Source organism: Somniosus microcephalus, chromosome 5 (assembly GCF_052327205.1).
Source record: "Somniosus microcephalus isolate GS21.2 chromosome 5, FLI_Smic_1.0, whole genome shotgun sequence".
In the NCBI taxonomy this organism is placed as follows: domain Eukaryota; kingdom Metazoa; phylum Chordata; class Chondrichthyes; order Squaliformes; family Somniosidae; genus Somniosus; species Somniosus microcephalus.
This window is the reverse complement of record NC_140991.1, coordinates 143,133,754-143,266,414: the sequence shown is the minus strand read 5'-3', so window position 1 is coordinate 143,266,414 and position 132,661 is coordinate 143,133,754. Positions and strand designations below refer to the sequence as shown.

At 46.0% G+C, this 132,661-nt stretch overlaps 2 protein-coding genes across 3 annotated transcripts in view; both read right to left on the bottom strand.

The window, feature by feature from the left end:
- Window positions 1-14,563: 14,563 nt before the first annotated feature.
- On the bottom strand, window positions 14,564-89,413 carry LOC147117364 (serum paraoxonase/arylesterase 2-like). The gene is given in 10 exon segments (XM_085988320.1): window positions 14,564-15,502; window positions 16,214-16,342; window positions 30,332-30,413; window positions 38,250-38,312; window positions 38,314-38,448; window positions 48,856-48,982; window positions 59,120-59,285; window positions 60,653-60,710; window positions 66,606-66,674; window positions 89,240-89,413. Coding segments are annotated over 10 exon segments (1,050 nt in total). The 5' UTR covers window positions 89,293-89,413; the 3' UTR covers window positions 14,564-15,334.
- A 41,097-nt stretch (window positions 89,414-130,510) lies between these two features.
- ppp1r9a (protein phosphatase 1, regulatory subunit 9A) overlaps window positions 130,511-132,661 on the bottom strand; it is a 472,949-nt gene continuing 470,798 nt past the window's right edge. For both annotated transcript variants that reach the window (XR_015078433.1, XM_085988314.1), the window contains one exon: window positions 130,511-130,787. Coding sequence is in view for 1 of the 2 variants with exons in the window: in XM_085988314.1 (XP_085844440.1) it covers window positions 130,731-130,787 (57 nt within the window). In the remaining variant the exon portion in view is untranslated. The remainder of the gene's footprint in view (window positions 130,788-132,661) is intronic.

Below are 132,661 nucleotides of genomic sequence, written 5' to 3'. Positions count from 1 at the left end.
CTCGCTCGGTCTCCCTCGCTCTCCCGCTCGCTCGGGCTCTGTCTCTCCCACTCGCTCGGGCTCTGTCTCTCCCTCAGCGGTTTTCAATCGCGCCTCCCACTCGCTCGGGCTCTGTCTCTTCCGCTCGCTCGGGCTCTGTCTCTCCCTCAGCGGTTTTCAATCGCGCCTCCCAGCCCCTCTCGCAGTCCGGTCCTTTCCTCCCCCGGCTGCGGCCGAGTTCTCCGCGGTTTCTTTTTTAAAATTTTTTTTTTATTACCTCCTGCGCCTTACGATCCCAGTCGCAGCGCCTCGCAGCCTCGGTAGGTGCCCGGCCTTTTTCCCCTGTCGCGGTCGAGCTGTCTCTCGACGCTGTTGCGTCTCCCAGCCCGCTTGTGCCCGGTCTCGCACACCGGCTGCGTTCCCGCTTGTAGCCCGGTCTCTCACACCGGCTGCGTTCCCGCTTGTAGCCCGGTCTCTCACACCGGCTGCGTTTGCCTGCACCGCGGCTACCTTGCCCTACGCTGCCCCAGTCTCAGCGCCTCTGGCCCCGACTTCTGTCCGGCTCCTTTCCCCGGCCGTGGTCGAGTTCTCCGCCCTTATATCCTCCGTTTTTTTTTTTTTTCTCCCCTACTCACAGTCAACGTGGCCGACTTGCTTTTCGTCGCTGATCGGCTCACCCACCACCATGATAGAAGGACGATCACTGCCTGTTGCTGATGGAAGGCTTCGTGTCAGAATTCTTCCTTTTTCCTTGCTCTGCAGACTCGAGTCTTCTCTCAGCAGAATGACGAGGGCGGATGCCTCTTCTCGACGCCCGTTAACTGCTTCGGATGTATCTCTGCCGCAGGGTAAGATCGAACTCGTCGCCACTGTTAAGTCTGTGTGTTATATTGCGAATTACTACACAGACCACAAGAGTAAACTTTAACAGGACTTTACTGGTTGAAGGTCAGGGCGGAACTGCCCAATAAATCATTACACAGCACTTATATACCGGTGTGGTCACCGCCGGTATTACAGTATACAGCAGCCAAGATAAAGTAGTGCAACCCCTAAAATAGTTCTCTTAAAGGTGGACGGTTACATACAATAGTTCTCTTAAAGGTAGAACGGTTACATACACTACAGTGCTAAACAAGTTGAGCGAGTTAGGGTGTTGTGATGAAATATGCCTTCATCAGACCTGCTTGTATTTTACCTGCTTGTATTGTGTGAACCACACCCTTTTGTTCCTATTGTGTGTATTGGCTACGCCCCTGTCTTTTGCCATATAAAGGTCTCAGGAGCTGTATGAGTCACTCACTACCAGATGAACCCGATGTGGGAAGACCTGCTATGCTGCTATGTTCTTAGTGATTAAAAGCCTTAGTTGAATCCTTTAAATTCCTTGTCTTTGAGTTATTGAAGGCACATCAATTTTAATCACTAAAACACCAGGATGGATCGACTCCTGAAACCAGAGCGCTTGGATCTGGACCCCCATGCCTCAGATGCAGCCACACAGTTCGGACACTGGTTCCAATGCTTCGAATTTTTCATTGCAAACTCATCCACTGCCATAGCCGCAGCCGAAACCGCTACCGGAGACATGAAACTGGGAATCCTGCGAAACTGGGTGAGCCATCGGGTCTCCCATCTCATCCAAGATGCCACCAGCTACGAGGAGGCCTGCACCATCCTGAAGGCCCACTACGCGCGGCCAATAAACGTGGTGTACGCCAGGCATCTTCTGACTACTCGCACGCAGCGGTATGGTGAGTGACTAGAGGACTTTATACTAAACCTAAAAGTACTGGGCAGAGACTGTAACTGTAAGGCCGTGTCTGCCATCGTGTACACGGAGGAGCTGATTCGAGACTCCCTTATTGCGGGCCTCAGTTCAAATTATATTCGGCAGAAACTGTTTGAAAAGGAGGGACTGGACATAAAACAGGCTATAGATATAGCGCGATCGCTGGATATGGCGCAGAGGAACTCTGAATCCTGTTCCCCAGGCCACGCGGCCCACTCCGCCTCGTGCGCGCCGTGGGGGCCGCCATCTTGGAAGCCATCTTCACCTCCCAGGTCTCAGGCCAGCCCAGCACCATCGGAGCCCCAGCCTCCACCCAGGAGCCCCACTACTGCCGCGATGCACCGGGGCCCGAAATGCTACTTCTGCGGTCAGGACAAACACTCCAGGCATCTGTGCCCAGCGAAGGGCACCACCTGTTTTAAATGCGGGAAGAAAGGACATTTCAGCAAAGTCTGCAGAGGGAACCCCGCCTCCAACTCCACCACTGCCGCATGCGCGCCGTGGGAGCGGCCATCTTGGAAGCCATCTTGTCCACCCTCGTGGAGTCCACCATCTTGCCCCGACTACACGGACCTCCAGGACCCACTGGTGGCCTCGATCACAGTGGATCAATCCAGGCCACATCCGTTGTCTAAATCGATGATGGACATAGAGGTAAACAGGAACAAGGTTAAATGCTTGATTGACTGTGGGAGCACCGAAAGCTTTATTCATCCTAGCCTGGTAAAACGACTTTCTCTAACGATAGTCCCCACACAGGGCAAAATCGCCATGGCCGATAAGACTCATACCTCAAAAATTACAGGTTTCTGCGCGGTTATGTTGTCGGTAAAAGGCAATGATTACAGAGATTTTAAACTACTGATAATGCCAGATCTCTGTGTGAGCGTGATCTTGGGCCTGGACTTCCAGTGCCACCACCAAAGTATCACGCTTACCTACGGTGGGTCCCAGCCGCCCCTCACAGTGTGCGGTCTGGCTACCCTGAAGGTCAAGCCGCCCTCTCTGTTCGCCAACCTCGCACCCAACTGTCGACCCATAGCGACCAAGAGTAGGCGGTACAGCTGGGAGGATAGACAGTTCATTGCGTCGGAAGTAGAAAGACTCAAGCGGGAGGGTATCATCGAATGCAGTACCAGCCCGTGGCGCGCCCAGGTAGTAGTAGTTAAGGGTAGCGAAAAGAAGCGGATGGTGATAGATTATAGCCAGACGGTTAATCTATACACCCAGCTAGACGCCTACCCTCTGCCCCGCATAGCGGATATGGTTAACCAAATCGCGCAATACCGGGTGTTTTCCACCATCGACCTAAAATCGGCATACCACCAGCTCCCCATTAGGCCGGAGGACCGTCCATACACCGCCTTCGAGGTGAACGGACGTCTCTACCACTTCCTCAGAGTCCCCTTTGGGGTAACGAACGGGGTCTCGGTCTTCCAGCGGGAGATGGACCGCATGGTCGATGAGAACCAGTTAACAGCCACCTACCCATACCTAGACAACGTCACCATCCGCGGCCACGACCAGCAAGACCACGACTCGAACCTCGTGAGATTTCTGAAAACCGCCCTCAGACTCAATCTCACCTACAACGAGGATAAGTGTGTCTTTAGCACCACGCGCCTCTGTATCCTGGGCTGCATGGTGGAAAACGGGGAAATCGGTCCGGACCCCGACCAATTGCGCCCCCTACGGGAGCTACCCCTACCAAACACTACCAAGGCCCTGAAAAGGTGCCTGGGGTTCTTCTCCTATTACGCCCAATGGGTCCCCAATTATTCCGACAAGGCCCGTCCCCTCCTGAAACCAACGTCCTTCCCGCTCACAGCCGAGGCCCACGCCGCCTTCAACAGCATTAAACACGACATTGAGAAGGCCGCGCTGCGGGCAGTGGACGAAAACATCCCTTTCCAGGTCGAAAGCGATGCGTCCGACTTCGCTTTAGCAGCCACCCTCAGCCAGGATGGGCGACCCGTAGCCTTTTTCTCAAGAACCCTCCAAGGGCCCGAGATCAGGCACTCCTCGGTAGAGAAGGAGGCCCAGGCCATAGTGGAGGCAGTGCGGCACTGGAGGCACTACCTAGCCGGCAAACGCTTCACCCTGCTTACCGACCAGCGGTCGGTAGCCTTCATGTTTAACAACAAACAGAGGGGGAAGATCAAGAACGACAAAATTCTCAGGTGGCGGATCGAACTCTCCACGTTTGAGTACGACATAATATATAGGCCGGGGGCCCTCAACGAATCCCCCGACGCCCTATCACGAGGGATGTGTGCCAGCATCCAGGGGGACAGGCTACAGGGCCTCCACAATGGCCTCTGCCACCCGGGGGTCACCTGGCTATTCCACTTTATAAAATCCCGTAACCTGCCCTATTCCATCGAGGAGGTCCGGTCTATGACCAGGGGAATGCAAGCCCCGTTTTTTCAGACCCGACCGAGCCCACCTGATCAAAGCTACACGGCCATTCGAGCGCCTGAGCTTAGATTTCAAGGGACCACTCCCCTCCACCGACCGCAATGTGTACTTTCTCAACATTGTGGATGAGTACTCCCGCTTCCCATTCGCCTACCCCTGCCCAGATATGACCAGTGCCACGGTCATCAAGTGCCTCGGCAACCTGTTTTGCACGTTCGGCATGCCTAACTACATCCACACTGACGGGGGGCGTCGTTCATGAGCGATGAACTGCGCCAATACCTGCTGTCGAAGGGGATAGCCACGAGTCGGACCACTAGTTATAACCCCCGGGGTAATGGGCAAGTGGAGAGGGAGAACGCGACAGTGTGGAAGGCGGTCACCTTAGCACTAAGGTCTAAAGGCCTCCCCACCTCCCGCTGGCAGGAGGTCCTCCCAGACGTACTCCACTCGATAAGGTCGCTACTGTGTACTGCTACTAACGCCACTCCTAGAGTCATAGAGTCATAGAGTCATAGAGTTTTACAGCACAGAAAGAGGCCCTTCGGCCCATCGTGTCTGCGCCGCCCATCCATCCCTGTCCAGTCTAATCCCATTTTCCAGCATTTGGTCCATAGCCTTGTATGCAATGGCATTTCAAGTGCTCATCCAAATGCTTCTTGAATGTTGTGAGGGTTCCTGCCTCTACCACCCTTTCAGGCATTGAGTTCCACATTCCAACCACCCTCTGGGTGAAAAAGTTCCTCCTCAAATCCCCTCTAAATCTCCTGCCCCTTACCCTGAATCTATGCCCCCTTGTTATTGACCCCCCTACTAAGGGGAAAAGTTCCTCTTTGTCTACCCTATCTATGCCCCTCATCATTTTGTACACCTCAATCAGGTCCCCCCTCAGCCTTCTTTGCTCCAAGGAAAACAACCCCAGCCTGTCCAGCCTCTCTTCATAGCTGAGGCGCTCCATCCCAGGTAACATCCTGGTGAATCTTCTCTGCACCCTCTCCAAAGCAATCACATCCTTCCTATAGTGAGGCGACCAGAACTGCACACAGTACTCCAGCTGTGGCCTCACCAGCATTTTGTACAGCTCCATCATAACCTCCCTGCTCTTATATTCTATGCCTCGGCTAATGAAGGCAAGTATCCCATATGCCTTTTTAACCACCTTATCTACCTGTTCCGCTGCCTTCAGGGATCTATGTACATGTACACCAAGGTCCCTCTGACCCTCTGTACTTCCTAGGGTCCTACCACTCATTGTGTATTCCCTTGCCTTATTTGTCCGTCCAAAATGCATCACCTCGCACTTTTCAGGGTTAAATTCCATTTGCCACTTTTCCGCCCATCTGACCAACCCGTTTATATCGTCCTGTAGCCTGAGGCTTTCCTCCTCACAATTTACCACCCCACCAATTTTCGTGTCATCTGCGAACTTACTGATCATACCTTTTACATTCTCATCCAAATCATTTATGTAGATCACAAACAACAAGGGACCCAGCACCGATCCCTGAGGTACCCCACTGGACACAGGCTTCCAGTCACAAAAGCAACCTTCGACCATCACCCTCTGCCTCCTGCCACTCAGCCAGTTTATGATCCAACGCGCCAAGGCACCCTGGATCCCATGGGCTCTTACCTTCTTGACCAGTCTCCTATGCGGGACTTTGTCAAAAGCTTTACTGAAGTCCATGTAAACCACATCCACAGCATTTCCCTCATCCACCCCCCTAGTCACCCCCTCGAAAAATTCAATCAGATTTGTCAGACATGATTTACCCTTGACAAAGCTATGCTGACTATCCCCGATTAATCCCTGCCTCTCCAAGTGGAGACTAATTTTGTCCCTCAGAATTTTTTCCAATAATTTCCCTACCACAGATGTTAGGCTCACTGGCCTGTAATTCCCTGGTTTATCCCTGCTACCCTTCTTGAATAATGGTACTACGTTAGCTGTTCTCCAGTCCTCTGGTACATCCCCTGTGGCCAGAGAGGTTCTGAAAATTTGTGTCAGAGCCCCTGCAATCTCCTCCTTTGCCTCCCACAGCAGCCTGGGATACATCTCGTCTGGGCCTGGGGATTTATCCACTTTTTGGCCTGCTAAAACCGCTAGCACCTCCTCCCTCTCGATGCTAATATGTTCAAGTATGTCACAGCCCCCTTGCCCGATTTCTATGTCTGCATCGTCTTTCTCCATAGTGAACACAGATGCAAAAAATTCATTTAAAACCCCGCCTACATCATCTGGCTCTACACACAGATTGCCACTTTGGTCCCTAATGGGCCCTACCCTTTCCCTGGTTATCCTCTTGCCCTTAATATACTTATAAAACATCTTAGGATTTTCCTTTATTTTGCTCGCCAGTGTTATTTCATGGCCCCTCCTCGCCCTCCTAATTTCTTTTTTAAGTATGCCCCTGCATTTTTTATACTCCTCTAGGGCTTCTTCCGTCTTTAGTCTTTTGTAACTGCCAAAAGCCCCCCTTTTATTTCTAATGCATTTTTGTATATCCCTTGTCATCCAAGGTTCCCTTTGCTTGTTGGTCCCACCCTTGACCTTTACAGGAACATGTTGGCGTTGTACTCTCTCTATTTCCCTTCTGAAAGTCTCCCACTGTTTTGATGCGGATTTTCCTATAAGTAGCTGCTCCCAGTCCAATTTGGCCAGATCCTGCCTTATCATATTAAAATCGGCCTTCCCCCAATTTAGAACCCTTATTTCCGGGCCGTCTTTGTCTTTTTCCATGACCACCTTAAATCTCACCGAATTGTGGTCACTGTCGCCAAAATGCTCTCCTACTGACACTTCCACCACTTGCCCGGCTACATTCCCCAGAATTAGGTCCAGTACCGCCCCCTCTCTTGTAGGACTTTCTACATGTTGGCTCAAAAAGCTCTCCTGGATGCACTTTAAGAATTTTGCACCCTCTAAGCCTTTCACACTCTGACTATCCCAATTTATATTGGGGAAGTTGAAATCCCCCACTATTATTACCCTATTATTTTCGCACTTTTCTGAGATTTGCCTACATATCTGTTCCTCTATCTCCCCCTGACTGTTTGGGGGCCTATAGTACACTCCCAGCAAAGTGCTTGCCCCCTTTTTGTTTTTAAGTTCTACCCATATGGCCTCATTAGAGGAACCCGCTAATATATCATCCCTCCTTACAGCAGTAATTGACTCCTTAATTAATATTGCAACACCCCCTCCCCTTTTACACCCCCCTCTGTCTCGCCTGAAGATTCTATACCCCGGAATATTGAGCTGCCAGTCCTGACCCTCCCTCAACCATGTCTCCGTGATAGCAACAATATCGTACTCCCATGTGTTCAACAACAACTTCAGTTCATCCACCTTATTTGCAAGACTCCTTGCATTAAAATAAATGCCTTCCAGCCCTGCCATATTCTCTTTTGCCTTCACATATTTGCTTTGCCTTCCCAGCTGACTTGTTTTTCCCTCTGTATTTGGCTGTAAATCACCCCCTACTATAGCTCCACTCTGTACCCCATCCCCCTGCCAAGTTAGTTTAAACCCCCCCCAGCAGTGCTAGCAAACCTCCCCGCAAGGATATTGGTTCCCCTCTGGTTCAGGTGTAAACCGTCCGACTTGTACAAGTCCCACCTTTCCCAGAAGCAGACCCAGTGATCCAGGAAACTAAAGCCCTCCCCCCTGCACCATCCCTTTAGCCACGCATTCATCTGTTCTATCTTCCTATTCCTATACTTACTAGCACGTGGCACCGGGAGTAATCCAGAGATTACAACCCTTGAGGTCCTGCTCTTTAATCCTTCACCTAGCTCCCTAAATTCTTGCTGCAGGACCTCATCCCTCTTTTTACCTATGTCGTTGGTACCAATGTGGACCACGACCACTGGCTGTTCACCCTCCCCCTCCAGAACCTCATGAGAAGATGTTCGTTTTTCCCCGCAAATCAACCTCAGGAGTATCCCTACCCTCGTGGCTCTCCACCCCAGGGACAGTCCTGTTACGGAAGCATGTGAGGGGCCACAAAACGGATCCCCTCGTGGAGGCAGTACACCTACTCCACGCAAACCCACAGTACGCGTACGTCAAGCACGCCGACGGGCGTGAAGACACCGTGTCCATAAAGGACCTTGCCTCGGCAGGAAGCGACGACGACGACCCATCACCACCACCCCCAGAAGAACCTCCACCATCCCCAGAGGTATCCTCACCACCCCCAGAAGTACCTGCAACACCCCCGGCACATGGGTATGCCCAGGAGGGCACCACGGACTCCCGGTTGGGACCCGAGGTACTGTTGCGACGTTCAGGAAGGACTATCACACCCCCGGACAGACTAAATCTGTAGAAGGGGTGAATGTGATGAAATATGCCTTCATCAGACCTGCTTGTATTTTACCTGCTTGTATTGTGTAAACCACACCCTTTTGTTCCTATTGTGTGTATTGGCTACGCCCCTGTCTTTTGCCATATAAAGGTCTCAGGAGCTGTATGAGTCACTCACTACCAGATGAACCTGATGTGGGAAGACCTGCTATGCTGCTATGTTCTTAGTGATTAAAAGCCTTAGTTGAATCCTTTAAATTCCTTGTCTTTGAGTTATTGAAGGCACATCAGGTGTTACTGATGGCTGTTGCATCATCCAATGGAACAGATCCACCCAATGTGGAATAGCGCAATTAGGGACTTAATCAAGACTTTGCTGCGCCCCAGCCACAGTCTGCCCGGCTCCCTCCCGCGCACATAGCCACGTCTGCATAGATTCCTCACACGCATGCATCGACCGACCTTTCTGAAGGTGGATGGTAGGGGGTCTGTGACTGCATGACAGACATTATGTGCAGGTGTCGCTATTGCTAAGAATAGTAGGCATAGCCATGATTCGTTATAAAGAATATCAACGTTTTATTTAAGTAAAATAACCATAAACTCAGAATAACTTCAGGAGCTAAAATCAGCCAGCTATTTTCTAGACAAAAACCAGAGGAGAGAGAGAACACGAAAGAATCACCTGCTGAGTCACCGACGATTCCCAGGACTCGGATGTACTTGCATCTACTGTACATCTCGCAGCACATCTCTCCCCTAAAAAGAAAAGAATTCCAACTAAGTTCAAAAAACACAAACATGCAATCACAAGCAGACACGATAAAAACAAATAGTCCTTCAATCGAGGCGGAGGCTCCTACACTTTCACTTGGCGTGATGCACCAATCCAATAAAGCTAGAAACTCTGACTGACCGGACTCCTTGCACTTTGTGAAGTAATTTCACAGTCTTGACGGCATACTCAGCTTTGCCATTTGATTGCGGGTAGTGAGGTCACATGTCTCAATCCCCATCTCTTGGCAAACGCTGCAAATTCTGCTGATGCAAATTGTGCGCCATTATCCATTACAAGGATGTTCGGTATCCTGAATCTAGCAAACATCACTTGAAGTTCTCTCATTACACTGCGAGTAGTAACTGAAGTGAGACTGGCTACTTCGATAGTTACTGAAATAGTCACACACGACGAGCAGTGTAGCTCACAAAGGTCAGCCCCAACCTTCAACCAGGGCCTAGCCAAAATCTGCTGCAATATTGGTTCCTTGCTTGGTGAACTCGTATGAGCCAAACAGATTACACAATTTGCAATATATTGTTTAAGCTCTGTTGGCATCCTGGGCCAATAAAGGCTGTCACGGACTCTGGATAAAACCTTCTATGCCGATGTGTGCTGAATGAGCTAATGCCATCAACTCTTTCGGCAACACAGCTGGTACCATGAGTTGCTGTCCTTTGAATATCAACTCCCCTTGGACAGTTAATCTTGAAAGTAAAAGTGATGGTGGAGGCATTCAGGCACCTTTGATTTGATCCCACGCCAGCTTTGCTGAATGATCATATGCAGTTACTTCTGAACCAGGTCATCCACTGCAACATGGTTAAGTTGTTGCTACTGTGAGTCACCAACTGGAAGTGATTCACAACTGGAAGTGATTCACGATAATCAACTTCTTCCAGCTCATGTATAAAATCACTGTCATCAGTTTTTGACAGGTATGCTCTGCTAAGTGCATCAGCTAGAACCATCTGCTCCCCTTATATGAAACTCTCAGACTGTATTTTTGGAGTCTTGGCAGCGTCCTTTGAAGTCATTTAGGTGCGTTGTTTAGTGGCTGGAGAACTATTGATTCTAATGGACGGTATCCATTTCAATATTCACCACATCCCAACCATAGATGTAGGCTTCAAATTTATCGCAGGCGAACTCGATCACTAGAAGTTCTTTCTCAATCTGTGTGCCTCTGGTCTCTGCTACTGGCTATGCCCTTGATGCATACGTGACCGGTTGTCCATTCTGCATCACTGCTGCTCCAAGTCCAAATTGAGATGCATCGTCTTGTAAAATAACTTTCAGATTATAATACCCAAGGAAGCTGGTGACCATACTTTCTAATTCTTGTGATTCTCACCAGAACTATGCTACGTCTTTCTGAGTTAAATCTCCGAGTGGTTTTGTGATGTCGGACAGATATGGAGCAAGTCCAAGCAGTCGTTGGGCCCCTGCTACATCTCCAAAACCACTTTAACTGCAGTTGGATCAACACAATGTCCTCTTCCCATAGTCACGTGTCCAATAAAAAGGAACTTCTTGCATATAAAGTTTTATTTTACCTTTAACACCACTCCACGATCGTTGCATCTCTGTAAGAAAACTTCGAGGTGCTTATCATGGTCCCGAATTGCGACTTCAAGTGTTTCTTCAAAAGCAAATTATCACAAAATCATCTGCAATGAACTCTATCTCTTGCAGTCTTTCCACCAGCTCATGCATCTTCTGCTGGAAAACTTCTGGTGCGGATCTGATCCCAAATGGCATACGCTTCCAGCGGCATCATCCAAAAGGTGTGTGGAATGTTGTAAGATATGACGAATGTTCATCAAGACTCCCGTGCCAAAACCCATTTCAGACATTGAGAACCGTAAAGCCTTTAGCACCGTGTAGGCATGCAGCTACATCTTCAATAGTCGGTAGAGGACAATGCTCTCGCTTGATGGCTTTGTTTAAGTCTTTTGGATCAAAACAGATGTAGTGTGTCATTCTTCTTGGGTACGACTACCATCGAACTGATCCACAAGGTCAGCGTTGTTCCAGGAGCCATGATGGCCTGTCTGACTAGACCACCCAGGGTTTCTGTCAGCTTATCCCTTAAAGCCACTGGTACATGATGTGGGATATGCTGGACTGTTGTTGGGAATAGAACATTTAGGTTCGGTTACCCAGAATCTGTTTTGTCCAACCACAGCTAGTATGATGCCGACAAGACATTGGTTTTGGATCTACTGCCTTGTCGAGACCGATTTGATATTCTCTCAACTTGTCCTACCTCAACACTGAACACCCGAGGATCTTTCAGTACTAAACACTTGTAGACACTGATCGTATATACCGTTACTCCAGTAGACGTTCTATTAATTTCATTATCATTGTACCTAATGATGTCCATGCCCAGACAAACTTTCCTACCCAACAGAAGTCGTATAGTCATGCTTCCGACTAGCATACACTTATCGTCACCATGTTGAACCAGAATTCGCACCTGTCCTCTAATGGGGAAACTTGTACCGACATAACTTACAATCGCTGACTTCGACAGATCCACCTTTGCTAGCTTAAAATCTCTTAATTGCTTTTTTGTAAAGATGCATTGGAATTACATTACATTGTGCATCTGTGTCTATTTGAAATCTTGGGTAGCTGCCCGACTCCGGCTTAAGTGTAACACACTCAGTCTTCCAAACCAATAGCACTGATCTCATTGACAAAGATTTATTTTGTCCTTGGTTCTTCATATGTTGCTCGAACAGTCTATCTGTGTGCAGACAATTCTTTTTCACTTCATTTTGCTGCAAAATGGTTGCTCTGTCCGCACTTGTTGCGCACCTTCCCAATAGCTGGACAAAGCTCTCTTGTGGAACTCATGTTTCTTCCTGTAGTTCCAGCACTCACGATTATTTGGGGATTCTTTAGTGCTGTCCTGAAGCTTGCCTCTGTCCCACTTTAGGTGCTTCCTTGACTTTATGCACCACACTCACGTCTGTCCTTTTAACTCCCTGATGACTTTGAGCTGCACCACCATGGTTTCAAGCATGTGAGAAATCTCAGTCTTTGCCAAGGTTAGATTAGCCTCTCAAAGCAATCTCTCTCACACCCACGAGTCTGCAATTCCAAGCACACATCGGTCTCAGAGGACCTCTTCCGCTGGTATATGGTCAAACTCGCAGCCTTTGGTGAGTTTTCGCAGCACTGTACAATACAGGTCATACGTTTCACCAGCATCCTGCCCTCTCCTGTTGAATTTATCTCTCAAAAAGGAACATTCTTGTGCGGCTGGCAGTACTGAGCAAATTTCCCTAGCACCGGCTCTATCTTCTCAGTCTCCATCCTTGGCCCAGTCTGCCCACGTGGAGTAAATATCATGCGCTTCATCCCCTATTACTGTGAGAAGCGTCGACACCTGTACCAATTCAGTCTCCTCGCCGAGCTTCATCGCCAGGACATAATGCTTCCAGGCTCACTCGAATCTTCTCCACAATTTTGTGTTGTGGATTGAGCCCGAGGTGGTAGTAGAGCACCACTCAAAGTCATCGTGCACACACTTCAGTTTTTGTGTAACTTTAAAACCCGTGCCGGCTACCGAGACATCCACTAAAAAGGTGGAAGTTGCTTTAAAACAATCCCTACTGCCGCTGCCACCATGTGTCAATATCTCTAACAATAGTAGGCGTAGCTGTGATTCATTAAACGAATATCAATGTTTCATTTAAGTAAAATAACCAATAAACTCTCTAACTCCAGGAGCTGAATCGGCCAGCTGCTTTCCAGACAAAAACAGAGGGGGGAAGAGAGAAAATAGAATCGCCTGACGATTCCCATGACTCAGACACTATGCACTTGCATCTCATGTACGCCTCGCTTACCTGGCTGGGTGCATGTTGGCTGAGCCCTGCTGTACGATTGGTAATGGCTGGGGTAACTGTATTCGTGGAAAGCCATGGCAGGGTAATTGGCAGCAGAGCCGTTGACCACATGGGACTGGTAGTGGTAGGGGTTCAGAACTTTGCCGCAAGATGAATGCTAATAGTAGCTGTGGTAGGAGCTGCAGTAACCCGTATCCTCGGCGATTCCTGCAATGCATGGTGCATGCTGTGCTGAGTCTGGGCCCAAAAACATGCTCAGACACCATAAGATCACCAACCACCCCAGTGTCCCTTCTAGTGTTGCTTGTGATGAAGTGGACAAACAAAACAGGCTTTGAATAAAATTGAATGAAGCAAATTTAAAGCTAAAATCACACCAAGTGCACAGTAATCCAACCCATCCTCCTTGCACCCCCGATAAACTCGCCCCAACCACCATTCCCCAGTTTGGGAACCTCGGATTTAGAAAAGCAGTCTGTGACCTACATGATTTGCTTAATTTTGCAGCAACACTAGGAGTTTTATAAATCTCTTTGGAAGAGCCCCACAGCAAGGTGTTAGAATGCAGTGCCAAAACTTCACATCCCACCTCGACTTAAACAATGGTCTAAATTTTGCAGATAATTTGGGTGAAGTGATGGTGTTTGCCATTGACCTCGAAAACAGCGGACCACAACCATCTAGTGATCTCTGTGGCGTGGATTTCGCCTTTCCCAACGTTAGTTTGATTCTGGCATCAAGTCTAGGGGATCTCCAGCATCCAGCAAGTGATGTTATCAAGCAGGCTAAGCAGCCAATCACAAAGAATTCTCAGACAGCAAACCAGGAAGTAAAATGCACCGATATCCTTCACTTTTTATAAATAGCGAAATAAAGATTGGGACATACACATGGGATTTAGGTAGAAGCTGAAATATCAAACTTTTAAAAATAAAAATGATTAAAAAGAATTACATTTTATAATGGAAAAATTTGACATTCCAAAAATATAAAATTTGTTTTCAGGGCCAGGGAGGTTGTTCAGCAGTAATTTTGACTTAGTACGTAGTTAAAAACCCAGTTACACTGCATTCAAAAGGCTTAACTTTTTCGGGGGGTTTTAAACAGCAATATTAGAGCATCAAAGGGGAAGTTATCGTCAGTTCAATAATTTCTAAAGATTTCCCTCTGCAGACTTCAACACTGCCCTGTGGCGCAGCATGGGATCACTGACAGCAATTTCTGGATTTCTGCTTTAACTGCACATGTGCAAATGCCAGAAGTTGCTGTCAGTTTCACAGCGTAATGACAGCAAACAACAACAGTTTCGCTGTCATTACAACCACAAAAAACTGTGCCTTTATCTTTTATTACAGGCAGAAGGTAAAGCAGTTAACAAAGCAGTTAATATGGCCATTCAAAACAGCAACATGGTCAATACAGTGCATGGATCATTGCAAAGTTTATTATGGAAATTGTACACCATTCCAATTAGCAAAAGCTTATTAAATGTTACACAGGCAAATTAATTTTACACACAGGCAAATTTATTTTCATTGATCAAAAATCAAGGAAAAAGGTTTTACATTAAATCCAGAGCTGGACTAGAAATTAGTTACATTTATCATTAAAACAATTCTTTCCCATTCACCCTAAAGTTCCATCAAAATATTCTAATGATTGATGTAGTTAATTACTTCGACCAAGCGGGAGCCATTACATGATCTTACACAACCTTATAACCAAAACAATAGGAAAGCATCACTATGACTATATTGATGAGCTAGCTGGAACATATTCAAGTTTGTGGTGAAATATTAAATATGTACTCCCAGACAAGAAATCCTGTTATACATTTTATGTAGCAAATGGAATTGAACATCGTGCAATCAGCAAACATCTAGACAAGATTTTGCTTCCACTACAATAGAATGCATTGGAAGTAGCCTTATTTTGAAACTATTAAAACATTCTTTCAGAATTCTCCCCAATTATAATAGGATATAATTTTACTAAAAACAAAATTTACATCACTATATACCTAAAATAAAACGACCACCTACTGAAAACTTTGCATTAGCACATAAACAATGGTATTAGGAACTAGGAAGAATTACAAAAACTTTTAGTCACTGCTTGAATAAAGGGATCTTTAATGGCTGTGAAAGTGCAGTTAACTGGGCATTAGCACTTGAAATGCATACGTCTATTCTAGGTTATAAACTACTAAGCTCGCAATAAAGAGCTTTGTGGAAGAATGTGCCTATAAGCAGTTTTTCTTCGTAAACAGTGGCAACTGATGTGCCTTGGAGAACAGAGCCATCGTTCACATACACTTGAGTCACTTTTGGGGCCATGGAGAGAATGTTTTCAATTCTGATTACCTGTGTGTAAAGAGAGACATGGTTACTCATCCAATACAACTATCAAAATAAAACATTCTAACCGAATGAAACAAATGCCTATTTTTCCAATGATGACATGAGCCTAGCTTAAGTAAATGGCCCTTCTGGTTTTAATCTGAATTTAAGTTCATATTTGCTTCAGTCTAATGTCAGTTTAAAATCATAGAAGTTTACACAGAAGCTAGAGTTAAAATCAAACAGGATTAACTGTTAACCCTTGAGCACATATTTAAATCTCCCTCCCCCATAGATGAACATAGTCATACGTGCAAGTCTGTGTCTATAAAAGGCTGATTTGAAAAAGTTTTAAAACAAATGCAGATGTACATTTGCAACACAACACAACCGCTTCTATGTCAATGATTGCACGTTTGTGTCAATACTATCTAGATTTTTTATTTTAAATACAAATCAGTAAAGTTAATTTTTTTTGAAACGAAGACAAAATTATCAGGATAGATTTATATTTTACGGCTTCAAAAGGTGTGTTCTCTTGGCATGGCACAAGTTTAACTTTAATAGTTACAGGCTATGTTAGCAACCATTCAATTATAAACAAATAGTGCCCATCATGCTGAACATTTCAATAAGTCCAGCACCTGATTCATTTACAACATACTTTAAAATTAAAACAACTCAACTAATTTCAAAACGAATTGCATTTTTTTCTCAATATTTCAAGTGACAAACCTCAGATCCTGGGGGATTTTCAGGATTGTAGGAGAACAATTTCCAGCCAACGGGGCAACTACCAATCCACACATCTCCAGTCTTAGGATCCACCTCCAGATTGTCTGCCACAGTTCCTACCTGCAAAGTCTTCAAAGGGAGTAACCAGCATTAAGATAAGCAATTCAATTATATCTTCAGGATTGATAGTATGTATTCTTGCACACTACAGAGTAAAAAATGATTTGTGCTGTTCGCATGAATTCTCAATACACACCAAATTCCTCTACGCTATTTTAACAGATGCCAACTTGTTAAAAATAAATGGTTTAAATGTGCTGAAATAGAGAGAGGAATTTGGTGCGACTGGTAAACATTTATACCAGAAGAGTGCTGATTGTAATTTCTACCTTCATGTTACACATCACTAGCTTCCAAGAATTAAACTATAATAACACTGTATGGAACCCAATTGTACTCAACATAATTTTCTCCTAAACTTCGAATGACACCAACATCTCTGAATATGACTTGAACCTTGCATTGAAAACAGTGAAAACATCCAAAAATTGTCAGGTAATTCAGGAACTGTTCAAAAAGGAAACGCTGGAATTTCTAAAAATTGTATTAGTTTGGTGATTTTGGAGCCATGCACATGTACTTTAGTCACAGGGTTAGTTATTGATACGGTAATATTTTACAGTGAAACCTGTACGAATAGACTCTCGTTTCTGTACAAAAAACAGACTTAGAGAGTCCCAAATAAATCACATTATAATGGATACAAACTGCCTTGAAACCATGGACACTCGCAAATTATGAACTACAGACAGCCTTCAATGTACCTAGTCCATTTACAACATCAGACACGGGTAAATGCGAGATAGCAGTGGGTGAAAAAATTGCTTGTGTGTAATGGAGATCCCTACCCAGCATGCATATTGACAGAGGAACCCCTCCATCCCTGTGATAGAGCCGTGCAAGCATTCAATCCCAGGGATCGAGGGGTTTCTTTGCCATTATGGTCACTGGGTAAAGAGATCTCCATTAAAGAAAAACCAGGAGCTGCTGGTCAGGCGTGGGAGTCAGGGATTGGAGGCCCTGAAATCGCAGTGGGTGCCTGAGTTAAGGGTAGATGGAGACTGGGAAATGGGGGCTTGGGGGAAATTGGTGACCAAGATGGACAGATATGGTTTTCCCTCTTTGCCTGCTCTCTAGTGGCCTCCTGGTTCTTGGAACATCTCAACAGCTGCTGGCGCAAAACCACAAATAAAGATTCTCAACTACAGGGGACCCAACCTTTATCAGGTAAATCCAATAACATTTTCCAGCCACCGCCCATCACCTGGCCACCGCCTACTCCACTAGGCTGCCAACGTCGCAGATCCCAGGATCAGGACATCTGTCCCTCAATGGAAAAGAACCCTGTGATGGCAATGAATTGGGAAACCCAACAAATGGAAAATTAACTGAAATCACATCCTGCTGGCAGGGCTCCAAAATTGGGCACGATCCAAGGCAAGGGCGGAAAAAAAGGAACGCTGCAGGATATATTGACAAACCCGGAATATTTGGCTCATCCAGTTTACTGTACATATAATGACCATTTTGAAATAAGGACACCTGATGGAAGTCCTTGGGTGTCCCTAACGTACAGGTTGCACTGTACTCCTTTTTTAGTGCATATGTGAATTTGATTTTGTATATCTGTTACTTTCTCTGTGACCCGAGGTTCCCCATTTCCTTTTCCAGAATTCTTGAATTGGTGGCTATTCCATCAATATTATGTCCGTGTGTAATTGAGACACGGACTGCAGGAGTTGGTTACAACAGGTCTTTACTGAGTGGAGACAAAACTGGAACTACTATGCAAAGTTACTACACAGGCTTATATACAGGGGCGGTCACTACTGGTACTGCAGTATACAGGGGCTGCAGAATATAGTTCCTTCTGCAAAGTACGTACACTACAATTCCTCCCCTTTTAGCTAAACAGTACATAACATTCGATTAATAATTAAGTAACATATTTACAATGACAGTTGCTATATACATTAGCTGAAGTTAAGCAATTATAAGTTCAGTCTTTGAGGAGGCTTCCTGATTCTGTCTGGATAACGCCTCTTTGGGGTATCAGGTTCTTCTGGCAAAGTTGATTCGGAATCAACGTCGTTGTTTGGTTCGTCTGCTTCCAATATCCCCGATTCTGAGGTAGATGCAATTGGTACTTCGGTTTCATCACCAGGTGTATCGGATCGTGGTGTGGAATTGACATTTTCCAGTGACTCTAGAATCTGGTCAGCATGGCGTCTTACAATGCTCTCTCCAACGTCCACGGTATACATTAGAGGTCCTTGCCGTGTGCAGATCGTTCCTGGCTGCCATTTCTCTGTACGGTAGTCCCGGGCCAAAACTGGTTGACCTATCTTGAAACTATGGTCGGCCTTTCATTCATATTCTGAAACTGCCTGTTCTCCACATCTCTTCTGATGTTTGGCTTAACCAAATCCAAGCGGCATCGTAGTCTTCGATTGAAGATCATGGCTGGAGTTTGGTTGGTAACCGCATGTGTCGCATTCCGGTAGGCAAACAAGAAGTTATCCACCTTGTGTTGTAGGGGTATGTCTTCATTACACATTGCCTTGATAGCCTTCTTGAATGTTTGAACGAACCTCTCAGCCAAACCATTGGTGGCTGGATGATATGGGGCGGATATGTAATGCTTAACACCATTGTTCTTTAAGAACCTCCGGAACTCTTCAGACACAAACTGTGGTCCATTGTCAGAGCAAATCTGTTCAGGCAGCCCATTTCTGGCAAATATGGTTCGTAAGACTGTGATAGTTTTTTCTGTGGTGGTTGAGGACATTTTTATTACCTCTGGCCACTTTGAATGTGCATCCACCGCAATTAAAAACATCGAGTCCATAAATGGACCAGCAAAATCAATGTGTACCCTTCGCCATGGAGATGAGGGCCACTCCCATGGATGTAGAGGGGCTGGTGGTGGGGCGTTTTGGACCTTCTGGCATCCTGTACAGCTCTTGGTCATCTCTTCGATTTCTCTATCGATTCCCGGCCACCACACAAACGCTCTGGCTAAGTTCTTTATTTTTACCCCTCCCAGATGACCCTCATGAAGCTCATTGAGCACTCTATCCTTCAATTTGGGTGGAATTACTACTCTGGATCCACACATCGAGGTCCCTCTGCACACTGACAGCTGTTCTCTTCTCGGCGAGAATGCTGGCAACAGTGGTTCGCCACGTGCTGGCCATCCCTTCACCGTTAAATCATAGACCCAGGAGTGTGTCAGGTCATTTCGTGTTTCCTTTTCTATGTTTGCATTCGTCACAGGTAGACATTCGACTATGGTCAAGTGGAATATCTCCACAGGATCCACTGCAGGTGCTTCTTCCACCGTCGGCAACGGTAGGTGCGACAATCCATCAGCATTCCCATGCTGTTTAGTTCCTTTGTACTCGATGTCATATTGGTGTGCCCCTAGGAAAAGGGACCACCTCTGTAGCCGTTGTGCTGTCATTATCGGGACGCCCTTCTGAGGGTTGAAAATGGAGACAAGAGGTTGATGATCAGTTAGTAGAGCAAATTTCTGACCGTGCAGCTAGTGATTGAACTTCTTCATCCCCCACACCAGGCCGAGGGCCTCTGTCAATCTGGGCGTAGTTACGCTCGGCTGAAGTTAACGAGCGTGATGCAAAAGCTATCGGCCTCTCTGAACCATCAAGGAATTTATGTGACAGTACCGCTCCAATGCCGTAGGGAGACGCATCAAACGCCAGTCTTATCGGTAGTGATGGGTTGTAGTGAGCCAATACTTCTCTTGAAGTGATTAGGTCTTTACTCTTCTGAAAGGCCCGCTTACATTCATCGCTCCATTTCCGTGCTACTCCAGTTTGTAGTAGGGCGTTCAGTGGGTGCAGAATTGTAGGCAAATTGGGCAAAAACTTATGGTAGTAATTCACTAATCTGAGGAATGACCTCAGTTGCGACACATTTTCAGGCGCTGGAGCCTTAACTACCGCTTCAATTTTGTCAGGGGACTTATGTAACCCCTCTTCATCAATCACGTGGCCACAATACGTTATCTGTTTCTTAAAAAACTCGTACTTGGGGCGATTGGCTCGTAGCCCATGTTCTCTTAGTCTAGTGAGCACCTGCTCTAGGTTGGCAAGGTGTTCACTGTCATCTTCACCTGTCACTAGGATGTCGTCCAAGTAACACTGAGTCCCCGGAATCCCTTGCAGGACTTGTTCCATCGCTCTTTGCCATATCGCCGGAGCTGACGCTACTCCGAATACCAGTCGATTATACTGGTAAAGACCTTTGTGAGTGTTTATCGTGAGATACTTCCCAGAGGATTCTTCAACCTCCATCTGCAAATATGCTTGTGCTAGGTCAATTTTTGTAAAACGCTTCCCTCCAGATAGTGAGGCGAAAATATCTTCTATCCTTGCGAGAGGATACTGTACTGTGTGAAGGACTGGGTTCACCGTCACCTTGAAGTCCCCACAGATGCGAACCCTCCTTGGCTCCTCAGACTTATTGTTTAACGTTTTCTTCATGACAGGAATGATGGGTGTCGCCCACTCGCTCCAGTCTACCTTAGATAATACACCTGCATTCTCCAGATTCTCCAGCTCTGCCTCGACGGCTGGGCGAATTGCATACGGTACCGGTCTTGCTTTGAAAAACTTGGGAATTGCATTCTCTTCTATTTTTATCGAGGCAGTTACGCCTTTAAGAGTTCCCAGTTCTTGTTGAAATACCTCTTTGGCATTAGCTAAGATTTTTGACAATCGTCCAGGTGTGACGTCATCATCCTTTTTACCAGCCACCGTCAGTGCCTGAATGGAGTGCCAGTCTAAACTTATCTTTCTGATCCATTCACGTCCCAATAACGGTGGTCCACCATCTTGCAGTATGTACAGATACAATTTCTGTATTTCCTTGCCGTTGTATTCGACAGGCACCCTTATTTTCCCTCTGGGGTATACTTTCTGCCCCATATACGTCTTCAAGACAATGGATGTCTCTTTCAAGGGTATGTGTGAGAATAGCCGCTCGTAGTCTCGTCGATTCATGACGGTCAGGGCTGATCCTGTATCCAATTCCATTTTGACTTGGGACCCTGCTATCGTGAGGGTGACCCAAATGGTTCGGTGATCCTCTTTTGCGATTACGTTGTGAAGTTTGAGACAGCTTAGTCTCTTGTTCCCGGATTCACTATCGCTCTTCTGGTCTTCGGAACTACTGTGCGTCATCTTTTGTACTTTCCTGTACTGTTCCTTAGTAGCCTTTTTGTTGTCATTAGTCTTCTTCCCAGACCTGCAAACTCGTGCAATGTGTCCCATCTTTCCGCATCGCCTGCATATTTTGTCCTTGGACCAGCAGCCCTTCTGGTCATGGGTTGTTCTGCCGCAGCGATAACATTTTTCAAATCCCCGTGTCATTTCATGGGTGTCGTATTCCTGTGGCTTTTGCTGTATTTCCGCAGCTCCCCTTGCTGCTTCGTACGATACTGCCAAGCTGAAAGCGTTATCCAGCGTCAGCTCTTTCTCTGAGAGTAACCTCTTCTGGGTTCCTTCACTCAGGAGTCCACAGACAAATTGGTCCCGTAGAGTGTCCGTCAGTCCTGCTTCGAACTGGCAGTGCTTGGATAGCTTGCGTAGTTCCGTAAGGTAATCAGCATTGCTCTCATCTTTATGCTGATTTCTCCTGTGGAATTTAAATCTTTCTGCTATCAGCAGCGGTGTAGGATTTAGGTGTTCCTGTAGGATATCAACAATTTCGTTAAAACTCTTCGCCATCGGTTTGGCTGGAGTGATCAGGTTCCGCAATAGGCCGTACGTTCTTGCGCCCATTAAGTTTAGTAGTACTGATGCCTTTTTCTCATCGGCTACTTCGTTTGCCTTGCAATATACTTCGACTCTTTCCACATACGTGGTCCAGTCTTCTATTGCATTATCGAAGGCAGTGATATTGCCAGTCTTCGGCATCTTGGAAATGTAAGATGGCGCCTCCCGCGCTTTGCCTTCTTCCCCGATTTAACAAAATGGCGCCTCCCGCGCTTTGCCTTCTTCCTCGCTGGATTAAGATGGCGCCTCCTGCGCTTTCTGTCTTCTCCGCTGCTGCTAGCGCTGTTGCTGGCGTTTTTATGCCTTGATGGCGACGCCCTATGGTCTTTGCGCACTTCCCACCCACGCTGCTGCTAACGCCGCTCTCCGCGGTTCCCGTGGCAAACTGCAGCTCCTCGCGGCTTCCTGCGCTTCTAATTTCTTTTATTTTCCCGTCGTCAGAGCAACCCTACAGGACACTTTCCTCCCTCTTCTCGGGTCTGTACGCTGCCCGGCTTCACAGCACCGGCCGCGCCCTGTGTGCTCCACCCTCTCTCTCTCCTCTTCCCGACAATGCTGCTCGGCCCCGTTGAAAAGCCACCCGATCGAGCTCTAGCCCACCGCAGCCCAGGAAGAATCAGTGTACTACCTGCCACCAGCCTGATTAGCTGGAACACCATAGACAGGATAACCAAGTCCCGCTCTCGACAGCCTCTCCTGCAAATCTTCAACTCCGATGAATCAGAGGCGGTTGCCCACGGTCGACGCCCGTTTCTTCTGTTTGTTTTTTTTTCTTTCTTCCTTCTGGCCTCGACCTCTAACAACTTCGCTTCAGGGATGGATCCCCATGAGGTGGTGCAGAACTGTTGGTAAGTTCGGATCTGCTCGTCGCCAGTATTATGTCCGTGTGTAATTGAGACACGGACTGCAGGAGTTGGTTACAACAGGTCTTTACTGAGTGGAGACAAAACTGGAACTACTATGCAAAGTTACTACACAGGCTTATATACAGGGGTGGTTACTACTGGTACAGCAGTATACAGGGGCTGCAGAATATAGTTCCTTCTGCAAAGTACATACACTACAATCAAGAAATGGGAAGGCAAAAGACATTGGGGGAGAAATTCATTGTAGCCCCGTTTGGGGCGCAAACTTTTAAAAGTTGAGAAAATTAGCACCAGGCGCTAATGTTTCTAAACTTCTAAAAAAAAATTGGTTTTGCACTCCAGGAAGGAAGTGGAGCGCTAAAGCAAGTGCTCTACTTCCTTCTTGGAGCACAATCGGCAGCAGGCGGGGCGGAGACTTCAGCAGCACTGCACACTGGGCCATCAGCGCTGCCGCGTTCATAAGAACATAAGAAATAGGAGCAGGAGTAGGCCAATCGGCCCCTCGAGCCTGCTCCACCATTCAATAAGATCATGGCTGATCTGATCCTAACCTCAAATCTTCTATCACTCTGCATCCACCCGAACCCATGTGATCTCCCGGGAGAGGCGAAAAAACAGATAAAGACCCAATGGCCAATTTGGGAGAAAAAAATCTGGGAAATTCCTCTCCGACCCATCTAGGCAATCGAAATTCTTCCAGGAGATCACTGTCCCTATATTTTCTACAGTACTTACCTTCTGTAAAGGCGATCTCCACCCCAGCCAGGAACAGGAATAAAACCATCTCCTGAAATCTAACAGAATTAGAACACAGTAGGAGCAGAACCAGGCTACACGGCCCCTGGGCCCACTCCACTACCCACAGGGCCATGACCATTCCGAACCTAGACTCATGTCCAATTTCCTGCCCGCTCCCCGTAACCCTTAATTCCCTTTACTTCTAGGAAACTATCTATTTCTGTTTTAAATTTATTTAATGATGTAGCTTCCACAGCTTTCTGGGGCAGCAAATTCCACAAACCTACCACCCTCTGAGTGAAGAAGTTTCTCCTCATCTCAGTTTTGAAAGAGCAGCCCCTTATTTTAAGATTATGCCCCCTAGTTCTAGTTTCACCCATCATTGGGAACATCCACCCGATCAAGCCCCTTCACAATCTTATATGTTTCAATAAGATCGCCTCTCATTCTTCTGAACTCCAATGAGTAGAGTCCCAATCTACTCAACCTCTCCTCATATGACCACCCCCTCATCCCCGGGATTAACTGAGTGAACCTTCTTTGTACTGACTCGAGAGCAAGTATGTCTTTTCTTAAGTATGGACACCAAAACTGTATGCAGTATTCCAGGTGCGGTCTCACCAATACCTTGTACAACTGCAGCAATACCTCCCTGTTTTTATATTCCATCCCCCCAGCAATAAAAGCCAACATTCCATTGGCCTTCTTGATCACTTGCTGCACCTGCATACTAACTTTGAGTTTCGTGCACCAGGACCCCCAGATCCCTTTGTACTACAGTACTTTCCAGTTTCTTGCCATTAAGATAATAACTTGCTCTATGATTTTTCCTGCCAAAGTGCATAACCTCACACTTTCCAGTATTGTATTCCATCTGCCAAATCTCTGCCCACTTACTTAGCCTGTCTCGGTCCCTTTGCAGGTTTTTTATGTCCTCCTCACTCACTACTTTCCGTCCCATCTTTGTATCATCTGCAAACTTTGATATGTTACACTCGGTCCCCTCCTCCAAATCGTTAATATAGATTGTAAAGAGTTGGGGACCCAGCACTGACCCCTGCGGAACACCACTAGTTACTGGTTGCCAATCTGAGAACGAACCATTTATCCCAACTCTCTGCTTTCTGTTAGATAGCCAATCCTCCACCCGTGCCAGAATATTACCCCCAATCCCGTGATTTTTTATCTTGAGCAATAATCTTTTGTGTGGCACCTTGTCAAATGCCTTTTGGAAGTCTAAATACACTACGTCCACTGGTTTCCCTTTATCCACCCTGTATGTTACTTCCTTAAAAAACTCCAGCAAATTTGTCAAACATGACTTCCCCTCCATGAAACCATGCTGAGTTTGTCCTATTAAATTATGTTTATCCAAATGTCCCGTTACTGTCTCCTTAATAATGGACTCTAACATTTTACCAACCACAGATGTTAGGCTAACAGGTCTATAGTTTCCAGCCTTCTGCCTACTACCCTTTTTAAATAAGGGTGTTATATTAGCAGTTTTCCAATCTGCCGGGACCTTTGCTGAGTCCAGTGAGTTTTGGAAAATTATTACCAATGCATCCACAATCCCTACCGCTACTTCCCTCAAGACCCTAGGATGCAAGCCATCAGGTCCAGGGGATTTATCCGCCTTGAGTCCCATTATTTTACCAAGTACCACTTCCTTAGTGATTTTAATCATATTTAGTTCCTCCCCCCCCCCTAGAGCCCCCTGTTTGTCCAGTGTTGGGATATTCTTAGTGTCCTCTACTGTAAAGACTGATACAAAATAATTGTTCAGTGTTTTTGCCATCTCCATGTTTCCCACCATTAATTTCCTGGTCTCATCCTCTAAGGGACCAACATTTACTTTAGCCACCCTTTTTCTTTTTATATAACTATAGAAACTTTTGCTGTCTGTTTTTATATTTTTTGCTAATTTACTTTCATAATCTATCTTCCCTTTCTTAATCAATTTTGTGTTATTTTTTGCTGTCTTTTAAAGACTTCCCAATCTTCCATCCTCCCACTAGATTTGGCTACCTTATATGCCCTTGTTTTTAGTCGGATACTATCCTTAATTACTTTACTTAGCCACGGATGGCTATCTTTTCTTTTACACCCTTTTTTCCTCAGTGGAATATATATTTTTTGGAAGTTGTAAAATAGCTCCTTAAATGTACACCACTGATCATGTACCGTCTTACCCTTTAATCTATTTTCCCAGTCCACTCTAATCAATTCCGCTCTCATACCTTCATAGTCTCCTTTATTCAAGCTCAGCACGCTTGTTTGAGATCCAACCTTCTCACCCTCTAATTGAATATGGAACTCAGCCATGTTATGGTCACTCATTCCAAGGGGATCCTTTACTGGGACATTTTTAATTAATCCTGTCTCATTACACAGGACCAAATCTAAGGTTGCTTGCCCCCTGGTCGGTTCAGTTACATACTGCTCAAGAAACCCATCCCTAATACACTCAATGAACTCATCCTCAAGGCTGCTCTGCCCAATTTGATTTGTCCAGTTAATATAATTAAAATCCCCCATAATTATAGCTGTCCCCTTATTACAAGCCTCAACTATTTCCTGATTAATACTCCGTCCAACAGAGTTGCAACTGTTCGGAGGCCTATAGACTACACCCACTAGTTTTTTTTTCCCCTTATTATTCCTTATCTCCACCCAAACTGTTTCACTATCCTACTCCTTTGACCCAATATCATTTCTCTGTATTATAGTGATTCCTTCCTTTATTAACATAGCCACCCCACCTCCTCTCCCTTCCTGCCTGTCCTTCCTGATTGTTAAATAACCTGGTATGTTTAATTCCCAGTCATGGTCACCCTGCAGCCATGTTTCTGTAATGGCCACAAGATCATACCCATATGTCGTTATTGGTGCCGTTAACTCATTCATTTTGTTACGAATGCTACGTGCATTCAGATAAAGAACTTTCAAATATGTTTTGTAACACTTAGTTCCTGTTTTTTCCCCTTTTTAGTACTTTACTTTTTACTCCTTTACTTTTTACTCCATACCTTCTGTCCCTTCCTGACACGTTGTTTTTTAATTCCCCCACTGCTACCTAAGTCTATGACCTTCTCTGTTGTCATTTCTATTATTTGCTCTCTAGAAACCTCCCCCCCACGAATTAGTTTAAAGCCCTCTCTACAGCCCTAGTTATATGATTCGCCAGGACTCTAGTCCCAGCACTGGCCAAGTGGAGTCCGTCCCAACGGAACAGCTCCCTCATGTCCCAGTACTGGTGCCAGTGTCCCAAGAAGCAAAACCCATTTCTCCCACACCAGTCTTTGAGCCACGCATTTAACTCTTTCATTTTATTTATCCTAGCCAAATTCGGTCGTGGCTCAGGTAATAACCCAGAGATTATTACCCTTGAGGTTCTGTTTTTTTAATTTGACCCCTAGCTGCTCATACTCCTTTAACAGAACCGTCTTCCTTGTCCTATCTACGTCGTTTGTACCAACATGGACCACAACAACTGGATCCTCCCCCTCCAAGTTTCTTTCCAGCCCAGAAGAGATGTCCTTAACCCTGGCACCGGGCAGGCAACACAGCCTTCGGGACTCCCGCTCTTGACTGCAGAGAACCCTATCTATCCCCCTAATGATACTATCCCCTACCACTACAACATTTCTTTTTACTCCCTCCACTTGAATGGCCCCCTGTACCACAGTGCTGTGGCCAGGTTGCTCATCCTCCCTGCAGTCCCCACTCCCGCCCTCACAGGGAGTAAGAACCTCGATCCTGCTGGACAAGAGCAAGGGCTGCGTCTTCTTCAACACTACATCCTGGATCCCTGTACCTTCCTCACTCGTAGTCACACCGTCCTGTCCCTGACCACGGACTACATCTGCAGTAATTAACTTCATAGGTGTGACCATCTCCTGAAACAGAGTGTCCAGGAACTTCTCCCCCTCCCTGAGGTGTCGCAGTGTCTGAAGCTCGGTCTCAAGCTCCATAACATGGAACTTGAGTTCCTCTAGCAGCAAACACTTGTCGCAGATGTAATCACCGTGAGCCTCAATGGGGTCCACCGGCTCCCGCATCTCGCAACAGTAACACATCACCTGCTCCATTCTATATAATTAATTAAATTTCTTATTATTAGTTATGAAGACCCTGCCCGGATATAGATGATAATATCACACCACTATTCAATAGGACTTACCAACTTAAAGGTATAAAAGAGAAGAGAAGGAAGAAAACCAACCAACCAGCTGATCACCAACCTCCTCCTTGAATACTGTCTGTGGGGCCTGTTTGGTTGGCTCGTCTCACTGCTCCGCCTCCGCAGTGCTGTCTAAGCCTGGGAGTGGGGGAAAAACAGAGCAAAAAACACACCCTCACCTCCCACTTGCCCGAACTCTCCACTTACCAAAACTCCAGCAGCACTCAATGCACAAAGCACTCCATGCACAGCACTAGCCCCTCCCCTTTTATACCCGGATTCTACTTCTGGTTTAAACTGCCAAATAGTTTAAAAAACCCTTAAAAAAATTAAACTTACTTCAAATAATTGACTTCTTAACAATCTAAAATTCACAAAATACGCTTAAATGATTTTTCTCCCACTTACCAAAACTCCAGCAGCACTCAAAGGCTCCTTCCCTCCCTTAAAGGGAAGGGCCATCGCTGCAGGCTCTGCAATATAAAAAGTACCTACCTGGACCACCAAGGCAGCCACGATCCCATGCGAACAGCCTGGCACTCAAGCAGAGTGCCGGGCTGATCGATCGCGGGCAGGAACCCGCGGAAAAAACTGGAAGAAAGTTACGTTTTTTTTTTACTTAAATCCTTGCCCCTGAAGCGGCCAGCCGCCTGATGCACACCTTCTGCAGCTGTCTGTTTTCGACCGGCACTGCTGCAGGGTGTGAAAGTCAATTTTGGGTCCGGGGCTCTACCAAGGCGATACGCACGGCAATGACATCATGACCTCCGGGCGAGGGAGATCGGAGCGCAACGCTGTAGCACCGCCACAAAGCTCCCGCTGAATATGGTGCGAGTCGATGTCAGCACTGTGCCTGGTCGCAAAGGCACCCAATTTCACCCCCTTTGTCTTTTTTTGTTGTTGGAGTATTTGAATTTATAAGCGTTTAAAATGTTGGCTAATGTACACAGAACAGTAATAAACTCAGGCTACCAACTGTTAAAAGCAATGCTAAAACTATCAAAATGTTGAATTTTATTTGAATAAGTTACAGTATTGAATCAATGCACCCATCAACTTAGAATGTAATGTCCTCCTTGAACTCTCGCCAGCCTTTGACATGGTCGACCACACCATCCTCTTCCAATGCCTCTCTTCCATTGTCCAGTTCAGTGGGATTGCACTCGTTTGGTTCCACTCTTACCCATCCAACCATAACCAGAGCTTCTCCAGCAATGGCTCCTCCTCCCACCCCCATACTGTTACCTCCAGAGAGCTCAATGATCCATCCTTGGTCCCCTTATCTGCGTGCCACCCTTGGCGGTATCATCTGCGAACATAGGATCAGCTTTCACATGTACACTGATGACACACAGCTCTACCTCCGTCAACCCATCCATTGCCTAATCAAATATTCAGTCTTGGATGAGCCGCTATTTCCTCCCTTTAAACACTGGGAAAAATGAATCCATCATCCATCGGTGGCCGTGCCTTCAGCCATCTAGACCCCAGGCCCTGAAATTCCCTTCCTAAAGCCCTCTGCCTCTCCATCGCCCTCTCTTTTAAGGTTCTCCTTAAAATCCACCTCTTTGACCAAGCATTTTGTTACCCGTTCCAAGATTTCCTTCCGTGGCTCGGTGTTAATTTTTGTCTGATTACATCTTTGAAGTGCTTTGGATGTTTTTCTACATTAAAAGCGCTGTATGATTGTAAATCGTTGTTGTTAAACCCCAAACTTCGGGGGTAATACTGGTAGAAGACTCGCCCATTGTGGAACCCACCTAATTTTTATTATTAATTTCAATGGCAATCTTCATTTTTCAATGGCTGCTCTTTATAACAGTTCTTCGTTTTAGAAGCACTTCAGTTTAAGCTGCATCTTAAAATTAATTGCTTATAAGAGCCCTATAAGATTATGGCATTACAGTTGTCTGAAAGTTGCTATGCCCCCCATAGTAGACCATTGAGCCTAATACTGGAGGGTGACTGTCCGTCGTGGAGCTATACCTACCAAGCTATACATACCTTTCAGACAGGAAGAATAAATTAGGTAGAATAAAAGTAAAAATCTAAACATGAGAAGTGAGCTAGATAATGGAGAATGAAGGAAATAATGGGAAGGCAGAATTAGCTCACTTTTAATTAAAATGACCAGTTAAAGCACAACTTTGATATTTGATTAGTATTATTACTGCAATGTTAGCATTCATTTCATTGCCAGGGTGAGTGCTGAAAATGTACAAAACCAAGAAAACTGTCAATCCCCTGGATATACTGGCAATGGCAGTTATAGAATAATTAACATGACTTCAAACATCAAAAGTCAGTTTTGCTCATAAAATAACTTAACTATATAAGCAGGAGTGAAATTTCATCCAGATTAGAGTTTCCATTTTTGACACTAAAATCATGTCTAAATTTATAGGCAAACTTGTTACAGTATTCAAGGATTTTGATTGGCAGTTGGATTCTAAGATGTGTTTCACACTCTTACCTTCACTGGAGTCAGAGTATTGTTCGAATTTATTTCCATAATATGGATATCATGAGTTAAACTGTCTGCAATAAAGATATATCTGAAATGCAAAAAAGGAAACTTCATTTACATTGGAGAAACATTTCACTCTACAAACCTTTTAAATTGTGGAGTTAATCACAGGAGCACAAGACCAGAAGGAGTGGACCTGGTGGGAACACAGAGAGCGGAGCAGTTAAAAAGGAGCAGTCCCGAGTGGCAGCAACTCAACAGAGGCAGTTTTTGAAAAAGTGACGTCAGAGTAAAAAAAGTGACGTCCGCACAAGGGAAGGAGCTGATTGGCGAGTAGCTGGGGAGTGTATTTTGTTAAGTTTTAAGTTTATTTCTGCGTCTATTAAATAGAGGCACGGCAGAGCAGCTCAGTCCTGTGTCATGTGGGAAGTCCTGGATGCTTCGCGTAGCCTGGACGACCACACGTGTGGGAAGCGTCGCCAGCTACAGCAGCTCAAGCTCCGGGTTTCGGAGCTTGAGCGGCGGCTGGAGTCACTGCGGTGCATCCACGAGGCTGAGAGTTACGAGGATAGCACGTTTCTAGAGGTGGTCACCCCGCAGCTTAAGAGTATGCAGGCAGAGAGGGAATGGTTGACCGCCAGACAGAAGGAGGACCAGGCAGGTAGTGCAGGAGCCCCTGGATTACATCGCGCTCTCCAACCAGTATTCTGTTCTGAGTACTGGTGAGGGCGATGGTTCCTCTGGCGAGTGCAGCCAGAGTCAAGTCCACAGCACCATGGGTGACTCAGCTGCACGGGGGAGGGGGGGGGGCGGGGGGGGAGGGAGGAGGAGGAAAAAGAGTGGAAGAGCAATAGTGGTAGGGGATTCGATAGTTAGGGGAGCAGACAGGCGTTTCTGCGGCCGTAGACGTGACTCCAGGATGGTATGTTGCCTCCCTGGTGCCAGGGTCAAGGATGTCACTGAGCGATTGCAGGACACTCTGAGGGGGACGGGTTAACATCCAGAGGTCGTTGTTCATATCGGTACCAACGACGTAGGCAGAAAGAGGGATGAGGTCCTGCACACAGAGTTTTGGGAGCTAGGAGAGAGACTAAAAAGCAGGACCTCAAAAGGTAGTAATCTCCGGATTACTCCCAGTGCCACGTGCTAGTGAGTACAGGAATAGGCCGATAGAACAGATGAATGCATGGCTAGAGATGGTGCAGGAGGGAGGTTTTTAGCTTTCTGAGGCATTAGGACCATTTCTGGGGAAGGTGGGACCTGTACAAGCCGGACGGGTACACCGCAGGGAGGTTTGTTAGTGTTGTTGGGGAGGGTTTAAACTAGCATGGCAGGGGGATGGGCACCAGCATATAGGAGTAGAAAAGAGGAATAAGATGCATAAAAACTGCGAGTGTGCTGGATAGTACTAGAGGCGGTAGTAGTACCATATTAGATAGGAGCAGACTAAGAAAGACTATGAAAAATTGGTTTAGAATGCATGTACGTAAACGAACAAAGTGTGGTGAATAAGGTTGGTGAGGTACAAGCACAATTAGCCGTGTGGCAATAATGGAAACGTGGCTTAAAAATGGTGAGGACTGGGCACTTAATATTCATGGGTACAAGGTGTTCAGAAAAAATAGGGAAGGAAAAAAAGGGAAGTGGGGTGGCAGTGTTGAATAAGGAAGACACTGCAGTGTGGGAAAGGGAGGGTGTTGAGGGGACAAGAACAGAATCTATTTGGTTGGAGTTGAGGAGCAAAAAGGGCATGATCACACTATTGGGGGTATTCTATAGGCCTCCAAATAGTGAGAGGGGGGTAGAGAAGCAAATCTGCAGGGAAATTGCAGAGATATGCAAGAGCTATATGCAAGAGCTATAGAGTGGTGATACTGGGGGACTTTAATTACCCAAATATCAATTGCGATAATGCTAGGGTAAAGGGAAAGGAGGGGGAGGAATTTCTGAAGTGTGTTCAGGAGAATTTGCTTGACCAACATGTTTTTGGCCCAACTAGGAAGGAGGCATTCCTGGAGCTGGTGCAGGGGAATGAGGTGGGCCAGGTCGATCAAGTGTCTGTGGGAGAACACTTGGGTACGAGTGATCATCGCATCATAAGATTTAGATTAGCAATGGAGAGGAGCAAGGAACAATCTAAAGTGGAAGTTCTAAACTGGAATAGGGCTAACTTCAACAGGATGCGAAAGGATCCAGACAGGGTAAAATGGAACCAAAGACTGACAGGAAAAACTATAACGGAACAATGGGTAATCTTTAAGGAGATGTTCCAAGTACAGGCTAGGTACATTCCAACAAGAGGGAAGGGTAAGGGAACCAAAGCCTTGGCTGATGAGAGAGCACGGTGGCATAGTGGTTAGCACTGTTGCCTCACAGCGACAGGGACCCGGGTTCAAATCCGGCCTCGGGTGACTGTCTGTGTGGAGTTTGCACATTCTCCCCGTGTTTGCGTGGGTTTTCTCCGGGTGCTCCGGTTTCCTCCCACAGTCCAAAGATGTGCGGGTTAGGTTGATTGGCTATGATAAATTGACCCTTAGTGTGAGGGGGATTAAATACATGGGGTTACGGGGATAGGGTGGGATATGTGTTGGTGTAGGGGTTACGGGGATCGGGTGGGCTATGTGTCGGTGCAGGCTCGATGGGCCGAAATGGCCTCTATCTGCACTGTGGGGTTTCTGTGATTCTGTGATTCTGTGAAGATGATGAAACAAAAAGAGGGTGTATGATGCATGTCAGGTGAATTCCAGACCAAATACATAAATTGAGAGGGGATGTGAAGATGAAAATAAGATTGGCAGAGTAGAATGGCAGTAAACATAAAAGGGAACCCAAAAATCTTCTACCGGCATGTAAACAGTAAGCGGGTAGTAAGAGGCGGGGTGGGGCCTACTAGAGATAAAGGCGGCGATATATGCTTGGAGGTGCAGAGCAAGGCTAGAATACTCAATGAGTACTTTGTATCGGTGTTTACTAAGGAGGTGGATGCTGACAAAATATCGGTAGAAGTAGAAAAGGTAGAAACAATGGAAGGGGTGAAAATTGATAGACAGGATATACTAGAAAAGCTGGGTATGCTTAGACTGCCTTGCAGCCCAGGTTGCCAAGGGATTTGGGTGAGGAGATAGTGGAAGGACTTGCCATAATTTTCCAATCTTCCCTAGATGCGGGGGAGGTGCCCGAGGATTGGAAAGTGGCAAATGTGACACCATTGTTCAAGGGTGCAAGGACAATCCTAGTAACTACAGGCCGGTCACCTCATCAGTGGTGGGTGAAGTTTTAGAAACAATAATCAAGGAAAAAATTAACCGGCACTTGGAGAGGTTTAAGCTAATTGAGAGCCAACACGGATTTGTAAAAGGCAGATCGTGTTTGACTAATATAATTGAATTTTTTGATGAAGTGAGAGAGGGGATTGATGAAGGGAATGCAATGGATGTTGTCTACATGAATTTTCGGAAGTCATTTGACAAAGTACCAGATAGAAGGCTGGTTAACAAAATTGAGGCTCATGGAATAGGTGGGTCAGTGGCAGCTTGGATAAGGAATTGGCTTCAGGACAGAAAACAGCGAGTTGTGGTAAATGGCTGTTTTTCCAGTCTGGAGGATGGTAGACAGTGGTGTTCCCCAAGGGTCAGTGCTGGGGCCATATAATATAGATATATAGATATATACACACACAAATAAATGATCCGGATATTGGAATACAGAGTAGAACTTCTAAATTTGCCGATAATATCAAACTTGGGGGTGTGGCAAACTGTGACGATGATACCAATCGACTGCAACAGGACATAGAAAGGCTAGCAGAATGGGCAGATGGAATTTAATACAGATAAGTGTGAGTTGATGCATTTTGGCAGAAGGAACAGGGAGAGGCAATATACACTTAATGGCACAGTTTTAAAGAGCGTGCAGGGACAGATGGACCTGGGAGTTAATGTGCATAGGTCCCTGAAGGTGGCAGGACATATTGAGAGAGTGGTTAGCAAAGCATATGGGATCTTGGGTTTCATAAATAGAAGTATTGAGTACAAAATTAGGGAAGTTATGTTGAATCTTTATAAAGCATGGTTAGGCCACAACTGGAGTATTGCGTCCAGTTCTGGTCACCAAACTTTAGGAAGGATGTGAACACCCTTGAGAGGGTGCAGAGGAGATTTACCAGAATAGTTCTGGGGATGGGGGATCTTAGCTACTAGGACAGGTTGGAGAAGCTGAATTTGTTTTCATTAGAGCAAAGGAGGTTGAGGGGTGATTTGATAGAGGTGTACAAGATTATGACGGGTTTGGATAGGCTAGATGGGGAAAGGCTGTTCCCAATAGTTGATGGCACAAGGACTAGGGAACGCAGATTTAAGGTTTTGGCCAAGAGATACAGAGGGGATGTGAGGAAAAACTTTTTTTACGCAGCGAGTGGTGATGACCTGGAATTCGCTGCCGACGGAAGTGGTGGAAGTGGAGGCACTCAATGTTTTCAAGGGGAGACTGGATAGGCACTTGAGGGAAATAAACTTGCAGGGCTATGGGGTTAGAGCAGAGGAATGGGACTGACTGGATTGCTCTACAGAGAGCCGGTATGGAATCGATGGGCCGAATGGCCTCCTTCTGTGCCGTTATGACTCTAAGTAGTGGAAAGGGGAATGTTAATGGATGTTATTTATATAGACTTCCAGAAGGCATTTGATAAAGTCCAACATAAACTGTTAACTAAGGTAGAAGCCCACGGGATTGAAGACAAATTATTAACCTGGTTAGGAAATTAGGCGAGTGGCAGAAGGTAGAGAGTAGGGATAATGGGTAGGTACTCAAATTGGCAAAATGTGACTAGTGGTGTCCCGCAGGGGTGTGTGTTAGGGCTTCAACTATTCATTATTTATTAACGACTTAGATGATGGGATAGAAAGCCACATATCCAACTTTGTTGATGACAAAGATAGGCGGCATTGTAGATGAAAGCATAAAATTACAAAAAGGGATATTGATAGATTCAGTGAATGAGCAAAACTGTGGCAAGTGGATTTTAATGTAAGCAACTGAGGGGTCATCCACTTTGGACCTAAAATGGATGGAACAGAGTACTTTCTAAATGGTGAAAAGCTAAAAACAGCAGAGGTCCAGAGAGACTTGGGGGTCCATGTACATAGATCATTAAAATGTCATGAACAGATACAAAAAAAGTCAAAAAGGCTGATGAAATGCTGGCCTTTATATCTAGAGGACTAGAATACAAGGAGTTAGAAGTTATGCTGCAGTTATACAAAACCCTGGTTAGACCACACCTGGAGTACTGTGAGCAGTTCTGGGCACCACACCTTAGGAAGGATATATTGGCCTTGGAGGGAGTGCAGCGTAGGTTTACCAGAATGATACCCAGACTCCAAGGGTTAAATTACGAGTAGAGATTGCACAAATTAGGGTTGTATTCCCCAGAATTTAAAAGGTTAAGGAGCGATCTGATTGAAGTTTTCAAGGTATTAAGGGGAACAGATAGGGCAGATAGAGATAAACTATTTGTGCTGGTTGGGGATTCTAGGACTAGGGGCATAGTCTAAAATTTGGAGCCAGATCTTTCAGGATTGAAATTAGGAAACACTTCTACACACAAGGGTGGTAGATGTTTGGAACGCTCTTCCGTAAACGGCAATTGATGCTCGATCAAGTGTTAATTTTGAATCTGAGATTAATAGCTTTTTGTTAACCGAAGGTATTAGGGGATATGGGCCAAAGGCAGGAGTTAGGTCGCAGATCAGCCATGATCTCACTGAATGACGGAACAGGCTCGAGGGGCTGAATGACCTACTCCTGTTCTTATGTTAGAATAGGTAGCGACGTCACTTAGCAGCAAACTACTTACTACGATTTAATGTGTATATTCAGTGAACAGTGCATACAATATTAAATTCTGACTGGTTATGATTTGACATTTGAAGCTTACAGGCAAAAATTCAAAGAGATACAGAAAATTCCAAAGAATACGTAGAGGACTGGCAATAGAATTTGAGGATATTTCGGAATCCTGGTTGGATGAGAAGAACCTAGCAGGTTATAAAGAACTAAGCCAAATATGTTTAAGGAATGGTTTCCTGGAAGCAGTTCCAAATGATAAGGATATGGTTCCTTTGCTGGGAGTATAGAACCTTTACCACCTGGCCCAGTGGACCAACCATCCTCGCCTCACAGATGCCCCACACCAACCAATCAGTTGGAGCTCACTGAGCCAGATGATCAGCCGGCACTCTGGCACACCAAATGGTGATGTGAAGGAAGTTAAATGTTACACATGCAATAATTTGCAACACAAAGCAATATTTCCTCATCCTCCCCTCAGAAATGAAAGCAAGAATATTTGTAGAGCACCTTCCACAATCGCAGAACATCTCGACATGCTTCGCAGCAATTCAAGTGCTCCCTTCAAGTGTACTCACTCTTAACGCAGGCAAATGCTGCAGCCAGTTTGTGCACAGCAAGGTCCCACAAGCAGCAAATGAGATAAGTGATCAGAACCTGCTTTAGTGATATTGGTTGAAGGATCAATGTTGGCCAGGATACTGGAATGCCCTGTTGTTCTTTGAATAGTGCCATGGGATCTATTACATCCACCCGAGATGGCAAACAGTACCTCGATTGAACGTCTCCTTTGAAAGACGGCACCTCTAACACTCCCTCAGTACTGCACTAAAGTGTCAGCTTAGATTATGTGGTCAAGTCTCTGGAGTGAGCCTTGAACCCGTAAACTCCTGACTCAGAAGAAGGATTGCTACCCACTAAGCCAAGACTGACAGGGTGAAAGAGGGAACATGATGCAACTGGGGGAACCAAGTTCAACTGCTAAGTATTTAGTGAACCTAGATGCAGGGAATCTGGTGCTAGTCTTACACCCTGTCAAAGTGAATAAGTGGCCAACAGAGGCTTACGTGATACAGGATGTACACTGTATCCTTCCTCGAGCCGTGCTAAAGGAAGGACACTTACATTTACAATAGCTGGGAGAAGAACGAGCTGCTTGTGGGGCATGATTGCTTCAACTAGGCAGTAGTGAAGCTCATGCAGAGCTTTTAGCTACCATTACCATACAGAGCCATTTGTCACAAGGGCAAACACAGGCAACGCAATGCCAGCCAGGTGGCAACCGTGATCCTTGCTGCACAGTGCAGGCGGCTACAGCAAAGCTAAGACAAAGGAAGTATTAGGTTCAGAGGAGGCCTCTCTTTCAGGCAGAATTCCACATATCTAGTGGAGTACTGGAACTAGAAGACTGAGGGCGATTTGCCTAAATAAGAAACTGTGAGCACAGTTCTCACCAGTTTCACAGTAACTGTACTGGCAAATACCATCTACATCCAATAGTGGTTGTGGGGTGGAAAAGACAAGGAAGTGAAAAGTGAATGCAGGGTCATGTGACAGATCAGAGAAATAGTTGCTGCAACTGCATGCTGGAACAATCTCTGGTCTCAGTATTTAGCAATTTTACAAAAAAGGGCAGGGAGAAAGTTTGTTTTTCTCAGAATAGTAAGTGACTGGGTAAACTCACAATGAAACAAACTATATTGCTGAATGACCTCTTGTTCTGTGCTTGCTTTATGTAGGAGTACAAGAGAACAATCAAGGGAACTTCTTGTGACTGAATCAACTAGACATTGTCTATTACTGTTGCAGGATTCTAGAGTTAATTTAAAGCTGGTTGCCAAGAATAACTCCCTTTTCAATATTAGATAAACATAATCTGAATTCTGCCATCTATTAATTCACTTTCAGGCAAGAGAAAGCTTCTACCAAATGGGATAAAACAAACATTTCTCTGATTAAGGGTCACACCTGAAAAGTTAATCCCATCATTCAGACACCAGTTTCTAAACACATTTACTAGCAAGGTTAAATTTGCAGCAGTCATTAACAAATAAAACAGCTGTCAGAACATACTCACCTTCCGTCAGGGGAAACATTAATCCCATTGGCAAATCTAAATCCTGTTGCCACTTCTTTTACCTGAGGGACTGTAGTAAACAACACTGCACCATGACAAGCCAAGAACAAACTCCAAGATCTTCAGGTGTTCATGAGAAAAATAATGGTCATTGGTGGCATAGAAACGGTCGGAGCTCACTGCTACAGTATCATTCACACTAGGAGAGAGAAAAAGAAATCCATGGATACAACACATTTAGAAAACTGGGAACAAATTACATCATACTCTCAGTTGTACCACAATTGGATTTGTAATATTCTTGGATGTTAATCTGCAAAGAACAAAATATCTCAAAACTGCATAAATTGCAGTGACAGGATGCAGCTGTTTGTACCGTTGCATGCAGACTTACTGCAGGGAGGGTTATAATTTATGTGAGTGGGGCAGAGAAAAGAACCTTTTGCTCTACTGACCTTTTAAGTGCTGTCAGAGGTCAGCATTTATAGCCTTACTTCTCTTCAAGTCAAAGTGCTAAAATAATGCCCAATTGCTTTACTAATAAAAACAGAAAATGCTAGAAATACTCAGGTCAGGCAGCATCTGTGGAGAGAGAAACTGGAATAACATCTCACATTGATGACCTTTCATCAGAACTGGAAAAAGTTAGAGATGTGACAGGTTTTCAGCAAGTACAGAGGCAGGTGACAGGGGAATAAAGGACAAAAGTAAAGGTCTGTGATAGGGTGGTAGGCAAGAGTGATTAAATGACAAAAGGGATGATGGTGCAAGGCAAAAGGGGATGGTAATGGGACAAGTAAAGAAACTTAAAGATGGTTCCAGAGGAGCTGTGAATGACCACAGCAGAATCATAACCAGCACTGCTGTCCGCAAAAGTGGGAGCGATGGTTATGATCTGAAATCGTTGAACTCGATGTCGAGTCCAGAAGGCCATAAAGTAACTGATCGAAAGATGAGATGCTGTTCCTCGAGCTTCCGTTGAGCCTCATTACAACAGTGTAGGAGGCTCAGGACTGAGAGGTCAGAGTGGGAGTAGGGCAGAGAATTAAAATGACAAGCGATTGAAAGCTCGGGGTCACACTTCACGACTGAATGGAGGTGTTCCGCAAAGCGATCACCCAATCTGTGTTTGGTCTTCCAACGTAGAGTAGACCACATCGTGAGCAGCAAATACAGTATACTAAATTGAAAGTACAAGAAAATCAATTTCACCTGGAAGGAGTGTTTGGGGCCCTGGACGGTGAGAAAAGAGTAAAAGTTCAGGTGTTACATCTCCTGTGCTTGCACGAGAAGGTGCCATGGGAAGGGGAGGGGTTGATTGAAGAGTGGACCAGGGTGTTGTGGAGGGAACGGTTCCTTCGGAAAGATGAAAGAAGAGAGGAGGAGAAGAGGAGTTTGGTGGTAGCATCACGCTGGAGTTGGCGGAAAATGATCCCTTGAATGTGGAGGCTGGTGGGAAGGAAGACGCGGACAAGGGGAACTCTATCGTGGTTCTGGGAGAGGGGTAGGGGTGAGAACAGATGTGTGGGAAAAGTGACGGACACGGTCGAGGGCCCCGTCAACCACAGTGGCGGGGAAACCTCGGTTAGGATCCTCCCCTCCCCCCCCCCACCCGCCTCTGTACTTACTCAAAACCTGTTACATCTGTAATATTTTCCAGTTCTGAGAAAGGGTCATCAACCTAAATGTTAACTGTTTGTCTCCACAGATGCTGCCTGATCTGCTCAGTATTTCCAGCATTTTTCTGTTTTTATTTCAGATTTCCAGCATCAGCAGTATTTAGCTTTTGCCCAATTGCGTTACACAGTTAGCAACAAACTACTTGTCACTTGATCTTTGAATTGTCAAAATAAGTACAAACAAAATTAACATCTTAAAAGAAACATATCAAGATACAGAGATGACTGTTTTCTTCCACACCAAATGCAATAGTGGCTCATTGTATATCCTATTTAAAAAGAACATATTCCAATCTACTGAGTTTATCCTCAGTTTGTATAGGTGGAGAAGAACACATTGTACAGTGTGTTTGGAAGGAACTGGCTTGAAGCTTTTATTTTCTGAATACTTTATCCATACTGAAAATAATGTTTTCTGAAGCAAGGGATAGAGGTGGCTGGCAGTGTCCAACGGCAGGCAAGGAAATTAAACATAATTGTGGTGTATGTAACCTGTTCCACCTTAAGAGAACTTAAGCCTGTTCCACCTTAAGTGATGTACTACTTTCTCTGGCTGCTGTATACGTAATACCGGTGGTGACCACCGGTATATAAGTACTGTGTAGTGATATTGCTGTTAGTATAGCCCTGACCTCCAACTAGTAAAGACCTGTTGAAACGTTATTCTTGTAGTCTGTGTCAGTAATTAATCTTAAATACAACTAGAACACACAGACTTAACAGTGGCGACGAGTCCGATTCTTACCCTGCGGCAGTTTATATCCACGGCGGCTTCGTCCACAGAACGGGCGTCGAAGAGAGGCATCCACCCTCATCACCCTGCTGGAAGACACGTCGCACGGCAGGCATCGAGAACCCGGAGTGCAGAAGATATCCTGAACTCGAAGCCTCCATCAGCGGCAGTCAGCTATCTTCCTTCTACCTCGGTGGTGGGTAAGCCGGTCAGCGACGCGAGCAGAAAGTCGGCCGCGTTGGCTGTACAGACGGGGAGGGAAGACGGAGGAATAAGGGCGGTGAGATCGATCGCGGCTGGTGATAAGGGCCGGGCCGCATTCGGGCCAAAAAGGCGCAGCGTCTGGGGCGACTGAAGGCGCGAGAGCCGCGGTGAAGGCGAACGCAGCCGGTGCTAATAACCGGGCTGCAAGAAGCGACATCGGGGAAGCGCGAATGCCCGAGGGAGCCGCGGTGAAGCGGAGACAGCGTCGGGGGAGTTACTAACCGCTGGGAAAGGGGAGCAGCAGCGGCACGCCAAACGCCATTGCAGCCAGCGGGTGAAGAAGGCGAGCGCGGGAAACCGCCATTTTGTAGGCGGAGGACGAAGACAAGAGCGGGAAGCCGCCATCTTGGAAAAAGGGAAATCACTAAAAAAAAAAAAAAAAAAAAAATTGCAACGATGCCTAAACATGGGAACATTAATACCTTTGATAGCGACATCGAAGATTGGGCCACGTATGTAGAACGCATACAAAATTATTGTAAAGCAAATAAAATCCCAGATGATGAGAAAGCACTAACTTTATTAAACTTAATGGGTGCGAAGACATACGGGCAATTGAAACACCTTTTATCACCAGATGAACCGGCGGAGAAGACGTTCGAGGAGATTGTTAATGTCCTGAGAAATCATCTAAACCCCACGCCGCTGATGCTAGTGGAACGATTTAAATTTTACAGCAGAAAGCAGCTGAAAGATGAAAGCAATGCTGAATATTTAATGGAATTGCGTAAGCTAGCAAAGTACTGTCAGTTTGGAACGGGACTAACAGATGCGCTAAGAGATAAATTTGTGTGTGGATTATTAAAAGAAGATACACAAAAACGACTGCTCGAGGAGAATGAGCTGACGCTTGAGAAAGCGGTCACTATGGCAGCAGCACACGAAGCCGCAACGAGAGGCACGGCAGTAATGCAGCTACGGTCACCAGAACTCAGTACAAATCAATTGGTTTTGAGTACTGTAAAATGTTATCGTTGTGGAAAGACAATGCACGATCAGAACCAGTGTTGGTTTAAAAACCAAGAATGCAGAACATGTGGCAGGCTTGGCCACATGGCTAAAGTATGCCGGTCAGGAAAGAAGACCAGCAACAAAAAGTCACCGCAAGGAAAATACATAAAGGTACACAAGGTGACAAAGAACAGTTCGAACGAACAGAAGTCAGATTCAGACGCCACCAGTAATGAACTGGGTAGCTTAAGAGTACACAACGTTGGTAAGGATGCAGATCTCCAGACAATTTGGGTCACTCTTCAGATAGCAGGAGTCCAAGTAAAGATGGAATTGGACACTGGAGCGGCATTGACGGTCATGAATAAGAAAGATTACAAAAGGTTATTCCAACATATTCCCCTACGGGATACGGAGATTATATTGAAAACATACACGGGGCAAAGAGTGTACCCCATCGGAAAGATAGAGGTAAAAGTGGTCCACAAGGGCAAAGAAAGCCAAGTAATGGACTTATATGTGCTACCTGAAGGAGGTCCACCACTACTGGGACGGGGGTGGATTAGGAAAATGAATATGGACTGGCACTCCTTAAAGGCACTAACGGTAGATTCCGGGGAAACAGATGTCAAACCTAAACGATTGTCCAAAATATTGGATGATGCTAAAGAGGTGTTCCAGCAGGGACTGGGAACACTGAGAGGAATTACGGCAAACATCAAGATTGATGAACATGCACACCCAAAATTTTTCAAAGCCAGACCGGTACCCTATGCAATACGACCTGCTGTAGAAGCGGAACTGGAAGCGCTAGAACGTTCAGGTGTACTGTCTAAGGTAGATTGGAGTGAGTGGGCTACGCCCATTGTTCCCGTTATGAAACATCCTTCGAGCAACAAGCCAGGAGAACCAGGGAAGGTTCGCATCTGTGGAGACTTCAAGATCACCGTTAATCCGGTGCTTCACACGGTGCAGTATCCGCTTCCGCGGATTGAGGATATTTTTGCTTCGTTGTTTGGCGGGAAACACTTCACCAAGATAGACCTGGCGCAGGCGTACTTGCAGATGGAGGTTGAAGAAGAGTCACGCCAGTACCTCACGATCAACACGCATAGAGGTTTGTACCGGTATAATAGGCTGGTTTTTGGAGTGGCATTGGCTCCAGCAATTTGGCAGAGGGCCATGGAGCAGGTATTACAGGGAATTCCAGGCACACAATGTTACCTGGACGATATTCTGATTACAGGAGATGGTGATGAAGAACACCTCGCAAACTTGGAACTGGTGCTCAACAGACTGAAAGAGTATGGACTTCGAGTTAATCGGCAGAAATGTGAGTTCTTTCAGAAGCGGATCTCGTACTGTGGTCATGTCATTGACCGGGAGGGGCTTCATAAGTCTCCTGACAAGATAGAGGCAGTTGTAAAGGCTCCCGCTCTGGATAATGTCTCTCAGTTGAGGTCGTTTCTAGGATTGATTAACTATTACCGTAAGTTTCTACCGAATCTATCCACGGTACTGCACCTGCTGAACGCTCTTTTACAGAAGCGGGTACCATGGGAATGGAGCGAAAACTGTAAGGCGGCATTTCGCAAAAGCAAAGAATTGATCACCTCAGAGGAAGTGTTGGCTCACTTCAACCCGACACTGCCTATTCGGTTGGCTTGTGATGCTTCTCCATATGGTATTGGGGCAGTACTCTCACACAAGTTGCCAAATGGCACGGAAAGGCCAGTCGCGTTTGCATCCAGATCATTGACCTCCGCTGAGCGCAACTATGCGCAGATCGATAGGGAGGCGCTCAGCCTTGTATGGGGAGTGAAGAAGTTTAATCATTACCTGCAGGGCCAAAAATTCACACTTCTGACAGACCATCAGCCGTTGGTATCCATTTTTAACCCTAAGAAGGGTGTTTCGGTGATGACAGCACAGCGACTCCAGAGATGGTCCCTTTTCCTAGGGGCACATCAATATCAAATAGAATTCAAATGTACAAAGCAGCATGGCAATGCTGATGGGCTGTCGCGCCTGCCACTACCTGAAGAAGAAGAGACGACGAAAGTTGACCCTGTTGAGTTATTTCATTCGACCATCGAGTGTTTACCAGTCACCAATGCAAGTATTGAAAGAGAAACCAGGAACGACCCGACACTGTCCCGAGTCTACGAGGTGACAGTGAAGGGATGGCCAACACATGGTGATCCTCTGTTACCGGCATTCTCGGCAAGGCGAGACCAGCTGTCCGTCTGCCATGGTACTTTGATGTACGGGACAAGAGTGATTATTCCTCCCAAGTTAAGGGAAAGAGTTCTAAAGGAACTGCATGAAGGTCATCTGGGGGGAGTTAAGATGAAAAGTCTTGCTAGGGCTTATGTATGGTGGCCGGGTATTGACCAACAGATAGAGGAGTTGACGAAAAGCTGTGCTGGGTGCCAAAAAGTGCAAAATGCACCTCCGATCGCACCGCTACACCCATGGGAATGGCCTTCAGCCCCATGGCAACGCGTACATATTGACTTTGCTGGTCCATTCATGGACTCCATGTTCCTAATTGCGGTGGACGCACATTCCAAATGGCCAGAAGTGATCAAGATGAATACCACTACTTCAGAAAAGACAATTGCGGTGTTAAGAACAATATTCGCAAGGAACGGATTGCCAGAACAGATATGTTCGGACAACGGACCACAGTTCGTGTCGGAAGAATTCCAAAAATTCTTAAAGAAGAATGGGGTGGAACATTATACCTCTGCCCCATATCATCCGGCGACAAACGGGTTGGCCGAGAGATTTGTCCAAACATTCAAAAAGGCAATAAAGGCCATGAACGATGATCAGATTCCGCTACAACACAAGGTGGACAATTTCCTAATGGCATATCGAAACGCCGCTCATGCAGTAACTAACCAAAGTCCTGCCATGATGTTTTATAACAGGAGGTTGCGGTCCAGGTTGGACTTGTTAAAACCAAATGTGCGGAGGGAAGTGGAAAACAAACAGTTCCGGCATATTAATAACAAGACCACTCGAAGTTTCGACGTAGGACAACCAGTGTTGGCAAGGGACTATGGAAACGAAAAATGGCAGTCCGGAACAATTCGGGCCAGACAAGGACCTCTGATGTACACAGTAGATATTGGTAACAATGTGATAAGGCGTCATGCGGATCAACTGGTAGAATCGAGAGCAAGGGTCGAACCCATGGTTGCGACAGAGACAACTGTGGAAGACGTTAATGAACCTGAAGCATCTACCTCGGCAGGGAATGTACCTGATGATGACATCCAATACATAGGAAACCAACTAGAGGAGTCACCTTAGCAACAAGAATCAGAGACCACTGAAAGGCGTTATCCAACCCGAATCAGAAGGCCTCCTGAGAGACTGAACCTTTGAACTGTTTATACCTGAAGTTATATATGTATATATGTTATTATGTTATGTTAAATGGGGATATGACTGTTAAGCTAAAAAGGGAGGATTGTGGTGTATGTAACCTGTTCCACCTTAAGAGATGTACTACTTTCTCTGGCTGCTGTATACGTAATACCGGTGGTGACCACCGGTATATAAGTACTGTGTAGTGATATTGCTGTTCGTATAGCCCTGACCTCCAACTAGTAAAGACCTGTTGAAACGTTATTCTTGTAGTCTGTGTCAGTAATTAATCTTAAATACAACTAGAACACACAGACTTAACAATAATTTTGAAGGCAAAAGCAGCAGGAAATATGCTGTAGATTTCAACTTTATAGATTTATTTTTCTTTCAGCCTCCTTCAATTACTTCACGTTTCTAGCTTCTCTCCCATCTCCTCCGATGCTCTCTCCGAGCTCATCCTGTCCATCAGACCCATCTCCTGATCTTTCGACCCCATTCGCACTAAACTGCTGACCACCCAACTTCCCTTCCTGACCCCAATGTTAGTTGACATTGTAAATGGCTCCCTCTACTCAGGTGCTGCCTCCCTTTCTTTCAAAACTATTAACCCCCACTTCTAAAAAATAAACCCTCCACCCCTGTAATTTGTTTTTGGGCTGCGCGGCCCAAAGTCCATGCATGCCTGTTTTTTCCCCAATTTAAAAGCCAGCTCGCCGACAGCGCGGGGCCCCTCAATGGCTGCCCCACCGCATAACTTAAAAGGGACATTGCCCACCACAGCACTGAAACTATCCGAATCAAAGTCACAAACGACATCCCGGGTAACTGAAGTACATTATCCCTCCTCGTTCTTTTGCAACCTCTCTGCAGTCACAGATTACTACACCATCCACCTCCAACGCCTCTCCTCCATTGTCCAAATTGGTGGAAATGCCCTCACTGGGTTCCACTCTTCCGATCCAATCGTAGCTAGAGCATCTCCAGCAATTGCTTCTTACCCCCGCACCATTACCTCAAGTCTTCCAAGGATCTATCTGGGGTCTCCTGCTATTCCTCCTGATATCTGGTCCCTCAGTGACACCTGAAGACATAGCATCAAGTTCCTCATGTACACCGATGACACCCAGCTCCACCTCTCCTGAACCATGGACTACCCGTGTGGTTAGCCTGCTTGTCTGACATCCAGTCCTAGATGAGTTTTAATTTCCTCCAGTTAAACATTGGAAAGTCTGAAGCCATCGACTTCAGCTCCCTCCACAAACTCCATACCATCCCTGCCCCAGTCCCCAACACATGAAGACTACTGTTTGTAACCCCGATGTCTTATTTGACCCCTGAGCTCAGCTTCTCACCCAATATCCTCTCCAGCTACTTCTACCTCACAATATCACCTGTCTCTGCCCCCAAAACCCTCAATCCATGCCGGTGTCGCCTCCAGACTTGACTATTCCCACCCTTCACCATCCATAAACACCAGCTGGCCATATCCTAACCCGGATCAGGTCCCGCTCACTAGCCCACATTGGCTCCCAGTCTCCTGACTCCTTCAATTTAAAATTCTCATTCCTTGTATTCAAATCCCTCCATGGCCTCACCCCTCCCCATCTCTGTAATCTCCACCTACAACTTGGAAAACTCTGCATTTCTTCAACTCGGGCCTCATGTGCATCCCTCTCTTCCTTTGCCCCACCACTGGCGACTGTACCTTCAGGCACGAAGCTCTGAAATTCCCTCCTTAAAAATCTACCTGTGGCCAAGCTTTTAGTCACGCCTCCCAATATCTCCTTCGGCTTGGTGTCAATTTTTTTCTGATTACACTTAAAGCTTGTAGGGATGCTTTTCTATGTTAACTATGCTATATAAATGCTAGTTGTTCTTAATAAATTGCGATCTATGTTGAAGGACTAGTATTTAAATAATGATGGAAAACAAAAACTATACAAATTTGTTCTAACACATTCCTCAGTAGTTTCAGTTAGCATCCCCCAAAACACCAGCATATATGAAATGGGAGTTGCTGCAGAAAGTGTTTGTTTTGAGATTAACACCATTACAATTGAAAAACACCATTAAATGTATGAAATTCCCCTGCTGAGCAGTCAAGCAAGTGAACTGCTCCAAGACCTCTACTGTTGTTCTGTAACTAATCTGGAGAGCCTCTGTTCTGTGTCTTCCAACAGTCCAGGAGCATTGGGAACTTGCAATGCGAGTAAAGCACAGACTTGGAAGGCATATCCTACTGCCTAGATTGGTGTATTGATATCTCAACAATCTGACAGTGGAACAATTTAAAGTGGCCTTTCCAATAATCAATTACTACCACAATTATACAGAAATCATTTTTCCACTGCCCAGTAATGTGTTCTTTTCCTGAAAGTGCCACAAAGAAACCAAATGAAAGTTCATTCTCTTGTAGCTCATCATTCTGAAGTGCTTGTAATCAACATCAAAATAGGCCCAGCCTGCCAACCTATCTAGAATAGGTGTGCTGATACACACTAAACAGCTTTAATCTCAGATTTGGTTAGGAATTAAGAGGTGATCAAAGGGGCAAAGAGAGACTTAATAAAAAAGGCACAGCAGCTGAAGCTAAGCATTACAGTAAAAGAAATTCTTAATACCACAACACCAGGAGGGTGAATATCAAAAACCACAAGCAGGCTTGAAACAGAAAACGAGCATAAAATAGTAACTATTCTGAATGACTACTTTCTCCAAGTATTCACAAGGGAAGACATGAGCAACATACCCTATCCAAATAAAGATATTCAAATAAAATCAATGAATATTATAAATGAAATGGAGTTCTAGGCAGGTGCAAGACAAAAATCCTCACTGGTAGATGGTATTTTTCCTAGAGTACGGAGAGAGACTAGGAAGGATATATGTGAGGCGCTGACCATCATTGAGGGAGACAATGGACACTGGGGAGGTACCAGAAGATTGGAAACAGTCTAATGTGATGTCCATATTCAAAAAGCGTGACAAAACAGACAGGGAACTACAGACCCATTGTTCAATGACAAGTAATAGAACTGATTATCAGGAGTAAACTTGACTATCTTACAACAATAACCTAGGTAACAGCAGTCACCATGGATCCAGAAATGGAAGATGCTGCTTTGAGAAGACAACTCATGTGGATTGTGGGACGCCCTAGGGTGAGGTCAGTGTGGGGAGCAATTGCTGAGTGGTGTGTGCGCTGGGACCATTACAGTTTCTGATTTATACAAAATGACTTGGATTCAGAAATTAATGCAAAGTGGTCACATTTTCGGCTGATATATAACTAGGAGGGGCAGTGGAATCAGGAGGCAGCTCAGAAACTACAGAATGAGTTGCACAAGATATGCAAGTGGGCAGAAAAACATACCCGTTACCTTGAAGATAAAAAATCTGCATCTGCTGTACACCCTCCTTCAAAAACTTAGATGATTCAGTCAACATTTTTGCCACTATTAGCCTATATGGTTGGGTGTGTTAGAAAGTCCTTCTGTAGAAGAACATTCTTGATTCATCCATCTTTAAAATAAAATTTCTCTTCCCATCAAATTGCCTGTCAATCAACAGCAGACATCTTCAGGTTCTCATGATGTACCTGTGCAAAAGTTTGTGTCGGATGGTCTTTAAATGGATCAGACTATTATGTTCCTCTTCAAACTTAAAAAGCTCCACTGTGCTGGTAAACTGTGGATGATTCACAACAAAAACGTACACAGTACCATCTGGAAATAAAGCAAACCGCATTAGTGAGTCCATGAAAAGCTAAACACAGGTGCATAGAGTTGGTCAGAAATGGATTGCATCATAACCAGAGTGTAAAGGTTGGGAATTTGGAGAGAGTGAAACTCTCTGGTATGTAGTGGGCGAGTATGGGGTCAAACTGAAATTTAGTTTAACATTTTGAATTTAACTTAGAATTTTAAAAACTGTAGAAGAAACTGCAAGTTAGTCAACAGTTAACAGTCAATCAGTTATAAGTGATTACCTGAATAGGAGCCAATTAACATGAGCAGGAAACTGAATCAGCACTTGCAGCTTGGATGTGGCTCAAAGGTGTATAAAAAGTAAACAGTTATCTACTGATGCACAATGTGGGCATAAATGGAGTGCATCATATCCAGAGTTTAAAAGTGGGGAATTTGGTGGAGGTGGAAGGAGGTGCTGTTTTTTGCCCCCAATACTTGTAATGGTTTGTGTTACAGGTAAATATTTAATTTAATCTACCTATAACTTCAACTAGATGAAGTAATTTGATAAAAGAAATAAGCCAAGTTGATTAAATACATAAACTTTAATTAAATAAATAAAACAAGGTTAAATAGAGATGGCAGAGCAGGTGGTATGCCACAACTGCAGCATGTGGGTGTTGGAGGAAAGCATCGCAATCCCGGACAACCACATTTGCAGTAAGTGTCTGCATCTCGCGGACCTTCAGAGTTGTTGAGCTGGCGTCCGAGGTACAGACATTGTGGGGCATTATGGAGGGGGCAAGAGTTACTTGGACACTTTGATCCAGGAGGCAGTCACACCCCTTAGGTTAGGTGGTGGTACAGGTCTGGTTAGTGGTCAGGGACAGGAGGGCATGACTGCCAGTCAGGCAAACGGACCACAGCACCATGGTACTGGAGGCCATTTGGGGTGGGGATGTGAAAAAGAATGTTGTAGTGGTAGGAGATAGTATAGTCAAGAGGGATAGATACTGTTCTCTGCAGCCGTGTGACCAGGAGTTCCGAAGGCCATGTTGCCTGCCCGATGCCAGGGTTAAGGATATCTCTTCACGGCTGGAGAAGAACTTGGAGGTAGGAGTGGGAGGATCCAGTTGTCGTGGTCCACATAGGAACCCACGACATAGGTAGAATTAGGAATGAGGTTCTGCTGAGAGTTTGAGGAGGTTGGGTAGAAATTAAAACACAGAACCTCACAGGTAATAATCTCTGGATTGTTACCTAAGCCAAGCGCAAATTGGCATAGGGAAAAACAGATTAGAGGTTTAAAAGAGTGGCTCAAAAAGTGGTGTGGGAGAAATGGATTTCAGTTTATGGGGCACTGGCACCAGTACTGGGGAAAGAGGGAGCTGTTCCGTTGGGACGGGCTCCATTTAAACTGGGCTGGGACCAGTGTACTGGTGAATTGAATAACTAGGGCGGTAGATAGGGCTTAAAACTAAGGGTGGTAGGGGGCAAGGGAGGATTCAGGAAAGGGTAAATTCAAAAGCAGCAAGAGAAATGTCAAGGCTGTAGAGCGGAGTAGCAATTTGGGTAAAAAAATAAGCAGAGTGGGTCAGCAAGGCACAAAGCTTAACAAAGGTAACAGGGCATTAGTGACCAAGGTAACATCAAGGAAAAATAGAAAAAAAGTTAAAGGTAAAGGCACTATATCTGAATGAGTGAAGCATTCGCAACAAAAATAGATGAATTAAAGCACAGATAAAAATAACCAGGTGTGATCCAATAGCCATTAGACACATGGCTTTAGAGTGACCAAGTTTGGGAACTAAATATTCCAGGATACTTGACTTTTAGAAAAGATTGGCAAAATGGAAAAGGAGGGGAGAGGGTAGCCCTGATAATAAACTATGGGATAAAGACAGTAAAGAGAAAGGATCTTAGCTCGGAAAATCAAGATGTAAAATCGCTTTGGGTGGAGCTAAGAAACAACAAGGGGCAAAAAACCCTGATGGGAGTAGTTTTTAGGCTCCCTAACAGTAGTTGTAGTGTCAGGCACAGTAGTAGTGTCAGGCACAGTAGAAATCAGGACATTGAAGGGGCACCGAACGAGGGGAATAGTAATTATGGGGGACTTGAATTTTCATAGATTGGACAAACCAAATTTGCAGTAATAGCACGGAGGACGAGTTCATGGAACACATTCAAGATAGTCTTCTAGATTAGTATGTCGAGGAGCCAACTAGGGAATAGGCTATTTTAGATCTAGTGTTGTGCAATGAGACACGGTTAATTAATAACGCTGTAGTAAAGGAGCCTCTGGGGAAGAGAGTGATCATATTGGCCTGGAATTTGCGGTAAATGGCAAAGTGACGGCACTCGCCACTGACCTCGAAGAAAGCTGCCCACAAAGATCTAGCGATCTCTATGGTGTGAATGTCAGCTCTCCCAAACTTAGTTTGAATTTGGTGCCAAATAAAGCAAATCTCCAGCATCCAGGAAAAGTGATGTTATAAGAACATAAGAAATAAGAGCAGGAGTAGGCCAGTCTGCCCGTCGAGCCTGCTCTGCCATTCAATAAGATTATGGCTGATCTGATCTTGGCCTCAAAGCCACTTTCCCGCCCGCTCCCCATAACCCTTGACTCCCCTGTAGCTTAAATATATGTCTATCTCCGCCTTGAATATATTCAATGACTCTACCCCAGAGAGCTGTGGAGGTGGAGAATTCCAAAGATTCACGACCCTCAGAAGAAATTCCTCCTCATCTGTTTTAAATGGGTGACCCCTTTTCCTGAAACTGTGTCCCCTAGTTCTAAATTTCCCCACATTGGGAAACATCCTCCCTACATCTACCCTGTCAAGCCCCCTCAATGTGTTTCAATTAGATCACCCCTCATTCTTCTAAACTCCAATACATATAGGCCCAACCTTTCTTCAAAAGACAACCCCTTCATCTCAGGAATTAACCTAGTGAACCTTCTCTAAACTGCCTCCAATGCAAGTATATCCCTCCTTAAATAAGGAAACCAAAACTGTACACAGTACTCCAGCAGCACCCTGTACAGTTGTAGCAAGACTTACTTACTTTTATACTCCATCCCCCTTTCAATAAAGGCCAACATTCCATTTGCCTTCCTAATTACTTGCTGTACCTGCATGCTGACTTTTTGTGTTTCATGTACAAGGACCCCCATATCCCTCTGTACTGCAGCATTATGTAATCTCTCCATTTAAATAATAATTTGCTTTTTTATTTTTCCTACCAAAGTGGATAACCTCACACTTTCCCACATTATACCCCATCTGCCAAATTTTTGCCCACTCACTTAACCTATCTATATCCCTTTGCAGACTCTGTGTCCTCCTCACAACTTGCTTTCCCACCTATCTTTGTATCAACAACAAATTTGGTTACAGTACACACAGTCCCTTCATCTAAGCCATTAATATAGATTGTAAATAGTTGAGGCCTCAGCACTGATCGCTGTGGCATCCCACTAGTTACAGTTTGCCATTCAGAAAATGACCCATTTATCCCGACTTTGTTTTCTGTTAGTTAGCCAATCCTCTATCCATGCTAATATATTACCCCCAACCCCGTGAGCTCTTATCTTGTGCAGTAACCTTTCATGTGGCACCTTATCGAATGCCTTCTGGAAATCCAAATTTACTACATCTACTGGTTCCCCTTTATCCACCCTGCTCATTACATCCTCAAAGAACTCTAGTAAATTTGTCAAACACTATTTCCCTTTCATAAAACCATGTTGACTCTGCCTGATTGTATTATGTTTTTCTAAATGTCCTGCTATTACCTCCTTAATAATGGATTCCAGCATTTTCCCAATGACAGATGTTAGGCCAACTGGCCTATTAGTTTCCTGCTTTTTGCCTCCCTCCTTTCTTGAATAGGGGCATTACATTTGCAGTTTTCCAATCCGCTGGAACCTCTCCAGAATCCAGGGAATTTTGGTAGATTACAACCACAATTCTGCAGCCACTTCTTTTAAGACGTTAGGATGTAGGCCATCAGGTCCAGGGGACTTGTCAGCCTTTAATACCATTAGTTTGCCTAGTTCTTTTTCCCTAGTGATAGTCATTGTTTTAAGTTCCTCCCTTCCTATAGCCCCTTGATTATCAATTTTTATTGGGATGCTTTTAGTGTCTTCTACCGTGAAGACCGATACAAAATATTTGTTCAAAGTCTCTGCCATTTCCCTGTTTCCCATTATTAATTCCCCAGTCCCATCCTCTAAGGGACCAACATTTACTTTAGCTACTCTCTTCCCTTTTATATACCTGTAGAAGCTTACTGTCTGTTTTTATATTTTTTGCTAGTTTACTTCCATAATCTATCTTCTCCCTCTATTGTTATGTATTGTGTGTTCTCCTTCCACCTGTGGTGGCGCTGTCACAGCAGATAAATGGTTGGGTGTTCTCTTGGTTAAGTTTAGCTCTCTGTTCGGAACTCTCCAGAACTTCCCTTTCCCTTCAAATAAAGCACTTCATGTTTGAATCTCTGAGTTCTGAGTTCTAATTGTGTCTAGGTAAAAAGGTACCGACACAACATCTATTATTTTTTTTAGTCATCTTTTGCTGGCTTCTAAAAATTTCCCAATCCTCTGGTCTACCATTAATCTTCGCAACATTGCATGCCTTTTCTTTCAATTTGATACCATCCTTAACTTCCTTAGTTAGCCATGGATGGTACATCCTTCTCGTAGCGTCTTTCTTTCTTACAGGATGTTATCAATCAGGCTAAGCAGTCAATCATATTGAAGAATTCTCAGACAGCAAACCAGGAAGTAAAATGCACAGATTATAATTTACTTTACAAATTTTAGGGACCGAAATAAAGATTGGGACATACACATAATATTGCACAAATTTTAATTTTATAAAAAACATGCAATTCTTAAATGGAAAAATTTGATATTCCCCAAATAACAATAGCTTTTCAGAGCCAGAATGGCTATGCAGTCAATACGGCATTAAAAACCCAGTTACAACTCTTTCAACAAGGCTCAAGTTTTTCAAGGGGTGGGGGATGGTTTAAACAGCGATATTCCAGCAAAATTGGGGAAGTTTTCATCCTTCAGTGTGATCTGAATTGATTGCTGGCTATGGGGAGTTCCACAGCGCAACCTCTGGGGGAGCAAGGAATGACTGACAGCAACTTCTGGATTTCTACGTTTATCTGCGCATGTGCCGGCTCCAGAAGTTGCTTTCATTTTCGGAGGAGTAATGACGATGAACACTGACAGTTTTGCTGTCATTACCATTGCAATCTCCGGGCCACTGAGTTTGAGAGATTTAGTTAAGTCCAAAACTTTGCTACAGAAAAAAGTGAATAAAAATAAGTATTCTTGATTGACTGACTGCTTTCTTTTCTAACCAGCAAAGAAACCACAGTTACTGCTGATCTGTGAGCAGTTCATAACAAACCATAATTATTAATGTATATTCTTTGCAAATTATAAATTGTTTCTTTAAATGTTTTCCATTGCTTATGTACTGTCTTATCTTTTAATCTAATTTCCGAATCCACCTGAGCCAACTTGCCCCTCATGCCTACATAGTTTGCTTTGTTCAGATTTAAGACCAAATTCAGCTAAAAAAGTCTGTTCTGAACCATTTTTGAGAGATCCTGTCTACCCTCTGAGGTGGATGTAAAAAGCAGGGAAGCTCTCCCCAGTGTCCTGGCATTATGTATCCCTCAACCAACATTACTAAAACAGATTATCTGGTCATTATCTCATTGCTGTTTGTGGGAGCTTGCTGTGTGCAAATTGGTTGCCACATTTCACTACTTTACAATAGTGACTACACTTAAAGTACTTAATTGGCTGAAAAGCACTTTGAACATCCCAAGGTCATGAAAGGTGTTCTATAAAATGCAAATTTCTTTCGTTAAGGAAACTGCAAAAGTTGAACTGTGAACATTTTATGAAGTAATTGTTGTTGAAGGAAACTTAAGAGGTACACTTTCCCCTCTGTACTACTGGAGCATGTTGGAAGTGCACACTGGGGAATTGCATACCCCAAGCCTGTGATTTCCCATTCATTACTTTTACTGGATTGAACTTCAGGCAGGAGGTTCATAATTTTTTGCCATGTGCTCTCAACGTAGGCCAGCATCACAAAAACAGAGAATTTATCCTTAAATGCAGGAATAAAAAAAGACAGGAATCACTGACAGCAGGAGAAGTGGCAGTGGGTACCTGAATGCACAATGGAGCGGTGAATGGGTCAGGAGAAGAGATTGAAAGATGGAAATGTGGTAGCAGGATGGCACCGGATAATCCAAAAAAGGACAACTGCAGTTTGGGTCGCATTCTCCTGGGTCTCTGTCCCCTCAAGCTGCTAGGCCCACAAACCCCCAATACTACCAGATTCAACCTTCCCTCAGGAGAAAGGTGGGGGGGGGGGGGGGCAAAGAATTATCAAGAGTGCACGAGAGAGAAATTTCAACTAAATAGTTGGAATCAAAACTTTTGAAATTCATATTGATGAGCTAGGTTACAAATTTTGTTGCATGGTATGCTTGTAGTAAGAGTCTCAATGAACATACTATTATAGTATATTTAACACATCTTGCTCTTGAACTTTGAAAGATCGACTCTCCATTATTATGGCAATGAACACATTCAACTTCATTTACAGCCAAGTACAGAACCGAGTGACTATTATCTCAGTCAGCAATGTTCTTCCATGCAGCTGGCACTAATGCTTTTACTAGAGGATGGCTTTTAGCTCCTCCTTTGATGTATCTCAGTTAGTAGAACCTCCAAACTCTACAGCAAAGGGAGCAGTGTTGCCCACGTCTCACCGTATCATCGGGAACAATTAGTCCACATTTCTTCTGCTACCACAACCACCTCCTCTTATGGCAATCTGCAGCTTTTAAGAATTGCTGCCTCACCAGATTTTGTGCTAAAGATGAATGTGTCCAAGAAGGTTTTTCCTATTCCTGTAACCTATTCCAATTAAAGGGAGGGATTCCTATTGGAAAAGCTGGGGTAGTCTGCCCCCAAGCTACTGGAGCAGGTGAGCCTGCACCATGGGCCAGCATAAGTCCCATTTTTGACTATGTAACCTAGGTTCAGCTCCGGCACAGTCTGGTGGAAAGTCTCTTCCCGCCCAGTTTCACACTGAACGGGCAATCGCCGATCAAAATGGCTGATCTAGGAAACAAAACTTGTAGCAATTCAGTTAAAAGTTGCCCTTCTGAAATGGAGGTGAAATTGAGGCAAAGCATCAACCACCCTCTTAAGACAGGCCCTCAGGATACTAGACTGGTTGCTAACTCGGGGTGATTTTCACTCAGAAGTCAGGAAGGAAGCGGGACTACAACTTTCGGGGTTGTAGTCCCGCCTCCATCGAGATGCGGCCAATCCACGCGATTTTAACTTGATGGACCTTGTTGAGCCCGCCCAGCGGGCTCAGCAGGCCAATTAAGGTCCACCCGGCAACAGGTGATGTCACAGACTGAAATTTCATCTGTCAAGACGTTTTGACAGATGAAATATCAGTGTTTCACAGCTGTTTGAAGCTGTCAAACACTGACAGTCTTACTTCTAACCTGAGTCCTTCTACACAGACTCAGTTAGAAATCTCACCGGCACAGAAAGCTGCAGGCTGTCACTTTTGACAGTTCGCAGCCGTTCTGCTTTCTGTGCCGGTTAGATGATGGACTCCCGAAACCTAGAGGAAGGGAGGCTAAAAAGGTAAGTACAGGTAATTTAAACACTTTAGACACACCAAACACACTTACCTTTGCACTCATGCACCCATCACTCACCTGAACACCGACATCTCGACCCCTCCAAGTCCTTCAACCCGACTCCTCTAACTTGGCGTGGTTTGGAGCCGTCGGGAATCCCACACTTCAAGCTTTAAAATAGGGATTAGGCTAAAAACTGCCCGTTAACAGGCAGTTATTTGTCACTAATCCCTTCCCGCCTCGGGTAGGCGGGTCCCAGTGTGGGGTGGGTACCCGCCTCCTTTGAAACTTACATGGAGGCGGGTTTGGGGTGGGATGGTGTTGGGACCCCCGAATTCGGGACTTTAAACCCCGCACGCCTCCAATCCCGACTCCACGGGTTGGTTAAAATCGAGGCCAAAGATTCTCCCTTAAGAATTTCCCTCATAGTGGCTAGCTTTCCAACTTTCCCTCATAGTGGTTAACTCTCTGCAACTGGTCCATTTAATCGAAGGTCTCCCTCTACATCTACTCGCAAGTGGTCTGGCTCTGCTGTCCTTCTCTCACCCAGCTATGTAGCTTTCCAACTCCATCTTTTTCAGAACTACACTCCTTTTGATCCCTATCCCCACTCAACACTATTTCCCAGCCTACTTCTCAGAGTTGCCATCCCATGCTAAGGTCTCTCTTGAAATAACCCCACTCCCTCTGCTTCCCTCTCTGTATTCTCTACCATGCCCATCATGACACTCATTTCTGGCTCACCCAGAGCAACAACTCCAACAATCTTATCCTGGCGACCACCACACCCAGCTCATTTCCAAGAAATTAGCCTCTAACTACTTCTTCATTACCTCTTTTCTTCTTCTTCACTGATCCTATAATATCCCTGACACTGCCAGAGAATGTCAATCACTATCCCACTCCCCAAGGCCCTCTAGAAAGTTTGCGCATTCACAATAAAGGTCCTCACCATCCATAACATCATGGATTAATCTACTGTTATTTTGTCCCTGACAAACACGAGTTATGGCCAGTAACACCTCCCGATTAGCAAAACCGCCTGGCTACTCATTCCATCACTTGACTTGCCCAAACTGCCATGGTGGTGATACATCTCTGTACCTACTCCTCTGACACATTCCTCACTCCAGCATCTCACCCACTTCTAGCTCATTTAAAATCATTGTTGTCTACTGCCCTCCCATGCCCCACAGCAACTTGAGATCCCTTCTCTTAGCCTTTTTCAAAAACAACTCCTAATGCTCAGTGATTTCTACCATGGCTGAAATCCCTTAGCTCCCCCTTGTCCAACTCACTGGAGTTTAGAAGGTTGAGAGGGGATCTCATCGAAACCTATAAAATTCTGTCAGGCCTGGACAGACTAGATGCAGGAAGGATGTTTCTGATGGCCGGGGAGTCCAGAACCAGGGGTCACAGTCTAAAGATAAGGGGTAAGCCATTTAGGACTGAGATGAGGAGGAATTTCTTCACCCAGAGAGTGGTGAACCTGTGGAATTCTCTGCCACAGAGGGCGGTGGAGGCCAGTTCATTAAATATATTCAAGAAGGAGTTGGATTTATTTCTTAAGGCTAAAGGGATCAAGGGATATGGGGAGAAGGCAGGGACAGGGTACTGAATTTGGATGATCAGCCATGATCGAATTGAATGGCGGAGCAGGCTCGAGGGGCTGAACGGCCTACTCCTGCTCCTATCTTCTATGTTTCTATTATCTCTCCCTCCACTTCTCATGCAATCTCATGGTCATACAAACTCTTCCACCCACACTCACAGCCAGCCTCTTGCATTGCCATCTCATGCAGCCTCACTATCTACTCCAGGGAAAAAAATGGAACCTTCCACAGCTCCTTCACAAATCCACACAAGCTTCCTCTCCTCTGGCCTCTATTCATCACATCATCACTTCTGCTATTAATCTGCTCCATTGCCTCTGCTTTGGACACCCTTGTTCCTACCAAAACACTCACCATTTCTACAGTTCTCAGCTTCACTTCCTTAAAAGGCACTACATAAATACAAGTTGTTAAGTCCAAGCACCACAAACTCAAGCTACTGCACAACTTGCCCAGTTAATAATCATCAGTCCTGGATTGGCCACATTAAGCTCAACACTGCCTCACTTTTTTCATCAGTCAAATCCCAACAATGTGCAGTAACGTCAGACAGTTAGAAAGAAAATGTACTTAATGCTAAACACGTAAACTAGAGCCCAGCCATCGGAGATCAACGTCATACCCCTTTTTCACCCTCTTTCCCACCACAAAGTTTGATTAACCAGTTCTTATGAAGAGTTAAAATAGCCATCATTTGTAATTCTGTTCCTACTGCTAAACAACAGGAAAACATCAAAATAAATTCTACATTTAATTGGCAAACCATCCAAGGACTTTCCATTCTCACTGTATTGATTAATAGTACTTTTCTGATCCAGAGTTCCCCCAAATAAACAGTAACTTTCAGGACACTTACCTTTATCTATATATGTACTCATCCCATGTGGGTTAAAGGATTCCACATCAAACCCACGACTGATTCTCAGTTCAACAGCTGTCAAGACTGGTTTATTTAGATCCACTAGGAGAATCTGCCCTGGTTGATCAGGGGCAAAGCTAGGCAGCAATGGAAACTTCAGGCCCTTAAAAGCAAGTGTAAAAACAAGAAACAGGGAAAACACACAAAAGGTTGTGATTTGTGGTAATAGAAATAAAGCATGTTCAATGTGAAGCTCTGGAACTTAAACCTCCAGGCATATAATAATCTGTACTTTTCAGAATTTTAATGTACAGGTTACTCTTTATATGTTGCGTCACTCAAAGCAGTTTCGTCATTTTGTATGAGCAATCAGCCTGTCACAGACAAATACAAGACAGTATAACTTGGTGCTGTAAACTGGGTACTGGTATCAAGCAGTATCTGCAGTATAACTGCGCCATAGCTCGCCCATTAATCAACCAATGGAAGCTTATGCTAAAGCTTTGTTAAAACACAATTTGGTGTACATACAGATTCAAGCTATACTACTAACTGATGTGTACCACTTTAAATTGAATTACAAAAAATCATAAAATCCTCAATTTAGCTGCAAACCAGAGATATTTAGAATTTAGCTTGAAATGTTTGGCACATTTTAAACTGAGAAAAATAGCTCCCAGCCACTATATTTTAAGAAGAAGAAACATGAAATGTTGAAATCCTGCTCCAGGTTAAGAGGGGATCTCATATGTGTGTTCAAAATAAGGCATTTTAATACAGGATGCTGGGAAAACTATTTCCACTGGCCAGTGAGCCAATAATTTGAGGGCACAAATTCAAGATCATAACCAAAACTATGAAGGGACCAGTTAAGGGATTTTTTATTTATATATGTTTTAACATAAGAGGATTGGTGGATCACTGAATGCCCTACTAGAAATAGCAGTGGAAGCAGAATAAATGCCAATAGTTTTTCCAAAGGGAAGAATATTTTCTTTTAAATAAAAAGGTATAGGCAAATGGGACTAAATGGATAACTTTATCAGAGAGCCAGCACAGGACTAAATGACCTCCTCCTGTGCTATAAAATTCTATGGTTCCAACCTCCTCACAAACACCAAATCAGATTATATTTCTCATTAGGTTTTTTACATTAGTAAAGTATTTTTAAACAGTGCACTTGTACTGTTTTACTATTTACGGTTGTTGAAGTGTGAAACAGTACCCCTTCAGAGGCTTAGGTACATCACTTTATAAAGTAAAAATGAATGGCATTGTATGGACACAAACTAAAATCCATACATTAGAGGATATTTGCACTTTTATTGCTCATGTTTCCCTTCAACAAAAATCAATTCTCTCATGGACGAGGCTAGGTAAGGAACCTACGAAAAGTAAACATGCTACCATTAAAGTAAAAAGTCCTGATCAAAGATTGTTTAATTTATGTAAATATTTGCTTTCTAATGCCTTTCAATTACAGTTTTTTAAACTAATCACTTATTAGATAGATATCAAATGCAAACTCACAGAGCTGATAAGGGCCAACCCTCCAGGGAGAATGTTAATATCTTCGGAGCCATATCCAGGAACAGAAAAATATTCCATTCAGTTTCTCAGTCAATGAAGGAGAACAAAAAAAAAGACATTAGTCTGCAGGATACAGAAAACATTACAGGAATAACAAAGGAACAAATGCCGTATAAAATTTAGGTAACAAGTATAATTTTTTTTATATCCAATAAACTAAAAGGTGAAATATTTAATCAAAGCCATAGCTTCATTTTTTCCTTCAGATTTTGATTGACTTTCCCCCTGGATTTTGATTACATTCTGTCTATGGGAGGAACAATCAGACAATGCCCAGTGGCCATCAGAGTATAGATCCAGCAGAAGCTACCAAGATAGTCACAGGAGCAGGGAGGACAGAGGAAAAGGCAAATGCTTAAGAGAAAATATTACTGGAATAGAGGCTGAATGTATAGCAGGAACCAAACACAATAATAAACAGAAAAAATTCTTGCTATTTAGTAAAGCAGTTCGAACACCTTCATTATGGTAGTGTTATGTTGTATTGAAGTCCAAAGCAGCCAAACGCATGAGACAGTTATTTGTGGCAAACTATACAAGGTGGTGTGGAACTATATGCCCAGCATCTGCTAATCCTCATTGGACTGTGAACTCCCCACATCAATACCATCAGGAAGTAGTCCAGCCACGTCCCACAACCATAACTTCAAAAACATGTTGCCTACCAGCTATAATCATCAAAAGGGCTCTTCCATAGAACCAAGCTGCGTGACAAACTGAAGCAGAAAGGAAACAGATATCTGGCAGAGGAATTGCTCCCAGACAGTGCGCAGGAGCTAGTACTGAATCACAGAATCATACAAAAACTTAAAGTAGTAAACAGTGAGAAGGATAGTAGCAGACTTCAGGAGGACAGAGACTGTGAAATGGGCAGACACATGGCAGATGCAATTTAATGCAGATGAATGAGGCACTTTGGGAGGAACATGGAGAGGCAGTGTAAATGGTACTGTTGAGGGTGCAAGAGCAGAGGGACTTGGGGTGTATATATTGATAAGGCGGTTAAAGAAAGTGTATGGGATACCTGGCATTGCAAATAGGGGCACTGAATACAAAAACAAGTCAGTCATGCTAAACCTTTCCAAATCTCTGGTTAGGCCTCAAGCTGGAGTATTGGATACAATTCAGGGCACCACACTTTAGGAAGGATATCAAGGCCTTGGGAGAGGGTACTGAGGAGATTTACCAGAACGATATCAGGGATGAGAGAAGTTCAGTTATGTGGAGAGATTGGAGAAGCTGGGATTGTTTTCATCAGAGCAGAGAAGGTTAAGGAGAGACCTATTAGAGATGTCCAAAATTATGAGGGGTTTTGATAGAGCAAGTGGCGAGAAACAGTTCCCTCTCCCCTTAGCCTTCTCTGCTCCAAGGAAAACAACCCTGGTTTCTCTAGTCTCTCCACATAACTGAAGTCCCTCATCTCTGGTATCATTCTAGTAAATCTCTGTAGCATCTCGAAGGCCTTGACCTCCTTCCTAAAGTATGTTGCTCAGCATTGGACACATTGGGCCAAAAATTCGGGTCGGGGGCTTGCCGCGGGTGCAAGCCCCCGATCTGCACTTACGTGGCGCGCTGACATCTCAGAGTCATAGAGAGTCATAGAGTTTTACAGCACAGAAAGAGGCCCTTCGGCCCATCGTGTCTGCGCCGCCCATCCCTCCCTGTCCAGTCTAATCCCATTTTCCAGCATTTGGTCCATAGCCTTGTATGCAATGGCATTTCAAGTGCTCATCCAAATGCTTCTTGAATGTTGTGAGGGTTCCTGCCTCTACCACCCTTTCAGGCAGTGAGTTCCAGCTTCCAACCACCCTCTGGGTGAAAAAGTTCCTCCTCAAATCCCCCCTAAATCTCCTGCCCCTTACCCTGAATCTGTGCCCCCTTGTTATTGACCCCCCTACTAAGGGGAAAAGTTCCTCTTTATCTACCCTATCTATGCCCCTCATCATTTTGTACACCTCAATCAGGTCCCCCCTCAGCCTTCTTTGCTCCAAGGAAAACAACCCCAGCCTGTCCAGTCTCTCTTCATAGCGGAGGCGCTCCATCCCAGGTAACATCCTGGTGAATCTTCTCTGCACCCTCTCCAAAGCAATCACATCCTTCCTATAGTGAGGCGACCAGAACTGCACACAGTACTCCAGCTGTGGCCTCACCAGCGTTTTGTACAGCTCCATCATAACCTCCCTGCTCTTATATTCTATGCCTCTGCTAATGAAGGCAAGTATCCCATAAGCCTTTTTAACCACCTTATCTACCTGTTCCGCTGCCTTCAGGGAATTATGTACATGTACACCAAGGTCCCTCTGACCCTCTGTACTTCCTAGGGTCCTACCACTCATTGTGTATTCCCTTGCCTTATTTGTCTGTCCAAAATGCATCACCTCGCACTTTTCCGGGTTAAATTCCATTTGCCACTTTTCCGCCCATCTGACCAACCCGTTAATATTGTCCTGTAGCCTGAGGCTTTCCTCCTCGCAATTTACCACCCCACCAATTTTCGTGTCATCCGCGAACTTACTGATCATACCCTTTACATTCTCATCCAAATCATTAATGTAGATCACAAACAGCAAGGGACCCAGCACCGATCCCTGAGGTACCCCACTGGACACAGGCTTCCAGTCACAAAAGCAACCTTCGACCATCACCCTCTGCCTCCTGCCACTCAGCCAGTTTAGGATCCAACGCGCCAAGGCCCCCTGGATCCCATGGGCTCTTACCTTCTTGACCAGTCTCCTATGCGGGACCTTGTCAAAAGCTTTACTGAAGTCCATGTAAACCACATCCACAGCATTTCCCTCATCCACACACCTAGTCACCCCCTCGAAAAATTCAATCAGATTGGTCAGACATGATTTACCCTTGACAAAGCCATGCTGACTATCCCCGATTAATCCTTGCCTCTCCAAGTGGAGACTAATTTTGTCCCTCAGAATTTTTTCCAATAATTTCCCTACCACAGATGTTAGGCTCACTGGCCTGTAATTCCCTGGTTTATCCCTGCTACCCTTCTTGAATAATGGTACTACATTAGCTGTTCTCCAGTCCTCTGGTACATCCCCTGTGGCCAGAGAGGTTCTGAAAATTTGTGTCAGAGCCCCTGCAATCTCCTCCTTTGCCTCACTGAAGCCCAGGCCTGCTTGCATTTCCTGTCACAGGCCCGGTTCAGATGTCAGCGCGCAGTGCTTACCTGATCCAGCGGCGTAGTTAGTGCGATGTGCCGGCTGGGATCAGGTGAGCACTGTACAACCAATCAGGGGAGGGGAAACTTCATTCATGAGTTTGAGAGTAAGAACTGTCAAACTCATGAAAACTACAGGGGCCCAAAACACTATTTAAACTTTAAATAAAAATTTAAAAAACATCCCAATCATTAAATTAAGTATAAATAAGTTTAAAAAAATTTAAACAATAATTTTTTTTTTTGAAAAAATAAATTTTTAATAAAAAGGGTCTAAAACTAAACTTACCTTATTGTAGATTCTTTAAAATAATAAACCTGTGGGGAAAAAAATTCTAAATTACACTAAAACACCACTTACCTGTAAAAATAAATACTTACGTGTGCTTTTTACAAGCGTAAAGACCGGAGGCCTTTACACATGCGCAAATCCCCCAAAACAGAGGAAATCCAAGATGCACGCGCTGCCCCCTACAGCGCACGCGCTAGCCTCTTCACCTCTTGGGTTAGAGGAGAGGAAATGCCGGTTTTCAGCACATGCGCTGTGCATGCTGAAAACCGGCATTTCCTCCGGCCAGACGCGTGAGTACCCCTTCCGTACTCACGCGTTTGGGGAGGAATTTCTGCCCCAATGCACCAGATAGGGCATAACCAGTGATTTAGAAAGGTTTAGCATAACTTCCTTGCTTTTGTACTCTTTGGCTCTATTAATAAAGCCTAGGATCCAGGTTGCTAAAAAAAAAAAACAGCCTTCTCAACTAGTCCTGTCACCTTCAAAGATTTTTGTACATACTCTGTTCCTGCACACCATTTAAAGCTGTACCATTTAGTTTATATTGCCCCTCCTCATTCTTCCTACCAAAATGCATCACTTCACACCTCTGTTAAATTGCATCTGCCATTTCACCAGCCTGCCTATGTCCTCCAGAAGTCTGTTGCTATCCTCCTCACTGGTTACTACATTTCCAAGTTTTGTGTCATCTTGTAACTTTAAAATTATGCCCTATATACCCAAGTCCAGGTCATAAATAAATAAATATCAAAAAGAACAGTGGTCCTAATACCGACCATGGGGGACACCACTGTATTCTTTCCTCCAGTCTGAAAAACAACTGTTCACCACTACTCTCTGCTTTCTGTCTCTTGGCCAATTTCACATCTATGCTGCCAGTCCCCCTTTAATCCCATGGGCCTCAATTTTGCTAACAATATTGAACCAGCTTTATAAAACACTGGTTCGGCCTCAACTGGAGTATTGCGTCCAATTCTGGGCACCGCACTTTAGGAAGGATGTGAAGGCCTTAGAGTGGGTGCAGAAAAGATTGACAAGAATGGTCCCACATGGTTCCAGGGATGAGGGATTTCAGTTATGTGGATAGACTGGAGAAGCTGGCGTTGTTCTCCTTAGAGCAGAGAAGTTTGAGAGGAGATTTGATAGAGGTGTTCAAAATCATGATGGGTCTAGACAGAGTAGATAGAGAGAAACTGTTCCCATTGGCGGAAGGGTCGAGGACCAAAGGACACAGATTTAAGGTGATTGGCAGAAGAACCAAAGGCGACACGAGTTTAAAACTTTTTTATGCAGCGAGTGGTTATGATCTGGAATGCACTGCCTGAGAGGGTGGTGGAGGCAGATTCAATCGTGGCTTTCAAAAGGGAATTGGTTAAGTACCTGAAGGAAAAAAATTTGCAGGGCTACAGGCAAAGGGCAGGGGAGTGGGACTAGCTGAAGTGCTCTTGCAGAGAGCCAGCACGAGCTCGACAGGCTGAATGGCCTCCTTCTGTGCTGTAACCATTCTATGGCTCCAAGTCTATTATGTGGTACTTTTCAAACACTTTTTCAAAGTCCCTATACACATCAATCACACTACTTTCATCAACCCTCTCCATTACTTCCAAGAACGTTTTGCTGGCCGTCATTTATTAACCCATACTTTTCCAAGTGACAATTTTGTCTCGGATTATGGTCTCTAAACTTTTCCGCACCACAGATGTTAGGCTGAGTGGCCCGTAGTTACGGGTTTATCCCTCGCCCCTTTTTTGAAAAAGGGTGTAACATTTGCAATCCTCCAGCCCTTTGGCACCCCTCCCATATCCAAGGAGGATTGGAAGATTGTGGCCAGAGCCTCTGCTATCTCCAAGCTTATTTCTGGCAGCAACCTTGGATGCATCCCACCTGGACCAGGTGACTTTTCTACTTTGAGCGGTGCCAACTTTAAGTACTTCCTCTATTTTTATCCTGTCTAATTTTATTTAGTACCTCCTCTTTACTGTGACATTGGCAGCATGCAGCATCTCATACAGATGCATAGTATAGTATTGATTTAGCATCTCAGCTATGCCTTCTGTCTCCAGAAGTTCTCCTTTTTGCTCCCTAATCAGCCCCACCCTTCCTTTGATTACCCTTGTACTATTTATATATGTTTAAAATGACTTTTGGTTTCCCTTTTATGTTGCCCGCTAATCTATTCTCATACACTCTCTTCACCCCTCTTCTTTCCTACAGTGTACCACTGTATGCAGATGCTGCTTGGGAGCAGTCTTTTCAAACCATTTTGCCAACTGCTGCTACATTTGCAGATCTATATTAAATCCATCAAATCAAACCAATTCTATTGGTACAATCCATGTTTGTTGCATGAAATTTTACCTTTCGATTTTCATAGTCTCTCTTTTTTACAGCTGAATTCTAGTAAACAATTGAACTACGTACCAATTCCTTTGATCAGATGGCAATTACCAGGCTCAATTGGATCCAGTTCTCTGAATACACCCAACTTATTGCTGCAAACCAATGAAAACAACATGATCAGGTTAACAGTCTGTTCAAACATACTGGAGTAGATTTTCAACTTGCTGCACTGGCATAAAACTGGTGTCCGGATCAGCTGCCCAGCATAGAAACAGCCAGGTTATTTCGATTGAAGTTAGTTTTATGCACAAACAGGAAGTTGAAATTCTACCCCATTAGATGGAAAAACAAAATTTATATGCTTGTCTACATTAGATAAATGTATTAATGCTACATGTGAATTGTGCTCACGCAGACCAGTAATCTCTCTCTCACACGTAAAAGTTGTAGCACATACAGGAAGTGTTTACCAACATACTTTAATCTTTATAAACAAATGCCTTTTCTTACCAAGGTATTTCCCCCACGCCCCCCCCCCTCCCAAAAGACACCTTTACTTTTATGAGGTTATGATCTAGACGAGGAAACTAGATGTAAAGGCCTAGAAATTGGGTATAGCCCCGCTTGAGGCGTTAGAACTGGCGCTGCGCAAAGTTTATAGCCAGACGAAACTTATCGCCGCCTGGCGCGATATTGGGTTGCATCGCCCCCAAAGGTGATTGAGGCGCGAATTCAGACATTGCACGGGCCTCCTAAGGCGCAAAACTTCCGGCGCTACCCAATATCGGCGCGGACGGGCGCAGCGCAGGTGATCTCAATTACCGATAACCACAAGACTTCCAGGTGCCGGCCGGCTCTTAAAGGGGTGGGTCAGTCAGCCTCAGCTTCCATACTCACCGCCCTGTAGGCCTCACAATCGGCGCACGCCCTTCTCTGGTGCAAAAAACTTGGTCAAGATGGAGAAGGTGAGAGAGAGAGCAGAGCGCTTCAGCACTGAGGCTCTGGTGCACTTGGTGGCCGCAGTGGAGCGCCGTCGAGATGTTCTCTATCCTGACAATGGCAAGAGGCCGAATCAAAAGGACTACCGCCGAGCTTGGAGGGATGTTTGTCAGAGGGTCAACTCCAGCAGCATGGCGACCAGGAGCCCTGTTCAGTGCAGGAAGAAATTCAACGACCTCACTCGGGTCGTGAGGGTGAGTGGTGTTTATGCAACCTTCTGATTCCCTCCATCTGCACCCGACTTCATGGCTACAGGGTGCGCGATGCCCCAATGGCCATGTGTCAGCAAGCACCCATGGCCCTTTCTGGGCACACACATGCACATTTCACTCAAGGCGTCATGTAAGAGCTCTTGCACCATGGGGGGGGCATGAGATGATCACTCAGGGCATCATGTAAGGGCTCTTGCACCATGGGGGGCGTGAGATGATCACTCAGGACATCATGTAAGGGCTCTTGCACCATGGGGGGCATGAGGTGATCACTCAGGGCATCATGTAACAGAACTTCCCCTTCTTTCCCCTACAGGCCAAGCTGGCGACGATTCGCAAGGAGCAGCTTCGAACCGGTGGAGGACCTCCACAAGTGGTCACTCTGACGGATCTCGAGGAGAGAGTGCACCAGATTCTTGGAGGACGTCCGAGTGGTCCTGTTACCAATTCAGCTGCCAACCCCATTGTCGACAGCGATGGTAAGGATCTCAACTTTTTCAGCTGTCTCCTTCCACTTGGTCCCCCCGCCAGCATGCTTTCTCACTGTGGAGCCATGTCATAGCCTTGCCGCAATCTGGCATGCCTTGCTGCCAACCTGTCCTTTTGCTAAAGCCACTCTTCCACCTCCCTGCTTTCAGATGCTGCATCACCAGCTCGGGATCCGGCCCCTGAAGCTGCCAGTGCCAGTGCCTCTGGAGGCGAGGATCAGGAGGAAGCCGCACCATCCGTTCCAGCTGCAGGGGAGCCAACACATCTGCAGACTGGGGATAGTAGCTCCCTGGAAGGGGGAGGGTGGGGGGGGGGGGGGGGGGGGGAGGGGCTCTGATGAGGAGCCAGTTGCCGGAACAAGCGGCCTGCATCAACGCAAGGGGGGTAGGCAAGTTCGGGCACCGGCTCCCCGGAGGGCGAGGCGGGGAGCGATGACTGCTGCACAGAGTGCAGAGGAGGTGCGTAGCCTGGCTGAAATGAGCACCCAGGCCCGGCTCAGGCACACTGAGCTTATGGCTGCAGTGGGGAGGATGCCTCAGTCGACAGAAACATTGGCAAAGAGTGTGCTGGACTTTGGCACTGCAATGGAGAGGACTGTCCAGGGCTTCGGGGCAGCAATGGAGAGGACTGTCCAGGGCTTCGGGGCCGCTATGGAAAGGACTGTTCAGAGCTTCGGACAATCCCTGGAAAGGTCTGTCCAGGGCTTGTCCGAGGCAGTGGAACGGACGGCTCCGGCCTTGTCCGAAGCAATGGAGAGAACTGTCCAGGGCTTCTCCGAAGCACTGGCACCTGCCACACAGGTCCTCACTGCTGCCACGCAGTCACTTGCTGGCCTCGTCCAGACCCAGATTGAGGCAACGCGAACTCTCACTGCTGCCACCCTATCTGCATCAGCTAGGATCACCCCGGGCCCTTCCAGTACCACACGAGGCCAGGAACCAGTGGAGCAGTCGCTTGTGGCGGTAGAGCCGAGCCGGTCCCCTCCGAGAGCCAGTGTGTCATCCGACCATGGTGCAGGTGTCCTCTCTCGGCAGGTGACCATTGCTCATACCACCACTGGAACGTCTGCAGTGCAGCTGCCACCACCTGCAGTGCACACTGCTTCCAGCCATGGCCAGATCAAGCAGCCAGCCTCCGCACCCTCCAAGCCCAGAGGTCGTCCAGGCCGTCCCTCAGGGGCTTCTGCGCTTGCAGTCACCAGGCGTCCCCCATCCTTGACGTCGCCACTGGGGTTCAACTACGGAGGAGCAGCAGGGAGGGAAGGGACCGACCGCGAAAGAGAAGTCGGTCTCCATCAAGGGGCCAGCAGTAAAGGGAGGTGCTGAGACGTTTCTTTCCCCAAATTCAAGGACGCCCTCACCTGTTCTGATTGTTGGTGATGGTTTGTTTAGTTTTGCGGCTTTGCCAGAGAGTTAACTGTTATTTTGTTAGTTATGGTTTCTGTTGGCATGACGTTGTTATGCTGGAAGGAAGCAATTTTTTGAAAATAAAGATTTTTTTTTTATTTACAATGGTACTCGTAACTATTTACACTCATGGCGGCCTTCATAGGCTTTGAACGATCAGAAGTGCGCAGGACGAATGAGACCCATCATTCCGTCAGAGGGTCCTCGAACCGAGTCCTTATGAGCCTCTGACGGATGGCCCTTCCAGTTTCAGGAGCCCTCCCATCTTCCTCCTCCTCCTCCTCGTCCGCATGCTCCTCCTCCACCTCCTCCTCGTCCGCCTGCTCTTCCTCTTCCTCCTCCTCCTCCTCCTCGTCCGCCTGCTCTGCTGGACCTTGAGGGGCAGCTGGCATTGGCTGGGTTCGTCGAATGGCCAAGTTGTGGAGCATGCAGCAGACGACGACAATGCGACCCACTTGCTCCGGCGAGTACTGCAGGGCTCCCCCCGAATGGTCTAGACAGCGGAAACGCTGTTTGAGCACACCAATAGTGTGCTCCACAATGTTCCTGGTCACCTGATGGCTGCTATTGTAAAGCTCTTCTGCCGGGGTGGCGGGCAAACAGAGTGGGGTCATGAGCCATGGGCAGAGAGGATAGCCCTGGTTGCCAAGAAGCCAGCCTCGTGGGTGAGCCGACCCCTCAAAAAGGTCAGAAACTGAGGTCTGCCGCAGGATGAACGCATCGTGGCTGCTCCCAGGGAATTGCGAGTTGACCGCCATGATCATCTGGCGGTGGTCACAGACCAGCTGGACATTGAGGGAGTGGAACCCCTTGCGGTTGCAGAACCCCTCAGGATTCAGTAATGGCGCCCGCAAAGCCACGTGTGTGCAATCAATGGCCCCCTGCACCATGGGGAAGTCCGCAATAGCAGCGAAGCCCTGTGCGTGCTCCGCCTGCTTCTCCAGGGTCAGAGGGAAGGTGATTAATTGACACCTTCTTCTAGAGGGCAGCTGTCACTTGCCGGATGCAACAATGCACTGCAAATTGAGATATATTCGCTATGTCCCCAGTGGCTGACTGAAAGGATCCGGTGGCGTAAAAGTTGAGGGCAAGTCACTTTGACGGTCACTGACAGAGGTCCTGCACCGTAGACGCGGCTGCAGATCCTCAGCAAGCAGGTGGCAAAGCTCAGTCACAACCTCCTTACCAAATCGGAGCCTTCGCAGACACTGTTCCTCCGACACGGTAAGGTATGACACCTGCTGCCTGAAAACCCTCGCAGCGTATCTTCGGAGTGGCCGACCTCCATTGCCCCTCCTCCTTCTGGACAATCCCGGCCCTCTCTCCCGCCGTCTCTGTGCCCCTTCAAAGTGTCCGGCCATGAGGACGTTCCCCTCCAAAGCAGCTCCCATTGCTATGCCAGACAGGCAACACGCTGTAATGTCTAGCACTCCAACTGCTCCGGACAGGACTGAAGGTCCCAAGTATTCGAAGGCTAAATCCGATAAATCCTGTGCAACAGTAGCTCACCAACTCTCTCCAGCAACGAGCAGAATGAACAGGCCAAGTGGCTGCAGCTTTTATACTAGAGCTGTCCCCTTTAAATAGCGCCCCCCCGACTCCGACAAGGGCCTGGGAACGTTCCATCGAACTGTCACTAATAGCGCCAGGCGGAAAGATTCCGGGCGCCACCGAATATCCGGTCAGGGGCGCCAAAAGGGCGTTGCACACTGAAATGACGTCATGATCTGCCTGCGCACGCAGGCACGCGCTAATAGTTGGACACTCAATATGGGAGTTGTCGCTATCCTCATTGCGCCCGCCCCAAATCTCGGGCTCATTAGGCGCTAATCGCTGGCGCAACCAACCGAATTTCTAGGCCAATATCTCCAAATTTGCAGATGACAGAAAGTTGGGTGGGCGTGTGTGCTGTTAGGAGGATGCCGAGAAACTCGAGTATGATTTGGACAGGTTGGGTGATTGGGCAGATGCAGTATAATGTGGATAAATGCGAGGGTATCCACTTTGGTGGCAAACAGGAAGGCAGATTATCTGAACGGCAATAGATTAGGAGAAGGGGAAGTGCAATGAGACCTGGGTGTCCTTGTGCACCAGTCGCTGAAGGTAAGCATGCAGGTGCAGCAGGCGGTTAAGAAGGCAAATTGTATGTTGGTCTTCATAGCGAGAGGATTTGAGTACAGGAGCAAGGATGTCTTGCTGCAGTTGTACAGGGCCTTGGTGAGACCACACCTTGAGTATTGTGTGCAGTTTTGGTCGCCTTATCTGAGGAAGGGTGTTCTTGCCTTGGAGGGAGTGCAGCGAAGATTCACCAGACTGATACCTGGGATGGCAGGAATGACATATGAGGAGAGATTAGGTCGATTGGGCTTATATTTGCTGGAGTTTAGAAGAATGAGAGGGGATCTCATTGAAACTTATAAAATTCTAACAGGACTAGACAGACTAGATGCAGGAAGGATGTTCCCGATGGCGGGGGAGTCCAGAACCAGGGGTCACAGTCTAAGGATAAGGGGTAAGCAATTTAGGACAGAGATGAGGAGGAATTTCTTCACCCAGAGTGTGGTGAACCTGTGGAATTCTCTACCACAAAAGGCAGTTGAGGCCAATTCATGAAATATATTCAAGTAGTTAGATATGTTTCTCAAGGCTAAAGGGATCAAGGGATATGGAGAGAAAGCAGGGACAGGGTACTGAATTTGGATGATCAGCCAGGATCTCATTAAATGGCGGAGCAGGCTCAAGGGGCCGAATGGCCTACTCCTATCTTCTATGTTTCCATGTTTCTATGTTTTGAAATTTCAGAGATGCATTTTACTTTAAATGTCACCAATCAGCTAGTTACCAAATACAACCAGCCCTACCTCCCCTCTAGCTCATGTGGACTGACAAGACTTCATCACGCTACCAGCCTCTCCAGAGTTCTATAGCACATATCCTTCCGCATGAACCTCACGCTCATCACCTCTGTTGTCGCCAAACTCTAGCACATCAACTTTAAAATGCTTGCCTTAATTTTCAAAATCCTTCTACAGCTTTGCTCTACCTGATCTCTGGAACCTTTTCTAACTTCAAGTTCCAGCACACACCCTCTGCTCTTTCAACTCTACATTTCTCCCCTTCCTAGTTATCTTTCCCCATCTTCAAAAGCCTCTAAATACCCTACATCTTTACTATACCTGAATTTATTTTGTCCTTTATGGTATTGCCTTCTCCTTGATAGCACTCCAACTCTGCTTACCTACCATAATTTAAAGAAAGACCTGCATTTGTATAGCACCTTTCACAACCACTAGATGTGAAGTACTTTTTTTTTTTTTTAAAGTTGTAATGTGGGAAATGCGGCAGCCAATTTGTGCACAGCAACTCCCACAAACAGCAATGTGACAATTACCAGATAACCTGTTTTTTAGTGATGTTAATGAAGGACCAGGACGCCGGGGATAATGCCACCGCTCTTCTTTGAATAGTGCCATGGGATCTTTTATGTCCACCCGAGAGAGCAGATGAGGCTTCGGTTTAAAGTCTCATTCAAAAGACGACACCTCCGACAGTGCAGCACTCCCTCAGCACTGCACTGGAGTGGAGTGTCTGCCTAGATTTTTATGCTCAAGTCTCGAGTGGGACTTGAACCCACAACCTTCTGACTCAGAGGCGAAAGAGCTACCAACTGAGCCACTGTTGACAGTGTTAACTATTAACCTGTAAAATGTATTGATTCCTTCGAGTACCTTAACCAACTACCCAACAATGTTCAAAATATTAACCCTGTCTTACTCAGCTATGATTGTATACATATTGTACTAATTTCATTTGCGTCTTTGACAGCTGGCCGGACATGTTAATTACCAGCCATCACAGCTAATTCAAAGTACTTGGTACAGATCAAATAAATCAATTTTCATTTGATGTTGTGCCTTTTCTCGATAGAGTGCGTTTCAATCCACTGTCCATAAAAAGTGAATGCACATGACAGTACATGAAGTTTCAGTACGGTATATGGAACACTAGTTCTCAGTTAGGATTCCTAGGGCATTCTATTTTTTAACCAAACATCAGGCAGGAAAAGGTCCACTTACAGGAGACATTAAACTGGAGAATATAGTGCAAAAAAACAAAAATTGTGACATAATTTCTCACACATGAATAATGGATAGAAAGAAATACCATACAATATTATTTAATAGACACTGGCCGGATAGAAGCAGCTGGGATTAAGATGTTTAATGCTAGTGATTTTCCCCTCTTAATATTTCCACTTCCAATATAGTGGCTGAACCACAGTGGACCTTGCACCCAAGAGCAAATAAGCACACAACATAGTTACCCAACACCAGTCATGCTTCAGAGTTTAGCCATGAACAGTTATTTGTTTCCTAAAGTTTAAACAAGATGGCAGTGCAAATACAGGAAACTCTTTATCCGGCACCGACGGGACGCCGGTTTATCAAAAAGTCTGGATTACAGAGAGGTATAGTGAAAGGTATGAGAGCTCCGTACACAGCAACAAATCCAGGCTTCCCTGTTGCTTAGCAACAAGTGCAGGAACCCTCGTTACACAGCCACAGATCCAGGAACGGCCACTAATATGAAGTAAAACTTACCTGAACCTACTCCTGAATTTTGCTGGTTAACAGAAATTTCCGGTTATTTAGGTGCCGGAAAATCAAGAGTTTCCTGTATTGAGCAAGCACATCACTAAAGAAGACAACATGCAAGAGAATAATCAGATCATAATGGTCACTGTTATATATTTTTTTCCCATTATATATATATTTTTTTTAAACCACAAATACTAGAAATCTGAAACAAAAATGCTGGAAACAAACAGCAGGTTCACCAGCATTTGTAAAGATAAATAGTGTAGACATTTTTATATCGCTTTGGCTATTTTGATAATCATTTGTTCTGAGATGACGTTTCATATCCTCCGCGCTTCTCATTTTGCGAATACGCAGCTTGCTTATAAACCCACTAGCTTTCTCTGTGATTCCAAATCTCATTTCTCTCATCTTCCTCTTTTTTATCCCCCACTTCTTTATGCCCAATACTATTTAGGGGCTTTTTAAATTTTTCAGTTCTGAATGAAAAAAGATCTGTACCTTGAATGTTAACCAGTCTTTTATCGTCACAGATGTTGATAGACCTCCCATATTTCCAGCACTTTTGGTTTTTATTACTGGGAGGGGGCGGTGGGGAAGTAAATATAAGGAATTGGAAACAAGATGTGCAGCACTTGTGCGTCTATTCACTTACCTTAACAAAAAACGTTTCGAATCATTGAAAGGTTACATTCAGAATTCCACTAATATCTCAGATTGACAATGCCTTGCAATTAGTTGGAGTGGAAATTTAAATTTTACATTTTTAATATACCGTAAGTCATTTAGTCAAATTATTAGTTATTTTGAAGAATCCTACACACTAAGGCAGAGAGAAACATAATTTAGAAAAGTTCGTTCACCTCAGGTTCCGGCACTCCAAAGCAATTATCCACCACACTGGAATGCATCTTTTCTAGATGAAGCTTTAATTATGCCAAATGCCCAAGGCACCAACAAAAACAAATAAGCTGATCTTTAATATCCCTTTTCACTTTTACAGAAGTATTATTAGCACCATTCAAACAAAAAAATTGAAGTAATATAATCATGAGAAATCTCCCAATAGCCACATTTGTTATCCTTGCATAATAACTTCAGTTTTCAGTAAAATCTGAAAACCTACCCGTGTTCAAGTTATTGTTTAGATCTTCAGGATCACGAGTCAACAAATTCATTGTACATTTATTTCCAGAGTCCTATGCCTTGCTTTTGTAAACGTATATATAACCCCGAGTATACATACATTAGTGTCACACTTTTTGTAACACTTTGTGGTCAAATCTATTTGTCATGATGATTAAACTTACATATTCATTTCATCTACTAGTGACTGTCCTCAAAATGAGGTAGCAGCTTTCCTGTCTCCAATGCCACACAGTTCTTTCTCCAAGCTAGGTAGCACTGTTCTGCACAGCACCACTGACCTTGGGAGATTCAAGAGTTAGGTCTGCTCCCCTCACTGCATCAACAAGACCCACATTGATTTTAAAACACTAAATGCATTGGAAGAGCTTTAAGCTGGTTCCCAGCAACAGCCAGGGATGTTGATTATTGTGCAGGTTGTGAATCCAAGATGGCTCCTGGGCTGGCAGCTCCTTACCGAGCTGCTCTGCTCTTTGCAACTGTATCCTTGGTCATCCATTGCCATCCTTTGCCCTTTTCTTCCCCCATTCGCCTTTCTTCCATTGCTTAAGATACTGTGGCTCTGATATTGAATGCACTATAGAACTGCGTTTTTATTAGTGGCACCTTGCAACCAGCAATGCCCCTCTCAGTGCTTCTGCACTCTGCCACTACAATCCTAATGTTTTCACATCCCAAGTCAACCCTCCCAACACTACCATACCTAATACTTTCGCACATTGCACCACACTCTGGGATCCCTCGGAGGTCTCTTCCTTCCCCCCCCCCCAGTCCCTGGTGTCCCCTTCCCAGTGCTCCCAAACACCAGAGCCCCCCCCTCCCATTGCTTCCATATCCCTCCTCCTGGTTCTCCCAGACCCTCGCCCACCCGCCCCCTCCCCTCCACATGTCCCCATTCTCCAGAAGCTCCAAACCCAGCCACAGCTACTGCTACATACAGTCCAAACAATGCCTTCCTCGTATCCTTGGGCTTTAGAAAAATGCAAGAGAAATTAGCTACATAGTTAAACTAACTTGTAATAATAATCACTAATTTAATCTCCATGCAAATGTTCACATGAGCAAAGGGTCCATTAATGTACGCTTGTTACTGGAGTAGTAATGCAGAGCCCTGGACTAATAATCCAGAGAATACAAGTTTGAATCCTACCATGGCAGTTTGAGAATTTGAAATCAGTTTTAACAAAATCTGGAAATTAAAATGAAATCTGGTGTCAGTCAAAGTGACCATGAACCAGTTGGATTGTTGCAAAAACCCAATAGTCCTTTAGGGAAGAAAACCTGCCGTCTTTACTCGGTCTGGCCTATATGTCACATCAGTGCCAACGTGGTTGACTCTGAACCGCTCACTGAAGTGGCCTAGTAAGCCACTCAACTGTATCAAACCACAAGTACCTTCACCACACGGACTGCAGCAGTTCAAGAAGCCAGTCCACCATCAGCATCTTCTCAGGGAAACTGGGCATAGGCAATAAATGCCAGTCTTACACGCAATGCTCACATCCCCAAAATGAATTAAAAAAATTTACAGCCAACTATATTACCAACATTCCTACAGTACTACTTTTTTTTTTTTTTTAAGTTCTAGGCCTCTTTTTCTCTGTTTACATTTTATTTTTAAAAACTGAAATGAACTGCTAATTTTTCAGCCTTTAGGCTGTCCCACTCCACCAGTTCACTGTTGTTCTCTTGCTTACGATGCAATTCCAGTCCAGGCATACCAAACACCGTCCTGCTCTCCCTGCCCGATTGCCAGGTGTTTATTCCCTGGTGAGGTGCTTCTTTGCTCACGAGTGTGCTGCTGCCTTGTGAGGAGAGAGGGAGAAATTGGGTAGTCAATAAGGTTGCCAATGCATCTGTGGGGATTGGCTGCATGAAGTTTACCATGTGCATGGTCTGTGGAGTGTGTAGCGGAGAAGATAGCAGTGCCTTCCCTGGTTTTGTACAGCTCCATTCTGCAGAACCCAAATTCCAGCAAGCTACTGAAGCTCCGTGGTTTACGATTTTACCAGTTATCAAAATCAAAACAAAAGTTTGCTAGAAATACCAGTCTGAAATCCAGTAACTGTTACAACTTGCATTTATATTGCATGTTTAACTTAGTAAAACATCCAAAGACACTTCACAAGAACAATTATCAAACAAAATTCAACACCAAACCACACAAGGAGAACTTAGGACAGGTGGTCAAAGAAGTAGGTTTTAAGGAGCATCTTAAAAGGAGGAAAAAGGGGTGGAGAGGCAGAGAGGTTTAGGGCCTAGACAACAGAAGGTACGGCCGCCAATGGTGGAGTGAAGAAAATCTGGGATGTGGGAACAAGCCAGAATTGAGGAACGCAGAGATCTGAGAGTTATAGGGCTGGAGGAGGTTACAGAGATAGGGAGGGTTGAGGCCATGGAGGGATTTGAAAGCAAGGATGAGAATTTTTTTTAAAAAAGGCATTACCAGACCAGGAGCCAATGTAATTCAGCAAGCACAGGGGTAATGGGGGAACAGTAGCGTAGTGGCAATGTCACTGGGCTAATAATCCAGAGGCCTGGACTAACGATCCAGAGACGCGAGTTCAAATCCCACCACGGCAGCTGGGGAATTTAAATAAATCTGGAATAATTACTAGCATCAGTAATGGTAACCATGAAACCATCGGATTGTCGTAAAAACCCATGTTCTAAACCATTGGGTTTTTACAGCAATCCATGGTTCACTAATGCCCTTTAGGGAAGGAAATCTGCCGTCCTGACCTGGTCTGGCCTATATGTGACTCGACCCACAGCAATGTGGTTGACTCTAAACTACCGTCTGAAATGGTCTAGCAAGCCACTCAATTGTAACAAACCGCTACGAAACACACTAGTAAGATTGAAACCGGACACGGCAACGGCACACGCAGCCCAGTTGACCCTACAAAGCCCTCCTCACCAACATCTGGGGACTTGTGCCAAAATTGGGAGAGCTGTCCCACAGACTAGTCAAGCAACAGCCTGACATCGTCATACTCTCAGAATCATAGCTTTCTGCCAATGTCCCAAACTCCTCCCTCACCATCCCTGGGTATGTCCTGTCCCACCAGCAGGACAGACCTACCAGGGGTGGAGGCATAGTGGTATACAGTCGGGAAGGAGTGGCCCTGGGAGTCCTCAACATTGACTCCGGACCCCATGATGTCTCATGGCTTCAGGTCAAGCATGGGCAAGGGAACCACTTACTGCCCTCCCTCAGCTAATGAATCAGTACTCCTCCATGTTGAACACCACTTGCAAGAAGCACAGAGTAGCAGACACAGAATGTACTTCAATGTCCATCAGAGTGGCTCGGTAGCACCAGTACTGACCGAGTCCTGAAGGACATAGCTACCAGTCTGGGCCTGCGACAGGTGGTGAGAGAACCAGCACGAGGGAAAAACCTACTTGACCTCATCCTCACCAATCAGATGCATCTGTCCAAGACAGTATTGGTAGCAGTAACCACCGCACAGTCCTTGTAGAGACGAAGTCCCGTCTTCACACTGAGGAACACCCTCCATCATGTTGTGTGGCACTACCACCGTGCTAAATGGGATAGATACAGAACAGATCTAGCAGCTCAAAACTGGGCATCCATGAGGTGCTGGGGGCCATCAGCAGCAGCAGAATTGTATTCCACCATAATCAGTAACCTCATGGCCCGGCATAGCCCTCACTCTACCATTACCATCAAGCCAGGGGACCAACCCTGGTTCAATAAAGGAGGGTAGAAGAGCATGCCAGGAGCACCACCAGGCATACCTAAAAATGAGGTGCCAACCTGTGGAAGCTGCAACACAGGACAACATGCATGCTAAAAAGTGGAAGCAGCATGCTACAGACAGGGCTAAGCAATCCCACAATCAATGGATCAGATCAAAGTTCTGTAGTCCTGCCACATCCAGTCGTGAATGGTGGTGGACCATTAAACAACTAACAGGAGGAGGAGGCTCCATAAATATCCCCATCCTCAATGATGGCAGAGCCCAGCACGTGAGTGCAAAAGACAAGGCTGAAGCGTTTGCAACCATCTTCAGCCAGAAGTGCCGAGTGGATGATCCATATCGGCCTCCTTCCAAGGTCCCAACCATCACAAAAGCCAATCTTCAGCCAATTCAATTCACTCCACGTGATATCAAGAAACGGCTGAGCACACTGGATACAGCAAAGGCTATGGGCCCCAACAACATCCCGGCTGTCGTGCTGAACACTTGTGCTCCAGAACTAGCCGCGCCTCTAGCCAGGCTGTTCTTGTACAGCTACAACACTGGCATCTATCCGACAATGTGGTGTACTGCCCAGGTGTGTCCCGTCCATAAAAAGCAGGACAAATCCAATCCAGCCAATTACCGACCCATTAGTCTACTCTCAATCATCAGCAAAGCGATGGAAGGTGTCATTGACAGTGCCATCAAGCGGCACTTACTCACCAATAACCTGCTCACTGATGCCCAGTTTGGGTTCCGCCAAGACCACTCTGCTCCCGACCTCATTACAGCCCTGGTCCAAACATGGACAAAGGAGCTGAATTCGAGGTCGGGTGAGAGTGACTGCCCTCAACATCAAGGCAACATTTGACCGAGTGTGGCATCCAGGAGCCCTAGTAAACCTGAAGTCAATGGGAATCGGGGGAAAACTCTCCACTGGCTGGAGTCATACCCAGCACAAAGGAAGATGGTTGTGGTGATTGAAATCAATCATCACAGCCCCAGGACATCGCTGCAGGAGTTCCTCAGGGCAGTGTCCTAGGCCCAACCATCTTCAGCTGCTTCATCAATGACCTTCCCACCAACATAAGGTCAGAAATGAGGATGTTCGCTGATGACTGCGCAGTGTTCAATGCCATTCACAACTCCTCAGATAATGAAGTGGTCCATGCCCACATGCAACAAGACCTGGATGACGTTCAGGCATGGGCTGATAAGTGGCAGGTAACATTCGTACCACAGAAGTGCCAGGCAATGACCATCTCTAACAAGCGAGAGTCTAACCACCACCCCTTGACATTCAGTGGCATTACCATCGCCAAATCCCCCACCAACAACATCCTGGGGGTCACCATTGACCAGAAACATAACTGGACCAGCCACATAAATACTGTGCCAACAAGAGCAGGTCAGAGGTTAGATATTCTACAGCGAGTGTCTCACCTCCTGACGCCCCAAAACCTTTCCACTATCTACAAGGCACAAATAAGGAGTGTGATGGAATACTCTCCACTTGCCTGGATGAGTGCAGCTCCAACAACACTCCAGAAGCTCAACACCATCCAGGACAAAGCAGCCCACTTGATTGGCACCCCATCCACCACCTTAAACATTTACTCCCTCCACCACCGGCGTACCGTGGCTGCAGTGTGTACCATCTACAAGATGCACTGCAGCAACTCGCCAAGGCTTCTTCAGCAGCACCTCCCAAACCCGCGACCTCTTCCACCTAGAAGGACAGGGGCAGCAGGCGCATGGGAACACCACCACCTCCAAGTCACACATCATGCTGACTTAGAAGTATATCGCCTATCCTTCATCGTCGCTGGGTCAAAATCCTGGAACTCCCTACCTAACAGCACTGTGGGAGTACCTTCACCACACGGACTGCAGCGGTTCAAGGCGGCGGCTCACCACCACCGCCTCGAGGGCAATTAGGAATGGGAAATAAATGCTGCTCTTGCCAGTGACGCCCACATCCCATAAACATATTTTTTTAAAACAGGACTTGGTGCGAGTTAGGGTACAGGTAGCAGAGTTTAGGATGAGTTCAATTTTACAGAGGGTGCAAGGTGTGAGGCTGGCCTGGAGAGCATTGGAATAGTCGTGTCTAGAGGTAACAAAGGCATAAGGGTTTCAGCAGCAGATGATCCAAGGCAGGGGTGGAGATGGGTGATGTTACATAGGTGGAAGTAGGCGGTCTTGCTGATGGAGAAGATATAGGGTCGGAATCTCAGCTCAGGGTCAAATAGTTCACCAAAGGTTATGAACAGTCTGGTTCAGCCTCAGACAGTGGCCAGGGAACAATGTTTGTGGCAGGGACCGAAGACAGTAACTTTGGTCTTCCCAATATTTAACTGGAGGAAATTTCTCCTCATCCAATATTGGATGTCTGACAAGCAGCATGACAAATCAGAGGTAGTGGAGAGGTCAAGAGAAGTGGTGGTGAGGTGCAGCTTTGTGTCACCAGCATGCATGTGGAACCTGACATTGTGTTTTCGGATGAGGTCACTGAGGGATAACGTGTAAATGAGAAATAAGGGGGGGGGGTGGGGGGGGGGAAAAAGAGGGGCGTCAAGGATAGATCCTTGTGGTTTCCCCAGAGGTAATGGTGCAGGAACAGGAAGAGAAGCCATTGCAGGCAATTCTCTGGCTACGAAGATAGGAATGGAACCAGGTGAGGGCAGTCCCACCCAGTAGCCATGGGGAACAGACAGCTGCATCCCAGGGGTCAGAGTTGCAGACGGTGTTATAAATGAGTCGTAGTACCAGACAGTGGAGATTATAGCTATGTACATTCAGAATCAGAGCTGTAGGCTTCAAAATATATAAAACAGAAATGGGTGAGTGTCCAGAGTTGTATACGCCAGGATGAGAGCTACAGTGTTAGAAATGGTATCAGGGCCCCATCCAGTGCTGGAATGGCGACAGGGCCATTTAGTGTTAGAAATGGGTTTATATACAGCAAAGAAAAATGAGTCAGAGTTGTTGTGTATGTACCTTTAAGGGAATAACTGGTCTCAGACTGCAGTACCGGCAGTGACCACCCCTGGATAAAAGGCCCTAGCAGGCTTCTGTAGTTTCAGTTTCCAGGTTGTCTCCATTCAGTAAAGACTTGTTATAATCAACTCCTGCACTCCATGTCTCAATTATACACGGACATAATAAGAGTTATATACATTGGGGGTCAAAACTGAGATACATAATTTTAGAAATATCAGTTTTATATACACAATAGTGTTAGAAATGGCTCAGTGATAATACAATAGTGTTGGAATCCACCTACAGCAAATCTAGTGCACGCTGAAGGAAATTTGTTTTGCCCCAACTTTCTCTGGTCACAACCATGAGATCCACTAGTAACATATTAAAAAGGTCTTTTGTCCACGTGCACATCCCGTGAACTGCACGATTTTCTTCACCACTTCTCACAGCCACGGTCTACCTACCCACCCACCAGGGCAAATGCCCTCTCTTAGTTGTTTCTTCCAGTTTCCCACTGCTCCCCTTTTCCTCATTGACTCTTATACCAAACATTAGCACCCCACACCTACCCCCTTTCCAGCACCTCCTGGCCCATCCTGCCTATTGCCCCGTTCCAACCGTCCCCTTTTTTACTTTTTTCCCTCCATCCACATTGCTCCTTTGCCCACCACCTCCCAGCCTCCCCAAAGAACCACTAGCCAATGCTCCTGCTCTTCCTTCATCTACCACCTTCATCTCCGAGAGCCCAAGCTCATCAAACCACCACTCCCTCCCTGTCTGCTAAAGTTCCAATAAAATCACCACCTGCTAAACTTGTCACCACAGCACCCAAAGGACTGAGCCCTCGGACAGGACTCTGCAGTCCTCCAGAAAATTAATCCCACTTATTTTCCAGTCTTCATGGCCACTCTACCATGGAATCACAGAATAGAATCATAGAATGGTTACAGCACAGAAGGAGACCATTTGGCCCGTGGAGTCCATGCCAGCTCTCGGCAACAGCTCTTCAGCTAGTCCCAGTCTCCCCACCCAGCCTTTTCCCTGTAACCCTGCAATTTTTTTCCCCTCAGATACTTATCCAATTCCCTTTTGAAAGCCACCACCACCCTTTCAGGCAGTGCATTCCAGATCATAACTGTGGTGTATGTGCCTTTAAGAGCCCCAGGTGTGCGTAATGCCGGTAATTGCCACTTGGGCTATATAAGCCTGTGTATTGTGTATATCCTTTAGAACCCCCCCCCCCCCCCAGGCTTGCTTAGTAAATACCTATGAACCAACTCCTGTCTTCAGTGTCTTTATCTACACACGGACACTACAGTGGCGACGAAGTGGAAACGGACTTACCTGCAATTCGGCAGCACCTCAAGGACATCGATTCCTCCAGCGTCCAGAAGACTCAAGGAAGTTATAGAAACTGTGGTTTCACCAGCTGGCCAAGCTGGTGGCAGGTACTGCGCTAATCCTTCCTGTACGTCAGGCTGGGGCTCCAGCGTCGGGCTCTACAGCTGAGACAGGCAGCGAAATCGGAGGCAAGCAATAACGGACTGGGAGAGTGCACTCGGGAGACGGCCGGCGCGGCAAGCAGGTCAGAGTTTAGACCATCGTCGGGAACGAGTCTCCAACAGTGAATAAACGGAAACCACAGTAAAACAGCGTTGTTATCGGTAGCGGCGGAAAGCGCAGGAAGCGCCATATCGTTGCTACAGAGAGAAAAAAAAAAGCGCGGGAAGCGCCATATTTTTTTTTTTTTTTGAAATGCCCAAGTCTGGCAATATTGATGCTTTTGATAACGAAACAGAGCCTAACTTTGGCAATATTGATGTTTTTGATAACAAGATAGAGGATTGGACCACATATGTAGAAAGAGTGGAGGTGTTATGCACCGCAAATGGAATAGAAGATGAAAAAAAAGCTTCAATGCTTCTGGATCTAATGGGTGCAGAAACATACAAGCTGTTACGCAACTAAATCACTCCAGCCGAACCGATGGACAAGAATTTTGAGGAGATTGTTGATACCCTACACTGCCAATTCGAGGCAGGACTGGCAGATTCTCTGCAAGACAAATTCATCTGCGATCCCCTAAGTGTAGAAACACAAAAAAAGGTATCTTCTGGAAAAGATTTAACACTGGACAAGGCTTTCAGTGCAATAGGAGCGGCAAAGATACAGCAAAGGCCACAGGACTTCGGCACCCATGAAATGACGCGGGGTTTCAAGAGATGTTATCGCTGCGGCAGATCCAACCATGACCAGAGGGATTGCTGGTTCAAAGAAAAAGCATGCAGGCGATGCGGAAAGATGGGACACATTCCACGTGTATGCCGATCTGAAAATAAAAAAATCCACTAACGGGAAAAGAATCAATAAGGAAAAGCACAGAAAGGTACAAATGATGACGGACAGTAGCTCCAAAGACCAGAAGAGCGATAGCGACTCTGGGAACAAGAGACTAAGCTCTCTCAAATTACATAATGTAATTGCCAATGAAGATTACCAGACCATTTGGGTTACCCTCATAATAGCAGGGTCCCCAGTTAAAATGGAGCTAGATACAGGATCAGCTCTAACCGTAATAAATCGACGAGATTACGAGAGGCTATTTTCGCATATACCTCTAAAAGACACATCCATTATCTTAAAAACATATACGGGGCAGAAAGTATACCCCAAAGGAAAAATAAAGGTGCCTGTGGTATACAACGGCAAAGAAATACAAAAGTTGTATTTATACATTCTACAAGATGGTGGTCCACCGTTGTTGGGACGTGAATGGATAAGGAAGATACGTTTAGACTGGCACTCCATTCAGGCACTGACGGTGACCAGTAAGGAAAAAAACAAGGATGACATCATACCTGAATGATTAAAAGACATCTTGGCCAACGCCAAAGAAGTGTTTCAAGAGAAACTAGGAACCTTGAAAGGCATCACCGCCTCAATAAAAGTGGAAGATGCAGCAATTCCAACATTTTTTAAGGCAAGACCGGTGCCATACGCAATACGTCCGGCAGTCGAGGCAGAGCTGGAGAATTTGGAAAAGGCAGGCGTATTATCCAAAATAGATTGGAGCGAATGGGCAACACCCATCGTTCCAGTCATGAAAAAAGCATTGAAAAATAACTCTGAGGAACAGAGAAAAATTCGCATCTGTGGGGACTTTAAGGTGACTGTAAACCCGGTCCTTCACACGGTACAGTATCCTCTTCCGAGGATAGAAGATATTTTCGCCTCACTATCCGGAGGAAAACGTTTCACAAAAATTGACTTGGCATAGGCATATCTACAGATGGAGGTTGAGGAGACCTCTAAAAAGTATCTCACAATAAACACACACAAAGGCCTGTACCACTACAATCGACTGGTTTTTGGAATAGCATCAGCTCCAGCTATCTGGCAAAGAGCTATGGAGCAAGTCCTGCAAGGGATTCCGGGGACTCAGTGCTACTTAGACGACATCCTTATAACAGGAGAAAACGACAACGAGCACCTTGCCAATTTGGAACAGGTGCTCACTAGGCTGAAAGAACGGGGCCTACGAGCAAATCGCCCCAAGTGCGAATTTTTCCAAAATCAGATATCATATTGTGGCCACATAATTAATAAGGAAGGGTTGCATAAGTCACCTGAAAAAATTGAAGCAGTTATAAAAGCCCCAGCACCTGAAAATGTTTCACAATTGAGATCATTCCTGGGATTAATAAATTACTATCATAAATTTTTACCGAACTTATCAACTATTCTACACCCTCTTAATGATCTTCTACACACAGGAGTGATTTGGAAATGGAACGAAGACTGTAAACGTGCCTTCCATAAATGTAAAGACTTAATCACATCCGAGAAAGTTTTGGCTCATTACAACCCATCACTACCAATCAGACTGGCGTGCGATGCATCCCCTTACGGCATAGGAGCAGTATTGTCCCATAGATTCCCTGATGGCTCGGAACGGCCGATAGCTTTTGCGTCACGCTCATTGAACTCAGCTGAGCGTAACTATTCCCAGATAGACAGGGAAGCACTCAGTCTGGTATGGGGAGTGAAGAAATTCAACCATTACCTACACGGACAAAAATTTACCTTGCTGACTGACCATCAACCCCTCATCTCCATATTCAACCCTAAGAAAGGTGTCCCCATTATGACAGCACAAAGACTACAGAGGTGGTCCCTTTTTCTAGGGGCACACCAATACAACATTGAATACAAAGGGTCAAAACATCATGGGAATGCTGACGGTTTATCGCGCCTGCCGTTGCCAACAATAGAAGAGGCACCTACAGTAGACCCAGTAGAGATATTCCACTCTACCATAGTGGAATGTCTACCGGTGACAAATTCTGCCATTGAAAGGGAGACCAGAAATGACCCTACTCTCTCACGGGTCTACGATTTAACAATGAAGGGATGGCCAGCACATGGCGAACCACTGTTGCCAGCATTCTCGCAAAGAAGAGAACAGCTGTCAGTGTGCCGAGGAACCTTGATGTGTGGATCCAGAGTGGTGATTCCACCCAAACTCCAGGATAAAGTGCTAAAGGAGCTTCACGAGGGGCATCTGGGTGGAGTGAAAATGAAGAACCTAGCTAGGGCGTTTGTATGGTGGCCAGGTATCGATGGAGACATCGAAGACATGACCAAGAGCTGCCTAGGATGCCAGAAGGTTCAAAATGCTCCGCCACAGGCCCCTCTACATCCATGGGAGTGGCCCTCATCTCCCTGGCAAAGGGTGCACATCGACTTTGCTGGTCCATTTATGGACTCAATGTTCTTAATCGCAGTTGATGCACACTCCAAGTGGCCGGAGGTAATAAAGATGTCCTCCACCACCACGGAAAAAAACCACAGTATTAAGGACCATATTTGCCAGGAATGGGCTGCCGGAACAGATATGTTCTGATAATGGACCGCAATTTGTGTCCGAAGAATTCAGAAAGTTCTTAAAGAACAATGGGGTAAAGCACTACACGTCCGCCCCATACCATCCCGCCACCAATGGATTGGCTGAAAGGTTTGTCCAGACCTTTAAGAAGGCCATAAAGGCCATGGGTAATGAAAACATAAAACTTCAGCACAAGGTGGATAACTTCTTATTTGCGTATAGGAATGCAACACATATGGTTACAAACCAAACTCCCGCCATGATGTTCTACAATAGAAACCTAAGATGCCGGCTGGATTTGGTCAAGCCCAACATCCGAAGGGACGTGGAGAACCGGCAGTTTCAGGGCATGAATGAAAGGCCAACTAGGGCCTTCCAGATAGGCCAACCGGTTTTGGCCCGGGACTACCGTACCGAGAAATGGCAGCCTGGAACTATCTGCACACGACTAGGACCACTGATGTATACCGTGGACATCGGAGAAAGCATAATAAGGCGCCATGCTGACCAAATCATCAAGTCATCCGAAAAGGGACAACCTACACCACCACGCTATACATCTAACGATGAAGTAGAGATACCCATATCTACCTCCGATCCGGTGATACTGGAACCCGATGAACCCGACACTGGCCTTCAAGCCGAATCAGCCTTGCCAGAAGAACCTACTACACCACCAGAAACGACTACACCCCCGAGGCGTTATCCGGACCGAGTCAGGAAGCCTCCTGAGAGACTAACTTATAATTAATTAATACAGCAATGTATATTATTTTGCATATAACATGTAATTAATAATTACTTAAAATATGATGTACTAGTTAGCTAGAAGGGGAGGAATTGTGGTGTATGTGCCTTTAAGAGCCCCAGGTGTGCGTAATGCCGGTAATTGCCACTTGGGCTATATAAGCCTGTGTATTGTGTATATCCTTTAGAAACCACCCCCCCCCCAGACTTGCTTAGTAAATACCTATGAACCAACTCCTGTCTTCAGTGTCTTTATCTACACACGGACACTACAATAACCACTCCCTGCGTAAAAAAGTTTTCCCTCACGTCGCGAAACCCCACCCGGCTCAAACTCCACTTAATGCCTGTCATAATATCTGTCATATTGGGCAGAAACAACAAAAACCCAAAGCAAACTCAATTGCTACTTGGCCCTAAACAGACAATACAACATAGCTGATTACCTGACCATGGTAAAGGATAACAAACTGAGAAGAACCTTGACAAGGTACAGACTTAGCGAACATAGCCTAGCGATCGAAAAAGGCAGACACAGGCAGACCAGGCTGCCAAGAGAAGACAGGATATGCTCTCACTGCAGTCAGGGAGTAGTTGAGACAGAGATGCACTTCCTCACAGCCTGTGGAAAATATCAGGGCATCAGAGAGAATTTCTATCAAAAATTCTCACAAATATGCCCTGAATTCAGAAATCTGACTGACAACCAAAAACTCCCATTCCTACTGGGGGAGGAGAGAAGCTGTGTAACACTGGCGGCACACTATGTTACAGCTTGCCATGAACAGAGGGACAACCAGTAAACTAAGACAAGAGTATATATAAACAAGGCGAAAATATATTTATAAACTCAGGGATATACCTGTTTATACACTGTCTGAATGGAACCGCGTTTATGTGTTCAACCATAAATGTATTTTGATGCTTTGGCAACATAAGATGTACCTTATCATGCCAATAAAGCGATTTGTATTGTATTGTAATGCCGCTCTTCCCCGTCACCTCCTCCTAAACTTACCGTGAGTATTGCCACCGCCATATACTGGCACTAAAGAACGATTTGCTTTGGCCAAGAACTGCTGTGATGAGTGGAGAGCGGTGCCATTTCACAGAGGGTGCGGGGAGAGGCGGATTGTGTGTGTCAGGGTGGGAGAGGCAGGGGCTCACCTCTCACTCAGCAGCTCCACAAGGCTCGGAGGAGCGGCTGGAGACACCAGCCTTGAGAGCGGAGCAAAACCTTCCGGGAAGCTCACCAAGAGGAAGACAGCCTGCAAACCCAGGCTGGAAAAAAGCAGGGTTTCTTGTGTCAGCAGCTAAAAGTCTTTATTTATTAAATAAAACTTAGAAACTCTCGCCGCCACGGAGTGAGCCTCGCCGCCTGGCCAACCTTGGAGCCTGTCCCGGGCTCTCTCCGGGGACCCAGTCCTCAGCCCGGACCTCTCAATCCCCCAGGAGCAAAAACCGATCCCGATTATTCCCAGTCCACACGGCCGCTCGCTTTCACTTCCGCCCAACTCCTGGAAAAGTTTGCAGAACTCACCACAAATCTAAGAGCCGGTAGGCCAGCACGGCGAGTAGAGCCGCCTTGGCCATCCCCAGGCACAGTCTGTCTCCCGGGCACCGTGTGGCTGAGCTTAGAAGCGAGCGGTCGCCTCACTCTGCTGATAAACCCTATGGGAGTCAGCCCGTTAAAAGGGCGCTGGCCACTGCTGGCTGGGTTTAACTATTTACTTATCATTAAAATGTAGGTGGGTCTTAATGCCTGAATGTAAACATTAGCTGATTACAATTTTTAAAATGACTGTGTATCCTCTGGAAATGTAACCGGTTGGCAAGGATACTTGTAATCCTCATACATTCCCACTGAAAATATGACCATCAGCTATTGTGCCCATCTGAAACTAGCAAGTGTTTAACAATCATATGTCAATTAGGATTCTGCACCTGTTGCAGAACAAGAATGCGATTTGCACCCTCTTATTGGTTGATTTTAGTGATTGATAACTGGTGCCATGGCCTGTAAAAAAGGAAGCACGTGCCCCTTTTAAAGGGGCACAACCAATAAAACTGTAACTGAAACAAAAACTTTAAATTTAACAAATCAATTAAACATTTTGTTTGGGAGTTGATGAAGCACTCCAGTCCCTCGGTGCCCACCGGTCACACAATGCCTCAAGCGAACCAGCGGACACCACGTGCTCCCTTTCCAGAGACACCCAGGCATCAACATAGCTGTGGAAGAGAGGCAGCCGGAGCGATCGCACTCTGCCTGGACCTGTTAATGGCCACCTAGGCCAGGCCCAGGAGCAGACCACGAGGATGTCCTCTGACCGACCCGCTCCCCTCCACACCTGATCTGTCAGTTCTACAACCCGCCCACAACTCGAGTGGAAACTGTGGGGAGGGTGATTCTTGTAGCATTATTTAAAGGGATCATTAGCTGCTCTCAGGGAAGTCACTGGTTAGCTGATTTTTTTTTTTTAATTATTGCTAATGGGCTTATTTTGCTATTTTTAGCTGTTACAGCAGATATGAAACTTTGTGAAACGTTACTTTTTGGAGCCTTGAGTGGATTTTTGACTCAGGGCTTCGGGCCAAACTTCCTAGTGCCAAAATGGGATGTACTTTGATTGCCATTGGGGCTGGAAGATCAACAGGCTAGAATTCAGCTATCTGGGGCAGCAGGGGAAAGAACAGAAAAAGGGAAGCACACAGGAGGCCTTACCCCAACTAGAGTATACAGGCCAAGAACATCATTCCTGTAGTTCAGTGAGGAGCAGTGTTTGAGGAGGCTCTGCTTTAGTAGGGAGGCTGTCATAGAACTCTGTCACCTGCTGCAGTAGCTGCAGCCCAGGCCATATGTGCTGTATATCCTTGCCTGTGGCTTTCAAAGTCACTATGGTCATGAACTTTTATGCCTTTGGGTCATTAGAGGCTGCAGTAGGTGACCTCTGCAACATTAGTCAATCTGCTGCACATGACTGCATCAAGCAGGTGACAGATGTGCTGTTCACCAGATCCAATGAATTCATATCCTTCCTTATGGAACCCACAAAGCAGGAAGACAGGGTTCTGGCCTATGCCAGAATTGCAGGTATCCACCAGATACAGAGCATCATTGACTGAATACACATAGCCTTGCGTGCTCCACCACAAGACCTTGGATCATGCATGAACAGGAGGGGCTTCCTATCGCTGAACATACAGCTGGTGTATGCCAACATGTAGCGCAGCATGCAGGTTTGTGCCTGGTATCCTGGTGTTTGTAACAATGCTTTCATTCTGCGCCAGTCATCAACCTCTCCTCTCTTTCACCCAGACCATCGAAGGAGAGGTTGGCTAATTGGGGGCAATGGCTATCCTTTGCACAAGTGGCTCATAACACCTGAGAGTAACCCGTGGACATGTGCTCAGAAGAGATAAAATCAAACCATGCCTCCACCAGAGTCCTGATAAAATACTGACTTGATAAGTCTAGAAAAATGCTGAAGTACATAAGAACATAAGAAATAGGAGCAGGAGTAGGCCAATTGGCCCCTCGAGCCTGCTCCACCATTCAATAAGATCATGGCTGATCTGATCCTAACCTCAAATCTTCTATCACTGTGCATCCACCCAAACCCATGTGATCTCCCGGGAGAGGCGAAAAACCAGATAAAGATCCAATGGCCAATTTGGGAGAAAAAAATCTGGGAAATTCCTCTCCGACCCATCTAGGCGATCGAAATTCTTCCAGGAGATCACTCTGTCCCTATATTTTCTACAGTACTTACCTTCTGTAAAGGCGATCTCCACCCCAGCCAGGAACAGGAATAAAACCATCTCCTGAAATCTAACACAGAATTAGAACACAGTAGGAGCAGAACCAGGCTACACGGCCCCTGGGCCCACTCCACTACCCACAGGGCCATGACCATTCCAAACCTAGACTCATGTCCAATTTCCTGCCCGCTCCCCGTAACCCTTAATTCCCTTTACTTCTAGGAAACTATCTATTTCTGTTTTAAATTTATTTAATGATGTAGCTTCCACAGCTTTCTGGGGCAGCAAATTCCACAAACCTACCACCCTCTGAGTGAAGAAGTTTCTCCTCATCTCAGTTTTGAAAGAGCAGCCCCTTATTTTAAGATTATGCCCCCTAGTTCTAGTTTCACCCATCATTGGGAACATCCTCACCGCATCCACCCGATCAAGCCCCTTCACAATCTTATATGTTTCAATAAGATCGCCTCTCATTCTTCTGAACTCCAATGAGTAGAGTCCCAATCTACTCAACCTCTCCTCATATGACCACCCCCTCATCCCCGGGATTAACCGAGTGAACCTTTTGTACTGACTCGAGAGCAAGTATGTCTTTTCTTAAGTATGGACACCAAAACTGTATGCAGTATTCCAGGTGCGGTCTCACCAATACCTTGTACAACTGCAGCAATACCTCCCTGTTTTTATATTCCATCCCCCTAGCAATAAAAGCCAACATTCCATTGGCCTTCTTGATCACTTGCTGCACCTGCATACTAACTTTTTGAGTTTTGTGCACCAGGACCCCCAGATCCCTTTGTACTACAGTACTTTCCAGTTTCTTGCCATTAAGATAATAACTTGCTCTATGATTTTTCCTGCCAAAGTGCATAACTTCACACTTTCCAGTATTGTATTCCATCTGCCAAATCTCTGCCCACTTGCTTAGCCTGTCTATGTCCCTTTACAGGTTTTTTATGTCCTCCTCACTCACTACTTTCCGTCCCATCTTTGTATCATCTGCAAACTTTGATATGTTACACTCGGTCCCCTCCTCCAAATCGTTAATATAGATTGTAAAGAGTTGGGGACCCAGCACTGACCCCTGCGGAACACCACTAGTTACTGGTTGCCAATCTGAGAATGAACCATTTATCCCAACTCTCTGCTTTCTGTTAGAGAGCCAATCCTCCACCCACGCCAGAATATTACCCCCAATCCCGTGATTTTTTATCTTGAGCAATAATCTTTTGTGTGGCACCTTGTCAAATGCCTTTTGGAAGTCTAAATACACTACGTCCACTGGTTCCCCTTTATCCACCCTGTATGTTACTTCCTCAAAAAACTCCAGCAAATTTGTCAAACATGACTTCCCCTTCATGAAACCATGCTGAGTTTGTCCTATTAAATTATGTTTATCCAAATGTCCCGTTACTGTCTCCTTAATAATGGACTCTAACATTTTACCAACCACAGATGTTAGGCTAACAGGTCTATAGTTTCCAGCCTTCTGCCTACTACCCTTTTTAAATAAGGGTGTTATATTAGCAGTTTTCCAATCTGCCGGGACCTTTGCTGAGTCCAGTGAGTTTTGGAAAATTATTACCAATGCATCCACAATCCCTACCGCTACTTCCCTCAAGACCCTAGGATGCAAGCCATCAGGTCCAGGGGATTTATCCGCCTTGAGTCCCATTATTTTACCAAGTACCACTTCCTTAGTGATTTTAATCGTATTTAGTTCCTCCCCCCCTAGAGCCCCCTGTTTGTCCAGTGTTGGGATATTCTTAGTGTCCACAGAAACCCCACAGTGCAGATAGAGGCCATTTCGGCCCATCGAGCCTGCACCGACACACATCCCACCCTATCCCCGTAACCCCACATATTTAATCCCCCTAACACTAAGGGTCAATTTATCATAGCCAATCATCCTAACCTGCACATCTTTGGACTGTGGGAGGAACCCGGAGCACCCGGAGGAAACCCACGCAAACACGGGGAGAATGTGCAAACTCCACACAGACAGTCACCCGAGGCTGGATTTGAACCCGGGTCCCTGGCGCTGTGAGGCAACAGTGCTAATCACTATGCCACCGTGCTGCCCCGCGCTGTCCTCTACTGTAAAGACTGATACAAAATAATTGTTCAGTGTTTTTGCCATCTCCATGTTTCCCACCATTAATTTCCCGGTCTCATCCTCTAAGGGACCAACATTTACTTTAGCCACCTTTTTTCTTTTTATATAACTATAGAAACTTTTACTGTCTGTTTTTATATTTTTTGCTCATTTACTTTCATAATCTATCTTCCCTTTCTTAATCAATGTTTTAGTTATTTTTTGCTGTCTTTTAAAGACTTCCCAATCTTCCATCCTCCCACTAGATTTGGCTACCTTATATGCCCTTGTTTTTAGTTGGATACTATCCTTAATTACTTTACTTAGCCACGGATGGCTATCATTTCTTTTACACCCTTTTTTCCTCAGTGGAATATATTTTTTTTGGAAGTTGTAAAATAACTCCTTAAATGTACACCATTGATCATGTACAGCCCCAGAGGATCTCCACATCGATCGTGTTGTGCTACATGCTCCACAATTTTGCCCCGAAAAGTGTCCAAGCCATTGAGCCACCTTTGGAGCAAGACTTACATAGGATTACATAGGATATACAGCACAGAAACAGGCCATTCTGCCCAACCAGTCCATACCGGCGTTTATGCTCCAATTGAGCCTCGTCCCGTCTTTCCTCATCTAACTATCAGCATAACCATCTATTCCCTTCTTCCTCATATGCTTATCTAGCCTCACCTTAAATGCATCTATACTTTTCGCTTCAACCACTCCCTGTGGTAGTGAGTTCCACATTCTCACCACTCTTTGGGTAAAGAAGTTTCTTCTGAATTCCCTATTGGATTTCTTGGTGACTATCTTATATTGATTACCTCTAGTTATGCTCTTCCCCACAAGTGGAAACATTCTCTCTGTATCCGCTCTATCAAAACCTTATTTTTAGTCTATGCCCCCTAGTCCTAGAATCCCCAACCAGTGGAAATAGTTTCTCTCTATCTACCCTATCTGTTCCCCTTAATATCCTGAAAACTTCGATCAGATCACCCCTTAACCTTCTAAATTCTAGGAAATACAACCCTAAATTGTGTCATCTCTCCTCGTAATTTAACCCTTGGAGTCTGGGTATCATTCTGGTAAACCTACGCTGCACTCCCTCCAAGACCAATATATCCTTCCTAAGGTGTGGTGCCCAGAACTGCTCACCGTGCTCCAGGTGCGATCTAACCAGGGTTTTGTATAGGTGCAGCATAACTTCTACCCACTTGTATTCCAGTTCTCTAGATATAAAGGCCAGCATTCCATTAGCCTTTTTGATTATTTTCTGTACCTGTTCATGACATTTTAATGATCTATGAACCTGGACCCCCAAGTCTCTTTGGACCTCCACGATTTTTAGCATTTTACCATTTAGAAAGTATTGTGTTCTATCCTTTTTAGGCCCAAAGTGGATGACCTCACATTTGCTTACATTGAAATTCATTTGCCACAGTTTTGCCCATTCACTTAATCTATCAATATCCCTTTTTGTAATTTTATGCCTACATTCTATGTGTCATTGGCAAATTTGGATATATGACTTTCTATGCCATCGTCTAAGTCGTTAATAAATATTGTGAAAATAGTTGAGGCCCAAACACAGATCCCTGTGGGACACCACTAGTTACATCCTGCCAATTTGAGTACCTACCCATTATCCCTACTCTCTGTCTCCTGCCGCTCAGCCAATTTCCTAACCTGTCAATAATTTGCCCTCAACTCCGTGGGCTACTATCTTAGTTAGCAGTCTCTTATGTGAGACTTTATCAAATGCCTTCTGGAAGTCCATATAAATAACATCCATAGACTTTCCCCTGTCCACTACTTTAGTCACCTCCTCAAAAAATTCAACCAGGTTTGTCAGGCATGACCTACCTTTCACAAATCCATGCTGGCTCCCTCTGATCAACTGAAAAATTTCAAGGTGTTCAGTCACCCTATCCTTACTTACAGACTGTAGCAATTTCCTGACAACAGATGTTAGGCTAACTGCTCTATAATTCCCTGGTTTCCCTCTCTCGCCATTCTTAAATAGCGGACTGACATGCGCAATTTTCCAAACTAAAGGGATGGTTCCTGAATCTAGAGAACTTTGGAAGATTATAGTTAGGGCATCTGCAATGTGCTCACCTACTTCCTTTAAAACCTTGGGATGGAAACCATCTGGCCCTGGGGATTTGTCACTTTTTAGTGCCATTATTTTCTTCATTACTGTTATTTTACTTATGCTAACTTTATTGAGTCCCTGTCCCCAATTCAATATTAGTTTCTTTGGGATTTCCGGCATGCTATCCTCTTCTTCTACTGTAAATATTGATGCAAAGTAATTATTCAACATGTCCACCATTTCCACATTGTCATTGACAATATCACCACTTTCAGTTTTTAAGGGGCCAATGTTGCTCCTAAGCACCCTCTTTTCCCTAAAGTAACTATAAAAATGATTCATATTGATTTTTAAAACCCTTGCAAGTTTCTTTTCATACTCCCTTTTTGTAGCTCTTACTATCTGTTTTGTGACCATTTGCTGTTCTTTGTATCTTTCCCATTCGCCAGGGTCTGCGCTATTTATTACCTTTTTCTTTAGTTTTATGCTTGTCCCTTACCTCTTTAGTTGTCCATGGCTGTTTTTTTTGGCAAGTGGAGTTCTGTAATTTATCTAGATTTTCTAAAGGCCTTCGATAAGGTACTTCATAATAGACTAATGAACAAGGTCAGAGAATGTGGAGTCAGGGGACAAGTAGCAGAATGGATAGCTAACTGGCTTCAGGACAGAAAGCAGAGAGTGGGAGTAAAGGGTAGCTATTTATAGTGGCAGAAGGTGGGTAGTGGTGTTCCACAAGGATCAGTGCTGTTCACAATTTACATTAACGATTTAGACTTTGGAATCAAAAACACAATTTCTAAATTTGCAGATGACAGCAAATTGGGGGGGTGGGGGGAGATAGTCAATACTGAGGAGGACTGCAACAAATTACAGGAGGACATTAATAAACTTGCAGAATGGGCATATAATTGGCAAATGAAGTTCAACACAGATAAATGTGAGGTATTACATTTTGGTAGGAAGAATAGGGAGGTCACTTATCACTTGGAGGGTGCACGTCTAGGTGGGGTAGAGGAACAAAGGGATCTCGGAGTACAAATACACAAATCATTAAAAGTTGCGACGCAGATTAGCAAGGCCATAAAAAAAGCAAACCAGGCATTAGGGTTTATTTCCAGGGGTGTAGAATTGAAAAGTAGGAAAGTTATGCTAAACCTGTATCGAACCTTGGTTAGACCACACTTAGAGTACTGCGTACAGTTCTGATTGCCATATTATAAAAAAGATATAGAGGCACTGGAGAGGGTGCAGAGAAGATTTACAAAGATGATACCAGAAATGTGAGGGTATACCTATCAGGAAATGATGAACAGGCTGGGTCTCTTTTTCTCTTGAAAAAAGATGGCTGAGGAGTGACCTAATAGAGGTCTTTAAAATTATGAAAGGTTTTGATAGAGTGGATACAGAGAGAATGTTTCCACTTGTGGGGAAGAGCATAACTAGAGGCCATCAATATAAGATAGTCACCAAGAAATCCAATAGGGAATTCAGAAGAAACTTCTTTACCCAAAGAGTGGTGAGAATGTGGAACTCGCTACCACAGGGAGTGGTTGAAGCGAAAAGTACAGATGCATTTAAGGGGAGGCTAGATAAGCATATGAGGGAGAAGGGAATAGCGGGTTCTGTTGATAGTTAGATGAGGAAAGACTGGAGGAGGCTCATGTGGAGCATAAATGCCAGCATGGACTGGTTGGGCTGATTGGCCTGTTTCTGTGCTGTATATCCTATGCAATCCTATGTCCCTCAGGGGTATAAACTGGTTCTGTATCACGTTAAATTCCTTTTTAAACATCTCCCACTGATCTTCTGTCGTTTTTTCCATTAACAGATTTGCCCAATTTACTTTGGACAGTCTCTGCCTCATCCCGTTGAAGTCGGCCTTACCTAAATCTAGAATCTTAGAAGCTGTTTTGCCTTTCTCCCTTTCAAACACTACGTTGAACTCAATCATGTTATGATCGCTATTGGGTAAATGTAAAGAGCAGCATGAAGAACACAAGGACACAGAGCATGCCGAGGAAGAGTAATGCTCATCAATCCTGTCAGCTGCATAAGCTCTTCGGAGCAGATGATTGAGGAAGACTTCGGCTAAATCATCTCTATGTCCCTGCACCAGCGGTCCTTCCAAACATCAGTCCCAGTCCTTCCACACTCCAGAGGACTGCATGCAACCCAAGCACCAGGTCTTTCTATGAAATCACCTTGCCTTGTCTACAACCACTCAATGAACAAATTCTGCACAGCAAGAATTTAGCTTTCTTTAAAAGCTATTATTTACAATTGTCACAAACACATCCATATACTAATGGATAAACCAGGGATAGGGGCAATGCTTCAGCATTCTTGTTGTGCCCCCTGTGAGTAATCGATTTACTACAGCAGACCGAATCAATGAATCTTTATATCTTGGTAAATTGGCTAATAATGACATAAACGACTCTTCCAGCCAGACAGGTAGCTTTCAGGAGGACTTTGGCTAAATCATCCTTATTCCAGAGCTGCAAATCCTATAACTTAACATTGAGCGTCTCTCAGTGATGAAGCATGCAATCATCAGCACCATTGCCATCCACCACAAGGCTAACGTAATTTGCCTTGTAGAAACTTACATTGCAAGAAATGAAGCTGGTTGCTTCACTATTGATGGATTCAACTTGGTATATCATGCACTTCTTGCATGGCAAGAGTCGGGCTACCTATGTCTGTAACAACATCTTAGATGCAACTCACATCTTATCCACTAATCACTGTGATATTATACAAGTTGGTGGTTCCAAGTGAAACCTGGGGAAAACAACCTACAACATCCCAGCAATCTACATTTACACTTTAATATGTGCTCAAGTTTCTGGAGTGGTGTTTAAACACATGACTTTCTGACTCCAAGGCAAGAGTGCTACCACTGAACCAAGGCAGGTACCTGGCGTCCCTGACCTAGTGAGGCAATAGAAATGGGACTTCAGAATCCCGACGGTCAATTCAATAATGATGCACTCAAGCCTTCTTTGAACCTGTTGTTGTCCTCGAATAATGGTTGAAGCAGATAACCTTGGTCACCAAGTAACCATTTGATACATTGCTCTGGATGAACAAGTGGTCTGCACAGAGTGGTCTTAAGCAGAGTGCACTTAAACAGAGTGTTAAAGTTGAGAAATTGGAGAGTGGAAGTCTCTGGTAAGTACTGGGTGAGTACTAGCTGTAAAAAGTGACATTTAGTTTAATACTTTGGCCTAGCAATTCGTCTCGGGTGGTGGCGCAAAACGGGCAGTATCGGATCGGCCGCCCGTTATACGCAGCACCTGATATTTAATTCCATTGACTGCAATGGACTGAACACCAGGCGCTGCGTATAACGGGCGCCCGATCAGATACCGCCCGCTTTGCGCCATCGCCACAGACGTATTTCTAGCCCGTTAAATTTAACTTAGAACTTTAAAAACTGTAAAGTAAACGGTAGTTAACAGAAACTGCCTGCCAGTGGCAGTTAACTGTCAATCAGCTGTAAGTGTTTGTCTGAATAGTTGATAATTATTTTGAGCAGGAAGCCGAGTAAGCCCTTGTTACTTGGGTGTGGCTCAAAGGTGTATAAAAGTAAACAGTATCTGTTGACCCACAGTGTGGTCTTACATAAGAACACAAGAAGAACATAAGAAATAGGAGCAGGAGTAGGCCAATCGGCCCCTCGAGCCTGCTCCGCCATTCAATAAGATCATGGCTGATCTGATCCTAACCGCCAATCTACCATCCCAGAACCATCTCCTGAATCTAACAGAATTAGACACACGAAATAGGAGCAGGATCAGGCTACACGGCCCCTGGGCCCGCTCCGCTACCCACAGGGCCATGTCCGATCCGAATCTAGACTCATGTCCAAATTCCTGCCCGCTCCCCGTAACCCTTAATTCCCTTTACTTCTAGGAAACTGTCTATTTCTGTTTAAAATTTATGTAATGATGTAGCTTCTACAGCTTTTTGGGGCAGCATATTCCATGGACCTACCACCCTCTGAGTGAAGTAGTTCCTCCTCATCTCAGTTTTGAAAGAGCAGCCCCTTATTCTAAGACTATGCCCCCTAGTTCTAGTTTCACCCATCATTGGGAACATCCTCCCCGCATCCACCCGATCCAACCCCTTCACAATCTTATATGTTTCAATAAGATCGCCTCTCATTCTTCTGAACTCCAATGAGTAGAGTCCCAATCTACTCAACCTCTCCTCATATGTCCATCCCCTCATCCCCGGGATTAACCGAGTAGACCTTCTTTGTACTGACTCGAGAGCAAGTATGTCTTTTCTTAAGTATGGACACCAAAACTGTATGCAGTATTCCAGGTGCGGTCTCACCAATACCTTGTACAACTGAAGCAATACCTCCCTATTTTTATATTCTATCCCCCTAGCAATGAAAGCCAACATTCCATTGGCCTTCTTAATCACTTGCTGCACCTGTATACTAACCTTTTGAGTTTCGTGCACCAGGACCCCCAGATCCCTTTGTATTTCAGTACTTTCCAGTTCCTTGCCATTAAGATAATAACTTGCTCTACGATTTTTCCTGCCAAAGTGCATAACCACACACTTTCCAGTATTGTATTCCATCTGCCAAATCTCTGCCCACTTACTTAGCCTGTCTATGTCCCCTTGCAGGTTTTTTATGTCCTCCTCACTCACTACTTTCCCTCCCATCTTAGTATCATCTGCAAACTTTGATATGTTACACTCGGTCCCCTCCTCCAAATCGTTAATATAGATTGTAAAGAGTTGGGGACCCAGCACTGACCCCTGCGGAACACCACTAGCTACTGATTGCCAGTCTGAGAATGAACCATTTATCCCAACTCTCTGCCTTCTGTTAGATAGCCAATCCTTTATCCATGCCAGAATATTACCCCCAATCCCGTGATTTTTTATCTTAAGCAATAATCTTGTGTGGCACCTTGTCAAATGCCTTTTGGAAGTCTAAATACACTACGTCCACTGGTTCCCCTTTATCCACCCTATATGTTACTTCCTCAAAGAACTCCAGCAAATTTGTCAAACATGACTTCCCCTTCATAAAACCATGCTGACTTTGTCCTATTAAATTATGATTATCCAAATGTCCTGTTACTGTCTCCTTAATAATGGACTCCAAAATTTTACCTACCACAGATGTTAGGCTAACAGGTCTATAGTTTCCAGCCTTCTGTCTACTGCCCTTTTTAAATAAGGGTGTTACATTAGCAGTTTTCCAGTCTGCCGGGACCTTTGCTGAGTCCAGGGAGTTTTGGAAAATTATTACTAATGCATCCACAATCCCTACCGCCACTTCCCTCAAGACCCTAGGATGTAAGCCATCAGGTCCAGGTGATTTATCCGCCTTGAGTCCCATTATTTTACCAAGTACCACTTCCTTAGTGATTTTGATCGTGTTTAGCTCCTCCCCCCCTATAGCCCCCTGTTTGTCCAGTGTTGGGATATTCTTAGTGTCCTCTACTGTAAAGACTGATACAAAATATTCATTCAGTGTTTTTGCCATCTCCATATTCCCCACCATTAATTTCCCGGTCTCATCCTCTAAGGGACCAACATTTACTTTAGCCACCCTTTTTCTTTTTATATAACTATAAAAACTCTTACTATCTGTTTTTATATTTTTTGCTAATTTACTTTCATAATCTATTTTCCCTTTCTTAATCAATCTTTTTGTTATTTTTTGCTGTCTTTTAAAGTTTTCCCAATCCTCTATCCTCCCACTAGATTTGGCTACCTTATATGCCCTTGTTTTTAGTCGAATACTATCCTTAATTTCTTTACTTAGCCACGGATGGCTGTCTTTTCTTTTACACCCTTTTCTTCAGTGGAATATATATTTTTTGGAAGTTGTAAAATAACTCCTTAAATGTACACCATGTATCGTCTTACCCTTTAATCTATTTTCCCAATCCATTCTACTCAATTTCGCTCTCATACCTTCATAGTCTCCTTTATTCAAGCTTAGCACGCTTCTTTGAGATCCAACCTTCTCACCCTCTAATTGAATATGGAATTCAACCATGTTATGGTCACTCATTCCAAGGGGATCCTTTACTAGGACATTTTTAATTAATCCTGTCTTGTTACACAGGACCAGATCTAAGGTTGCTTGCCCCCTGGTCGGTTCAGTTGCATACTGCTCAAGAAACCCATCCCTAATACACTCAATGAACTCATCCTGAAGGCAGCCCTGCCCAATTTGATTTGTCCAATTAATATGATAGTTAAAATCCCCCATAATTATAGATGTTCCCTTATTACAAGCCTCAACTATTTCCTGATTGATACTCCGTCCAACAGAGTTGCCACTGTTCGGAGGCCTATAGACTACACCCACTAGTGTTTTTTCCCCCTTATTATTCCTTATCTCCACCCAAACTGTTTCATTATCCTGATCTTTTGACCCAATATCATTTCTCTGTATTACAGTGATTCCTTCCTTTATTAACATAGCCACCCCACCTCCCCTTCCTTCCTGCCTGTCCTTCCTGATTGTTAAATAACCTGGTATGTTTAATTCCCAGGCATTGTCACCCTGCAGCCATGTTTCTGTAATGGCCACAAGATCATACCCATATACAGTTACTTGTGCCATTAACTCGTCTTATTTTGTTACGAATGCTACGTGCATTCAGATAGAGAACTTTCAAAGATGTTTTGTGACACTTAGTTCCTGCTTTTGCCCTTTTTATTACTTTACCTTTTACTCCATACCTTCTGCCCCTTCCTGATACACTCTGGTTTTTAATTTCCCCACTGCTACCTAAGTCTATGACCTTCTCTGTTGTCATTTTTATTATTTGCTCTCTAAGAACCTCCCCCCCACTAGTTAGTTTAAAGCCCTCTCTACAGCCCTAGTTATATGATCCGCCAGGACTCTCGTCCCAGCACTGGCCAAGTGAAGCCCGTCCCAACGGAACAGCTCCCTCCTGCCCCAGTACTGGTGCCAGTGTCCCAGGAAGCAAAACCCATTTCTCCCACACCAGTCTTTGAGCCACGCATTTAACTCTCTAATTTTATTTGTCCTAGCCAAATTCGCTCGTGGCTCAGGTAATAATCCAGAGATTATTACCCTTGAGGTTCTGTTTTTTAATTTGACCCCTAGCTGCTCATACTCCTTTAACAGAACCGGCTTCCTAGTCCTATCTACGTCGTTTGTACCAACATGGACCACGACAACTGGATCCACCCCCTCCCACTGCAAGTTTCTTTCCAGCCCAGAGGAGATGTCCTTAACCCTGGCACCGGGTAGGCAACACAGCCTTCGGGACTCTCGCTCTCGGCTGCAGAGAATTCTATCTATCCCCCCAATAATACTATCACCTACCACTACAACATTTCTATTTACTCCCCCCTCTTGAATGGCCCCCCGTTCCACGGTGCTGTGGCCAGGTTGCTCATCCTCCCTGCAGTCCCTGCTCCTGTCCCCACAGGGAGTAAGAACCTCGAACCTGTTGGACAAGAGCAAGGGCTGCGGCTCCTCCAACACTACCTCTTGGATCCCCGTACCTGCCTCACTCGTAGTCACACCGTCCTGTCCCTGATCATGGGCTACATCTGAATTAATTAACTTCATAGGTATGACCACCTCCTGAAACACAGAGTCCAGGTACTTCTCCCCCTCCCTGATGTGTCGCAGCGTCTGAAGCTCAGACTCCAGCTCATCAACACGGAGCTGGAGTTCCTGTAGCAGCAGACACTTGTCACAGACGTAATCACCGTGAGCCTCAATGGGGTCCACCGGCTCCCACATCTCACAACAGTAACACATCACCTGCTCCATTCTATGTAATTAATTACATTTTTTATTGTTAGTTATGGACACCCTCTGCCCGATTTTAGATGCTAGTAGCCCCTTTAATTAATTGGATTTAAATTAAATCAATCCCTCTAATTACACCAGTTAAATGGTTTACCAACAGTCACTCTGCACCAGAAAGGCCTTATTAACTGCAACCCACAGAGTTAAAGTTTGAAAAGAGCACCTAACAGCCCACTTACCCTAACTCACACTTACCCAAACTCTCAGGACTCTCTGCTGACTCGCACTCAGTGCTTGCTCGCACTAGCACTGGTCTTTTAATACGGTTTGTTTACAGCCAAATGAGTCACCCCTGCTGATTGGTTAGAAAACTGGTTTCCACTGCCTGCTGTGCCAATTTACTCCTACTGCAGTGTAACCTTGTTTTACTCTTCTTAAACCAACAGAATCCCAAATATTTAACTTTTCCCCTTTACTTAAACTGCTTAAGTAATCTTATCAAGAATGATTTAAAGAGAAATAACAATTAAAGAACTCTCACACTTACCCAAACTCACAGCACTCTCTGCTGACTCGCACTCAGTGCTTGCTCGCACTAGCACTGGTCTTAAACGGAGTGCACTTTAAATAGAGTTTTAAAGTTGGGAATTTGGAGAAAGTGATACAGGAAACTTTCGTTTAAATGAAGGTTAAATATCCGGAATGCTCTATCCACCGACAAAATTCAGGAATCGGTTCAGATAACTTTTTTTACTTTACGTTGCTTTTTTTCCTCCATTTGTGGCTGTGCAAGCATGTAGCTGAAGCTGTTGCTTAGCTACAGAGATGCTTGCAAGCTGCGCCGACTGTTTTGAAGCTGTTGCTAAGCAACAGGGTTTGTTGCTTCAGACGGAGCTCTGAGCTCCGTATGTTTTAACATTAGCACTTGTTTCTCCGGCAGTGTTGATCGACCGGCACCAGCTCGGTCCCATCAATGCCGGATTCCAGAAAGTTTTCTGTAATTCAGTGTAGAGGGGGCAGGAGGGGCTACTTTTTGCATCCAATACTTGTAGTGGTTTGTGTTACAGGCAAATATTTAATTTTATCTACCTATAACTTAAACCAGGTCTAGTAATTAGTTAAAAACTTAACTATAAACTAAGTTAATTAAATACATAAACTTTAATTAATTAAATAAATAAAACAAGGTTATAAAGGGGTGGCACTGCAAGTGATGTGCTGCAACTGCTGCATGTGGGAGATTGCGGAGAGCATTGCGCTCCCAGATTGACCACGTCTGAATCTCAAGGAACTCCAGCTTAGAGTTGTTGAACTGGAGCTCAAGGTGCAGACATTGCGATGCATCAGGGAGGGGGAATGTTACCTGGACACTTTGATCCAGGAGGTAGTCACACCCCTCCTTAGGTTAGGTAGTGGTACAGGCCTGGTTATTGATTAGGGACAAGAGGGTGTGACAGCAACTCAGGCAGGTACTATGCTGGAGGAGCCTAAGCCTTTGCCCTTATCCAACAGGTACAAGGTTCTTGCTGCCTGTGTGGATGAGGGCAAAATCTGCAGAGTGGATGAGCAAACTGACCATTACACTGAGGTACAGGAGGCCATTCAAGTGGGGGGAGTGAAAGGAATGTTTTCGTGGTCAGGGACAGTATAGACAGGGGGATAGATACTGTTCTCTGCAGCCACGACCGGGAGCTCTGAAGGCTGTGTTGCCTCCCCAGTGCCAGGGTTAAAGACATCTCCTTGTGGCTGGAGAAGAATTTGGAGTGGGAGGGGGAGGATCCAGTTGTTGTGGTCAACGTAGGAACCAACAAAAAGGTAGAACTAGGAATGAGGTTCTGCTGAGAGAGTTTGAGGAGCTAGGATCCAAATTAAAATGCAGTACCTCAAAAGGTAACAACCTTTGAAACATAGAAACATAGAAACTAGGAGCAGGAGTAGGCCATTCGGCCCTTCGAGCCTGCTCCGCCATTCAACGAGATCATGGCTGATCATCCAAACCCTTAGCACCCGGTCCCTACACCGACAGCCATCCCACCCAAGCCCTATCCCCGTAACCCCGCGTATTTAATCCCCCCTAACACTAAGGGCCAATTTTTTTTTTTTTATCATGGCCAATCAACCTAACCCGCACATCTTTGGACTGTGGGAGGAAACCGGAGCACCCGGAGGAAACCCACGCAAACACGGGGAGAATGTGCAAACTCCACACAGACAGTCACCCGAGGCCGGATTTGAACCCGGGTCCCTGGCGCTGTGAGGCAACAGTGCTAACCACTATGCCACCGTGCTGCCCTTTGGATTGTTACCTGAGCGACATGCAAATTGGCATAGGGACAAGCAGATCAGAGAGTTAAATGCGTGGCTCAAAGAGTGGTGTGGGATTCATGGAGCACTGGTACCAGTACTGGGGAAAGAGGGAGCCGTTCTGTTGGGATGGGCTCCACTTAAACCGGGCTGGGACCAGTGTCCTGGTGAATCAAATAACTAGGGCTGTAAATTAAAAAGGGTGGGGGGAGGGGGTCAGGTGAGGGGAAATTTATAAATCTAAAGAGAAAATTAAAGGCAATGGAGCAGTGTAACGATTTGGGTAAAGATATGCAGAGTGTGACAGGAAGGGACAGAGTTTAATGGTAATAGTGCATCAGCAAATAAGGTGAAAGCAAGGAATAATGGTAAAAAGTTAAAATTAAAGGCTCTTTATCTGAATGCACGAAGCATTCATAACAAGATAGCTGAATTAATGGCATAAATAGAGATAAATTGGTTTGATCTAATAGCCATTACAGAGACGTGGTTGCAAGGTGACCAAGGTTGGGAACTACATATTCCAGGGTACTTGACATTTTGAAAAGACAGGTAGAATGAAAAAGGAGGTGTGTAGCCATGATAATAAAGGATGACATAAGGACAGTAGTGAGAAAAGATCTTGGCATGGAAAATGAGGAAGTAGAATCAGTGTGGGTGGAGATAAGGGCCGGAATCTTTTCCTGAGAGTTGGGGTGGGTGCGTGTGGGCTACGTAGCGAGTCACCATCCTAAAGTTTTTAACAGTGCATTCTGCACTGTGCATTTAACTCAATTGCATCAATTGAAACAGTCATGCGGGTTTCCCGGGCCAATTAAATGTAGCGGGTCTGCTGACATCACCGATGACTCATTTTCAGCTCAGATATTTAAAGGAGCCTTGCACATATCACAGTTGAAGGTTGCTGGAGGAGGCATATAGATGGTTGGAAGAGGTGGCAATTGCTCAATATCGCAGAGACTTTGTGGGTCTAAGCAGACATGGAGTAACAGCGACAGAAGGCTGCACCAAGATTCTCTGATGCCTCCCCGGAGGTCCTGGTCCAGGGAGGACATGTGGCTTTCATTATAGTGCTCCTCGGCCTCATTGCTTGGCCTCCTCAACGGGTGTCATCAATCACGTCTTCAGTGGACAGCCCTTGTCTCCAAGCAGCCAGCCAGTAAGTCTGTTTGGAGGAGCGAAGAGCTGAGGGAGGGTGGACTGGCACAGCATGAAAGAGTCATGACAGCTGCCAGGGAATCTGGCACACGCCTGCATGATGATCTTTTTATGGTTACAGACAAGCTGCACATTGAGGGAGTGGAAGCCGTTGCAGTTCACAAAACTCCTGGGTGATGTGCGGGTACCTTGGTGGTCACATGTGTACAGTCGATGATGCCCTGCACCTGTGGGAAGCCAGCCAGAGCCGCAAAGCCGAGCACCCACTCAATAACACTGGCTTCATCAGTGGCAAAGTTTACATAATTGGCTGACTTGTGAAACATGGCATCAGTCACCTGGGTGAAGCAGCTATGGGTGGCTAATTGTGAGATCCTGCAAATGTCTGCTGCAGATCCCCGGAAGGAGCCTAAGGCGAAGAAGTTGAGGGTGATGGTGACTTTGACAGCCACTGGCAAGGAGTGTCCAGCAGGTCCTCTGGGCAACAGGTCTGGTTCCAGCAAGCTACAAATGTCTGCAACAACCTCGCGCAATAGCCTGAGCCTCCTGAAGCACTGCTGCTCAGTCATATTCAGGAAGCTCATCCTCTGCCTGTATGCCCTGTGCTGGGGGTATCATCTCCGGCGTGGTGCACCCCTGTGCTGATCCACTCTCTCCTGTGGAGCATCAAGTTGATAAAGAAAAAGCTGCTGGTGTTGTTGCTGCTGGTGCTGATGTTGTTGCTGCTGGTGGTGGTGTTACTGCTGCTGCTGGTGAGGCTGGTGTTGGGGCTCATCTTGGTCCAATTCTCAGGTCCAAAGTGAGACAGCATAAGCGGCACCCATGCTGATCAAATAGATGCCAGGTAAAGTGGAGATCAGAGGCACAATCCCTCAATGTTCTGATAGTGACTAGCAATGTGGTGAGAGTGGCTTCCGAGGTTGCAGAAATCACCTGCAAACTCCTGAAAGCTAAATCTCTGCACAACATGGTGTCAGCCAGAGCCTCTCCCTTAGGCAAGGAAGTAGGTGTAAGGTGTGAGTATTTATGTGCTTTTTCCAGCTGTCACTTAATTAACTCGCACAATGGCCACTGAGTTTCCACATCCCCTTCATGGGCAAGGTTCCCGAAGTGCATGAATCCCATGCACAACCAGTTAAAGTTCAAACCTGACATTAAAAAGGCAGTTAAGGGTCCGTAAATGAGCAGTTAAAAACCTCAATCAGGATGCCCGCCTCTCCAGAGCAGGTCCGTGGCGTACCTCAAAACATGCCCCAGTGAAAGGCAGAAGTCAGCAGGATGATGGCGGGTTCATGATGCGGTCAATTTCTGCACTTTTAATCACCGACCCATCCCCAAACCCACAGGGGGGAAAATTCAGTTGGTTGTGCCACCCCCGTTAGCGGCTAAAGAGGGCGCTAAGTGGGGCGCAAACCAACTAGCGCCCGGGCGTGGCACTGCCCATGCCTCCCGCCAAATTCAGCAGGAGGTTAGTGGTGGCGCTAACCGGTAGCGCTGCGCCGCTGGCGGTGACGTCATCGGTGTGCGCAGCGCTCCGCTCACGCCCCGGCTGCGATCTTTGGGAGCGCCCCCTGATTTACCGCCGGACGCTATGTCCAACAGGATCAGGGTGGCGTCCCTGTGGCCGGGGAGGCGCAGATTAAAGGCGAGGTGCGGGGCGACCATTTTTGTTGTTGGCCACCTGCCAGCACCTGCCTGCGCTCCCGTCCCCGGCCTCCGGAACCACCCCCCCCCCCCCGCCGAGTGCCGGCTGCGCTCCAAGAGCCTGGCACTTCTCTTGGGTGCCGGGCTCTTCTGCCTGCACTCCTGATCCCCAGGGGCCCAGCTGGGCCCCAGATTGCGCTGCACAAGGCCCCGCCCCTTTAAGAAGGGGAGGAAGGCCTGCAATACCGCAGCGTGACGTGCCGCAGCGTGTGGCGCTGCGGCACGTAGCACCACGATATTCACTCGCAGCGCCCCAAGAGGGAGGCGGGCGCCTCCAGTAGCGCCCCGCTTCCCTTTGGGGCGCAACCGACCAATTTCCGGCGCGGGCGCGCTAATTTTTCCGGGGCGCTGCGAAGTTAGCGCCCCAAACGGGGCTATACTGAATTTCTCCCCCACGCACTCTCCAATGTGAAAATTCAGGCCAAGAAATAACAAGGGGCAGAAAACACTGGTGGCACTAGTTTATAGGCTTTCTAACAGAAACTATACTGTGGGACAGAGTATTAACCAAGAAATAATAGGAGCTTGTTACAAAGGTAATGCAAAAATTGTGGGGGGACTTTAATCTTCATATAGACAGGGCAAATCAAATTGGCAAAGGTAGTCTGGAGGACACGTTCATGGAATGCATTCGAGACAGTTTCCTAGAACAATACATTGTGGAACCAGCCAGGGAACAGGCTATTTTAGATCTTGTATTGTGTAATGAGACAGAGTTAATTAGTAATCTCATAGTAAAGGATTCTCTGCAGATGAGTGATCATAATATAATAGAATTTCACATTGCGTTTGAGAGTGACATAATTAAGTCCAAAATTAGAGTCTTAAACTTAAATAAAGCCAAGTGAATGGGTATGAGGGGCACGTTGGCTAAGGTAGATTGGGAAATTAGATTAAAAGGTATGACAGTAGATAAGCAGTGGCAAACATTTAAAGAAATACTCCAAAATTCTCAACGAATACACATTCCATTGAGAAATAAAGGGGGAAAAATTTGGTTGGTTGCGCCACCCATTAGCGCCTAAAGAGGTCGAAAAGTGGGGTGCTAACCAACTAGCGCCCGGGCGTGTCGAACCCTGCGCCTCTTCCCAAATTGAGCGGACATTTAGCGCCGGCGCTAAACCGTAGCGCCCGCTCACCGGCACACGCAGATCATGACGTCATTCCAGAGTGCAATGCCCTTGGGGCGCCCCGGTCCAGAAATTCAGTGGTGCCACCTGCCTTACCGCCTGGCGCTAGCAACGACTGGTTGAGGGGAGCGTTATGCTGTCTGAAAGGGACTAGGAGAGCGCTATTTAAAGGGGAACACCTCCTGCCTTTTTTTGAAGGTGATATTTTTGCACCACATATTGTGAGAGGGAGACAGACTTCTGGAGAGATTCCACGCTGTGTGAAGGAGTTTTGCAGGTTGGTTTTGATTTGCCCTTCCTTGTATCGAATTAGAAGAGACTGTGGGGTCTGCACTCTGAGATCTTTCCCTGGTTCGCTCCATTGTTCTTTCCAGCAGATTAGATCTACAGGTCTCTCCAGGCTGAGATTCAGGCCGCGATTCAAGGCTGCAATGAGCAGGATGTGGATGGAGAGCAAGGCAAGATCAACCCTCCCCTTTAAGAAAAAAACAGAAAATGCAGGAGAAACTCAGCAGGTCAAGCAGCATCTGTGAAGAGAGAAACAGATTTAACATTTCAGGTCGATGACCATTCGTCAGAACTCCCCTTTAAGAATTGGATGGTGCGAGTGTGTCTGTGTTCCATTGCTGACTGAAATCACATGAGCTTCGCCAGCACTGTGAGGTAGCGCCTCGCTCCGCTGCGTTAGCACCTTAAGACTGTCGTGCAGTGCCTGATTTAGCGCTGCAATCACCCTCCGGGGCGCAGGTACCCAATTTTGCAATAGGTGGCGATAATTTGCGGCTGGCGCTAAAGTTTGCTCACCGCCAATACTAGCGCCCCAAACGGGGCAATACCGAATTTCGCCCCCAAAAACTCCATGGGAAAAGTGATCCATCTGTGGCTAACTAAAGAAGTTAAGGATAGTATTAGATTAAAAGAAGAGGCTTATAATGTTGTAAAGAAAAAAGTAAACCTGAGGATTGGGAGAGTTTTAGAAACCAGCAAAAGATAAACAAAACATTGATTAAAAGGGAGAAAATAGAATATGAGAATAAACTAGCAAGAAATATAAAAACAGATTGTAAGAGCTTCTACAAGTATGTAAAAAGGAAGAGAGTAGCAAAAGTAAGCATTGGTCCCTTAGAGGCTGAAATTGGAGAAATTACAATGGGGAATAAGGAAATGGCAGAGACTTTAAACAAATATTTTGGCTGCGATTTTGTCAATGGATGTGGGTTGGGAGCGGGTCAGGTGGTTTCCGGCTTCCAGTCAGCCCCCAACTGCATCCGGCCCACGGACGTGATTTTACACTGATTGACCTTGTTAAGCCCGCCCTGCAGGCTTGCCGGCCACTTAAGAGGAAGCTGGTCAGATGACATCATTTGATGATGTGTCATCTGCCGGTTTTCTTAAAGGGACCACACACAATTTAATTTTGACAGCTCATTTCTCAGTGTTTGACAGCATTGAGGTGCTGCAAACACTGACAACCACTGTACAAAGGTGAGCTCTTTCACCCAGGCTCTCCAGTGACTCCCTCAATAGGCTGGAACAGATGGCAGCTGCAGGTGAGGTGACAGGAGCGATCTGTCACTGGTGAGAGAGGTTCTCCCAATGAGGTGGCACTAGATATCGTTTTCAAAACTTGTTACCTAAAGAAATGTGTAAATGCATTAAAAATGATTTTCCCAACATTTTCTTACCTCTGAGACTCACCAGTGCACCATTGGATCCTTCACACCACTTTTGCAGCTGTCATCAATGTAGTAACATTATAGAAGACTCACAACACGCCACACTTACCTGGCGTGGTGTCCAGACGTCAGGAAGCCCGAGGCAGAAGCAGCAAAATTTTAAAATAGCCTATCAACTACTCTCAACTACCTGTTAACAGGCAGGTAAGTGGCTTTAATTCTCTTCCCACTGCTTGGTGTCGGGTCCATGTGCGAATCAGGGACCTGACACTTGGGAAAATTGTTTGGAGGCAGGTTGATGGCGTGATTGCAACCCGCCATCAATGAAAATGATTTTAACCTTTGACCCACCTCCAGACCCGCCCTCTCAGTGCCTTTGTATCTGTCTTCGCAGTAGAAGACACAAAAAGCATACCAAAAATAGTGGGGAACCAAGGGGCTAATGAGAGTGAAGATCTTAAAGTAATTAAGATCAGTAGAGAAAAAGAATTTGAGAAAGTAATGGGACTAAAAACAGACAAATCCCCTGGACCTGATGGCTTACATCCTAGGGTTCTAAAAGAGGTGGCTGCAGAGATAGTGGATGCCAAAGAAGTAACTAACCCACTAATTAGAGTATAAAGGGAGAAATTCGGTATCGCCCCATTTGGGACACAATTATCAGCCGGGTGCAAAGATTAGCGCCTGGCGCCAATTATCGCCTCCGACTGCAAACTTGGCTTTTATCGCCCCTGGAGGTGATTGGGGCGCTAAATCAGGCGCTACACAACTCTCTTAAGGTGCTAAGGCCGAGGAGCGAGGCACTACCTCAGAGGGCAGGCGCAACGCAGGTGCTGTCAGTTAGCGATTGAACACAGACACACTGGCGCCGGCCAGTTGTTAAAGGGGAGGGTCGATCTTGTTCTGCAGCCACACCCTGCTTACTGGAGCCTTGAATCTCGGCCTGGGCAGACCTGTGGCTAAATCGAGCAGGCAGACACTATGTAAAGGGCCAGGGAGCGAGCACAGCGCTTCTGCGAGCGGGCTTTGGAGGCTCTGGTTCGTGGGGTGGAGCGCAGAAGATCCATTCTGTACCCAGAGAGTGGCAGGAGGCCTTTGCCATGCGAGTACAGAAGAGTGTGGAGGGAGGTGGCTCAAAGCGTTTCCTCAAGCAGCATGGTGCCTAGGACCCATGTGCAATGTAGGAAAAAGTTCAACGACCTCACTCGGGTTGTCAGGGTGAGTGCCTTTTTTTTCAAAACCTCTTCGTCCCTCCATCTCAACCTCACTTTATGGCCAGAGGGTCTTGAAAGCCCCAATGCCCAACACTCATCCAACATCTATGGCCCTTTCATCAAACACACACGCACATTCCACACTTTGCATACAGTAAGGGCTATTCAACTATGGGAGGCACATCAGGCAAGACCATGGCTGCATACAGTAAGGGCTATTCAACTATGGGAGGCATATCAGGCAAGACCATGGCTGTATATTTACTCAGACGCCGTCCTTTTTCTTGCAGGCCAAGCTGTCTCATAATAGGAGACAGCAGCAACGGACCAGTGGAGGGCGGCCTCAGCTTCAACCCCTCAGCGATCTTGAGCAGATTGTCCACAGGATTGTGGCAAGCTGGGTGATTGGTCCTGTCGCCACTGGAGACACCGACCCCGTTCTGGACAGCAATGGTAAGGTCATCACCTTTTTGTCCTCTCACCTTCCACTTGTTCCTCACAACAGCAGCCTTTGACACTTTCAATCCAAATCACTAAATCGCTGCACTCATGCCTCCCTTGCTGCCACCCTGTCCTCACGCTAAAGCCACTCTTGTACCTCCATGCTTTCAGATGGTGATTCACCAGGTGAGGAGTCGGGCCCTCATGCTGCCAGTGAGAGTGAAGCTGAAGGCGAGGAGGAAGAGGAAGCCGGACCATCAGCGCCACCCTCAACCGAGGCAGCCCATGCCCATACTGGGACACACCTTCCCTGGAGGGGAGCAGGGGGGAATGGTCTGATGAGGGTGAAGCTCCAGGACCCAGCGGGCTGCAGCAACACGATGGGGGTAGGGAAGCTCGGGGGCCTTCTCTCCAGAGGGAGAGTATGGCCTCGAGTCCTGCTGCACTGGACGCAGACGAGGAGCGGGTCCTCGCTGAAATGAGTGCCCAGGTGGAGCACAGGCACACTGAGCTCATGGCTGCAGTGGTAAGGTTGCCTGAATCCATTGAATCACTGGCAAGGAGTATGGAGCACTTCGCTGTAGCACAGGCAGCTGCCATGCAAATGCTAAGTGCTGCAATGCAGTCAGTGGCTGGTCTCATGCAGACACAGATTGAGGCCACGCGAGCACTGACTGCTGCCACCCTCACTGGATTGGGCAGATTTCCCCGAGGCTCTCACCGCGCCGCAGCAGGCCAGCAATCTGTGCTCCATCAGATTGCTCCGGATGCTGAAGTGCTGCCCCGTGGTAGTGCCATTGTGTCGGTCAAGCAGGGAGTTGCTGTCCTCTCTCAAGATGACAGCATTCCTGCTGCCACCACTGGCACTTCTCCACTGCAGTTGCCACCACCTGTGGGAAAGACTGATGCCGCCTATGCAGAGTTGGTGCAGTCAGCAGCCGGACCCTCCAGGCCCAGAGCTGGTCCAGGCCGTCCCTCAAGGGCATCTGCAGTCTCAGTTTCTGACACTCAGCAGCCTTCCCCCAGCCTTGCTCCAGCCACTGGGGTCCCATTACGGAGGAGCTGCAGGGTGGGAAGGGGGCAATTTTGCAAGGGAAGCAGATCACCCTCGAAGGGCAAAAAGTAGGAGGTGTGGCAAAATGTTTTTCATTGGTTTATTGAAGGCCAAGCTCGTGGTCAAATTTTTGTTGCTGTTTTGGACATTGTCTCCAGGTTGTGAGAGCCAGTTATGTGAATGACGGCTTTTTTTTGTGTTTCTTTCTATTACTTTGTCATGCGGAAATGAGACACACAGAGTTTGTGAAATAAAGACGTGTCTGTATTCAAAATGTACATGTTTGGTCTTTGCACTCATTGTTGCCTTGACCGGCTTAGGGGTTGCGGGATGCTTTCATTCAGGTTGTTTGAATGGCAGAAGCCATTCCCTCAGAGGGTGCCTAGAAGCGACTTGCTATGAGCCTTTGACGGACAGCCTGTCCACTTTGTGCCTCCCTCCCGCCTTGGTGCTGCTGATGATCATCCTTCTCATCTTCCTCCTCCTCCTCTGGTGGTGCTCCAATGTCTGGTGGCATTGGCTGGGTCCTGAGGATTGCAAAGTTATGCAGCATGCAGCACACAACGACGAAGTGGGAGACTCGCTCAGGCGAGTACTGCAAGGATGTCTTGCTGCAGTTGTACAGGGCCTTGGTGAGACCACATCTTGAGTATTGTGTGCAGTTTTGGTCGCCTTAGCTGAGGAAGGATGTTCTTGCCATGGAAGGAGTTCAGCAAAGATTCACCAGGCTGATTGGGTCGATTGGGCTTATACTCGCTGGAGTTTAGAAGAATGAGAGGGGATCTCATTGAAACTTATAAAATTCTGACAGGACTGGACAGACTAGATGCAGGATGTTCCCGATGGTCGGGGAGTCCAGAACCAGGGGTCACAGTCTAAGGATAAGGGGTAAGCCATTTAGGACAGAAATGAGGAGGAATTTCTTCACCCAGAGAGTGGTGAACCTGTGGAATTCTCTACCACAGAAGGCAGTAGAGGCCAATTCATTAAATATATTCAAGAAGGAGTTGAATATATTTCTCAAGGCCAGAGGGATCAAGGGGTATGGGGAGAAAGCAGGGACCGGGTACTGAATTTGGATGATCAGCCATGATTGCATTGAATGGCGAAGCAGGCTCGAGGGGCCGAATGGCCTACTCCTGCTCCTATATTCTATGTTTCTATGTTTGAGCACACCGATTGTGTGCTCAACGATATTCCTGGTAGCTTGATGGCTCTCGTTGTATCATAGCTCAGCAGGGGTGCTGGGCGAATGGAGCGGTGTCATCAGCCAGGTGCACAGAGGATATCCCTTGTCCCCGAGAAGCCAACCTCCTGGGTGATGCGGTGCCTGGAAAAGGTCTGCCACAGAAGTCTGGCGCAGGATGAAGGCATCGTGGCTGCTGCCTGGAAAGTGGGCATTGACAGCAAGTATCAGCTGTCTGTGGTCACAGGCCAACTGGATGTTTAAGGAATAGGCCTTTTTTGGTTACGGAAATCCTTGGCATTCTCTTGTGGTGCCCACAAAGCCACATGCGTGCAATCAATGGCGCCCTGCACCACGAGGAAGCCCGCTATCATCGCAAAGCCCGTTGCGCGTTCTTGCTGCTTGGCCAGAGTCATGAGGAAAGAGATGTAACTCTCATCTCCTTTTAAAGAGGGCATTTTTTACCTGACGGATGCAGCAATGCATCGCGAACTGGGAGATATTGGCGATGTCCCCAGTAGCTGATTGAAACGAGCCGGTGGCATAAAAGTTGAGAGCCACTGTTATCTTCACTGCCACTGACAGAGACGTCCTGCTCCTCAGTTGAGGCTGCAGATCTGGCTGAAGCAGGCGGCAGAGCTCAGTGACCACCTCCTTGCTGAATTGCAGCCTTCGCAAACAGTGCTCCTCAGACATATTAATGTAGGAGAACTGTTGGCGAAAATCCCTGGGAGGGTAAGGTCTCCTGTACCGAGGCCTGTTGGCCCTCCTCCATCTGGCCATGATTGCCACTCTCTCTCTGCTTCTGTGTGCCCTCCGAATGTGATGGAGAAGGACGATGCCCCCATCCATTACAGCCCCCATAGTATCTGGCCAATCAAAGTTATGAAGGTCAAAAAGCAAAGTACCTGCAAAGTTATGGTCAGAAGCCAAAACTACCTCAGAGAGCGTTGACTCAATGCAGAAGTCTCTCTTTCTCTCTATGTCTCTCTCCAAATCTCTCTCTCTCTCTCTCAGAATGAGTGGTGCAAAAATGGCTACCACACAAAAGCCAGGAAGAGGCCCCCTTTAAATAGCACCCCCCCCAGCCCCACAGCGACTGGGATGCGTTCCAGTCAACCTGTCATTGTTTGCGCCAGGTGGAAAGGAGGGGGGCGCCACTGAATTTCTGGTCCGGGGCGCCCAAGTGCGTTGTACTCTCGAATGACGTCAAGATCTGCGTGCGCAGGAGATCGGGCGGTATTGTTTTGCGCCGCCGCAAAATGTCCGGTCAGTTTCGCGAGAGGCGCAGATATCACCGCGCTTGGGCACTAGTTGGTTTGCGCCCCACTTAGCGCCCTCTTACCAACTGAATTTTTCCCCCAAAGTCTTTTATTTTACCAGCCAAGGACAACTATAATTACAATTGCAGAACACCAGATAACAGAGGATCTTCACAAAGCTAACTACACATCCACTTTCTGCAGGCTGTGTGACAAGACTGGATCAAATTATACATTGCCAACTGCTTTACAGCAGTCAGGATCAAATTACACATTCTGGACAAACTGTTGGCTGTGTCTTGTCCTCTGAAGGGACCAATCAGAAATCTGGTTCAACCCACTGGTGTTGCAAATAATTGCTGCCTAAAATTTGAATGTTCGCTGTCTCTGCTCTGGTGAGTCCATATGGAAGGACATCCATCACCTTTTTAATGTAGTGGTGCACTGCTGATTGACTGACTTATTACAGTCCACAAAAGGCTTCCTGGAAAAATCCAGAATCATAGAAGGATACAGCATAGAAGGAGGCCATCACACCTGTGCCAGCACTTTGGTAGAGCTATCCAGTCAGTCTCACTCCCCGGCTGTGTCCCCATAGCACTGTAACTAATTTCCCTCAAGTATTTATTCAATTCCCTTTTGAAAGTTACTATTGAATTTGCTTCCACACCCATTCAGGCACTGCATTCAAGATCACAACAGCTCACTGAGTAAAAAAAGAAAATCCTCATGTCATCTCCAGTTCTTTTGCCTATCACCTTAAATCTGTGTCATCTGGTTACTGATCCTTCAGCCACTGGAAACAGTTTCTCCTTATTTACTTTATGAAAACCATTCATGATTTTGAACACCTCTGTCAAATCTATCCTTAACCTTCTCTGCTCTGAGGAGAACAACCCCAGCTTCTCCTGTCCCTCCACATAACTGAAGTCCCTCATCCCTGGTACCATTCTAGTAAATCTCTTCTGCACCCTCTCCAGGGCCTTGACATCCTTCCTAAAGTGCGTTGCCCAGAATTGAACACAATACTTCAACTGATGTCTAACCAGTATTTTATAAAGGTTTAGCATAACTTCCTTGCTTTTGTACTCTATGGCAGGATTTTCATTGGGCCGTGGAGGCGGGTTTGGAGGCATGTGGGGGGTTAAAATCCCGAAATCGGGGGCCATGAACCCATCCCGCCTCAACCCACCTCCATGCCAGTTTCAAAGGAGGCGGGTACCCGACCCGCACTGGGACCCGTCTCCCCGAGGCGGGAAGGGGATTAGTGCCAATTAACTGCCTGTTAACAGGTAGTTAACAGGCAGTTTTTAGCCTAATCCCTATTTTCATTCTTGAAGTGTGGGATTCCCGACGGCTCCAAACCACGCCAAGTTAGAGGAGGCGGACCGTCGGGATGAAGGGCTTGGAGGGGTCGAGATGTCCGGTGTTCAGGTGAGTGATGGGTGCATGAGTGCAGAGGTAAGTGTGTTTGGTGTGTTTAAAGAAATTTTACTTACCTTTATAGCCTTCCTTCCTTCAGGTCTCGGGAGTCCCTCATCTCACCGGCACAGAAAGCAGAATGGTCGCGATCTGTCAAATTGCAGCATTCATCTTTCTGTTCCGGAGAGATCTCTAAATCATCCTGAGAGGAAGGAATTAACTTAGAGTACAGATTGTCAGTGTTTGACAGCTTCAAACAGCTGTCAAACGCTGATATTTCATCTGTCAAAAGGTCTTGACAGATGAAATATCAATTTGTGACATCACCTGTTGCCGTTGGCCCTTAATTGGCCTGCTGGGCGGGCTCAACAAGGTCAATCAAGTCAAAGTCGCATGGGTTGGCTACAACTCAATGGAGGCGGGACTACAACCCTGAAAGTTGTAGTCCCGCCTCCTCAATGAAAATGCAGCCCTATGCCTCTATTAATAAAGCTAAAGCTTTTTCAATGACCTTCTTCACTTGTCAACCACCTTCAAGGATTTGTTTACATACAATACCTCCAGGTCTCTGTTCCTGCACCCACTTTAAAACTGTACCATTTAGTTCATATTGCCTCTCCATATTCTTCCTACCAAAATGTAGCCCTTTACACTTCTCTGCGTTAAATTTCATCTGCCATATGTCTGCCCATTTCATCAGTCCTTATGAAGTCGTTTACTATCCTCCTCATTGTTTACTACATTTCCGAGCTTCGTCTCATCTGCCAACTTTGAAATTATGCCCTATATACCCAAGCCAAGGTCATTAATATATAGCAAAATGAACAGTGGTCCTAGTACCGATCTCTGGGGAAAACCACTGTATACTTCCCTCCAGTCTGATAAACAACCGTTCACCACTACTCTCTGCTTTCTATCTCTTAAGCCAATTTTGTATTCATGCTGCCACTGTCCCTTTAGTCCCATGGGCTTCAATTTTGCTTACAAGTTTATTATGTGGCATTTTGTCAAACCCTCTCCATTACTCCATCAAAAACTCAATCAAGTTAGTCAAGCAGGATTTCCCTTTAACAAATCCATGCTGACTTTCATTAATTAGCCCATACTTTTCCAAGTGCCAATTCATTTTGTCTCGGATTATTGTCTCCAAATGTTTCCAGACGTTAGGCTGATTGTTCTGTAGTTTCCGGGTTTATCGCTCTCTTTTTTAAACTGGGGTGTAACATTTGCAATTCTCCAGTTATCTGGCACCACCCCCATAGCTAAGGAGGGTTGGAAGATTGTGGCCAGAGTCTCTGCAATGTCCACCCTTACTTCCCTTAGTAACCTAGGATGCATCCAATCTGGACCAGGTGACTTTTCTACTTTGAGTACTGGCAACCTTATAAGTACCTCCTCTTTATCTATTTTTATCCTATCCAATATCACTACTGCCTCCTCCTTTACTGTTACATTGGCAACATCCTCTTCTCTAGTGAAGACAGATGCAAAGTACTCATTTAGTACCTCAGTTATGCCCTCTGCCTCCAAAAGAAGATCTCCTTTTTGGTCTCGAATTGGCCCCACCCTTCTTTTGACTCCCCCTTTACTATTTATAAAAGACTTTTGGGATCCCTTTTATTTTAGCTGCTAATCAATTCTCATACACTCTCTTTGCCTCTCATATTCCCTTTTTTAGATCTCTGTACTTTGTGTGTTCATTTTGGTCCTCTACTGTATTATCAACTGTACATTTGTCATAAGCCTTCTTTTTTCTCTTTCATTTTAATCTCTGTAGCCGGAATTTTCCAGGGTGGTAGCAGGCGCAATTGGTGGCGGGTCGGGTGGGAAAGTTGTTATTTTTGACAGCAGGCACATATCATTGCGGAGCCGACCCAACCAGCAGCGGCGCGGGACCCAATTGAGATGATTATCAGGTATTGTACAGGCACTTAAGGGCCATTTTTCATTTACTTTTAAATTTCTCTGCATGGCTATGGGATTCATACAGCTTGGGAACCACGTCTGTCAACCTGAGGCAGGAATTCAGTGGCCATTGCTCCAGCTGATTACTTGACAGCATGAAATGTACAGCAAAAACTCCCACCTGACAGATGATCATTTTCCTCAGGCAGAAGCTGTTGCTCAGTCCATTTCCAGCACAGCTTCTGCAGGCTGCAGGGGGGCGAAATTCATTATTGCCCAGGAATGGGCGCTAACTTCAGAAAAGTTTGAGATTTAGCACCAGGTGCTAATGAATCTCTCTGCATGCAAAATTCTGTGTCACCGCTCAAAGAAAGGATGGGAGCGCTAAATCAAGCGCTAATGATCTAACTCAGTGGCATTAGACTCAAAGCGCTAAGCAATTTCAGGTGCATTCTAATCGCAAGTCATCATTGCCACAGGCTCTTTCCAGTTGTTAAAGGGGAGGTTCAATCATGCTGCAGAACCTCATTCTTAGCATTGCTGGTTCTGGAGCTGTTTCAGCAAGTAGCAGAAGGCCAAGGAGAAGGAATCGGACCACTGAAGGAGGTCTCATTATGGCAAATCAACGGTCCAGGGAGAGAGCTCGCAGATTCTGCAAACAAGCATTGGAGGCATTGTTCTTCACTGTGGAGAGACGGAGGGCGGAGGCCCTCGCTGCAAGTCTTCTGCGCCATGTGGAGGGAGGTAGCCCAGCAGGTCTCTGGCAGCACTGTAGTCCCCAGGACCCACACACAGTGCAGGAAGAAATTTAACGACCTCACTCGGGTGGTCAGGGTGAATCAATGCTTCAACAAATGCTACATACCACCATCTGAACATCAGTCTGCACACACTGCCCAAAGCACCACACCCCCAGCCCTCACCCAACAACAACTTCTACCTACCAACACTCTCACACCCACATCTCACGCCTTGCACACAATAACAGCTATTCAACTATGGCAGGCACATCTCTCAAACACATTGCTCCACACTCACTCACACACTTTCCTCTCTCTTGCAGGCCAAGGTTGCTCACAACAGGAGGGAACAGGAGCACACAGGCGGGGGACAACCTGACACTCACCACTTTCTGAGATGGAGGAAAGAATGCTGCAAATTATTGGGCGGCAGGTGGTGGGCGCCGTGGCCACCAGCGACGTTGACTCCCTTGGGGACAACAATAGTATGTTCATCCCTACTCCTTTTTCTCACATCCCACAAGCCTTTTCCAATTTCCAGCTAATCATGCTGTATGCATGCCTTTCTCCCTTCTTGCCCCTCTCCACTCACCTTAACCCGACTCTTGTGTCTTTATGTTTTCCGATAATGAGCAAGCAGCTGAGCAGCCTATCCCCGAGGATACCATAGAGAGCGAGGTGGAAGAAGAGGATGACGAAGAACACACCGCGTCACTGCATGTCTCACCCGCAGGCACCAGCTCAGATACTGGCACTACGTGTTCTTTAGGGGCTAGTATAGTAGCGGGATCTGCACAGGGTGATGCACCAGGGATGAGTGGGCTGCAGCAAGACCAGGGGGAAAGGGTAGCTCGGGAGCTAGCTCCCCGGGTGAGTTCGTGTGCGAGTTCTGCTGCACAGGACTCAGATGAGGACCTCAATGGGGAGGCCTTTAGAAGAAGGATAATGGGCATGCACACAGAGATGATAGGTACAATGGCAAGGGTGCCCGAGAGCCTCTCGGCAATGGTAAGGAGCATAGAGGAGTCCGCCTCCAACATTGCACAGAGCTCTGCGCACACCTTGGAGCCCATCCTTCGCAGTCTGCAAAGGATGGTGGACTCCCAGAGTGACCGCGGCGACCCAGACCTCATGTCGCGTGTGATGGGCGATGTCGCAGCTTCCACTGCAGCACAGGCGGAAGCCACGCAACGTCTTAGTGCTGTAATGCAGTCTATGCTTGATGCCATTGATTCTCAGATGGTGCTCATGCAGTCTCAGCTTGATGCCACACAAGCTCTGACTGCTGCCATCATGGCTGGGTCGACCACCGTCCAACGGGGCTTTCACGGTGTTGCAGCAGGCCAGCATTCTGTGCTCTAGCAGATTGGCAGTGATGCTGTGGTGCTGCCCCGGGGGAGTGTCAGTGGGTCAGTGGAGCAGGAAGCTACTGTTCTTTCTCAGGACAGCATTCCTGATCCCACCGCTGCCACTCCGCCATTGCCCTTGTCGCTGCCTGTCATCCAGCCAACCCAGACTGCTGCCACCCATGCTGAGGTGGTGCAGTCTACAACCAGGCCTTCCAGGCCCAGAGCTGGTCATGGGTGTCCTGCAAGGTCATCTGAAGTCTCCTGCATGGACACTCAGCAGCTTCCACCCGTCATGTTGCAGCCACTGGGCCAACACTTCATAGGAGCACTAGAGTAGGCAAAGGCACAGTAACGTGGGGCATGAAGAGATTGCACAAGGATGAATAGTAAATATTGTTGTTGTAAGTATGTGTTCACTGATTATTGATAAATTTATTAATTGGCTTTGGATGATTTTGTGGTGTCTCTCATTTCAGCTTTGCGCTGTGATATGGCCTGCGACAAGGATGGAGTGATGGGGAGGTGGTGAGCATTGGGGATCTGGGGTTTAATTTATTGGAACTACAGTCTGATGAGGCGGTCACGGACCGCCCTTCCTGAAGGCCAATTGAGTGGCTGCCTCCTCCCTCGCTCCTGTTTCTCCTCCTCCTTCTTCTCCTCGCCTTCCTCTTTTTCCTCGACCTCATCCTCCTCCTGATGTGGTCCCGCAATCCCTGGTGGCAAGGGCTGAGCCCTCATGATGGCAAAGTTGTGGAGTATGCAGCAGACCACCACAAAATGGGACACCCGCTCCGGTGAGTACCGGATTGCTCCTCCAAAGCGGAACCGTTGCTTGAGCACCCCAATGATCTGCTCAATGATGTTCCTGGTGGCAACATGGCTCTCATTATATGAGTGCTGAGCAGGTGTGCTAGGGTTGCGAAGGGGAGTCATGAGCCAGGTGGAGAGTGGATAGCCCTCGTTTCCAACCAGCTAGCCGCGAGCTTGATGTGGCAGCAGGAAGAGTGCTGGCACACCGGTCTGGCACAAGATGAAGGCATCATGACTGCTGCCAGGATAGTGGACATTCACATTGAGGATTCGCTGTCTGTGGTCGCACACCAATTGCACATTAAGTGAGTGGTAGCCTTTGTAGTTACAGAAGACCTTAGGATTGTTATGCGGTGCCCACAAAGCCACGTGGGTACAGTCAATGGTGCCCTGCACCATGGGGAAGCCTGCTATCCTGGCAAAGCCACATGCACATTCGTCCTGCTTCTCTCTGGTGATGGAGAAGGAAATGTAATCCCTTCTCCTACTGGAGAGAGCCTCTGTGACCTCCCGGATGCAGCAATGGATGGCGAACTGCGAGATGTTTACTGTATCTCCTGTTGCAGACTGGAAGGAACCACTGGCGAAGAAATTGAGGGCGACGGTGATCTTGACTGCCACCGAGAGAGCCGTGGTTCACCTGATCTGAGGCTCAAGGTCTGGTTGCAGGAGGTGGCAGAGTTTGGTGACCACATCCTTGGTGAAGCGGAGCCTTCTAATGCACTGCTCCTTGCTTAATTGGAGATAGAAGTGCTCTCGGAATACTCTCGGAGGGTAAGGCCTCCTGTTGAGAGCCCTTCTCGTCCCTCTGGCCACATCTTGCAATATTTTTCGCTGCCTCCGCTCCCTCCGTAGATGATCCTAGAGGGTAAGGTTAACTGCCAGTACAGCCCCCATTAATGTAATGATGTGTAACACTTTGAAATTTTGTCAGAATAAATGTAACAAATTTTTAGTAGCCACAACACTCCTGATACTAAAGAACCCTTAAATGACTGAATTAAACTCTTGCACAATTGCAAACTGACAAGGAAGCAGTGAAACAGCACTAACCTGACAGCTGTGACTGATCCCTTTAAATAGCACACCTGGAGCCGCCGTCCGCCTGCTTCATGCCTCCTCTTCCTGTCATTGTTGGGGCGAGGCCCTAAGGCAGGGGGCGTTAATCATTTGACAGGTCGGGCACTCTGTTACACACTCACTGACTGTCACCATCTGCCTGGCGCTAAAGCCCCAGGCGCTAACTGTTAGTGGTGGCGCTAAGGGATAAATGGATTTGGCGTGTGGCGCTGGATTCACCTCGCCCCGGCACAATTTCATTAGCACCACGTCCAGCTGTTAATATGAGGCGCTAACCAACTGAATTTCTCCCCCAAGTATTTCCAGCAAAGTCTCCATCCAGTGTCACTTCATTGAAAGAACACTCTCACCATTGACAGATTGCTTCTTTCATCTGTACTTCACCTGCCATCTATTCCATCAACATGGGTGCCTTTTATACTGCCTCACCTTGGGCCTCAGAATCGACCACGATGAGCTCCAATACCAGCAGCACCAAGCACACCAGCTGTACCAACAACACCAACCTTCTCCACAATCACCTGATGCTACACAGGACAGAAGGCATCAGCACCCGAGCACATTGCTGCCCGGGAGGCCAGGGATGGCCTCATCATGGCCAGAATTAGTTAACTTTATGCTGTACACCCATATATGGCTGCCACATGATGCACTAGGTTGACACCACCCCACCACCATAAATCATCCCCACAATGACCAAGCCATTCCTTTCACACTCATCATCATTGCGGGAGGAGGAGGGTACCGTTATGTCTCACCATTCAATGTAATTCACTAAGACACTTCCAAAGGTGCACACAAATCTGTCCAAGACCGTAAAGTGTTGAAAATAAAGATTTTTATGTTTGACAACTCATTAACAGAAACTTTACATAAACATTGGATAAAACACCCAAGTGGCTACCCTTGTGTGTTGTTAGTTGGTATGATTGCATTAGGATGAGGGTGAGTGTGAGTGGTGGCTAGTGAGATGGGGATGTGATAAAGTAGATAGAGAGGAATGATCGAAGTGCAAAGTATATTGGTGTAAAGATGTGCAGGAGTAGGGTATGGAAGGCAGAGTGATGGGGATGTGATGAGAAGCACAGCAGGATGCAGTTGAGTGTGGCTTTGTACTAATGCTTCCTGATCTAATGAGACAATTGAAATGTTTGTGGCACTGCACCCAGGTCCTCCTGACCACATCCCTGCTGTTAACCTCTTCTGCAACCAGGCTGCGGAGGTCTCTTCCACCCATCAAAAGGGAAGAGGACCTCCCTGCGTGCTCTGACTCCTTCCATAAGCATAAGGAGGGAGTCATGGGAGAACCTGGGTGCAGCCCTCTGTCTCTGTGCAGTCATCGTCAGTGTTTGCAGCACTCCAATGCTGTAGTGCACTGACAGCACTTTGTTAGATTAAACTTCAAATGTTACGTGGCCATGGTCCCTTTAAAGATCCCAGCTGAAAACGTGTCATGAATGATGTCACCAAACCCGTTCCATCTCATTGGGCCAGGTAACACGCTGGGCAGGCTTAATAGGCCCCATTAAGGTATATTCATTTTCAACAGCGGGATGGAGCCAGTAACAGGGTTGGAACCCGACATGGCCACCGCCCGCACCTGGCCCTTGAAGGTAAAGAAAATTTCGGCCTATATCTTTAGTCATCCAGGGAGCTCTAACTTTGATTGCACTTCCTTTCCTCCTCATGGAAATATGTCTCCTCTGTACCTGTTCTACCTCCTCTTTGGAAGCCTCCCATTGTTCAATTGCTGTTTTGCCTACTGATTTTTGATTTCAATCCACCTTGGCCAGAGACCTTTTTAACTCACTGAAATTAGCCCTCCTCCAGTTAAGTATTTTTATACTTGATTGTTCCTTGTAATTTTCCATATCTATTTTAAGCTTGGTGATATTATGATCACTGTTCCCCAAATTCTCCTCAACTGAAACATGCTCCACCTGCCCCACTTCCTGCCCCAGAGTTAGATTCAGCGCTGTTTCCTTCCTCATTGCACTGGAAACACAATGATTAAGAAAGCTCTCTTGTACACATTTCAAGAATTCTTGCCACTCTTTGTCCTTTACACTATAACTATCCCAGTCTATATTAGGATAACTGAAGTCCCCCATTATCACTACTCTGTATTTCTTGCATCTTTCTGTAATTTTCCTGCAAATTTGCCCCGCTATCTCCTTCCCATTATTTGCTGGCCTATAGTATACACCCAGTAGTGTAATGGCTCCTCTATTGTTCTTTAATTCTAACCAAATAGACTCTAGCCTAGAAATTGGATGAGGGCTGAAAATGGACACAGGCATCAATTGCAATGCTGATATCAGCGCTAAATGCGCTGCTGGTTGGCTTAGCACTGAACAGGGTGGCCAATATCGGGTGCCGTCTACTGGCCAATGACATTTGGCCTAGGCTCTCTGCACTACCTAAAGGGAAGGTGCTTTGTTGCAGAAGCACTTCATTGTCATTGTGGAGAGAGCCACAGCCCAATAGCCAAGAGAGAAGGCAAGGAGATTTTCTGATGCAGCACTGGTGGCCTTGGTCCTGGGGGTCCAAAGAAGCTGTCAAGTCCTCTACCCACGTGGGGGGTGGAAGCAGGAGGCCTTCAAGGCAGAACAGCAGAAGGCTGTGGGAGGAGATCGCTGAAGCCGTCAGTATGATGAATGTTATCCCCAGGACCTGGATACAGTACCGCAAAAAGTTTAATGACCTCACACGAGTGGTCAAGGTCAGTGAATGCATTATCAAATGCCATATCCCACCATCTGCACCACTAGCCTCACAAACTGCTCAATGCACCACACCCATTATTCGCCTACCAACAATCTCCAGCAATCATCACTCATACCTCACAATCATACCTTCACTTCACCCTCACACACTTACCCCTGCTGCAAGACTCAGACCCACATCTCACAACTTGCACACACTGCCAGCTATTCAACCATGGCAGACACATCACCCAAACACATTGCACCACACTCACTGACACAATTCCCTTTCTCTTGCAGGCAAAAGTTGCTCATAACTGCCGGGAGTAGCAGCAGACGGGTGGAGGGAAAGCTCATCTGCACACCCTGTCAGAGCTGGAGGAAACAGTGCTGGAGATCACTGGAGGGGCTGGCACAGAGTCCGTGGTGGGTGGCGAAGTTGAAAGCCTTGCTGAGGATTACGGTATGCTCAAACCTAATCCTTCATCTCACATTCCACTTCACCCTCATCCAACAATCTCTTCACACTTACAAGCTGCTGATGGTGTATGCATGGATATCTTGCTTTTCCCCCCTACCCTCATCACAACCCAAATTTTGTGCCTTTTCTCCTTTCAGATACCCAAGATGTCCCACCAGCACAGCTGTGATGGAAGAGGAGAGTGATGAAGGTGAGACACCATCACTGCATCTGGCACTCGCAGGCACCAGCTCAGAAAATAGTACTGCGCAGACTTTAGAGGGCAGTATAGAGGCGGGATATACACGTGGTGAGTCACCGGACACGAGTGGGCTGCAGCCAGGCCAGGGGAATAGGGTAGTTCAAGTGCCAGCTTCCTGGAGGGTGAGTTCTGCTGCACAGGACTCAGATGATGACCTGGATGGGGTGTCCTTCAGAAGAAGGGTGATGGGCATGCACACAGAAATGCTTGGTGCAATGGCAAGCCTGTAGAGAGCCTCTTGTCAGTGTCAAGGAGCATGGAAGAGCCCGGCTCCAACATTGCACGGGGTTCTGCATGGAGCTTGGAGCCCGTGATGGGTGACTCCATAAGAGACCTTGTGGACCCAATCATGATGCTGGGTGTGATGGGCGATGTCGCAGCTTCGATTGCAGCATAGGCAGAAGCGACCCAACATCTCAGTGCTGCAGTGGAAGCTCAGACTGCTGCCATCGTGGCTGGGTTTACGAGTGTGGAAAGGGGCTTGCAGGGTCTCTCAGAACTCCAGCAATCTGTCCCCCAACAGATGGCTAGGATTGCTGAGGTGCCGCCCCGGGGGAGTGGCAGTAGCTCCATGGAGCAAGAACCTGCTGTCCTCTCAGGATGACAGCATTCGTACTCCCACCACTGACATTCCACCAGTGCCCTTCCTGCTGTCTGTTATCCAGCCAACCCAGACTGCTGCCGCCCATGCCAAGGTGGTGCAGTCTACAGCCGGGCCTTCTAGGCACAGAGTTGCTAGAGGGCGTCCTGCAAGGCCATCTGCAGTCTCCCCCACCAGCCATGCTGCAGCCGCTGGGGGAGCACTTTGTAGGAGCACTAGAGTAGGAAAAGGAATACGAAAGACAGACACTAAGGGAATTCACAAGGGTGATTAGTTGACGTTGCTGTTTTGATTTGGATTTGTTAAATTTATAAATTATGTTTGGAATGTTTATTTTGTGGTGGCTCTCATTTCAGCTTTGTGCCCAGGAGGACGCTGCGATGTTCTGTGACAGAGAGATGGTAAAGTAGGGAAGTGGTGAGCAACGGGGATCTGGGGTTTCATTCAGGGGAGCCAGAGTTTGGTGAGGCGCTCACGGACAGCCCATCCGGAATGGGGGTCTGCTTCCTGCCGCCTCCCTTCCTCCTCCTCCTAAGATGGTCGTGGAACCCGTGGTGGAAAGGGCTGCGCCCTCATGATAGCCAAGTTGTGGAGTCTGCAGCAGACCAGCATGAAATGGAACACCTGCTCCGGTGAGTACTGAAGGGCTCCTCCCAAGCGGTCAAGGCAGTGGAACTGTTGCTTTAGCACCCCGATGGTCTGCTCAATGATGTTCCTCGTGGCAGCATGGCTCTCATTATACAATTGCTGGCCATGAGTGGCGGGGTTGCGGAGGAGTGTCATCAGCCAGGTGTAGAGCAGATAGCCCTCGTCTCCGAGCAGCCACCCTCGGGTTTGACGTAGTGGCTGGAAGATTGCTGGCACACCGGACTGGTGCAAGTTGAAGGCTGCTGCCAGGATAACGAGCATTCACCATCATGTTGCGCTGGGCATGGTCGCACACCAACTGCAGATTAAGTGAATGGTAGCCTTTGTTTTTTTTAAATTTGTTTGTGGGATGTGGGCGTTGCTGGCAACGCCAGCATTTATTGCCCATCCATAGTTACCCTCGAGAAGGTGGTGGTGAGCCACCTTCTTGAACTGCTGCAGTCCATCTGATGAAGGTACTCCCACAGTGCTGTTAGGTAGGGAGTTCCAGGATTTTGACCCAGCAACGATGAAAGATAGGCGATATACTTCTAAATCATATGGTGTGTGACTTGGAGGGGAACTTGGAGGTGGTGGTGTTCCCATGCGCCTGCTGCCCTTGTCCTTCTAGGTGGTAGAGGTTGCGGGTTTGGGAGGTGCTGCCGAAGAAGCCTTGGCGAGTTGCTGCAGTGCATCTTGTAGATGGTACACATTGCAGCCACAGTACGCCGGTGGTGGAGGGAGTGAATGTTTAAGGTGGTGGATGGGGTGCCAATCAAGTGGGCTGCTTTGTCCTGTATGGTGTTGAGCTTCTTGAGTGTTGTTGGAGCTGCACTCATCCAGGCAAGTGGAGAGTATTCCATCACACTCCTTACTTGTGCCTTGTCGATGGTGGAAAGGCTTTGGGGAGTCAGGAGGCGAGACACTTGCTGCAGAATACATAGCCTCTGACCTGTTCTTGTTGTCACAGTATTTATGTGGCTGGTCCAGTTAAGTTTCTGGTCAATGGTGACCCCAGGATGTTGATGGTGGGGATTCGGCGATGGTGATGCCATTGAATGTCAATATGGAACATCTCAGGATTGGTATGTGGCACCTGCAAAGCCATGTATGTACACTCGATGGTACCCTGCACTATGGGGAGCCCGATATCCTGGCAAAGCCACATGTGCACTCCTTCTGCTTCTCTCTGTTTAAAGAGAAGACAATGAAGTCCCTTCTCCTGGAGTACAGAGCCTCGGTGACCTCCCGGATGCAGCGATGGACGGCGAATTGGGAGATGTTAGCTATGTCTCCTGCTCCAGACTGGAAGGATCCGATGGCGAAAACATTGAGGGCCACCATGTGGGCAGCTTTCTTGAGGCCTCTTTGTCACTGACAAAATCTGGGCCAGTGGTTCCTATGGAGCTGGCAGAGGGTCTTGTCTGTGGAGAATAGTCATCTACGATTGAATAGTTAAGATGTAGCGGTTGATGTAGTGCAATTTCACTAGATTAGGTTTGAAGATCAGAGTATTTATGATGATCTTTACCTCAGAGGATTGAATAGATGAGTGGAATAGATTACACATAGTCCATGGAAAAAGAAAGGTTGTTGGGTTGAGCATTTTTTTCTCTTTCCAGGCTTTCTTATTTGCTTACAGTTTATTAAATTTTCGATAAATACAACTCATAGGGAGTGACAATCACTAATTTTGGTTTAAAAGTACCTTTTTTGACAAACGTTATTCTTAAAAATAAATACAGCTCATTGGCAAGCTGTGAAATTATTGTTGAATATTGTGGCTAATATTTGAGTTTTGCTTTTCTAAACAATCATTTATTACTTTCTCTCCATCCTCAGTAAGTGTATTTTAATTAAATCTGTCTGTTCTAGGCAGGGGATTTGTACATCTAAGTTATGACTTGCTATAATTAGACTTTGCCAAAGTTCTACGAGCTGAACAGTATCTGATTCTGACATTTTGGAATGATTCCACAAACAATGTCATGTAGTATAATGCGGAGTGTTTAATAATTGAACAAAAAATGTCATATAGCTAATATTTTGACCAAAAGTTCTCCAACAGATTATACTTCTGTAAGTATTAGTTTAACACCTGAAAACATCATTCAGCTTCATATCACTTTGTTTAAGAAATGTTGCAAATTCTTCAGATATAAATAATCTAAGACAATTGCTTCAGGTAACCATCTGGAAGAAACATTTGTCAAGTCTTTTTCAGCAGAATCAACCTGAATTCTCGGTCACAGTTCACATTCATTTCCTAGGAGCAGAGAAACAGCAATAATTTAGTTTCATATATTTTGCATCAGTTTACACAGACATTAATGTCTAGACAATTTGTTCAAGGTCAATTCAAGATAGCAAAGGACTCTGGATTATTGCCAATCCTGATCAGTAGAAGGGGACAAATATAACTATTGCTGATGGTGAATATAGAAGTTGCCAAGAATGGTATTTGCATCTGAGGAAATAGATTTGATTTTGCTTGTGAATTTTTTAAAAAAGTCCAGGAATGTATTGAGCTTAGGACAGCAATAGAGATATGAAGGGTAGGGTAGATACTTTTAACCACAGAAGGTGGAAGTCAAATAACTTAAAAGAGGCAAGCAGCAGGTGCGACAGAAAGAACATGGGCACATGTACTCCGATTGGAAGTTAGTGTATGAAGTGTAAAAGGGAATTTCGAAGGGAAAAGAAACAGAAAAAGTTAGGAATAAGAGATGCAGGTAGAATGACGAGATGGAAATGAATGTTGAGACATATAAATTAAAGCCAGAAAGCAGCAGATACAGCAGTTTTGGTAATATACTCCAGAGGCTTAATTAGCATATTATTTCAAAAATGAACTGTTTCTTTTCAATTACTTTGCCTTCTGATGAAAGAGGTCAGGTGTCTTTATTTTAAACCAAGTTATAGCATTAATGCTGAAAGTGTATGATTGTTACTTTCTTTATAAACTAGAAAATTTAATTTTACTGAGTGCACACTGTAGTACTCATCAAGCTGGAAATGAAGCTTGTGACCCTGTATTTCACTTTATGCTAATACTGCCGGAAGAGATCAGAAAATACTGCCTTGTGCTAAGAAACCTAAGTTTTCTTAACAGGAGGTCGACCATATTCTGGAGTAGGCAATGGTCAGAAGGTCAGCAATATGTGCACTGACTCATGTTTGGCAGTCTTTACTTGCATATGGGGGAAATAGAAAATATTATTGCGGGGGTGGGGATGAAGCACTCCTGCTCCTCTTGGCCCAGAAGCAGTGCTGGAAAAGCACTTACCTGCTGCAGCTGGCAGCTTCCGCCTTCCTTTAGCTGCCGGGCTTCCTAAGCCCTGGGAAATCCAGCCCGCCAGCGTTAAATTTAAATTGATGACAAGATCTGAGGCACGCTGCCTCATTTAAATATTATGATTACCGATCCGCCTCTGCAGACCGGGTTACTTGGCTGACCGCTGGCGTTAAAATGGAAGTACATGCATTTGTGGCGAGTTTAGGTCGGGTGTCCCATTTTTTTCAAATTTAACCCCCATCTGCCACCAGTCATGCCGAGGGTGGAGGGGGGAAATGGGGCGGGGTGGTTAAAATTACCCCCCACATTTCTGGAACTGTTTAAAATAAATCCTTTGTACTAGTAGTGATTTAGGAATAGCAGGCTCTGCTGCTGATCGCTCTGCATCTTCAGATGACAGCAAACCTCAACTTTCTTTCAGACACACAAGAATCTGATGCTTACTCAGGCTGCAGATATACTGCCACTTTTGCATTGATGTAGTTATAATACTGCACTGATACTAAAGTCCCAATATAACTTAGCTGTGAGGTCCTAGTCTAGCTTCTAAGCACAAGTGAGAGGGAGGTTGCCCCACACCACTCGAGCTTTACATCAGGTGGAACAGAATTGCAATCTGGAGTGAAAGAGGTTTAAAAATTAATCAGTCAGATGGATCTCCTTGATTTTATAAACCTAGGCCGCAGCCAATGTGAAGTGGCTTCTTATGCATGTTAACACAAAATGATAGTATAACTTGGGAGTCAGGATTTCCAAGTGCCTGACAGCCAGGCGGTGCCAGATACTTCCCAGGGAGGAATAGAAGTCGAGTCTGATGTGAAGCCAGGTGTATGAGGTGCTTAGGC